We start from the raw sequence: 144179 nt of genomic DNA on the forward strand, positions 1-144179 counted from the left end.
ACAATCTAATACTTTACATTATCATAAATTGAAACTGAAATGTAGCATTCTGCATTGGTCTTATATTTATTTACCCACATCAACAGTAGATTTTACATTTCTTCCACAACTGGATAATTTTCTTGTAATTAAGCTAAACCACCGTTTCTATTCTTCACCTGACTGCCGAGTATAATGTTATGGCATTATAGACCTAAATAATTGCAGCGTATGCCTAATATAACACCATCTGTGTATGTGGTTCAGGCAAAGTAAATACTGATTCCAATATATACCAGTTTTAAAAGCTGTTAGATTAAATGCCTGTGAGAAAAAACAATATTAGGACATTTTTTGTTTGTGTTTCAGATCCATTTAAAGTCTGATGTGGACAAATGTGTGTGTGTGTGTGTGTGTGTGTGTGTGTGTGTGTGTGTGTGTGTGTGTGTGTGTGTGTGTGAAACATGCATATATATATATATATATATATATATATATATATATATATATATATATATATATATATTTTTATATATATATATATATATGCTTCCTGGTTAGCGCTATTGATTCTTTAGCTTTAGCTTTAGTTTTCATATATGCGCAAAACAAATCTTATTTCCGGCACGCAGTGAGTCGCCACAGTGACACTGCGCAAACTCAATTTTTTTTTTAAACCTTGGCATTATTGTGCATATTATTATTTTTTTAATGATTAAAGCGATTAAAGTGCGTTTCGGAGACTAAATAAACTTGCGGTCCACCACTTAATACGTCCCTGAGGAAACTCAGGGATTTTAACTATGTACCAAACTGTGTACCAACATGAAAGCCCTGTACCAAAACCTTTGGTATGAATACCAACAATATATAACCTAATAAACCTAAGAATATACAGTGAGGAAAATAAGTATTTGAACACCCTGCTATTTTGCAAGTTCTCCCACTTAGAAATCATGGAGGGGTCTGAAATTGTCATCGTAGGTGCATGTCCAAAAAAAAAACAAAATCCAGAAATCACAATGTATGATTTTTAAACGATTTATTTGTATGATACAGCTGCAAATAAGTATTTGAACACCTGAGAAAGTCAATGTTAATATTTGGTACAGTAGCCTTTGTTTGCAATTACAGAGGTCAAACGGTTCCTGTAGTTTTTCACCAGGTTTGCACACACTGCAGGAGGAATTTTGGTCCATCTTCTCTAGATCAGTCAGGTTTCTGGCCTGTCGCTGAGAAACATGGAGTTTGAGCCCCCTCCAAAGATTCTCTATTGGGTTTAGGTCTGGAGACTGGCTAGGCCACGCCAGAACCTTGATATGCTTCTTACAGAGCCACTCCTTAGTTATCCTGGCTGTGTGCTTCGGGTCATTGTCATGTTGGAAGACCCAGCCTCGACCCATCTACAATGCTCTATCTGAGAGAAGGAGGTTGTTCCCCAAAATCTCGCAATACATGGCCCTGGTCATCCTCTCCTTAATACAGTGCAGTCGCCCTGTCCCATGTGCAGAAAAACACCGCCAAAGCATGATGCTACCACCCCCATGCTTCACAGTAGGGATGGTGTTCTTGGGATGGTACTCATCATACTTCTTCCTCCAAACACTGTTAGTGGAATTATGACCCAAAAGTTCTATTTTGGTCTCATCTGACCACATGACTTTCTCCCATGACTCCCCTGGATCATCCAAATGGTAATTGGCAAACTTAAGACGTGCCTGGACATGTGCTGGTTTAAGCAGGGGAACCTTCCGTGCCATGCATGATTTCAAACCATGACGTCTTAGTGTATTACCAACAGTAACCTTGGAAACGGTGGTCCCAGCTCTATTCAGGTCATTGACCAGCTCCTCCCGTGTAGTTCTGGGCTGATTTCTCACCTTCCTTAGGATCATTGAGACCCCACGAGGTGAGATCTTGCATGGAGCCCCAGTTCGAGGGAGATTGACAGTCATGTTTAGCTTCTTCCATTTTCTAATGATTGCTCCAACAGTGGACCTTTTTTCACCAAGCTGCTTGGCAATTTCCCCGTAGCCCTTTCCAGCCTTGTGGAGGTGTACAATTTTGTCTCTAGTGTCTTTGGACAGCTCTTTGGTCTTGGCCATGTTAGTAGTTGGATTCTTACTGATTGTATGGGGTGGACAGGTGTCTTTATGCAGCTAACGACCTCAAACAGGTGCATCTAATTTAGGATAATAAATGTAGTGGAGGTGGACATTTTAAAGGCAGACTAACAGGTCTTTGAGGGTCAGAATTCTAGCTGATGGACAGGTGTTCAAATACTTATTTGCAGCTGTATCATACAAATAAATAGTTTAAAAATCATATATTGTGATTTCTGGATTTTTTTTTTTAGATTATGTCTCTCACAGTGGACATGCACCTACGATGACAATTTCAGACCCCTCCATGATTTCTAAGTGGGAGAACTTGCAAAATAGCAGGGTGTTCAAATACTTATTTTCCTCACTGTGTATATATATATATATATATATATATATATATATATATATATATATATATATATATATATATATATATATATATATAATTGTGTGTATATTACACTGAAACAGACATTCATTCATTTGCTCACTTGTCTGATTGTTATTCTGCTGTTGTCAAGATGAGAAAGCTCTGTCACCAACCACAGAGTCACACAGCTCCTCCTAAGGGGGTTCTCAGATTTTTCCCAAACGAACTGTAAGATAGAATCTCTCCAGCAGGACCTAGGTCAGTCTCAAGGTTTATGTGCAGTGGCACATTTCTAATACAGCTCCAGAGGAAGTTAATAAGGTGGCATCCTTGGAAGGGGCCAAACCTTGGCTCCCAACAGGCTCCAAGGCTCTCAACAGTCTTGCCCTATCCCAGAGAGTAATCTCATTTTTACCACCAGTACTGGTAGTCTTATTCTTTTGATCTCTACCTGCAGTCTCTTGATTACAGGGAAAGGACAGGTACAGAGTTTGATCAGTTAATAGAGAGTTTTATCCACAGGCTGAGCTCTTGCTTTAGCGTCACAGCCTGGTACAGTGACTCTGGCATCGCCTTGCTTCATTCGACATTTTCAGAACTGTCTTTTTTCATCCTTTGTGTTCGCTTCTGCTTGGCCTGGCTGCCAGGTTGCCAGTATTGGAATGGTCACTGCAGGCAGTGCTGGATCTGGATAAGGATAAAGGCTTTATTGGAGTTGGCCTTCAAGCTCATACACACCCTATATCCTTCGCTAGTCCTATACATACTGAGGGGCTTATATTTCATATGAAGGTCCTACAGAGAGGGCAGGTAAACTATGAAGGTGTGTAAAAGAGATATGAATAGCTGGCCCCACAAATTTGTATTGCTTATTGCACTAGTCACACAAGCGGCAAGTTTTTACTACCTTTATTACTTTTCTGTAGCTTCTCAAGCAGTCTTAAGAAAAAAAAATGAAGCAAAAAACCCTTCTCACTTCAGGTTTATTAAATGCCAATATGAATGTAAATAGTGCCACTGTGCCCCTAGTGTAAGAGATCCATTACATTACATACCACTTTATTGATATTGCTCATATTGTTTTTATTTCGAGGTATCTTATATTGCTTTAGGAATTATGTCTAGGCTAATGATCTTGATGTGTGTGAGGGGAAAACTCCCTTATCGTGTCATTGGTATTTTAATCAACTTATTGTGTATGTCTGGTTAATTTTTTTCCATAAGTGTGTGTGACTTGGGGTAGTATTGGTGGTGGAGATGGAGAAAAGAGATCTCCATTATCTCTCCCTAAGCCTTCATAAGTAGAGCTGTGACAGACTGCCAGACCTGCTTGTGCTATTACTGAGACTAAAGAACGACTAAAGGGTTGCTTTTATGTTTGTAAGAGCACCTATGTGCATCTTGATATGCGAGAGTTGCACCATAGCTCTTATCGGATACACAGTGCACGCAGATGTGTGTAGTCATGGTATTTTAATATTTCAATGTTTTTTCAGCATAATCTTGGTCTGTTCCATTTGTAGCGTACTTGTTACCATGGGAATCAATTTTGACACGAGTTCCTGTACTAAGAGATGAAAAACAACAAAATTCAATAAAATGCCTCCTTAAAAATGGGTGTCTCAGGGCAGCAGTAGACTTCTGTCAATAAACCTGCAGTATAGGGCGATATATTTATAATATATATATTAAAAACTGCAATAATTACATTTCAGTGTTAAAATTCCTTGAAGGTTTTTTGGGGGGATGATTAATGCTGCTTTCTACCACTGCAAATGCAGGCAATGTTATTATTATTATTTACATTTTCTGCATTATTTTATCGTATCCCGTTGAAACAACATGTTTTATAGGCTGTTTCTTAGATTTTGTTTTGAGCTTTTTTTGCAGGACAGTACAACATGTCTGAATTGTTTCATAAGTATTCACTCCCCCCCCTAGATCAGTATGTGTAGAATTAATTTTGGACTGCATTTACAGCTGCAGGTCAGCTGAGACACATTATATGGAGAAAAGTATAAAAACACCTGACCTTTTACACCATATGTGGTTCTTCCCCAAAATGTTTTCACAAACCTGGAGGCAGACAGGTATATAGGACATCTTTGGATGCAGTAAAAATAATTTAAACTAGGAGAACCAAACCTGTACCAGCATGACACAAAGCAAACTCCATGAAGATATGATTTACATTGTATGGAGTGGAAGATCATGACTGGTCTTCTAGAGAGCTGTGACCTATTGAACACTTTTGGACTGAATGTTAACAACGACTAAACCCCAGGCCTCCTTACCTCACCTACATCAGTTCCTGACTTTACTAACAAATTTCTGTTTGAATGAGCACAAATCTCCACAATCTAGTGGAACATCTTCCCAGAAGAGTGGAGGTTATTATAACACTAAATAGGTTCTAAATGTGGAATGGGATGTCCATAAAAAGCACATATGTATCTTATGGTCAGGTGTCGACAAAAATTGTCTATACTATGTGTCTCTTTGTTAACTTATTGTGCAAAACTGGATTCTGATGTTTTTGCTAGTTATTCCTAGCAAAATTACATATATAGCATTTGGCTGATGCTCTTATTTAGAGTGACTTACAATTATCTAATTTATACTATACTTATAGCAGTTTAGGTTTAGGGGCAGCTTGGTGGTGCTGGAATTTGACCTCACAACCTTCCAATCAGAAGTTTAACAGTTTAACCACTGAGCTTCCCCCCTGCCACTGACTCCCCATAGATCAGCAACAGACCATCAGATTGAGGTCTTGACTTTGACTGGCGTATTCTAACCCATAAAGGTTATTGGTTCTGAACAGCTGTAGTGCAGCTGTGGTGTCATGCTCAGGGTCACTGTCCTGCCAGAAGCTGGACCTTGTAGTCTCTATAAAGAAATCATTCTATCAAATCATTTTTCTAGTCCCTGATGATGAATCTCCTCACCACATGATGCTACCACTGCTATGTTCTTAGGGTGATAAACAAAGGTGGGTTGCAAACCATTGTTTTAAAGTCAGAACATCAAAAGGGAATGTTTTTTTTTTTTATGTTTATCAGGCAAGAAATTGTTTAAATTTGCTATTTTTTTTATTTGTAAATCATTTTGTAGACTTTCATAGTTTTGTTATTTTGTAGTTTAGATTTTTCCATTTAGATTTTAGATTCGATTCGATTCAACTTGATTGTCATTGTGCAATTGAGCCAATGAAATGCAGTTATCATCTAAACAAAAGTGCATACGTGGCCTATTTCCAATCAATAGCAATGTGGTAAATGAGTGATGGGTGCATATATACAGTGGTGAGAATGAATAATGTACAGAAGGTGCAGTAGGTAGTAAGATTGTATATTAGAGATGTAACGGTACACAAAATTCACGGTTCCCACCTCGTTTTTTTAAGTCACGGTTCGGTTTATTTTCGGGACGGTTAGGGGGAAGGAAAGCAAAACATAAAATAGCTTGTCAGGTTTTAATAACACAGTTTTTTTTTTATTGAGAACTCTTGTGAACATCAACAGCTTACATTTTTAAAACAATTTTATTTAAAATGCCTGCTTGGTTAAATAATATATAAAATAATATTTTATAATATGTTATGATATAAAAAATTAAATATCAAAAAAGATTTTATAGAATTAGCAAAGAATAAGCAATTTATTGATTAACTTGAGTAATTGGTTAAATTGGCACAAATGAAATTGATAAAATAAAATAAAGTAAATGGAAAATTTTTATTAAATAGTTTACAATTGTTAGACCCGATTTGGGTAATGCAGATGTGTGTGTGTGTGTGTGTGTGTGTGTGTGTGTGTGTGTGTGTGTGTGTGTGTGTGTGTGTGTGTGTGTGTGTGTGTGTGTGTGTGTGTGTGTGTGTGTGTTTTACATTTGATATAGAATTTTTTAAAGATATGTTCTTCTTAACTGTTCTATGTATTTCAGCAAACTTTAACAAATGTCTTCATTTTCTTCCATCCTTCATTTATTCACTCCCTCGACAGGATTTTCTCCATTTAATAGAAATTCTTGAAGCTGGACATAAAACGCTAAAGAATCCATATGACTTGACTGTCATCAAAAAACATTGGTAAAGGCAGGAAGTGGTGTGATTTTGTGCACTTTTTCGTTTTACAACGAACTACAATCGTACTTCTGGTACAGTGACACTGCGCTTACTCTAGCTTATTTTTTAAACCCCTGGTATTGTTGTGTATGTTTTCAAGTTTAATAATAATAAAAAAACAAAAACAGTGACATTGCGCTTAAAGTGTGAGGTTGAGACTAAACAAACTTGCGGTCTATTTGTGAGGGAACTCAGATTCTTTCCACACTGAATCATGTGTGTGTGTGTGTGTGTGTGTGTGTGTGTGTGTGTGTGTGTGTGTGTGTGTGTGTGTGTGTGTGTGTGTGTGTGTGTGTGTGTGTGTGTGTGTGTGTGTGTGTGTGTGTGTGTGTGTGTGTTTAATAGAGATACAGCAGAGTTGAAGCAAAGAAATTACAGATCAGAAAACACTCACTATTGGCTTTTACTACTTCACCCCTGCCGGTTTATTTAATACAAACTGTCTTGTTCCTGTCAGATCTTATGTTTACTCTTATCACACACACACACACACACACACACACACATACATACATACATAGACAGACAAAACACAGAAATTTTTAGGTCAATTAAAGCTTAATTTTTTTTGGTGTGTGATGCCCACATCTGTGTGTGTGTGTGTGTACAAACAGGCATGCATATAGAAGTGTGTGTGTGTGTGTGTGTGTGTGTGTGTGTGTGTGTGTGTGTGTGTGTGTGTGTGTGTATTTACACGTGGGTGTTAGTTGGATGCACTCCTTTGTTTAATCACTCCCCCATGCAAACGCATAAAGACATTAAAAATGCTCCATGCGTGAGACGAAACTACAAAGTGCTTTTCTTCCCACACTGACAAACCATCATCTCAGCCTTCTGAAGCCACAGTCGGCTGATGAAATGACTGCTGAGGACGCAGACGACGACGATTATGATGGCGCTGATGAGGAACTCGACTCTGAATAGTGTATTTGTAGCAGGGGGATGGGAAAAATTTGGTGGTCTGGGACAGCATGGGTTAAAAACGTCAGTCAAATATTTTTTTTTCTTCGTCCTTGTCACTAGCTATGGAGTAGGAAAACAGAAATATCTGTCACTGTTGTGAGCAAGAACAAGCAAAATGAATGTGAGATTGAAAGAGAGAGAAAGAGAACACACCAGCTCTCCTTCTTCACACTTACTACGTTTGAGAAAGAGCCAAATCAGTGCTGCGCCTCAAAGGTGCTGCCAGGCTAAAAAACACAAGAGGAACGCTCTAATCCCTGTGTAGTAGACCATCAAATGACAGCGTAAGTGACAGTTGTTTTCGAACCTGACAAAATGGCACCACCTTGTGTTTCCCTAGCGTTTTTGCACTGTTGAAAGTTTGCTAATATGGCCAAAATATACGACTTATAACAAGGTGCACTTTTCATATATTTTCAAATACAGTAAATATTTAGCATTATTCACTTATATTAAAAAAAAAAATCAAGTAATCAAAAGTATTTGCCAAACTTCTGTTTCTAATTAAATCTTTAAAAAAAAAATCAGGAACTTAAGGTCAGTAACACTGAGTATAAAGAGAGCATTCATTTCTGTGGAAAGCAGTTCCCTGGATCGTATTCTGTTTTTAGGGGTGACAATACACGTAACATCCGCCTGTATTATGATATGAAATCTGCGTTAGATCTCTGAGGATGGGGGCTGGAACCCCTGTGATTTTGTATGCTGCTGTGGGTTTTCCTTTAGTGACTGGTTTCCTCTGCCATGTCATGCATCGTAGGCGGATTGTCATCTTTAATCCGTGTGTAATGTGTAAATGATTGTGTGTAAAATAGAATTGGTATAGAAAATAAATGGATGATATTGAAAAATTATTTGTTTTTTTTCTTGTAGTTTGTGTTCTGTCGGGACTGTAAGGAGGAGTACCATGAAAGCGAGTGTAGACTGCAGTCTGCCACTGCAACAGGAGGTCCAATGCAGGTATTCGACATACACGTACATTCACATATTAGCCATTCTTGATAGAAGTCAACAAATATTGTTATTCATTAATGCAAATATGGCCTCCACGGGTTGCATTACCCACAACATGCAAGGCTCACGATCAGCGGTGGAGGACAGTAAGGAAGCAAGTGTAATTAATTACTGTACTTAAGTAGCTTTTTCATGTATCTGTACTTAATTGAAGTGTTTTTTATTTGGGGAGACTTTTACTTTGCCTTCACTACATTTTAAAGTTAAATATTGTACTTTTTACTCCACTACATATTGCGAAGTGGATAAAAATGTAACTGGTCAATCACGCAGCAATTCTCCAAAGTTTTTACCTTGTTAATATTCAAAGTGCATCCGGAAATTATTCACAGCGCTTCACTTTTTCCACATTTTATGTTACAGCCTTATATCAAAATGGATTAAATTCATTCTTTTCCTTAAAATTCTACAAACAATAACACATTACGACAACGTGAAAGACGTGTATTTGAAATCTTTGCAAAATTGTGAAAAATTACATGTACATAAGTTTTCTTAAAATTAAGCTCAGGTGCATCCTGCTTCCACTGATCATCCTTGAGATGTTTCTACAACTTGATTGAAGTAAATTCAGTTGATTGGACATGATTTGTAAAGGCACACACACACACACACACACACACACACACACACACACACACACACACACACACACACATGTGTCTATATGAGGTCCCACAGTTAACAGTGCATGTCAGAGCACAAACCAAGCCATGAAGTCCAAGGAATTGTTTGACCTCAGAGACAGGATTGTATCAAGGCACAGATATGGAGAAGAGGAACAGAAAAATTTCTGCAGAATTGTAGGTACCAATGAGCACAGTGACCTTAATCATCCGTAAATGGAAGAAGTTTGGAACCACCAGGACTCTTCCTAGAGTGGCAAAACTGAGTGACCAGGGGAGAAGGTCCTTAGTCAGGGAGGTGACAAGAACCCGATGGTCACCCTGAAAGAGCTGCAGCATTTCTCTGTGGAGAGAGGAGAACCTTCCAGAAGAACAACCATCTCTGCAGCACCCCACCAATTAGGCTTGTATGGTAGAGTGGCCAGATGGTACCCACTGCTCAGTAAAAAGCACATGACAGCCTCCTATTTTGCACAGTACTGTATAATCAGAGTATAAAGTAGGTTTACTGGTCGGCTGTATTTTGTGCTTTTTCGGATTTGTCCGCCAGACCACATACTAATAAATTCATATACATAATATTCAAAGTTATATATTATTCTGATCGGGTTTCTCTTTTGCTCTGCTCTTGTGTGTTATGTGACAGGGTTATGTGGTTGATGAAGATGCTGCCCTGAGGTCCCGTTGGGAACAAGCCTCACAGGACACTATAAAAGAAACAACACGGCCCTGTCCCAAATGCAGAGTCCCTGTGGAGAAGAATGGTACACCCGTCTTCATTCCACTTCAACTTTGCTATGTGTTTTATTGGCTTCTCTCATATTTACGGTACAATGAGGGCAGACACCTTTTTTTGGTTATTATTTTTAGTGTATACTTCTGGTGCTTTTTTGTTTTTTACTTCAGATTTTTACACAAAAAGAAAAATAAATATTATTACAGTAAAAATATATACATCGTTCAGCCATATCGTGAATAACATTGGTTTTCTTGTAACAGTAACACCTGATATGCATGGTATATATTAGGCAGCAAGGGAACAAAGAGGTTCCTAAAGTTGATGTGTTGGAAGCAGAAAAAATATGGAAGGATCTGAGTGACTCAGCCAAATTGTAATGGGTGGACATCTGAGGCAGAGCATCTACGAAACAGCATACTCAGTTGCAGCTCATGGGTCCTCAAACCAGATAATGTACCAAAACAGAGTTAAAAGCACCCAAGAATTGCTAAGAACAAATTACTTGACTATTCTGCAGTGGCCTTCTATAAACCCTGATCTGGATGCTATCAAACCACTATGAGAAAAGTTGAAACATTGAATACGGAGAAGGCATCCTTCAAACTCGAGTCAGCTAAAGCAGTTTACTACCCCATACTAATCACCATTCTTTAAGAGTCCTGGGTAGACTAGACCATGTCTCGACTTACCATCTACATTGTAAGTTGGGGACATCCTGTATTAGGGTCCTATTATCTCTTTCCATATTATTATTAAGTATTTTGAATATTCTCTTAAATAAAAAAATAATAATATATATATATATATATATATCTTCCCGTGGGCTCACCACCTGCAGGAGGGACCGTAAGGGACGGTGCTGTGAGGATTGGGCAGCAGTCGAAGGCGTGGGCCTGCTTAGACTGCTGCCCCCGTGACCCGAATTACGGATAAGCGGGAGAAAATGACATGACATGATGACATATATATATATATATGGAATAAAACAACGATGGATGCCAATGATCTGCTATACTACTTCATCCCCACATACATTGGCAATCACAATGGTCACTTTGTAAAACAAATAAAAAAATATTTAGACGTTACTACATATCTTCTCTTTTTGTCTGCTCCCATTAGGGGCCGCCACACCGGATCATTCGTCTCGCTACCCCAATGCCCTCTACATCTGCCTCTTTCAAACCATCTACCTGCATGTCTTCCCTCACCACATCCATAAACCTCCTCCTTGGCCTTCCTCTTTTCCTCCTTCCTGGTGGCTCCATCCTCAGCATTCTCCTACCGATATACCCCATGTCCCTCCTCTGCACATGTGCAAACCATCTATAGTCCAAACTACCATTCTTTCACAAATCACTCCTGCCACTCTCTTCCAACCACTTCACCCTGCCTTTACTTCTCGAACACCCTCTCCATTACTTTGTACTGTTGACCCCATGTAAACTCCTCCTCCTTCACCACCTTTTCTCCCTGCAACCGCACCACTCCACTGACCTCCGTCTCATTCAGACACATGTACTCTGTCTTACTCCTACTGACTTTCATTCCCCTTCATCGTCCATGTAGACTCCTATCTGAACTCGTCCAGTCCATCAAAACTGCAAACATGAAAGTGCTCAGAGCCGATCCTTGATGGAGACCCACCTCCAACTTGAACCAGTCTGTCGTTCCTACCGCACACTTTACTGCAGTCACACTGTCCTCATACATGTCCTGCACCACCCTTACATACTTCTCTGACACACCTGACTTCCTCATACAATACCACAACTCCTCTCTCGGCACCCTGTCATACGCTAAATCCACAAACACACAATGCAATTCCTTCTGTCCTTCTCTATACTTCTCCATCAACATACCTAAAGCAAATAATGCATCTGTGGTGTTCTTTCTCGGCATGAAACCATACTGTTACTCACAGATGGTCACCTCTTCTCTCAGCCTGGCTTCCACTACTCTTTCCCATAACTTCATGGTGTGACTGATCAACATTATTCCCCAGTAGTTACTGCAGGTCTGCACATCTCCCTTATTCATAAAAGATCGGTACCAGCACTTCTCCATACCTCAGGCATCCTCTCACCTTGCAGAATCTTGTTAAACAATCTTGTTAAAAACTCTACTGCCATCTCTCCTAAACATCTTCATGCTTCTACTGGCATTTCTTCTGGCCCAACCGACTTTTCACTTTTCATCCTCCTTTTATCAGCATCAATAGCTGCTCTCACTTCCTCCCTACTAATCCTATCCACTTCCTGCTTCACCATCTCCACGTCATCCAACCTTCTCTCTCTCTCTCTCTCTCTCTCTCTCTCTCTCTCTCTTTCTCTCTCTCTCTCTCTCTCTCTCTCTCTCTCTCTCTCTCTCTCTCTTTTTCATTTTCCTTATTCAGCAGATGCTCAAAATACTCCCTCCATCTTCTCAACACCCTTTCCTCACTAGTCCACACATTTCCATCTGCATTCTTTATTGCTCTAACTTGCAGCACGTTCTTCCCAGCTCGGTTGTTAATGTAACAGATGTTAATAGCTATTTATATATACATATCCCATTACACACATATATACACTGACAATCTGCACATTTCATTCTTTTTTTTCTTACTTTTTGAATTGTTTGTTATTTATGCATCCCCCCCAGGATCAATAAAGTATATCTAAGTCTATGTCTAAAATAACAGTTATAAATGTATATTTTATAATTATAATTTATTTATTTTTTATTCTAATATCTGTTCTGTGACTATATTCTCAGGTGGCTGCATGCACATGGTGTGTCCTCGAGCGCACTGCAAGTTCGAGTGGTGCTGGCTGTGCCGTGTGCAATGGAACAGAGACTGTATGGGCAAGCCACTGGTTCGGATGAGCCGCTGTATATGCCATTTGTGTACCTGTGTATGTGACTAAAAATTACAGACCAATGATCTGTATTTGTCTGTATCGTATTGCACATTAAATCCTATTCAATTTATTAAAATCATAGTCTTTGAGTCATTATTCAGTTATCTACAGAATATGTAATAGTCATATTTTTAATGTACACTACATGAACCAAGATTTGTATGTGCTTTTTTTAACATCCCATTTTACTTCTAGTCACTACTTGCTGTTATAAAAACCTTCACTCTTCAGAGAAGATGTTTTACTCGATTTTGGAGTGTGCTTGTGGAGATTTTTGCCTGTCCACCCACAAAGGTGGTAGAGAGCAGTCAGGTACTGATGTAGGTGAGGTGAAAAGTCCCTGGGTGCAGTCAGTGTTCACATTCATCCCAAAGCTGTTCAGTAGGGTTGGAGCTGTCCTGCTGGAACAGGTTCGGTTCTTCAAGTTAAAGAAGGGAAAATGTTATGCTATCACATCCAAAGACACTCTTGTGTGCCCCCGACTTAATGGTAACATTTTGGAAAAGAACCACATAAATCAAATGTACTAAAACCTTTGTTTATACAGTGTATCTTGTAAAAAATAAGTCAACATACTCAGACCCCCCCCCCTCTCTCTCTCTCTCTTTCTCTCTCTCTCTCCATTCCTCCATCATGTCTAATTCCAGCTCTTAATAATAACCCACGTTGCCAAAATCATGGCCTTAATGCTTAAATTTGACCTTTAACCAGCTGATAAAATTGTCAGTATGCTATAGGTCAATTTTTTTCGTTTCACATTCCAGAGCAGCTTAATCGCAGCAATAATCATGGGTATGTTGTCATTAACTTAAATCTATATAAGATTTATTATATTAGTTGTGATTTGAAATGATTGTGGGTTTATTTTTTTGATGAAGGGTGCTTTATACTTGTCACATGTACATTACAGCACAAATTCTTTCTTTGCATATACCAGTAATGTTTGAAAGCTGTTTAGAGTGCAGGGTCAGCCATGATACACTGCCTCTGGAGCAAAGAGGGGTTGAGGGCTTTGCTCAAGGGCCACAAGCTTGGCAATACCAGGGTTTGAAACCCCTGACCTTGCTATCAGTAACCCAGAACTTAAACCACTGAGCTACCTCCTTTTCACCACTTCATGGTGGTGGTTGCATTTTTTTTTTCCTTTTTGTGTTTCACTCACTATGTAGCAGAGATGGCAAATGTACACACATTCTTCACTCTAATAGTAGAAGTACAGATACTCATGTTCTAAAGAGACTGGTTAATGTTGAAATACTGACTACACTTTTTTACTCAGGTTAAAGTGAACAAGTTTGGGTTCTGACATGTTAGCCATTATTACTACCTGTTTTAGTGCCACACTGGTAACTGGACCTCACATCATATTCATATATTAATACAAAAAGAATTTAAAATTAAGTTATCTAATAAATGTATCCAGGCTGAACATCCACCATATAGAACAGAATCAGAGAAAAGTTGATGACAAGGTAACCAGGAATGTCTCTGTTCATGTCTGTTCAAGTCATGTTTACATCACTGACGCCCTCTGTCTTATCCACATTAACGACATACATCTTGTTACCTTCTACCTCACTCGTTGTTAGCTTCATAGGCTAGCCTACGTCTGTGGTGTGTGATAGCCAGGAAATGATACACCAGTGGTTGAAAAAGCTGCACAATGACAAGAACTGGGTTGACCGATTAAAAACGGCGCACATTGAGAAGAAAAATATTGACCATGTCACCAAACAGATTAAAACTGTTTTGAAAATGTAAGAAGTAGAAATTACAGATATTTGAGTAAAAAATGTAATGAGTGAAAGTAAAAAGTTGTCTGAAAAATAAATACTGAAGAAAAGTACTGATAAGCGAAAAACCTACTTAAATACAGTAACAAAGTATTTGTACTTCGTTACTTCCAACCTCTGTTATTTAGTAATGTAATGAACATTCTCTTTGGTTTATAACATATCTTCTCAATTACCAGCAATATTTATAGAAATATTGGAAACACTAAGAAGTCAGACAAAGTCACATGCATGAGGAACCTTGAGGAAGTCAAAAAGAGACCAAAGGAATGTGACCGTCAGTAAAAAAAAAGGTCTGTCCTTTCTTCAATTTAATTACTAAAGACCTCTCTTCAGTAATTCAAGGCTTGTAACTGATCCACCACAGACTTTCGATCTGCTGTGTCAGATGTAATTAATTTGAGTGATAATTAACAAAGCAATATGATTCATAAAAAAAAGATTTATATCGTGCGTATGTGGGTTTGCCGATGCACATGATTACCACAGTGTTTACCTGGTGATTATATGTGCTCTATGTCAGAAACAGATAAAGCTGCCATAAACATAGGCTTTGTAAGATAAATACAGTTACAGTGCATTACATTGCAGTAGGGTTTATGAGTTAAGGGCAGATGGACTGTTGCATAATGAGGACACGAGGGTGCTTTTTACGATTCAATGGCTAGAAGTAGCTGAGGAACGGACCATACAAACACAGGTGGATTTAAATACAGTGAAGGTCACACAACATACTTAAATATATTCACTGGAGAGTCAAAACAGCTCAGACTTCACATGTGGCAAGGTATTGTACAAAACAATGTTTTTAAAGGTTACATTTAGTATCGTTTTCACAAAAATTAACATCGGGTTGTCTCTTTTTTTGTTTGTTTGTTTGGTTAGTACAGGTCATGTGCTTTATTTAGTCATGTGAGAAATAAACTTTTAGCTGGTGATTTTGAATTGTAACCTTGTGGGCTGTAGATGTGGTGTCATCAGAATCTCTTTTGTTTAAGTTTTAAAATATCTTAGTATTGAACAAAGAAACAAATGGAAATATGATGCAACCTAGAAAAATAAAAATAATTTCGCTCTTGTCGATGTAGATGTGTTTTCCAATGACCCCATCGAGACCTAGCCTACAGTAGCCCAGCCTACCCAGGAGTCTTAAAGAATGGTGATAACTATGGGGTAGTTAATAATTTAAGAAATTACAGTATATAATTTAGCAAAAGAGATGCATTTACAGTACCGTAATGTATAAACCTTACAGTATAAATGTATGTAGCAGTGTACAAGCGCCAGTGGACAACGGAGCCGGACACACTCTGTTTCAGTGTTCGGCGACGTCGATAAAAAGGACAGACACGAGAGCTAAAATTGGGCTTTAAAAGACTAAAAACCCAGAAAAAATATCCACTCTAACACAGAGACAACTGAACTCTGTCAACCGCTGGCGAGAGTACGGCATCACACAAGGCCGGAGATGTTTACATCCTGGCAGTGTCCCAAAGGATCGTACAAAAATTAAAATGACACAAAAAATTACAAAATACAAAATTTATCTGCAGACACTATCTTGTAATAAAGTACGGTCATTAAATTCATCCTAATTTCTGCAAACTTGGTCGTAAATATAACAATTAGTCAATGTCGGTTTTTTTCATGATCAAATATACAATATGGACTACACTATATAGACAAAAGTTTGTGGACACCTGATCAAAAGATTCATATGCACTTTTTGAACATCCCATTCCACATTAATCATAATTTGCTTTCATTATAATAACCTCCATTCTTCTGGGAAGATGTTCCACTATTTTTTAGAGTGGGCTTATGGACAGGGACATTGTCATGATGGAGCAGGTTTGGGTCTCCTAGTTCAAATTAAGAAAAGATGTAATGTCCAAAGACGTCCTGTACAAATTGTGTGCCTACAAATTAGCAATAGTTTGGGGAAGAACCACATATACCTGGAAAATTCAGGTGTCCCAATACTTTTATCTGTATAATTTGTGTTATTCAATGTTAACTAAGGTAATAGTTAAATAAGGAATGATATTTCACATCTAAAGGCAGAAGCAGTGAGTCAGTAAAGGAAACAACCGGAAGAGTGTTGGGTCGAGATCAAGTATGAAGAGATTAAGTCGCGTTTCCCCAAGTGGTCATGACAACCCAGGTCTGGAGCTCAGAAATGCAATGTCCAGCCAGGTAAGGATGTTAAGATTACTGTGATTGTGTAATGCATTTGTCTGCAGGAACCTTAAAAATATATTCCATAAAAGTTTGTTATCAGTGGTCTTGTGTTGTTTTTTTTTACTAATTTGTTTGCATGTTTACAGTCAATGCAGCAACATACTGGTACCAGTACCTCTGTAAGGTCAACCTCAGTGGTGCGCTCCGTTAGCCAATGGGCTTCTTATGCCCGGGGTCGGTGGAAACGCGCTACCCGTAAATGCACGAAGAGAAAAGCCTTGGGTACATGACATATTTACAAGCATTATCAATCACACTATAAGGCATAAGTTCAATCCGTTTAAAGAGCAAAATAATAAACTCTGTGCATTCTATTTTATTTAGATTTCGATTTATCGTCATACATTAGTTTACTAATTAAAGTGTAACAGCCATGTGATTATTTTTATGTGCACAGACCCACCAACAATGTCTGTTTTAAGTATTATAGAAACTGCTGATCTCCTGGGATTTTCAACCACAATAGTCTAAAGTGTACACAGAATAGAACAGAGAAAAAACAGAAAAAATATGAGCGAACGATAGTTATCTTTTTGTGGAAATTAGTTACTTATTTATATCGTTTATACAACTTGTTGATGGTTAAGGGCTGTGCTCAAGGACCCAGCAGTGGCAACATGGCATAGCTGGGATGTTGAAGTTCAACATCTTAACCACTGAGCTACCACTTCCCATAAGTCAATAAGTGAGCTTTGAGCAATCAAGAAGAATGCAATAACACTCATTTTTACTTTTTACAACCGTGGAAACTAAAAAGCATCTTATTGTGCACCAATCATTGAATCTTGAGGTGGATAGGCTTCAACAAGAGAAGACATCAATTTTCACTACTATAAGACAAAAAAAAAAAAAAGAAAAAAAAAAAAAGAAAAAAGAATTGATCAAACAGATAAATCAGACTGTCATGCAGCATAACACAATGTACTATTGAAGTGAAAGATAAAAGTATATGCACACATATACACTTTATAGACATACGAATTGGCTGGCTTTTCCAGCCATATGTGGTTCTGGTACCACAAAGTTGGAGGCACAGAGTTAGTCTTTGGATGTGAACTAGGAGACCCAAACCTGTTCTAGCATGACTTTTCATGAAGATATGGTTTACATGGGTTGGAAGATAGTGGAAGATTTTGAGTGACCTGCTATGGAGCTCTGACCTCAAACCTACTGAACATTTTTGGGGTCCAGGCCTTCTCAATTTACCTACATCAGTACCTGACTTTACTAACACCCTTGTGGCTGCATGACCACAAATCTCACCAAGCACAATCTAAAGACTAGTTCAAGTTCAAGTTTATTTCAATAGTGCTTTTCACAATGGACATGGTCTCAAAGCGGCTTTAAAGTGACTAGATGTGGAATAGGATGTTCAAAAAGCAGTGAGGTTTCAAAATAGTTTTGTTCATATAGTGTACATACACACATACAGCAATCATTAAGTGCAACAGTGTAGTGAAAATTGCAAACCCTGTGTGATTAACCACTCACTTTAATGTTATTGTGTGCTGACAGGGGAATCTTTAAGCAACAAGTACAAGGGCCTTGCCTGGGAGGAAGATGTTTTAGATGGAGCTGCCAAAGAGCATCAATTAAACAAACGTCTGCTGGATCACTTCAGAGTGCTGGCTGCCAACAACGAGGACACAGATGAGGTTGTTAGTGATGGTATTTTGTTTGCTATGCTGTTGTGTAGGCCAAGAATGAGCTGTGTTACAGAGCTGTTTAGAAAGGTGTGTGCTTTGAGAAAGCCTGATGTCATGTTTGCTCGTATTGATCTGTTTGGCTCCAGGTTGATCTGCAGTACTTGAACAAAATCCTTAGAGATGGCGCTGATCCAAATTCAGCGGACAAATATGGACAGACAGCACTTCATGAGGTGAGTTTTTATGGCCTTTAAGCATCAAATGTTGTATCGAAGATGCAGCTGCATTTCTGGGGTTCACTCGCAAGCAAACATTTGCTGTTGGTTTAAGCTGCAAGTATTTAAAAATTACATACATTTCACGTGTGATTACGTGAATCAAATGTAATCGCATTTGAAACAGTTTTTAACCTTTAATTGAAACTTGAATTTATTAAAAAAACAAGCAAACATAATACTATTGTGTAAGTATAAATGTGTGCTCTGATAGATCTCACGAGCCTGGAATGTAGATGTGATGAGGTTCTTCTTTGAGAGAGGAGCCGATATCCGCAGACCTGATGCATTTGGGGTTACGCCTCTTCACGTGGCTGCAGCCTTGGACTATGAAGATATGATCTGTTTTCTTCTGGAAAGAGGAGGTGCATTTGTTAAGAGTGAATCTGCATTAACATTTATAACCCAAACCAGGTTCTTACACCAGGGTGTACTCATAGGTACCAGCATCTGGTCTACCTCAAAATTAAGGTTTGAGGTATGGTTCATGGATATACAAGTGTGGGTTGGGACTGAGCATTTAATAATATCATTAGTAGAGTTTGATAATTGTCTGGATAATTGTCAAGTTTTACACTTTTGCAGAGAAGTAATTAAATCGCACGTAACTATAAAAACTCTACAAGACATTTATTCATTTAAAGCATTTTTTATTTTTTCATCTGTTTTAGGATTATGGTCTTGGACTATGGTTCCCATCAGCCATGGTACCCTCACATGACAAGTGGCATGGTTACTATTCATAGTGAGCTTTATGCTCACAGTCCTCTGAACTCTTTCCTTCGCCTTTCAAGGTGTTTTCCAGTGTACCCAACACTGAGTTTCTTGAGTAGTTTACCTGTTCACACCTCATAAAGAATGATCTAAACTTGCATCCACTTCTTTTATAATACATGACAAACTCCTTCAGCCACACAATGTATCAAAATAAACTACTGTATTGCGGAGGATGGAGCCACCAGGAAGGAGAAAAAGAGGAAAGCCAAAGAGGAGGTTTATGGATGTGGTGAGGGAAGACATGCAGGTAGTTGGGTTGAAAGAGGCAGATGTAGAGGACAGAGGGGTATAGAGATGAATGATCCGCTGTGGTGACCCGTAATGGGAGACGCTGATTTTCAAAACTACAAAAATACAAAACACTAAAGTATTTTTTAAACAAAATATGAAGCTATTTTCAATCAAAAACAAATTACAAAAGCCTATTTTATATTTAAAATACGTATATGATATACATATTTCAAAATACTGCCCATCCCTGACTGCTCAGGTGCTTGTTCATTTCAAGACTGAACTACTGCAACCCTCCACTGGCAGGTCTACCTCTAAACTCAACCCATTCTCTTCAAATAATCCAAAATGCAGCTGTTTTGAACTGCCTAAGATCTTCTACACCATCTCACTGCTGTGCACCCTATACTGGCTCTAGGTTGCCACACGCATCATATGCAAAACAACTGCGCTTGCCTACAAAGCCAAAAATGGACCAGCACACTCTTATCTAAAAGCACTTGTCACTCCTCACACTGCACCACTGTCAGGGATCCACCTGCCACGCCTCCTTTGGTGGCTCTCTATGCCTCCGCTCTTCATAGAGCTCCAGGTTTAACCACGCACACCACGTCTCGCCTCTGGGCTCCTCCGATGGCGACGTCTCGCCTCTGGGCTCCTTCGATGGTGACGTCTCGCCTCTGTGCTCCTCCGATGGCGACGTCTCACCTCTGGGCTCCTCTCCGGACGAAAGCCACCGAGTTCCTCTGAAGGCGTCGTCATTGCTCACAGACCCGGCAAAGGCGTCACTGAGCGTAGCTCGGCCTCTGGACACCACCGAGGAGGTTCTTCTATTCCCGGTCTCCACCGAGTGCTACACTCGGCCTCCGATCTCTGTGCTGGACATCACTCTGCTCCAGACCTCCCTGGTGGGCGTCAATCTGCCCCTGATCACTCGGTGTCTGGTCTCCGCTGTGAAGCTAGCTCAGCCACTGGATTCTGCTGCGGGCACAGCTTGGTCCCTGTCCTACACCGGAGACGTCTCTCCACTTCCGACTTCCGCTGAAGACGGCTCTCCGTCTCCAGCCTCCGCTGCAGGCATACCTCCGTCCCCGGTCGCCACTGGAGGCGCCTCTCTGGATCTGGCCTTCGTCCTGGCTCCGATCTTCGCCGGTGGTTTTGCTCCGATTCTGGCCTCCGCGATGAGCTACGCGCCGTTTCGGACCTTCGCTGGGAGCATGGTTCCGTCCTGTGCCTTCAGGTTGGGCATCGTCCGGTGCTGCGGCGGTACTGACCAGGTCCCGTTCGACCCTCCGAGCGTCTGTGGGTTAGGGGGGCGTCAGGTGCCGCCCCTCAGGGGGGGGTAATGTCAGGGATCCACCTGCCACGCCCCCTTTGGTGGCTCTCTATGCCTCCGCTCTCCATAGAGCTCCAGGTTTAACCACGCACACCTGGACCTCATCATCACTCATGCCTCCACTCTCTCTGAAGCCCCAGGTTTAACGAGGCACACCTGAAGCTTATCATCACTCCACCCCGCTCCTACATAAACCCCTCACTCACATTCACCCCCCGTTCGTTATTGTTTATGTTGGACTTCCCGTACTGCATGGTTTCGCGTTCCGGTTTTCATACAGGACTCCTCTCATCCATTTCATTCGGACTCCAGAATCCAGAATCCAGAATCCCGTACCGGCTGCGCTGCGGCTGCGCATTGGGAGAAGCGTAGCTGACCCTGTGCATCTCGGGTCAGCTACGCTTCTCCCAATGCCCAACACGGACTATCTCTCTCAACCGAAGGACTGCTGTGTGCATATGTGCGCGTGTGTGTGTGTGTGTGTGTGCGTGTGTGTATCTCTCTCTCACGCATGCCATTAAAACCCAAGCGAGCTGTACTCCGGCTTCTGCCTTTTGTTTCGCTCGCACCCTGACAACCACGCTGCCCTGAGATTGTCTAGCACTGCTTGACTGGACCCACCTTCTATCAGGGTTAAAGGTAGGTATACATCAAGATTCGAGATCAAGATTCAAGATCAAGATTTTTCTGTTCTGGCATCGAGGTGGTGGAATGAACTTGCCCTAGATTTCCGAAATCTTCAAACAACAGAAGACCTATTGCTTCCTGAAATACTTAATCTAGCACTTATTATCCCTGATCGTTTTATGTCTTTGTTTATATAAAAAAAACGTGTGCTTTAATTCACCCCAACAAAGTTTTAGGCTGATGGTGTTCTAGGTTTGCAACACAGAAAGCCAGTGTTGATTTATTCATTGTTAGATTTCAAAAGACTTTTGTAGCTCTGTATAAATGCGAATCATGCTGGATCCAGAGCCTATCTTGCAACATTGGCCAGGAGGCAGGAATACATTCAGAATGCGATACCAGTCCATAACAGGAAGTGTAGTGAAGCCAGTACACTTTTTCTTCTTATTATTATTATAGTTTTATTGATTTCTTATTCAAACTTAACCAAAACAACAAGAGAGCTGATCAGTCAACACACACAGCATGCATTCAAACCTATTAATAACAATATAACAACAATGTATTGTTAATTTGGGGAAGTGTCCATGGAATGGCAAAGGGCAAGTCAAGACATGCAAAAGAAAAGGAAGAAAAAGATGGAAAAGGAACATAAGTCAGGGCTAGGGTCTTGCTTGTTCAAATAAATACCACAAAGTGGCCCATAACTGCCAGAATAATTCAGATTTGTTCTGTAAGTTTTTCCAAAGGAAGAAGATTAGCACTTGTGCTAAAATTTCTTTGCCAAAATAAATAATAAAATGTAATAAAGAATGTGAATCAGTACAGAAATCTAGTGATGTTTAACTGTTTAGGAAGTATATAGCTTAAGACATAGTGAATTTTCTAGGCAGCATTTTCTGAACCATATCATGTACCTCATGCCAGAAGGGTTCACATTTTTTACAGTCCTAAAATGCATTAATGCATTAATGTTCCTATTTCAGAATTATATTTAAAACACAGCTGAGAAACATTTGGGTACATTTTATGAAGGTGTACTGGGGTGAGATATGTTCTGTATATGGATTTGAAGTTTTGCTCATGCACAAAGCTTGAAGTTGATTTATGAAAACCTCCTCACATATAGGGAGCAATTCATCATCAGTAAATGATTGGCCCATATCCCTTTCCCAAATCGTTTTTAAATGATTTAAAGGTGAAGAGGCTTCTGATAACAGAGAATACAGACAGGAATCTGACCCTTTAGCGCCCCCCAGAAGAAGCAGACGATTTTTAATATCAGAGAGTTCCCAGTGTATTTCCCCTGTCTCATTTCAGACTGAATAAAATGATGTAGTGTAATAGAAATGTGTAAAAAGCGGTTTTAGGAATTTGGTGATCTATTGTAAGCATCTCAAAATATTTTAAACATTGCCTGTAAATAAACTGGATAGTAATAAACTTTTCATATTGGCTAATGAGGCAGGGAAGTCAGGGTTCCAAGAGATTGGGGATTGCATGGTCAGATTCCCGGGGAGATTGAGATGCTTGAAGATCTTTCGAAGCCAAAAGGGTGTTAAATAACAAAAGGTTTTTACCTACTGTGGCTGTTACGCTCGGATCAAGAATACGGAATACAGTAAATAAGCTTTATTTGCCTTAGTACACGAGACAGGAGCTTCGCCAGAAGCACAAACCGGGAAGTCCAGGGATGATCTCTTGTGCAAACTGTAGATCGGATGGTGAGCGAGTGGGAACAGGGGCCTCATAAAGTGGAAAGTAAACTGGAGATAGGTGAAGGTGATTAGTATTGGGCGAGGCTGTGCGAGTGTGCTGAGTGCAGGAGAGAGGTGTGGCTGGTGGTTCCCTGACAGTGGGCAACATTTTTTGGGAGGCAGGAAGAAACCAGAGAACTTGGATGAAACTTGGACATTGAAACACAACAGAAGCAGTAACCCAAGCTCAAGATCAAACTGGGGGACTGTGCTGTGAGGCAGCAACACTTTCGAGCAATGTGCCCTAATAATAATAATACAATGAAAAACATTTCAATAGTGACACATATAATCATTGATCGATAGTGAAATAAATTCAGTATAACATAACTATCTATTTACTTTAACATGGTCAGCATGTATGTATCTGTTGTTTCAGCTGACGTTGAGGCCCAGACATACAGGGACATGCAAACACCATTACACTTTGCTGCTAAGAACGATGCGACTGAGGCAATTCAGATCCTGCTGCAGAGTGGAGCAAACATTGCTGCACACGACTACAAACAAAGAACTCCACTACAGCTTGCTGCCACCTTGGGTACAGCTTTCTATAAAGAAATGTTGTCCTATTGAATATCCAAAATCTATACTTCATATTGGGTTAGCAGAGTAAAATATGTATAAAAGCTAATTTCAGACCATAGGAGGAAATTTAAATATCACTGAATGCTTACATTAAAACCAGTATAAACATGGAAAAAAGACATGCATGAAAAGAATAATGCACCCAAACCCCATAATAATAATAATAGGATTAATAATAATTAATAGCATATTAAGATTTTTTACTTCCATTTGATCGAGAAGGTGTGTATGTGTGCTTAAAGATCGCAGTAAAGCCGCACAGACCCTGTTGGAGCTGGGGGCAGATGCTGGGGTTCAGGATTCTGATGGACAGCTGTGTATCACCGCCATGATTGACAAGATGACGCCTGTGGTCAGAGTCAATAATCCATACCTTCATAAATTCACGTATAGCAACCGTTCTCGCAATGTACTGTCTGTCCGAATGTATTCATCCTCCACAGGCCAATTTGGCACTAAATCAATTTCTTGTGAAAGACCGAATGACACGCCAGCAGTTCTTCTACCTTCACTTGCTGGAACCAGAGCGAACATGGCAGAAATCATCGTCAGGTAGTGACAGTATGGAATCAAGAACGAATGTGTTGCAGCTGAGGAAATACAAATGTTTAAATTAATGCATAAATCTTTTTTATTTTGCCCTCTAGGGAAAACTAAAAGTGAGCCGACATCACCGGTACTCCATCATCATCCTGACAAGACTTCATCATTCTATTAATTTTAGTTCTTGTATATTCAATAACTAGAGCCAATTCTTGTGACATTGATTGATCGATTCTAATAATGCACTCTCTCACTGTTGAACAGCTTGCGTTTATAGTGCATCAAGGGAAACTGGATCTTATTATGCATCCGGTCATGTTAAAGCTCATCACAGTCAAATGGAACCTGTATGGCAGGTGAACACCATACTATTTACTATTTAAATGCAAAGCATTAGTTGGAAAATGGAACAAACTGGGATCTCAAATTTTTTATCCACAGACTCGGTGCATGGATCCTCTTGCTGCTCAATTTTTTATTTATCGTTTCCTGGACCACAGTGGCCATATCGGTGTCTGTGTCTTCAGATGAGGAAAAACGCTACATTTTCCCTCAGGTATGAAGCCCAACACAAACTGCTGATTAACCACACTCTCAGCCTGGAAATAGACACGGATACATACCTATACACAGTGCATTCAGAAAGTATTCAGACTCCCTTTACATTTTTTAATGTTGTTATGTTGTAGCCTGATGCTAGGACCGTTCAAATTGATTTTTTGTGTCCATAACTATTCAGACTATTTACTTAATAATTAATTGAAGCACATCTAGCAGCAATTACAACCTCCAGCATTTTTAGGCATGACACAACAAGCTTTACACACCTGGATTGAGGGATTTACTGGCGTTCTTCATGCCATATCCTCTCAAGCTGAGGCGGGTTGAATGGGGAGCGTCAGTATAGCCTCTTTCAGGTCTCTCCAGAGATGTCCAATAGAGTTGATGTCAGGACTCTGGCTGGGCCACTCTAGGACATTCACAGAGTTGTCCCTAAGCCACTCCTGTGTTCTCTTGGCTGTGTGGTTAGGAGCGTTTTCATGTTGGAATTTCCAGTCTGAGGTCCTGAGTGCTGTAAACCAGGATTTCTGTTGAGGATATCTCTGTACTTTGTTTTATTCAGCTTTCCATCAACCCTGACCAGTCTCCCAGTCCCTAATGCAGAAAAACATTCCCACAACATGATGCAGCCACCATCATGCTTCACTGTTGGGATGGTTTTGGGAAGGTAATGAGAGGTGCCTGGTTTCTTCTAGACATACTGTAAAGTTTATAATTGAGGCCAAACAGTCTTTGTTTTATCAGACAAAATAATCTTGTTTCTCACAGTCTGAGAGTCCTTCGAGTTTTTTTTTGCAATCTCAAAACAGCCAACTTTCATAGTTTTCACACAGAGGAAAAGCTTCTGGCTTCTTCTAGCGACTCTGCCTTAAAACCCAGATTGGTAGAGGGCTTCACCATCACTTTAGCTCGGGGCGAGATTTTCTCACCGGCTTTCTAAGTCCCTGAGTGTACTCTTGCCACCCTGCCTGTTCCGGATCCTGATCCTGACCTTGACTCCTGATCCCTGCTCTGCCTCTGTTTCCAGTTTGGACTCTGGTTTGTTTTTGGTTTTTGGTTTTGCTCTGCCCTATATTGCTCTATTTGTCAGCTCTTGGATTTTGGACTTTTTTGGGTATCTGATTTTGGGTTTCCTTCATTGCTCTTTCTCCTGGCTCTTGGAGTTGGACTGTTTTTTTTTTTTTTACCTGTGTTTTTCCCCTTGCCTCTTTTCCCATTGAAACCTGCTTTTACCTTACACCTGCTTGCATCCTGCATTTGGGTCCACTCAGTCTCACCGTTTCCTGACAACAGATGGACTTTGATCAATGTTTAGAAACATCTCAGCAATAAACAAGAGACAAGTGTTGTTGTAAAGGGTCTGAATACTTATGTACATGTGATATTTCAGAGTTTCATTTTTCATACATTTGTTAAACAATTCTAGAATTCTGTAAAAAAGAAAAAAAAAAAAAAGTATTTAAATGATTGTAGTATCATGCTGCCGTATAAAATAAAAAATTCTGAAAGGGGTCTAAAAAGTTTCTGAATACACTGTATACATATTTTATACCATCTCTCTACAGGACTGGTGGCGTGTGTTTGTGGTTATGATAGCTTTAGGGCTGACTATGCTGGAGGTGTACAGGGAGGTGATGGAGATTTTGCGCTCTGTTAAAAAGCTCAAAGATTGGCAGCAGTGGTGTGAACAGAGACTCAATGAGGATCTTTCTTGCACACACCCCATGTGGCCAGAGGTACTACATCCAACATGCAGAATTATTAAAGAGTTCATTCTGGGCTGTATTTAGGATATAGTTAATAGTACCTAATAATACATTATGGCTGAAACTGTGTATGTTGTTATTAAGACTGTAAATACACTACAGAAAAAGTGCGGAATGGCATTAAAGTATTAATCGTGCATATGGTTTGATTTTATGGCTCAATAAATTGTATTACAATAAACTTGCAAACTGCAGCTGTAACCATAACAGTGCCGAGTCAGCTGATCCACTAAATCCACAAGCATAAAAACAGGACAAATGATCCAAAACATAGGCACAATTCATTAATCCTAAATGTAAAAATAGCACCTGCGAGCATGAAAAACATACATCACGTGTACACACAACAATGCAATGTCATGACCTCAATTTGTATCTCATTGTCTCATTAAGTGTCCAGTACTACATCAACAAATGAAATGGGGGAAAAAATAAAAAAATTATTTTGTTGAATTTAATAGCTTTGTTTTTCAGTGATGGCAGAAAATAGACTCTTTCTAATATATTATTCAAATGTTTTTTTATAGGTTGGAAATCAATGAATGTGGGTGTATTTACAGTAATTGTGTGATTAGCATGATTATAATGACTAGAATCTTTCCTACTTTTAATTAACCATATTAGTCTGAACAGTATGTTATACTCTTACATTTCTGCTACACCATACTGGAATTGACACCAAGTATGGTAGTATGTTTTGTCACTTCAGAGACATGAACATTCATTTCATCATAGTAATTGTTGGCTGACAAGAAATGCAAGCAAATATGTACGCTGACACCGAATATACTGTCGAGAACCTTCCCCCTGTAAATATTGACATTGCATTTTCAAATGAAGTTCCAGACTCTGAATACAGAATACAGCAACAACAAAAACAATAAAACTGATCAACGGAAAACATTAACAACCTTTTCTAAAGAATAATTCACATATCCAGTTCATTGAAAAACATGCTGATGTATTTAAATTGTGTCCTAAAGGAACGTCATTACTTTGAGGGTCAGATTAAATTCATTCGCAGCATCAAGGGAAGCTACATGCAGGATCCCTGGTAAAACTCCAACATTCTTCGTCCAAAAATATATGTATATGTGCAAATTGTTCATTATTTTTAACAAATGAATTCTTTGCTATTCATTTTCATAGGAATATATTTGATTGGCTTGTGTACACATTGCTGATAGCAGTTTTGGGTCTTCACATGGCTGATGTTTACCTGGTGTCTCAAACACTCAGAATGTATAGCCTCCGAATGTTTGCTGTGGCCGTCATCATCCTCTGGCTCAGGTTGATGAAGCATGTCAGAGGATTTAGGTAATAGGTGTCACCTTTTTGTGCTTGGTGTTGATTTCTGTAATAGACATTACCTATTAGTAATAAATGCTTGAACTACTAGATCTACAACTACATTTACTTCTGCTACAACTACTAATACTAATAATAATAATTTACATTTAAGAGATCATTTGAAAACTAAAAAATGGACTTTGTGAAGATAAAGAAGAATTTATTTTCTTTTACATAACTTACATTTCTAATTATCACTTATAGAATCAGAATACTTTTATACAAAAGATAATGAATAAGTATTTAATGCATATCAACTGATATGCAATCAATAAGGATTCACCCCTTCTCCTTTCAGTATTATATATTTATACATTAATAGAAATGTCATTTCTAAGAGCTTTAAAACTTATGCAACATATGTAAAACAGGGAACACCTTGTTACATTGTGTCCAAACTGAACAGTGAAATATCACTAAATATTTATAAATATCAGCTAAAATTGATTGATTGAGATGGTTTGGACATGTGCAGAGGAGGGACATGGGGTATATTGGTAGAAGAATGCTGAGGAAGGAGCCACCATGAAGGAGGTAATGAGGAAGACCAAGAAGGAGGTTTATGGATGTGGTGAGGGAAGACATGCAGGTAGTTGGTTTGAAAGAGGCAGATGTAGAGGACAGGGGGTATGGAGACGGATGATCTGCTGTGGCGTCCCCTAATGGAAGAAGCCGAAAGAAGAAGAAGAAGATCAGCTAAAATCTCCGGTCAGATAAGAGAAATATGGAGAAACTGAAAAAGTTACAGCACTGAAGAGATTTTAGAGCTCACTGGCAGAAATAGGAGAACCTGCACACACTTTGACAATATCGTGAGCTCTTCATGGATATGGCTCTAATGGAAAAGAAGTTCCAGTGACCACTGTTCCTGCCCCTCTCCCCTCTGTGGATCCTCCCACTTCGTCCAGGCCTGCCTCTGGATAGTGTTCTCTTCGACTGGAGGCCACTCTGTGCAGCTTGGGACGGTTTCTCATCAACGCCTTGGATGGTTCCATGAAATTCCGGAGTAAGAACGGGCGCTTTGAGGATGGATTGGACTGTAGTTAATGTCAACAGTCTGCTACACTGACCCAGGACTACTTTTCGCTTCTGATCATCATCACTTTACCCCGCAACATCGTATATCTGCTATAAATAGACATTCGGTGCAACCAAGATGAGGATGGGTTCCCTCTTGAGTCTGGTTCCTCTCAAGGTTTCTTCCTTATGCCATCTCGGGAAGTTTTTCCTTGCCACAGTTGCCACCGGCTTGCTCATCAGGGACAAACTTACACTTATAAAGAAGATATTCACTTTAAATCACCACATTATCTGTGTAAAGCTGCTTTGAGACAATGTTCATTGTTAAAAGCGCTATACAAATAAAAATTTATTAAATTGAATTGAATTCAAAGAAGGACAAAGGAAGCTATGGAGCTTTTGGAAAATATATTATTGTCTAATGAGGTTAATGCCCACCCATTTGCTCTAAAAGCAAAGCATTATGCGTGGTGCAAAAAAAAAATTACGGATCTGTATCCAATTAACACCATTAATGCAAATAAGCATGTTGGTGGTAGCATCATGCTCTGCTTTTTTTTAAGCATGCTGAACTATAGGAGGGGATAGCTTGCGTTTTGCCATGGCTTGTTGCCATCCTAAGCAAAGATGATAGAGCCAACTAAGCTATTTATTGAGCGCAAGCCAGACAGCCAGAAGTCAGGGAACAAAATGTATGTTCCAACAGGACAATGAGCCAAAGCACCTGGCACAGATTACAAGCAAAGAGAGACAGTTGAGACACCTGAAATCTATAGTTGCTGCCAAAGAACAGTTCACGGGGTGGTGCGGGTGAAAACATTTGTTTTTTACATTTTCAAATAACTAGCAAATAAATAAAACTACATAATCAGGGAGAAATAATCATAACTTTTACTGCACTGCGATATAAAATACATGAGACATGAGTTTTATTGCGATATAGCTATAAGTTTTATATGCTGTACACTTTGCAATTAATGATTGCTGCCCATTGGTTTGTGTTCTAATTATCTTGATTATATTCTTTTATATAAAAAAAGATAGATGATTAAAAATAATAATACAAGTTTTAATTGTCTAGAATCAGTAGCCGAAAACGACAGGGGAAATGAGCATTTCTACCGTTTCCAATTTAAGGAGAACAGAAGATAATATTTCATAATAATATTACCAGCAGTGCGGTCAGTCTGAACTGAGTTCTCATCTGATAGATTTTTAAGTGTTTCTGCAGTAAGTTGTCTAATATTTTTGGTCTAATTTTCATTTATATCCATTTTGTCTGTGGATGATTTGAATTATTATTACTTGTTTTTTTACTATTTACATTTTCAAATAATTAGCAAATAAATACAGCTAAATAGCCAAGGAGGAAGAATAACAGGAGGATTCGCAGCATTTGATTGATTTTTTTGTGTCTTTTCCCCATGAATTTTGTTTATTATAATAATTACAATAGAATTATGGTATACCGAGTGTGAAAATGTGTTCACTAATTGGTTGAACAGAAATGTTTTTATTCCTGGTCAATTGGAAGTGCAGTGTGATGAAGTCACCAGAACACAAAGGATCACTTGCTTGGTGGATTCTATTTCCATGATTCCACTGGCTTCTGATAGATGTTCTCAGCCTTATAGATGAGAAAACACCTCTTTAGAAATCATTGCACATCTAGAGTACCCCATCAAGAAAAGTAACATGTGGTCAGTGGCCTTTTCTCAGGTTTCACTACACATAACAGGTGCATCGTTGTGTTTTAAGTAACCATGGTGATTCACTCAATACCAAAGAAGCTATAGAAACCTGTTCATTAGTGGCTTGTGCACCATAGTCCCCAAATTTGGAGTCATTTATGGACAGAACATTCGCTGTCTTTTTTGTTTAGTGATGATACTGATATTAATATTTTCGCAGGGTTATGGGTCCTTTCATTGTCATGCTGGGGAAGATAGTTGGGGACGTTCTGCGCTTCCTCTTCTTATACGCTGAGATCTATGTCCCATATGCCTGTGCTTTCTGGATAATATTTGGAGGTGACAGCAATCAACAACTCAACTGCCCTGTCTAATATTCCATAATATATGCTGTATTTTCTTGTAAAATAATATGTTTTTACTAACTTTCCTCTCTTGCACAAAGGCTCAACAGCTGTACCTAGTATGAAAACCGTGCCACAGATGCTCTATAGCCTTTACCGTATTACACTAGTGGACGATTATGAGTTTGATGCCATGGTAGCTGTAGACCCTATTATGGCTCACTTGCTCTGTGGTACATTCCTGGCCCTGTCTGCTGTTCTGTGTGTCAACCTAATGATTGCTCTGCTCTCAGACACCTTTCAAAGGTAGGAGGAATAGTCCACTTGTTAGATAAGTACATTGTTTGGGTCATTTAGTAAAGCTGCAGTGCATTGTTTCTTTAGAGTATATGACAATGCCCTGGCAAACGCAGTGATGCAACAGGCATCCATAATCCTGCAGGTGGAAGAATCCATGCCTCAGCTGTGGCATTTCTATGACAAGCAGTATATCCACAGCTGCTGTGCCCCACTTGGGGAGTTTTATGATGATGACCTCCTAACAGATCCAGACCAGCATGAAAGGATGAAGAAACTTGGAGCAGAGATTAAGGTACAAGCTACAGTCACCCTGCACTGACCACACATATTATATGTTCACAACAAGGAGCTGGGATTCCTGTGATAACAGCAAGCATTTAAAATTCATTAATTTTATTTAATTATTATTATTATTATTATTATTATTATTATTATTATTATTATTATTATTATTATTATTCTATGATGTTATACCAACAAATACAATGACTGGCTACAGTGAATTCCTGAAACCAGCCCTGCAGTTCATCTTGTCTAATCCCAGGAAACTTCAATTTCTTACAGTCTGGTCATTAATCATTCAAAAATGAAAGAAATAGCTATGGGTTCACTGCAATTTAAAATACATGAGACATGAGTTTTATAGCGATATAGCTAAAAGTTTAATATGCTGTACACTCTACAATTAATGATTGCTATTTTATATATATATATATATATATATATATATATATATATATATATATATACAGTATATATATATATATATATATATATATATATATATATATATATATATATATATATATATATATATATATATATATATATATATATATAAAAGATTAATTATTTTTAAAAATTATAAAAGTTTTAATTGTCTAGAATCAGTAGCCTAAAACGACAGGGGAAATGAGCATTTCTACCATTTCCAGTTTAAGAAGAACAGAAGATAATATTTCATAATAATATTACCAGCAGTGCGGTCAGTCTGAACTCGTTATTAGTTCTCATCTGATAGATTTTTAAGTGTTTCTGCAGTAAGTTGTCTAATATTCTTTATCTATTTTTTTATTAATATTAATTTTGTTTGTGGATGATGTGAATTATTCTTACTTGTTTTTTAACATTTAACATTTTCTAATAATTAGCAAATAAATACAGCTAAATAACCAAAGAGGAATAATCATAGGAGGAGGTGTATGTTTTCTGGAGGCACTGTATACGTGCCATTATGAGAATTAGTCTGCATTTGATTGATTTTTTTTGTGTCTTTTCCCCATAAGAACCCTTTTCCCCACCAGAACACAAAGGATCACTTGCTTCATGAATTTTATTCTCATGATTCCACTGACTTCTGATAGATGTTCTCAGCCTTATAGATGAGAAAACACCTGCTTGGGGATCATTGCACGTCTAGAGTACCCCATTAAGAAAAGTAACATGTGGTCAGTGGCCTTTTCTCAGGTTCCATTCCACTTTACAGGTGTCTAATTCTAATTAGGTCTAATTTTAATCTATATTTATTTTTTCTCTGGATGCTGCTCCTTGTCTGACACTGTTGTGGGCCTATTTAATCCCTCTGGCCCAAAATCTTAATTGACCTTGACCTTTCATTGCCTTTTGGATGAAAACATAAATTTTTTTTGACCATTACAATCACCTCCTAATAACAACTCTAAGACAATAATAACCCAAATCCTATTACCCTAATCCTATAATCCCAACACTATCACCCTAACCCTATAACCTTAACCCTAAATTATAACCCTAACCCTATACCTTAACTCAATAATCCTAACCCAATAGCTCAAATCCTATAACCCTAAACCTATAACCCTATAATCCTGCAACCTTAATCATATAAACCTAACCCAATAATCCTAATCCTATAATCCTTTAAACATAATCCTACAATCCTATAACCCTAAACATATAATAATTTAACGCTAATCCTATAACCCTATAATTTTAATCCCATAAACCTAACCCTATAATCATTTAACATTTATCCTTTAACCCTAACCCTAACCCTATAACCTTAATCCTATAAACCTAATGCAATAATATTTTAACTCTAATCCTATAACCCTAACCACATAATCCTATAACTGTAATCCGATAACCCTAACCCTAATCCTATTACGCTAACCCTTTAATCCTATAACCCTAACCCTATAGCCCTAACCCTACAATCCTAACCCTATAGCTCAAACACTTTAATCCTAACCATATAGCCCTAACCCTATAATTCTAACCCTATAGCCCTAACCCTACAATCCTAACCCTGTAACCCTAATCCTATAGCCCTAACCCTATAATCCTAACCATATAGCCATAACTCTATAACCCTAACCCTATAGCCCTAACCCTACAATCCTAACCCTATAGCCCTAACCCTTTATTTCCTAACCCAATAGCCCTAACCCTATAATCCTAACCATATAGCCCTAACCCTATAATCCTAACCATATAGCCATAACCCTATAATCCTAACCCTATAGCCCTGACCCTACAATCCTAACCCTATAACCCTTATCCTTTAACACTATAACCCTATTCCTATAGCTATAACCCAACCCTAATAATTATATAACCTAACCCTATAACCCTAACTGTCACCCTATAACTCTAACCCTATAACTCTATAACCCTAATCCTAATTATAGGTTTATAGGATAAGGGTCATCGGGTTATGGTTATAGTATACAGGATTAGGGTTACAGCCTAGTTGGGATTATAGGATTATAGGGCTAGGGTCATAGGGTTAGGGTTATCGGATTATAGGGTTATGGTTATAGTTATAGTTTTACAGGATTAGGGTTACAGCCTATTCCTGTGAAACTATAGCCATAATTCTATAACACAACAACCCTAACACTATGACCCTAACCCTAAAAACCTATAATCCTAACACTATAATAATAACCTATTAACCCTAAAACACTAACCCGATAACCATTTAACATTAGCCCTCTGACCCTAACTCTATAACCCTAACTCTACAACCCTACCCCTTTAATCCTTTAACCTAATCCTATAACCCTCCCCCTATTGCCCTAACACTATAACCCTAATTATAAAGCTATAACCCAACCATAATCATTCTATAACCCAACTTCTATAATCCTAATCCTATAAACCTAATCCTAGAACCCTAACCCTATAACATAAGCCTTTAATCCTTACCCTATACAACACACTCTATAACTCTAATTCTATAACCTAAACCCTAAAACTCTATATCCCTAAACCTAATTCTATAAACCTAATCCTGTAACCCTATAACCATAACCCTTATTCTATAACCCTAATCCTAATTCTGTAACCCTAATCCTGAAAAACTATAACCATAACCCTACAACCCTATAACCCTAACCCTATGGCCCTAACCCTATAAACCTATAATTCTAACCTAATAACCCTGTAATCCTAACCCTATGACAGAATTACAAAAAGACTGTAATGTATAAAAGTGCAACAGTGTCAGAGTCAAAGAATGTGTACATGTAACAGTTTTTGAATAGGTGTTTGTAAACAGGTCCATTTGGGCAAATAAAAACCTTGAACCTATAACCCTACCCCAATACCCTAACTCTACAACTCTAATCCTAACCCTATAACCCTACCCCTATAACCCCAAAACACTAACCAAATAACCCTAACCCTAATCATATAACCCTAAAACCTTAACCCTATGACCCTAACTCTATGGAGTTATGATTATAGGGTTAGGGTCAACACTAACCATATCACCCTAACTCTATAATCCTAACCTTATAACCCTAATCCTAATTATATAATCATATAACCCTAACTCTATGACCCTAACTCAAGTTTAAATTCAAAATATAATTAAAATACAAATAATATAGCAGTGTTTTATTCATGTGCAGGAAAATGTCTACAGCCTGCAAATAAAGCACTAACCAAAGTGCATCTTAAAGAGAGATCTGTAGATCTATGTTTTTAATTAAAACACAACAGTGTGGAAGAACTTTGTGTTTGACACATTTACATCCATGCAGCGTTTACACACATGAATATGTTCCACTAACCAAATAATATTTGGTTTCATTGTGGTTGAAGAATTACCGTATTTTGAAATTTCCGAACGGAAACGAAAAAACGCACCTCACCTGTGTTCTGAGCTGCATCACTTCGGGAGAAAAAAAGTTTGCAGTTTAAAAAAAAAAAAAAAAGTTTTTAAACGCACGATGATGCCAAAAGAAAAACTCTCGAGAGAAATAGTTGTGAAAGGAAGGAGGAAGAGAGTGAACAATTGCTTTCTTGGTAGGGTACTGTTTAGATACAAGCCGTTGTAACGTGTTGAGTCTGGGTCATGGGAGAGCTCACTAACTCCAGTTGCAACAGAAATCATATAAGCACAGACAGGTTTCCAAAACTCGTGCTTTTTTATTTTTAGTCAAAGAAACTAAGAAACTTAGAAATGAGAATCAGAAAATAATAAGGACATATTCCTCGGTCTTGCACACATGCAGTAATACCGGAAAAATGCTGCAGCAGGCTATTCCCAAAATGCCGCTCTGCTCTTAAAGGAGTCAAAACATATTTCACCCGTTACACCGTGTAACAGACACTGTCTTTCGTTAAAGCCTGTGTCAAGCTCATTAGTTTCAGTGTAGACAGCGGCTTATAGACAGGTGCGGCTTATTTATGTTTAAAATAAAAATCTTTGTCAAATTCAGTGGGTGTGGCTTATATAAGGGTGCGCTTTATAGTCCGGAAATTACGGTACGTATATGGATCTAATTTTGTTAAAACTACAGGATACTTTGGATGAATACCTGAAAATCCAAAAAGAAGCCAAACTACTCAACCCAGTTCAACCTGATAATGATAACCGATCTCCCAGGTGAGTTTATCTGGGATGAAATGGTAAAATGCAATCCCAATATTACACTGCAATTACTTGATGAATAAAAGTATACAATTTATGCCCTATGAAGAAATAGTTCCTCATCTCAATATGAACCTCTGAGCAGTCTAATGAGGCTGGAGAAGGACCAACAGCAGCAGATTAAAGATCTGCAAGACCTAAGGGAAGATGTAAAAAAGATCCAGGGATTACTGCTACAGCTAATGCAGACAAGGTCTACACCATGTAAGTGCTGTTGTGGAAACAAGCAAAAAGAAAGTACTGTAATAGTTTTTTTGCTGTTTGTCTTCTCCATCAGGTATTAATGTGAATAAAACAAATAATACAATCAATTAGAATCACTTATGTGGATGTGTCATGTTCACAGCAGATGATGCTTCAAATACAGCTTCAGAAGGGCTTGGGTAGGCTGAAACCAACCTCGTTTGCATTCGTGGAGTTTGACAAGAAGCAAGCCCTGAAAGACAGCAGGATGTTTTGACTATGACAAATGCTCCAGTAAATATGGGTTACTGTTGAAGTCCTAGAAAATGACCATGTACCGACTTATAATGTCATTTTATTTTGTCCTACAGAATTTTGACATCAATAAATTGGTTAAACAAACTTACTATGTGATCAGAGATTTATACAACTGTGATATTTTCATGCGTGTACCAAAAGTGTGTCTATATGTAGATTGATTTTTTTTCTCGTTAAACTGTTTCTCAAGTGCATATCTCAAGTCTCTCAAGGTAAATATGACGTATCAAATCACTATGGAGACCGGAGCGTGTTCTGAGAGTCACATAGAATACAGATTAACATGGCAGAGGTAGAGCTGCATTTTCCTGCAGACTAATTGATGCTTTAATTGATGCTTTGCCTTCTATCTGAACCAAAGAAATGAAACTGAACTATCTGTACAATATTGAATTGGATCATATTTTTTCCATTGCATCGTATTGCATTGAATCAAATTGAAATCAGATCGTACTGCATCGTAATAGGGGTAAATCAAATAGCATCAGTAGATGCTTCATATGTACCTACTATACAACAGACAGAACAGGATTTAGGCCCCTAAATGCAGTTTACTTAAGTACAAAATACAGTGACATATCAAGAATCGCTCTAAATGGAAGAAACAAAGACACAGAAAAAGTGCAACAGATGAAGCAGAAAGTACTGGAGACAGTGATGAATGAGAGGATACCAACTGGGAGTGTTCAAGTGTTCAATGTGAGCTCAAAATTGTTCAACTAAGTGAGAAACTACAATTTTGGCAACGGTGCAGTGTTTAAACCTATTTTATGTCAAAATGGTTTATAAATGGTAAAGACACATATGCACTCCATTGCAATGGCTGCCAAATCCCTTTGTATTGTTTTGTAGCAAAATACAGCATGCAAACTTGAAGCGGGGTGACAGAAGTTTGTTTGGACCTGAATATGCATTAACATTTGTGAGGTCAAGATATTGCATGCCTAAAAGAATCTGAACCTTAAATGTTTTCAAATACTTCGATTTTTTTATTTTTATTTATTTAGATTACATGGTCTATTTAGGGACACACAGGTGTGGTCCTTATGTGTTATGCATACAGCACACCATATCACACCATACCAAATAAGTATTTACATGTGGGTTGTGTGTGTATGTGCTGTTTCACTGCTGGAAAGTTGATTCTTTTCTGTACTTTAGTGTGGGAATATACCTCAGTCTAGACATCACTGTCTGATTTCATTTCTAAAGACTCTCAATGTCTTTCAGGGGTTTGTGGCAAGATATTTTTTCCTAAATTTAATAAATTCAATGGAAATTAGATCTAGTTTCACTGCATACAGAGCAAATAGATTAGCATTATTACATTTTGTACACCAGGGAAAATGAACAGTGGATAAACATGAGGTAAAAACTTTGTTAAACCAGTACACTTCTAGTCAAAGTTTGGACCTTATGCTTTAATGACAGTTTTGCACACTCTTTGCATTCTCTCAGTCAGCTTTAAGAAGCAGTCACCCAGAGGTGATGAGAACTTGGTGGCTGCTTTTTTGTTACTCTCAGGTCAAGCTCATCCCAAAACATCTCAAGTTTAGATCGGGTGATTGTGGAGGCATCTAATGCAGAACTTCATTACTCTCCTTCTTGGACAAAGCTCTTAAATAATCTGTAGATTTGTTTGGAGTCATTGTCCTGTTAAATTTTGACTATATCGCCAACAGCGTCACCAGCAAAGCACCTCCTCTATGCTTCAAAGTGGGAACCACACATTCAGGAACCGTCTCTTCACCCTCTGTACGTCTTACAAAGACATGGTGATTAGAACCAAAAAAGGACAGTTTTCCACTGATCTAATGTACATTCTTTGTCTTTCTTGGACCAAGCAAGTTTCTTTGGCTTGTTCTAAAAACAAAAAAAGTAATGTATACTTTGATGCAATTTGACCATAAAGACCTGGTTTACACAATCTTCTCTGAACATGTGGATGTTGAAATAATGTCTGTGACTTGAACTGTGAGTATTTATGTAAATCTGCATTTTTTGTGGCTGGTAAATCTAATAAACTTATCCTGTGCAGTAGAACTAGCTCTTGGGCCTTTCCTGCAACTATCCTAATGAGAGCCTGTTTTTGCAGACTGCACTTGGGGATACTTTTAAAGTTCTTAGGCAAGACAGTTTTCTTGGTTTTTCTCACCAGGGCATCGCCACACATGCTGTACACCATCTGAGTCAAAAAAGTTCATCTTAGTCTCATTAAACCACAGGACATGGTTCCAATAATTCATGCTCTTGGACAGGTCGTCTTCAGAAAACTGTTTGCGAGCTTTCTTGTGAGACAGCTTCAGTAGAGGCTTTCCCCTGGGACGATGGCCATGCAAACCGACTTGTTGCAGTGTGCAGCGTATGGTCTGACCACTGACAAGCGGACCATCCGCTTCTGCAACCTCTAAAGCAATGCTGCAGCACTCATGCATCTGTTTTTTAAAGCAGTTTCTGCACAGCATGAGAAAGCAGCTTTTTTGATGGACCCTTGCGAGGATTTTCCGAGTTGGAACTCGTCTTAGAAACCCTCTGTATCACCCTGACCACTGTACTGTAACTCAGTTTCAGGGTGTTACTGATCTTCTTGTAGCCTCAGACATCTTTGTAGAGAGCAAAGAGAATTCTAATTCTCAAATCCTCAGAGAGTCTTTGCCATTAGCTTTTTAACTGCTCTAATATAAGATTATATATTATCTCATATTAAAAAATTTGTATGGTGCTGTCAAGCAGACAGAAACATGAACATGAATAGGACATGTGTTGAGAAGAACTAAAATAGTTTCTGAAATTCGAGAGGTGTACTCACTTTTGTGAGATACTATATGTCTATTAATCATATGATGATAATGGTGATGATGATGATGATGATGATGATGATGATGATGATAATGATGATAATGATCTTGATGATGACAATTGTGGTGATGATGGTTCCTCAACGTGGAGAAGACCAAATACATTTTTATCGACTTCAGAAGAGGACCTCCACAGCACCCCCTGCTAACCATCAGCGGTGCCGCAGTGGAGAGGGTGAGCAGCACCAAGTTCCTGGGAGTGCATATCTTTTAGCACCTCACCTGGATGACAAACACCACATCACTGGCCAAGAAAGCTCATTCACGCCTCTACTTCCTATGCAAATTGAGGAAAGCGCGAGTCCCACCTCCCATCATGTGCTCCTTCTTCCCAGGGCATTATTGAGAGCATCCTCACCAGCTGCATCACTGTGTGGTATGGAGGCTGCACTTCCTCTGGTCGAACGACTCTGCAATGCATAGTGAATGCAGCCAGCAAGATCACCGGTGTCACTCTGACCTCCCTTAATTGACATATACCACACCCACCTCACTAGCAGAGCCATCAGCATAGCTGACTTTACAGCTCACCCCACACTTCTTAATTTCACATAAGACACTTTATACTCTCTGCAGAATTCTGCACGAATGGACATGTTTACAAACACCTATTTAAAAACCATACATGTACAAATTATTTGAAACTGACATTGTTGCATTTGTACACATTACAGTCTTTTTTGTACTACTGTCACACTGCTGCTATCTGTCTAGCACCTTATAAATGCCTTTATACTCAGAACTTCAGTATGTTCAAATATACCAGGATGTACATTTTCACCTTACACATGCAGAGATGTTTAGAATATATATTCATATGTCTATTTATATAGACTGCTTATACAAACTTTCTATATTGCCTTGACAATGGAAACACTTGAGAGAGAAGAGAAATGGTACAGTGGTACCCCGCTTATCGACCTTAATCCGTTCCTTAAAACCGGTCGAAATGCGAAAAGGTCGAAGAGCGAATGTACCTGCAATATACAATATACACGCACTAAATTGTTATATTGACCGCTAAATAACACTTTATTGTTCAAAAACCGAAGTTTAATTTACGATAGATGCTCTCTCCATGAAGGCTGAGGCGAGACTGGGAAGATCCTTTCCCTCGCTCCACGTGGGTCGGGGTAAAAAAAGGTCGATAAGCGGGCATTTGGTCGTTCAGCGGGCGCAAATTTCGGTCGAAAACTTCGCTAAGCGAAAAGGTCGATGTCCGAGCCGGTCGATAAGCGGGGGATCACTGTATTTTGATTCCTCTGTATGTCTGCACATATGGTGGCATTGACAAATAAACCTTTAACCTTGATGATAATGATGATGATCATGATGATGAAAATGGTGGTGGTGATGATTCTGCTGATGAGAATGATGGTGATGATGAATTTGATGGTGTTGATAATGATGATGATGAGAATGGTGATGATGATGGTGGTAATGATGGTGATTATGATGATGATGATGATGATGATGGTGGTAATGATAATGATGGTGGTGTTGTTGATAATGAGGATGATTAGAATGGTGATAGTGATGGTGGTATTGATGGTGATGATGAATTTGACGATGATGATGATGGTGATACTGATGATGATGATGATGGTGGTAATGATGATGATGTTGAAGATGATAGTAATGATAAAGATGATGGTGATGATGATGATAATAATGCTGTTGATGATGATGGAGGTGGTGATAATGATGATGATGAGAATGGTAATAGTGATGATGGTAATAATGGTGATGATGAATTTGATGATGATGATGGTGATAATATGATGATGATGATGATGATGGTGGTGGTAATGATGATGATGCTAATGATGATGGTGATGTTAAAGTTGATGGTAATGATAATGATGGTGATGATGATGATAATGCTGTTGATGATGGTTATGGTGATAATGATGATGATGAGAATGGTAATGGTGATGATGGTGGTTATGATGATGATTGTGATATTTAAGATGATCATGGTGGTAATGATAATAATTATGATGGTGATGATGATGATAATGCTGTTGATAATGATGGTGATGATGATGATGGTAATGATGGTGATGATGAATTTGATGATGATTGTGATGATGAAGATAGTGGTAAAGATGATGATGGTAATGATTATGATAGTGATGATGATGATGGTGATGTTAAAGAAGATCATGGTGGTAATGATGATAATGATGGTGGTAATGATGGTGATGAATTTGATGATGATGGTGATGATGAAGATAGTGGTAAAGATGATGATGGTAATGATTATGATAGTGATGATGATGATGTTAAAGAAGATCATGGTGGTAATGATGATAATGATGGTGGTGGTAATGATGGTGATGATGATGATGTTAAAGATGATGGTAATGATAATTTGATTAGATTTATGACCAAACTTTTGATGTCACCCATATGAGGATGGGTTCCCCTTTGAGTCTGGTTCCTCTCAAGGTTTCTTCCTCATATCATCTAAGGGAGTTTTTCCTTGCCACTGTCGCCACGGCTGCTCATCAGGGACAAACGCACACCATTCACCTTCACTGTTGTTTTCTGTAAAGCTGCTTTGAGACAATGTCTGTTGTGAAAAGCGCTATACAAATAAACTTGACTTGACTTGACTTGATAATAATGATTATGGTGATGATGATGATAATGCTGTTGATGATGATAGCGGTGGTGTTAATGATGATGATGAGAATGGTAATGGTGATGATGATGGTTATGATGATGATGGTGATGATGAGAATGGTGATGGTGATAATGGTGGTAATGGTGGTGATGATGAATTTAATGATGATGGTGATGATAATGATAGTGGTAAAGATGATGATGGTGATGATGATGATGGTGATGTTAAAGATGATCATGGTGGTAATGATAATAATGATAATGGTGGTGATGATAATGATTTTAATAATTACTATTGCTTTGAGTGTCATCATCCTTCACACTAGAGTTACAGGATGTTGTTATGAAACTCCTCCACCTGTGGGTCCGTGGGACTTTCTTTCATTAGTCAGCAAAAAATAAAGTTAGCTCGGACAGCAGAAGTTGTGCGAGCGGCTGATTTCCGGTTCCGTCGCTTTGCGCTCCGCCAGTGACGTGAAACATGGCGGCGGCTGAGACTGATCGGGAAGCGGCGAGCGTTCTCTGCAGCGAATTCCTCCATTTCTCGGCAAAGGACATCGCTGCGGTAGGCGACAGTTCTCTAGAACACACCAGAAACCGTTCCTCTTTCGCATGGGGTCCGTGTGAGAGCGGCTCGTGTTTGTTTCGCGGTGATAAATTTCACCATTTTCCACTCGGCTTGTTTTTTTCACCGAGGCGTCCTGCCTAATGCTAATGCTAACGGCAGCGCTATGATAACTAGCCTGGCTCTTACTTGTTTTTTGCTGCTCGCAAGTACCCCAATAACAATGACTTACTAATTAGCTATTATTAAAGGCCTTATCCACATTTAATGTCGTTGCCCACTATTGCTAACTTGTTTTTTCTTTTATTTGTCCTTTTTATTTTTTATAAACTGCTTTTTTTTGACGAATTAGCTAGCTGGCTAACTGTAGGGATGTTTTGTCATAGCAGAGGAAACTGATAAACAACACTGGCTTTGTTCTGCTCTCAGGCAAGCTGGGGACAGCTCTGTACTGCATTAATGGATTCCAACCTGTTGCTCTTTATTTTATTTTATTTTTTTTAATTAACCTTTTTCTGTTTTTGTGAACAGCCACTCGAGTCTATATTTCAGACTTGGTCAGGTCAGGGTTTTTGCTTAGAAATGCAAATAGCTCATTGCATCCATGACATTACATTTATCCAATAACTTTGAATATAATTGGCTTTATAAAAAATAAATAATTGCTTTAGTGTTTTAATAAGTTTTTTTTTTTTTCTTCAAAGTAGGTATTTATCATCCGTCAAAAACTGTCATCACAGTGATCATGACTCGGCTTTATATTGACATTCAGCCACTTGTCATGATACAATGTAGACTGCTGCTTTCGATTCTTTTAGTAATCGAGTATTTTAACGATTATTCAATTGAATAATCAAGTAATCGGATAAGATGTACTTTTTCTTTATCAAAGAGCAATACTAAATGAGAGAGAAAATAAGCCGGTTTTCTTAAAATAAACAGGACTTTATTTATTTATTTATTTATTTATTTATTTATTTAAATGTACATTTTTATTGCTGAAATTGCATAAAAGAATATCAGTCAAAACCAAACCTATTTAGTGCATTTAATAGCCATATTGCATCAAAATAAAAATAGAGTTGCGTTTGAAATGTCCCTCTGGAGTGGCCGTGTAGAGTAAGTTATGGGAAAATATTTGTTTAATGAAACTCATGATTATTCTCACTCATGTATTTATTTATTAAATCTCTGGGATTTCTTGTCTCCGGAAAAGCTGCTTGAAATTGTCCATGAACCAAATCCATGCATTTATCAGCAGCTTCAATTAATTAATTAATTACAATTAGATTAATTTGCTTCGCTGAATTTTTGTAATCAAATTACTTGAGTTACTCGAGGAATCGCAATGTTTGTTCGTCGCATTTTCGTATTTTATACGCTGCTAGAAATCAGCCGACCTTCTTTCCGGTTCTTCCTCACTGTTCGTTCTCTCCGACGCACACTCGCAAGCGATTTAAATCGTCCCATCAATCCAGTCTTTCAATTCTGCCGTTCTGGGACATTTCCAGTTGCATAAGATCATCCTGACACCTCGAATACAACCTTAATAAGAATATATGCATTTTTGTTTGTTTGTTGGGTGTCACTTGTTTATCTCTAATACACCTAGGCTTTCTTTAGGTATTTCTCGGCTTTTGCACCAGGATAGGTGAACTTAAAAACAGTCCCATATTATATGCAAATAAGTGTCTTCTATTTCATTGCATTTCCAACATAAATTATTTTACTTTATAAAGTCTGAATGCATACTTTTATGCACATTGGATAGGATGTCCAGCCAAACATCATTAATATTAATCCCCAAATCATTCAAACGTATTGTTGTTTAAGTGGCATTAACCTTAGACCAAAACATTTTTTTTGTTTTTGTTTGGAATTATACTGTTAAATGAAATATTTCGATTTGTCATCACTCATTTGTTCTTATTATACATGCTAAGAAAAAGCAGACTGTACCAAATAAAAGTTGTGTATTGCATTGAATTCAGTGGTAATTAGTGATGTAGGTTAGTAGGTCAGAAAAGTGCCTTGTAATCCCTTTGCACCTGCAGCCTTTTAATACCTTTTTTAAGGAAACACAATGAGAATTACACGTAAGTATAATTAGCATTATACCATACAATAGAGATCAGATTTGGTGCTATTGTTGAAGCCAAAAGTTTACAAATCCCCCAGGCTAAAGTCATAACAACTCACATGTTACAGTCCCTGTGTCAAGCCAGTTTATTTAAATAGTATGATCTCAATTCCATAAGAAGTCATTTCAGAATTTCATCTCTATATATGATATCATGTGTCGGTGCTGTTTAGTGCCTTTTGCTTTTGCTTAACCTGAATCAGAAGCTTTCAGTAGCACTCAAGCTTCTTACAAAACTTTGCACAATTTTTGCTCAACCCTCTACAGAATTGTGGGGTAAACCGTGAAGCAAGAACGCATGATGAGGGAACTTTTAATGTCTCAAACTGTATCACAGGGGTGGTTATATCTTCAGCTAGGTAGATTATCATGGCAACCAACTTTTATATGACTAACCTGCTAAGTTGAAATCTTGTTCAATCAGAGAGCTAGGATTTATGATCAGCAACTTTTCTGGATACTTGATGTTTGTTTTTGAATAAGGTGAAATGTTCCAGAGCATTTTAATTTTTGTTTTTGTATTTTAAAAATCAGAATAAATCGGCTATTGACGATGAATCTGTTTCATTTTAAATTTTTTGAGTAATTGCTGTGTTATACTGCACACACATTACTTGTTGAAGCTGTGAGTGCACAGGAATTCATATTAAGTTTGTCTGTATATAGCATCAATGTTTAGGTATTCTATTTATTACATGCAATATGCAGTAGCTATTAGTAGCAAAGTGGAATTTAAACAGACATTAACAGAAAGCCATGACCTCTTTTCGCCCCTATTTGTGATTAGTCCCTGACTACCAGCGTTAAGGCAAATTGGCCTACGCCATTTTTCGATTTGTCAGTCTTAAACTACATAGAGCTTAGCATGGATCTTGATTTCCTAACGGTATTGCTTTCTTAAAATGTTTGTCCATTCAGTATTGTCGATCAGTTTTAACAGCCAAATTGGAGGGCTGTTGAACGCAAGTTTTTCTTTCAAACATCTGTTTGGTATCTGACTATGGGAATCGTCTCAGGCGTGACCAATCCTGGAAGCACCAATCGCACAACGGCTGCCAGTTGACGGACCAATCACGACAGTGTTGCGGGTGTCCCGCCTCCCTATATACACCCCTGCAGAGGGTCCCTGCCTCATTCTCATTCTCTTCCCTGTGAAGATCTTTTTTGGAAGCTATCCTCAGCAGATCCTCTTGGGGGTTGGCGCTAAACTGTTCATGGACGAGCCATTTTGGTACGCCGTCGACCGTGGAGGCTGCTTTTGTGGGAAATTTTTACTGTTAAGGTGAATATTTTTCTTCTGCTCTTTCTTTTTTCTCTTTAGCTGTTACAGCTCTTTTCCTTCATTTTTCCCTCTCATGTTAAGTGGGGTAAAGAAGGATAATCGCTAGAAGACCCGATATCAAGAGGCACGTTGTGGTGGTCTTGTTTATCTCCTGGTGTTCGCATCTCTGTTATAGTGACTGCGAACCCATCTAGGTACCCAGTGGTAGGAAAAGGCCCCTTTCGTCCGTGTGCATGTGTGTCTATGTCCTCTCCAATGGATAGCGTGTTTGGAAGTTAGCACATGCTAACCCGTTTAGGGTTTTGGAGCGCTGACGGGCCGCGAATAAAGGAAACCCATGTCTCTCTCTGCCACCCATGGAAAGGGACGAGGCTGCTTCTCAGGCATGTTGTCGCTTGGGAGAGTTGATGGATGAAGTCCTTCCTGACCTTCCTCCCTTCTTTGATTCAAACTTTATTGTGTGTGACAAGGAAGAGGAGGAAGATGATGATGAGGATGCTTGTCTATTGGAGGATTTGAAGAAAGACGAGGAGGATGGGATTATCTCTCCTAATCTTCTTTCCAGGGATTTTTGGGACAAAACCCTACTTGCATAAAGAACCTGTTTCTCTAGACTGGAGGTGCACAATATGGACCATCATCATATGGTCGGAATTGGGGATGTCCGACCCTCCCTAGTTGAACTGTCAGTGGCAAGTCGCCTCCACCCAATTGCCGGGCAGCCCAATCCTCCTGTCTCTCTTTGCCAAAGCCCAGAGCCAAGGCCTCTTTTACAGCAGCAATGGCTAAGCTTTGCCCAGCTAACCATCAGGGATAAAAGAAGAGTTGGGCAACCTAACCTGGGGTCTGGTTTTGGGTAAAAAAAAAACGGGGCTACAGCACTCTACAGTCTCTGTAGCACACCTCTACTTAGCGCAGGAGTCTTGTTTCCCGTTTCAGCACAGGAGCTGTTTCCCAAATGCGGGTTGGGTTCCCCTTTTGATTCTGGTTCCTCTCAAGGTTTCTTCCTCATAACATATAAGCGAGTTTTTTCTGCCACAGTCTCAAAAATTTTTTCTGTACATTTCTGGGCAGTGTGCCGAGTCCCCGGACGTTTGTAAAAAGTCAAACAAAAACACACGCAAAGACATACGAATTAGCGTTGCAACCACCAGCTCCGGGCTGGTGGGCAGCGGCCCACTCTCTGCTCGTGCGGAGAGTTGGTGAGCATGTGCAGTTCACCCTTGAGTATTTTCCACAATATAACGAGGGCGCACAGAAAATTTCTCGGGTTTGCCTATCGGGGCACAGCCTACAAATGTTGGACAGTTCTGTTTGGGTTGGCACTACCCTTAAGGATCCTAGGCAGGAAATAATTTATCTGGGTCTCAGGCTGAACAGACTATGTTTATGCCTTCTAGGTCTGATGGCCTCAGCAATGTCTGTCATCCCGAATGAGAGCGTATCAGTGCTTGGTAGCTTTGCTTGCATGCTTTATGCCACAGGAGAAAAACACGTTTCTCGAATCTAGACCCCCGGTGGGAGCTATTTCCCGGAGAAAGGTAATGACGACTGATGCGTCGCTCACATGTTAGGGTGCAGAGTGCGAGGGCAGAATAGCGAAAGGGAAATAACCCATTTTTATTCATTACGGGCGACTCATCCCAGGAGTAATAAATGCAGGGGCGTATCTCCTGTCCAGGGGAAATCCCCTGTACGGGGAGTGGATTCTCCACCGTACAGGGACCTGTTGTGGGAGAGGTTCGGCCAGGCTGCTGTAGATTTTTTTCGCCTCGCACGAAAATACTCATTGCCCTCTATTCTTCTGTGGATGCGTTGGCTTACCTGTATGGTCGTACCGACTCTAAAAAAAGAGTAAGTGAATGCGGTCACTCAGTAATATTGATTGCTTCGAACTGGCCAGAGAAATTGTGTCTGACAGAGATAATGCATATGAGAGGAAATGGAATGTATTTGTGCAGACATATTGTCCCCTTTCACTGTTCTGTGGCAGAGGTGTTCTGTTTTACTGCAAGAACTTTTAGATAAGGGCAGAGCCTTTTCAATCAAAGGTTTATCTCGCCGCTATTTCTGCATGCCATTTAGGGATTGATGGAAATGCTATAGGTCATTTACCCCGCTTGTGTGCAGGTTTATGGGGGGGGCGCGGCGCTAGAACACAGTTTTAAAGCTGCTGATTCCGCCGTAGGATCTGTCTGTGGTCTTAGCGTGCCCTCTTAGCCTCCTTTTGAGCCGATGGAGAGTATTAATTTGAAGCTCCTTTCACTAAAGGTTACTTGATTAGCTCTTTCAACTGCAAAGCGGGTTACTGAACTTCATGCTTTGTCAGTTCATAACTCCCGTATGCGGTTTGCTATGGAGTAAGTCTCAAGACTAGTACGCCATTTGTCCCTAAGGTGAGCGAGTCAGCAGACAGGTGGATTTTGTTTTTTTCCATCCCCCCTTTTTTCGTCATTGGCGGAGGAGCGGCTTCATTGTTTGTGCCCTCTCTGTGGACAGGACGAAGTGATGAGACGGAGTAATCGGGGCTGATTCTCATAAGGGTAAACCTATTTCCTTCCAGCACCTGTCCCACTGGCTAGTGGAAGCTTTTATATTGGGTTATAAAAGCATGGGTCTTAGTCCTCCAGAAGGGCTGAGGGCTCATAGTGCCTGAGGCATGGCCACCTCGTGGACGCGACAGCATGCTGGGCTTCGTCACACAATTTTGTTAGATTTTATAGGGTGGATGTCATGGAGCTTGCGTTGGCTTATTCCAACCAAAGTGTGTTAAAAAATAAAATAAAATAAATAAAGACCTCGCAAGTGAAGGATGGTTAAATTTTTCACGTCTCCGCTCTCTTCGCTGAAGGGTGGAGAGCTCGTATAAATTTTGCCACAAATTGCTAAGTTTGTTGACGCCTGCTTCAGACAACATATCTGCAATACAGGAGTTGACTATATCCCACAGTGAGATACCGAACGAATGTTTGAAAGAGAACTTTAGGTTACCTTCATACCCCGGTTATCTGATAACAGGAATGAGGTATCTCACCACACTTCTCTCCTTGCAGTGGCAGATATGAGATATATATGAGTAATATATGAGAATGAGGCAGGAGTGTATATAGGGAGGTGGGACTCCTGCATCACCGACAGGCGTGGTGTGATTGCTTCCAGGATTGGTCTCACCCGTGGCGATTCCCATAGTGAGATACCTCACTCCTGTTATAAGGAGAACCAGGGTTACGAAGGTAACCTTATGTTCACCTGCCTGAACTACCTGATCACTCACTAGCCACAGCCTGGTCCTCAGGGTCAGGATTAAAATGGCCTTTCAATTGTTTGACAGCAGGCTTGTGACATTTGGTGCAACCTGTCATCATAGAACAAACAGAGGACTATTCCTTACCCTGGTCACCATGAATTATCAGTTATTTAATCACAACTAACACAAAAATTACTATTGGCAGGTAACTGCTTTATTTATTTTATATGTAATCACTAGGGGTGTAACGGTACACATTCATACCGGAATTTTTCGGTATAGGGGTTTTGGTGCTAGAAAGCTTTACACATTGAAAATATAAAATACATGTACAGATTGTAATCCTTTTTATGTTTTTTTTTATTTTTTATTATTATTAAACACAACAATGTCAGGGGTATAAAAAAATGTAACTAGAGTCTGCGCAGTGTCACTGTCGCTACTCACTTTACACCGGATTTGTTTTGTGCATGCATGAAAATGTTTTATGTCTAGCTTCAAGATTGTCGAGAATTCCACCGATTATTCCTCGAGTTATCGGAGAAGAAGCACTTTTTACTCATTACAGAGCAATATTAAATATAGAGATGAGAAAATAAAACGGGTCTTGTAAAATGAGTTTTGTTTCCTTTTTAGAAAAATGTAAAATTTTTTACTGAAATTGCAATCTTTGAAAACTAAACCCATTTTTTTAAATTGCCATATTACATCCAAATGCGAATACAAATATATAACAAAAAAATCTATTTCAATAGTTAAAAAAAGGTAAACGGCCTGTATGGTGTTTTCTTTGTTTTATTTTGAAATGATCCCAAAGTTTGGAAACTTTGTTTTCTTTGGCCTGGATTCTTTGGATTCTTTTCCTTGACCCTCGATTTTTCTCTCCGTTCCTTATTTTTTTTTCTCATTCTGCCGCGTCTTGTGTTGTATGGAAACCTGATTCCGCCACATTTTATGTTTGTATTTAAGTTTGCATAATTCCAAATTTTTTTTCTCGTAAACATGAATTTCCAGAAACCATGTTGTCGGCCTGAAGTCTGAAGCTGTTGGTGTATGAATGCGGCTCCTCTGCTTCATCCGTCTTGTTCCGTCTCCCCCAAAGCTGATTATTAGACAGAGTTTTCTCCGGGGATCGGAGGCTTCGTTCCCTACCATGCGATTCTTTTGATTGTAGTCTATTTTATTTTCAATGTGTAAAGCTTTCTGGCACTAAAGGGGGGTGGTGCTGCCCGATCGATTAAAAAAAAAGTTGCTTTTTGGTTATTATCTATTTGAATCATTTAAACGTATGTTAAATTTGTAGCCTCAGTGTTACATTTCCAGCTTTTCCATCAGTATGCAATCAAGCCGATTAGACTAGATGGGCATTCACATGCTCAACTTAACCAGTTGTTAACTGACATCGTGATGCTGATTATGACCACTCATGCTACAGCTTCTGGGGTAACACTGTTAGGTGTGTCACTTTGCCCTGACATGCTTTTTCATCTTGGTCCACAAATGGGATTTAGGTCAGGCCGTTGCCATGGTCACTCCAGTACTTTTGCTCTGTTGTCTTTAAACCAGTTTGTTACTTTGGTGGTGAGCTTTAGTTCTTTGCCATCCTTAAATAACCCAATTAGAAAGAGTTTTTTGAACTTTCTGACTGATGTCTCAGGGGAGAAAAGTGGAAGCTCAGTGAAAAGACTGATCAGAAATTTCTAATCTTAGCACCACTGCTGTTTTTTTTTTTTTTTTTTTTTTTTTTTTTTTTTTAAGCCGAGAAAGGCTAATAAATGAAATTTAGTTGTTCAGGGTGACTACCCAATACCATAAATGTATTTCCATTGTTCTCTCAGACAAGAGATGAATTCTCCAAAAGTCTTAGAATAAAGGGGTTCTCAGCAGTCTTTTGTTCACTTGAACATTTGAGACCAACCTTTCTTCTTCCTTGAATTTCGCTGTGTTTATAAAGATGTTTCTAGTATTTTCAGTTGTTGAAATTTCTCTTGAGAACTGTGAAAGGCACCAAATAATAAGGTTCCAATCACAAGACTTTAATTATAGCTACAGCTAGACAAGTTAAACTCTCAGGGCAAATCGGTGCTTTTATTCCCAACGACTTTTTGCACGATAGTTGTTTGATATGTTTTCATTGAAATAAATACATATATTTTTTTTGCAATCCTCTTATTTAATGTCGTCTCCTAAAGCCTGTTTAGGGGGGTGTCTCATATTGTGACTTTATTGTGTAGTTTAGTGTTTGGACTGCCATACAATGCAGGATGACTTCATTACATGACGGGCTTCCATGGCGCATACAACTGCATCTGGTTGTGGTTTGAAAAGGTCTTGCACAATCTGAAAAGCATTTTGAGATCATGACATTTTGGTGGTTTTTGCAGACTAGTCCTCAAAGGCAGCAGGTTCAACATCTCAGCTCACTAATGCACTCTTTACAACACACGCATTTTTTAAAAGTCATTCTGTTTTCCGGATTAGCCGTATATCAGAACATGTTGATATCTTAGATATTTCTTTGCTAAATTTCTGTTCAATTACACCTCGGTGTGGTTTGGTTTCTACTGGGGTGTTTGATGTTTAGGCATTAATAGTGGTGATAGTGGTTCATGATTTGTTTTTGTTTGTTTTATTTAAACTTTTTCTTTACTTGTGTATTGCTTAAATATACAAATGTGCATTTATTTAATTACAACCACAATATAAAAAACTTGACAGTGTAAAATATAAATAAAAACAATGTAATTTGCAAATCTCAAATCCCTATTCTGTTCACTATAAAACAAACAAACCAACAAAGTGTTTAAACTGAGAATGAATTAGGTCTTTTTGAATTTGATGGCTGTAACAGGTCCCAAAAAGTTGGGACAGGGCCATGTTTACCGCTGTGTAACATCACTTTTTTTTCTTTTCTTTTTTTTGTCTGTATACTTCTGGGAACTGAGGAGACCAGTTGCTTAAGTTTTGAAAGATGAATGTTGTCCCATATGCGACTAATACAGGATTTTAGCTGCTCGACAGTTCTGGGTGTCTTTTGTTGTATTTTCATTTCATGAGGTGCCAAATTTTTCAATTAGTGAAAGGTCTAGACTGTACGCAGGTCAGTTTAGCACCTGGACTCTTCTACTACAAATGCTATTCTATTATTTTGCTATTGTAATAGATGCAGGATGCAGTTAGCATTGTCCTGCTCAGATATGCAAGGCCTTCCCTGGAGAGAGAAAAATAAAAAGTTTTCTGCGTAGAAGCATTTGTTGCTCTATAACGTGTATATATCGTTCAGTATTGCTGGAGACTTTTCGAATGTGCAAGCTGCCCATTCCACAGGCACTAACGCACCACCATACCATCAGAGATGTGGCTTTTCCAAATGAGCGCCTATAACAAGCCAGACGGTCCCTTTCCTCTTTAGTCTGGGAAGTGGTGTCCATGGTTTCCAAAAAGAACGCTTTCCGAACAGAGCAGTTTTTTTTACTTACTTTACTTTACTTGAGCGATTGAGACTTTTAGAAGTCTAATTAATGTATGTGCTGCATGTTGAGCAACCCAGTTAGTACATCATTTAAATCTACGTGTGTTTCAAATTCAACCATGGGCTAATTCTCAGCTCTGCTGTTCATGCTACAGAAATGGCTTCAGGCGACAGATTTGCCCAAAGACGTCTACCAGCACCTGGCTTGCTACGTGCCCAAAATCTACTGCCTTGGGCCCAACCTGAACCCTCAGAGCGAGGACCTGCTGGCCCAATTGCTGCTGCAGGCACCAATGGAGTGGTACCTGTGTGGAGAAGAGCCTTCAACCGGGCTGGCTAAGCTCGAGCAGAACAACCAGCCTTCCCAGCTGTGTGGTCACGTCTTTAAAGTGGGGGAACCCACGTACTCCTGCAGGTGGGAGACACAGTTTTTTTTTAATAGCTGGAAGCTTGCCAGTTTTTTTTTTTTTATTATTTTTTTTTTAAATGTATTTATTTATTTTGCTAAATGCACCACATAATAGTACGGATTAGGGGTGGACGCTGTATCGGTTTGTACGTGACTACAGGTATTATGTTGTGCCATGATACGGATTTTGCTATACAGAGGATGCGAATTCACAAATTCTAATTTAGTCCAACTCCTTACTATGCAGGCATTAGTAATCATCCACAGAGCATTATAACAGTCCAACTTATTAGAGCACAAACCGTCTAGTCAAACACACACCAGCAACAAACTAGTTTGCGAACTAACGAGATTTAAAATTTGGCACTGCAAAAGGGAACAAGACGAGCGAACACGCAAAAAGTCATGTTGAATAGCTCGGAAGAATTGGTTAAAAAGAAAGGGGGGCTTCTCTGCTGTATGGAACTGGTTTGGGTTGCAAATCTCACAACATTGACCAATACTGTGCATGTTGTGTCGCTGTGTTGTTGTAGCCAAAGATGGAAACCCTAGCAATCTTTTTAACCACTTGCAAACCATACAAGTTCCTGAATACGAAGAACGCTCCCAAAATGCATGCAACAGATATTCCCACCCAAAAACGAGCACAGCTTCCACTCAGCAATCACAAAATCTTTATTCTCTGCCGCTACTCCTTATGACGAGACGAGCAAGAAAATAGAAAGACAAGTGAAAATTTTTTTTCAGAATTTAGAAATGTGAACGTCCCATAGAAGTGTCCAAAGTCACAGCAAATACACAGCCTTTTAATACCCTTTCTTAGAGCGTGGATAAAACCTTTTTTTTTTTTTTTTTTTTTTCCCCCCCCCCCCCCCCCCCCTTCTCTATTTTCAACGGTTACCTCATCTTCCACCATTATCTTCAAAATTTTCATTGCTTTTTATTATAATGACTTAATGGTCGCAAGTCCTATCCATCTTTTTTTTTATAAATTAGGCTGACCTGTCCATCACCTTCAAACATGTCATGCATCTGCACCTGCTAGAGACAAATACTTTCACACATTAATCACTTACTGTGGACAGTGGTACCTCGACATACGAGTTTAATTCGTTCCGTAACCTTGCTCGTATGTCAAATTGCTCGTATTACAAAGCAAATTTTCCCATTTAAATGCCATTAATCCGTTCCAGCCCCCAAAATGCAACAAGGCGATAAGCGGAGGCAGAGGGAAAAACTCGTTTTTTACTAATCACTCCTGTACACTACGTATCCCTAAACTTTTTAAAATTTTTACTTTTTCTTCTTTGCTTATTGTTACTTATCCGCTTGAACTTTTCCCGGCGGCAGCGTAACAACTCATTAGTTCATGCTCGTGGAATGATGAGATGGACAACATTAGCCGATGCATACCACTTTACTTGTTTTTATGAAGATAGATTCGCAGGTTACAGTATAATATAACTCCCATGTGGATAAACTTGGATTAACTGACCGCACTGCAGAACACAAATCATATAAATCGCACACAGGAAAAACATCCAGCCCACACACTTCTTTCCCCGCACTACAATACCCATAATGCATTTTATCTGGACTTCAATACCCAGAGATAGTAGCCTTAAAGAAACAGCTCTCATTTTTCCTCTAATGCAACACTATCTTAATTTTCGTCACAATCTTTGCTTACTGGCTTTGATTCGCCATCTTGCAGCGGCGTCTCAAGCTCGTATCTCAAGTTTTTGCTTGCGTATCAAAGCAAAAAATCGACCGAGTGACCACTCGTACCTCAAAAAACTCGTATGTTAGGGCACTCGTATGTCGAGGTACCACTGTACCGATTATAATTAATTGTCGAGAAAGTTTAAAACACACCTTTAGCCTGTATTTAAAAAAAATAAATAAATAAATAAAATAAAATAAAATGTAATTCCAATTTTTTTACAGACACGATTATATGTTTGTTGCTAATTGGCAACAGAGGTTAAATTGAGAACTGAAGCTTTTCTTAGACTCTGAGGGTGCTGGTAATCCTTACTGATGAAGGATAGGCTGTTATTAGGTTAAGTGATTCAGGGCAGATTTCTGTAAGCCTGCTGGAAGGCCAGAGCGTGCGGCACGTCTGTTCTGCTGACTGAACTCGAGGAACTAATGGTTATGATGACTCAGCACACATTACTCATACCCATCTGCATATTTCATTGTTAGAACATTAGTCTTGTTTGGTCAGTTGTATTACAGTGAAAATACCAAATGTTTTGCCTTCATTTCTACGTTTATGATACATTTAATGGCTAAAATTTAATTTGTAGTTTTATTATGTAAATCTGGTTATTAATGTAACAATCTCAGTTAACCTATTTAGTTAAATAAATCTAAAATCGATCCTTGTTCTGCGTTAATGTTAACCGAGGCAAATTGAACACTGACGTTTTAAGAAAATGCATGCATTTTTGATGTCTAAAAATGTTTGTATTCATTTCTCCTTTTTTTTTTTAGGGAATGTGCAGCAGACCCAACGTGTGTGCTGTGCATGCAGTGCTTTTTAGGCAGTGTGCATAAGGAGCATCGTTACAGAGTAAGCGCAGACACGCCTGAGCGCACACATCACTTTCTGGCTTCCTGTGGAATCTCTGTTTCTGAGAGTTCAGATGGGAAGATCATTATTTAGAACAGTGTGTGCTGGCTGTGCAGGAGTCAAATGTTTCTATGTGCAAAATGTGACTCGGTTAACACGTGTCTTGGCTTAAGGGTTGCTCTACACACAACGAGGAGGCCAGCAGTGAAGCAATGCTTGCGAATTTTAAAAGACCCCTCTAGTATAATCACTCTGCATTGAAACCATGTCTCCTGTAAGCGGAGTATCTCCTGCACCAGTCGCCACATGTCTGTTCCAGGCTGAGCGTGTGTGAAAATGTCACTTCCTTAATTTGGTTACCGTGACCCTGCCCTAAACGTCAATCTACTATGTGTGATTCCTTGAGAGTCCTGATCCAGCGGACCTGTCCTTGACACATGACTCTTTCTCTCCCTCTCTTTTTAGATGACAACCTCTGGGGGAGGGGGGTTCTGTGATTGCGGCGATACAGAAGCATGGAAGAAGGGTTTTTACTGTCAGAAACATGAGCCCAACCTCGGTGACTCCACTCAGGAGGTCAAACACCAGTTTGTCTTTTAGCTTATATCTAAAGCACTTATAAGAGCACAGTTATAGGGATACAAGTGGCTTAAGACATTAGTTCCATTAAATCCATTTTGCTTAGTAGTACATTTCAAGTCGCACAAATAAACTAATGGCATTAATCAGCATTTTTATTTCGGCAACTTTAAAAATAAAGATCATAAATAAATAAGACCAATAAACATGCCATGAGTTTGTGACTCAGTTTTTGTAAATTCAGCACAAAGTTTTAGAACTTTTTTTGGTTCTATGTAAATTGAAGTGTTAGGTTGTAAATTTGCTACATTTGAGTTGCCATCTCATATTTCTTTGACACTGAAATTCAATCCCACTTATTTCAGGACCCCCTTGCCAGTTTTTCTGCAGACATGATTGCCCGCACTTACAATATCTTTTCGATCCTCCTGAAATATGCTGTGGACATGCTCACATGGGACAAGGAGGATGAGCTCCCCCTAGGCCTTGAACCACCGTATGTACAAACACCAAACATCATTTGCTGCTGCTGTTTTTTCTTTTTTTTTTTTTTAAATCAGCCTGACATTTGCACTTAAGAGCATTTATTGTAAAGTGGATATGCTTTCTTTTTTGCAGGGAGCGTGGAGACACCTATTACTGCATGCTGTTTAACGACGAGGTGCACACTTATGAGCAGGTCATATACACTCTACAGAAAGCTGTGAACTGCACACAGAAAGAGGCTGTCAGCTTTGCTACCACAGTGGACAGAGATGTAAGATTCTTCTCTTTTCATGACTAACACTGTAGTTAGTAGAGGTCGACCGATTCATCGGTTTTGCTGATTAATTGGCACCGATAGTTGATTGTTGGATCTATCATCTATCAGCGAAAATCCATAGTTTTTCCGGTTTCCAGCCACTAGAGCGGCCTCTAGAGGTGAATTACTGACACATGCTATTTTTTTTTTACACATGCGACTGTGCACTGCACAGAGAGCGCTATATTATATTTCTTAACTATAGAACCATAGACTTTGTTCTGGGTGCATTCTCAATGTTCTCTTGTGTGAATATTGTGTTAAATTAGGCCTGAAATATTTTTTAAGGGCTGAAATAAGCGATTGCCTGAGGTCTGGGAACGGATTAATTGCTTTTACATTCGTTCATATAGGAAAATTAACATGCCAACATATGGGAACACGAGCGGTTTTCAGTAAAGAACTAATCTTGTACACTGGGGTTCCACCGTTTAATTATTATATTCAGATTTTTTCAAATTGCACATTTTTATGATGCAGTACTTTATTATTTTTTTATACATTTTTTTTTTTTTTTTGTTAAAAATTTTTGTTTTAAAGAATTTTACATGGGGTGTCATTTATTTATTTATTTTATTTTTTAAATCCTGTATTCTTTTACAAAAAATTAGTTGATTAATCGGTTATCGATAAACTGTTTCCCCACAAACCATTATTATTGACGCACCACCAGCTAAACTCTGGACCACTATGGGGTCTCATTTAAAAATGTGCCGTGCGCACAAAGCGGGGCTGGAAACGCCAAAGTTGCCAAAGTTTGGGATCATTTCAAACTAAAACATAAAGAAAACACCATACAGTGCGTTTACCCTTTTAAAAGTCATTTAAAATAGATTTTTTTATTTATTTATATATTTGCATTTTTATGTAACATGGCAAATAAATGGCCTATATGGGTTTAGTTTTCACAGATTGCAATTTCAGCCAAAAAAACCCCGTTCATTGTTCTAAAAAGGCAAAAAAAAATACTTGTTCATTTTAAGAGACCTGATTTATTTAGTATTGTGCTTTAATTAAGAAAAAGTTCTTATCAAATTGATGGACTTATCAGTAGAATAATAAATAGCTGCAGACCTAATCGGTCGACCTCTAGTAATTAGGATTGCATGAATAGTGATGAAAAAAATTGTGTTCTTCTGGCTCTTATTATGGCATGCAACGGGTAAACCCTGAAAAAAAGTCTTATTTTTTTCTCCTATGTTTAAAAGCGAGCCATTTTAACAGCTGGTTAAGTAATTAGTCATTACTGTTCTGTTCAGCTCATTTGTAGGGGAAAATCAGTAATGATAAATGTTCTGTATTTGTAATGCATCATAGGAATGTTTTGAAAGAGGTGACGTGCAACCATGATTTACCCGCCTCATTAATGTAATAGTTAGCCGTTATTTATTCAGTGTTTGGGGATATCTTGATATTCAAGCCACAATATTCAACTTTTTATGCACACGTGTTCCGTATAAACATGATGCAAGTTTTCGGGGTAATTTTCTAAATTGATCTTAGTTTAAATTCTCCCCTATTTTCTTCTGTAAACTCAGTACCCAAGGTGTGTGAGATCATGTGTTTCAGCATCTACAGCCATTGGTTACAGCAAATAAGGAATAGTCTGTTTTCTAGAATAGTTGCATGAGTACGCATGCTGCAGAAGGTCCATTTAAAGTCTTTAGTTTTTTCCTCTGCAATCTCCTGCCTGTGCCCCCAGCTTAATATCTCTGTACCAGATCCTCAGTTCTTTGTTGTGCGTTTTGGTTTTTCAGGGGCGGAAGTCTGTGCGTTATGGGGATTTTCAGTTCTGTGAACAGGCCAAGTCTGTCATTGTGGTAAGTTGTGTGTTAGTGTATCAAATTTATTTGCCTCACTCTTGTAGACAAGCTGTTTCTGTACTGTAATATGTTTGTGTAAAAAGTATTCAAACTGCTTTTCTGCAGCGGAACACAAGTCGTCAGTCGAAGCCCTTGCGAGTTCAGGTCATGCACTCCTCAGTGGTCGCACACCAGTGTTTTGCTCTCAAAGCACTCTCCTGGCTTGGCTATATCATCAGATACTCAGGTTTCTGCCTAATACTAATCCGTTGCATTCTTTTACACCCTGAAGCTTTATTTTATTACAATACGCACATTTGGATTGACGCACAAAACCTCTCCTTTTTTTTTTTTTGAGTCTTCAGTATGTCACTTGTACGCAGGTTTATGTAACAATCAGTTTTCTTTCTTCTAGATGCCCTGAGGAGAATCCTGTGCCAAGTAGGGCTACAGAATGGCCCTGATGGAGAGAACTCCCTTGTGGACACTTTAATGCTCTGTGACTCCAAAATGTGGAAAGGTGTGTGTGGATTTTTTTAGGTTTAATATAGTTCATGACATTTAAAGGGTTTTAAATAAAAAAAACTCTTATTTCCTTTAGGTGCAAGGAATGTGTACCACCAGCTATTCATGAGCAGTCTGCTTATGGATTTGAAGTATAAAAAGCTTTTTGCTATTCAGTTTGCCAAGGTAAGATATCTAGTCCCTTTTGATTGCGTTATAAACAACCCAAGGGTTTTTTTTGGTTTGTTAGTTCAGTCTCTCCCTACATTTTTTTTGTATAATCACAATTTATATATATATATATATATATATATATATATGTGTGTGTGTGTATAAAGAATTCACACAAACACACACACCCATCACACTTAGAAATAAAATTTGGATATATTTTATAGTAGTCAATATGCAGTACAGATTTCCTGTTCTCTGAAAATAACTACTTTAGCCATTATTGTTTATATAACGGTCAACAAAAATTGTTGTGTAAGTGAACATGCCAAAACTGTGTCCAAATCTCAATATTTTGTGTGACTGAACTTTTTTGATGGACCCTTGCGAGGTCTGTTCCGATTGGAACCCGTCTTGGAAAACCTCTGTATGACCCCGGCCGCTGTACTGTAACTCAGTTTCAGGGTGTTAGTGATCATCTTATAGCTTTAACCATCTTTGTGGAGAGCAACAATTCTAATTCTCAAATCCTCAGTGTGTTTGCCATGAGGTTCCATGATGAACATTCAGTGGTCAGTTTGAGAGAATTGTATTTGAAGCACCAAATTTTAACTGCTCTTATACAAGATACACAAATTTGTATGGACCAGACAAAGATATGACCATGATGAATAGGACATGTGACTTTGCATGTTGCATAACATACAGCTGTTATCACTTAGGGTGAACTTACTTTTGTTGCCAGCTATTTCTCCAACAATGTGTGAGTGTTGATTTATTATCAGAGGACAGTAAATCTATACAACTAAGTCTATACAAGCTGCACATTGACTACTCTAAAATATGAAATTTGGACATATTTTAGAGTAGTCAATGTGTAGCTTGTATAGACTTACTTGTATAGATTTACTGTCCTCTGATAATAAATCAACACTCAATTGTCTCGTGTTTATGGTTTCAATCATGTGTCAAACTTGCTTTCGGTGATTTTGATATTATGGCAGACATGATGATTTGTGTAAATTAACAGATTTTTGCCCATGAATAAAAGTAAGAGATTTCACAAGGATTGTTTGTATAGTGTACCATCATAGTCCATTTACTTCTGCTGCAATAGCCTCCATTAGCATTGCTTTTTCTGGCTCTAGTAGTTCCCCACAATCTCTGCCCTCCCTATCTCAGTTTCAGGCTATTGCTCAATAGGTCACAGAACTGCACAGCATAGGATGTGTTTCTCCTAATAATGTAAGAGGAACTGTAGAATACACATGTAGAATACACACTTACAATACCAATATAATCCCGTGCCAATTTGGCAGTTTATAATATTTCCCTGTGGATGTTTAAACAATACTTCTGGCGGTTCTACTTTTAGCTCTCACCTTCCTGTACTATAGTCTGTACCTCTGGTTTAAGCACCGGGTATAAGTGAAGGGTGAGGTGTCCCCTGACCTCTGACCCAGAAGATGAATGTGCCCCCATCCCCTTTCCCTTGTCGTAGAATTACCAGCGCCTTCAGACAGATTTTATGGAGGATGATCACGAGCGCTTAGTGTCAGTGACCTCTCTGTCTGTGCAACTCTTCACCGTCCCCACCCTGGTGAGTACCTCAACCCCAAACACTCGTTTTCTCTTTCTTCTGTCTCTCTCCTCTCCTCCGCCTGCCCTGCTGCTCCTGGCAGAACTATGAGTGCTTGCAGAGTGACTACGTGAAAGACGACCATGACCGAGAGTTCTCCATTACTGACCTGTCAGTGCAAATTTTCACCGTGCCTTCCCTGGTGAGTAGAGGAAGACTTCAGAAAGACTGCTCCAAGTGATAGTTGTTTTGTTTTATTAATTCTCTTGTGTCTGTGTTTCCCCACACACATAAAAATAACCTTGGTAGCGGGTATCATTAGTGTGGTCATGTCCACACTAATATGTTTGTGAACGGAAACGTAGCTTTTTGAAAACGCCGTTTTCGCATTGCAGCATGGAAAGAGACACTTGTGAACACGACGACGCATTTTTAGTCATGTGGGGCTGCTTTTCTTCGACTTTGCCGCAAAGTTTCATAGAGCCGCAAAGTAAATAATTTTTTTTTTTTTTTTTTTTTTTACTGAAACACCGTTTTCAAATGTATCCGGATTAGTGTAGCTTGCAATCGCTTGAAAACACATCATATGGGTACAGTTATGTGGTATGAGTTTTTGAATTGTAAGCAGGATGTGCGTTCTGTGTTCACTAGGGGCAACCCAGTAGGAGGGAATAGTGAGCAGCTGATAATAAGCACAATCACTTAGTGCTCACCTTAGAGACTGCATTGTAAATTCGACTTAAGTTGGCCACCAACATTTTTTTTTAAAAACTTGCTAGATAGCAAACAGGCTCGATCCACCTCCCCTTTTTTTTCTACTTCTGTTGCTCTGTTGTTCCACCTCACCTCATTCATCGTGGTAACACCAAACTGCATTAGTCACAATAAATTAAGAAACAAGGCATAACAATTTCTGAGAATATGCAAGTAAATTACTAATTACATTTTTAAATAAATATAAATGCGGTTGCAGGGAGAAGAGGTGGTAAAGGTGGATGAGTTTAAGTGCCTGGGGTTAAGAGAGCAATGTAATGGAGAGTGTGTTAGAGAAGTGAAGAAAAGAGTGCAGGCAGGGTGGAGTGGGTGGAGAAAAGTGGCAGGAGTGATTTGTGATGGAAGGGTATCAGTAAGAGTGAAAGGGGAAGTTTATAGGACTGTGGTGAGACTGTGATGTTGTATGGATTAGAGACAGTGGCATTGACTGAAAGACTTGAAAGCAGAACTGAAGATTTTGAGGTTTTTGTTGGGAGTGAAGATGATGGACAGGATTAGAAATAAGTGTATTAAAGGGACAGAAAACTAAATTCACTGGAGAGCTTTTTCGGGAAGGACAGAGCAAACGATTGGGACAGCAGAATGGTCAATGACTGGCAGCAAAAAGAAAGCTGCGTTAAAAGTAACTAAGTTACGGGTTCATCGCAACAGCTGATACACAAGCTTCACAACCGCTATGCATAATTTGCAGTGACCGACAAGCTAATGAAGCCATGAAACCCTTAGAACTGCTTCGCCACATTGAGAAAAAACACCCTGCGTTAAAAGACAAGCCCTTGGAATTTTTTTGAAAGGAAAGAAAACGTGAACATGAAGGACAAAAACAGTTATTGAGAGCCACCATTTCAAGAAATGTGTCTCGGCTGAAAGCATCATCCTTAGTTGCGGTCCCGACTGCTAAAGCTAAGAAGCCCATTACTAATGGGGAAGAATTGATTCTGCCTGCTACTAATGACATTTGCAGTGAACTTCTTGGAGAGGCTGCGGTAAAAAAGGTAGCAAATGTCCCCTTTCGCACCATAACAAGAAGAATTGATGAAATAGCAGAGGACATTGAGGCACAGTTGTTTAGAGAATGATGATGAATGGTAGATATGGTGAATTGATATGATAGTGTAGAATTATTGTAATTGCCGAATACAAAGTGTAATTGTTGCATTCAGATTACATACTATAAACTGACTAAGGTTTTTGTTATCAGAACCCTGTACTATACCACTGTACAGTGTCCAGGGAAATCCCCAGGACTGAGCTGGTCTTCCTGATCATCCAAAGTACTATGATTTATTATGGCTATAATGTTCCTTTTATTGGTTTTCACAAGACTCTTTACTAAATTAACTCAGTTTGTGTAAAAAGACTGTTACTCTTAACACACCAGCTTATTATTAGAATTATATTAATGAGTCAAACACTGATATCTATTACAAATTATCATGAGCCCAAAAGCTTAAAAGAAACATCAAACAAATCATTTATTTGGTGGGTTGAATGAGGCGTACTGACTTTTTACTGATGATTGGAATTTTGTTATAATATGGATCACTATTAGATGTTGAAAGAGGTAGATGTAGAAGTAATATGGAGACGGATTAACCCTTCATGCTGACCGCCAACGGGAGCAGCCGAAAGAAGGAGCATTACTACGATATACTGATTAACTTTACTGTTATTTCCATTGCCGCAGGCACGGATGCTGATCACCGAGGAGAACCTGATGACCACAATCATCCGCACTTTTGTTGATCACCTGAGACATCGAGACTTGCAGGGACGATTTCAGTTTGAGCGCTACACTGCACAACAGGCCTTTAAATTCCGCAGGGTTCAGAGTCTTATAGGAGACCTCAAGTAAGACGGGGCAAAAAAGGCCGAATGCGTGAATTCTGTACATGAATTTTAATTTACACAGCTGAACGTGTGCATGTTTGTTTACTTTGAAAACAATGGTACATGACTTGTCCTTGTATAAGAAGTTCAAACTTTTCTCCCCTCAGATATGTCCTGATTAGCCGTCCAACGGAGTGGGTCGACAAACTCAGGGAGAAGTTTCTGGAAGGACTCGATGCTTTCTTGGAGCTGCTCAAGTGCATGCAGGTAATTACAAGTTTGTTTAAGCAATGCATACTTGCAGTTAAAGTTATAATGATTATGCCGAGTGCGGTTGTGTAACGAGTGGTTTGGGATTTCTGTAGGGTATGGACCCAGTGGTAAGACAGGTGGGCCAACACATCGAGATGGAACCGGAGTGGGAGGCAGCCTTCACGTTACAGATGAAGCTCACACACATTATCTCAATGATGCAGGAGTGGTGTGCCAGTGATGTGAGTACTAACTAGTGATTGTATATTACAATAAAGCTGGTTGTATATTTAAGACCAGAGCCTTCGGTATACTCCTAAATCTCCTATCTGAAGAGCAGATTTTTCATGAACAGTGTTGATCATCAACCCTCTCATCTTTTACAGAACATTAATCTAGACCAGTGAAGAATATAAGCTGACTTGATCATTTGAAAAACCACATATGTTCATTCAGGGAGATTTTGGAACTTGGAGTTGGTGACCCTGGGGCGTCGGTGATCGTTTGGAACCAGTGCATGCAGTGGAACCCTTTGTCATTAGTTATAATGGAGCGTGAAGTGGTGCGCCATAAGCTTTCGCAGTAAAATGAGTTTTTATAAGAATGGTGATGATGCGAGTGCCGCACAAAGGCAAATCTGTCAGGATCGTGTCCCGTCCGCCAATGCTATTACAACACAGATGCGTCATTTTGAAGAAAAAGCTTGACACAGCGGCGAAGGGCTCATCGCTGTGGCAGCTCGAACAGCCACAATATTCGCTGGTGCGGTTGCCGATCAAACACTACGTGGGGACTTTGACGATGAACCTGTTTCTTTGAAATCAGGGACATGATAATGACATCCTTACCGGTAAAGACGTCAAAGTTCCCTTCGCACAGGTTTTTACCGCGTACTCCTGTTGCACACCACTCCACTGCTCCATTATAACTAATGACAAGTTATTAGCACTGCTTTTTAATACTGAGTTTGAAACACAGAGTTCCAACTCTGGTTCCAGTGCAAACAATTGCACCGGTTCCAAATGATTGCCGATGTCCCAGGGTCACCAACTTCTAGTTCAAACATTGCCACCCAGTATGTCTGAATGCAGTTGTAAACTAATTTCAGTGGTCAGGTACCAACTCAGACATTTGAAGTGTGGGACTTCCAAGACACACCCAACAGTCTGCTCTTAGATTCAGATGTGTCCATTCTGAGCCAGTTATTTATCTGTTTCCAGGAACGGGTGCTAATTGAAGCCTATAAGAAGTGCCTAACAGTTTTGACTCACTGCCACAGCGGTTTTACTGATGGAGAGCAGCCCATCACTCTCAGCATGTGTGGCCACTCAGTGGACACCATCCGCTACTGTGTCTCGCAGGAGAAAGTCAGCATTCACCTACCCGTGTCTAGATTGCTGGCAGGTAGGGGAAAAAAGTCTGTGCATGGTTTAGCTTCTTTTTTTTTTTCCTCCAGATTTTATGCTTATGATTGTATGCTTCTTTTTTTTTCTCTTTTTTCTCAAGGACTTCATGCTCTCCTTAGCAAAACAGAAGTGGCATACAGGTTTCCTGAACAGCTACCTCTGGTAAGTCAGAATGTCAGTTAGTTGGTGTGTGTTTTTAATGAGTGAATATTTGCACCAACAAATGTTATGTGATGTGATCTTTTTTTTTACACAGAGTGAACTGAGCCCTCCCATGGTGATTGAGCATCCACTTCGCTGCCTGGTTCTCTGTGCTCAGGTGCATGCTGGGATGTGGAGGAGAAATGGCTTCTCGTTAGTCAATCAGGTATGCTTTAAATAATAATAAAAATATTAATAATAATAATAAATGTACACTGTTGAACACTGAAATTTAAGACACTAATCACCCCCATCCTTATTATTATTAATAATTTATTTAAAAATTTTTTTTAAACAGATCTACTACTACCACAATGTGAAATGTAGGCTTGAGATGTTCGATAAGGATCTCATGATGCTACAGGTTGGTAATTATTTGAATATATACTGTCTAACGGGTTGATCTGGTTGATGATCATCTGACACATGATTATGGTGCATTGTAAATAGGCAGGGGCTTCGATGATGGATCCCAACCACTTTCTGATGATTGTGCTTAGTCGTTTTGAGCTCTTCCATATCTTCAGTTCAGCAGACTGCAGGAAGAGATACAACAGAGAGAATGCCAACAAGGTGTGTGATGTTATATTATTACGATTGCGTCTCGGAGTAATCTGCATTTTCTCGTTGTTTCTTACAGTGATTTTCTGTTCCAGGATGTAGTTCAGCAGAACAGCACTTTAATAGAAGAGATGCTGCACCTCATTATAATGGTTGTTGGTAAGTGCAGACTGTATTCTAGAGCACTTGGGAATGGCATTTTAGTGTACTGCATTATATTTGTAATAATAAACACCCAGAAAGGAATTTGTGCTTAAAAATTGTGACTTTTCTTACTACATTGCCTATATATGAGGTGGTATCAAAAAGTTTCAAGTTTAGCTCTGTTTATAAGGAAGTACTCTAAAATAGTCTGCTTGCACAAATCCTGGAATGTGTCCTGGATGGTTTTTTTTTTCTCCGCAATGGGATCATCAACTTGGGGAAGAGGGCGAAGTCCGCTCCTGGAGCGCGGGTGCTCGTTGCAGCGGGCACCGTTTTTCAAACGTCTGTCATGCCGAACGTCTCCGTGGCAGATTTGCCCAGTTTCATGCAGAATTTCACGCTTGCTCTTTGTTCTTACTTGCTGTCCATGATGAAATCGCAGACGTGGTCGAAGCACTATTAGTCTCAAAACATTTTTTTATACCACCTCATACCTGTATCGCAATGAATTTATTGATGCTTTACTGGATAATGGTGTCCCCCAAATGATTTAAATGCACGTAAATGTTTATGTATTCTAGGTGAACGCTTTATACCAGGCATTGGGCACGTCGCAAGCTGTGACGAACTAAAGCGAGAGATCATTCATCAGCTTTGTATTCGTTCAATGGCTCACAGTGAGCTGGTCAAAGCCTTGCCTGAAAATGTGAGTACACTTGCACATAGAACTATTCAATTCTTTGTGGATTTTCTGTGTGCTGGCTTTGTTTATTATATTTGAATTTTACGTATGTGTTGGAAAGGCTGTAAAAGTTTTTTTCCATTTAGGAGAATAAAGAAACAGGACTGGAGAGAGTCATTGATAGTGTTGCATTGTTTAAGTAAGTGTCTCTCTCATGCAACATCCAGGCTTGATGCCATATTGTAAAGTAAACCTTTACCTGGAACTCATAATTTTTTTTTACTTGCGTTGACTGTGTTTAACAGGAAGCCAGGAGTGACTGGTAGAGGATTGTATGAACTCCGTGCAGAATGTGCCAAACAGTTCAACCTCTATTTTTACCATTACTCCAGAGCTGATCAGTCCAAGGTACGTAATCTTAATCAAACATTGTCCGAACCCGAAGCCTGTCTCTGAGAAGACACATTCCCAGGCTTCACCTTAGATTAGTTACTCACATACCTAATACTATTCAAATGTAAACTTTAAATAACAAATGAGTAAACAAATAACGTAGTGTTGCAGCCGTGGATGAGGAGGAGCAAAACGCTTTATTGGATTCAAACAGCACGTCTTAAAAAAGCTCTTCCGGAGGTAATTCTGCAATAGCACAAGCCAGCAGTAGCATACAAGTGCAATTTCAAATCGTTTTTAAAGTCTCGTTGACCTCATTTACAATATATATATATATATTAGATTCAGGGTTAGTACAAGGGGTTAGGGTTAATGTTAGGGTTAAGGTTAGGGTTAGGGTTATGCAGTTTGGTTATGCAGTTTGGGTCTAACCAGAGTGCAATATCAGCAAGTGCAGGATATACAGTGTTTACATGACTTACATAAATTAAATTAAATGGTATTATAGGACTATAAACAGTAATTTACATGTGTATGTACTATGAATATAATATACAGATGAATAAATATGTACTATGAATATAATATACAGATGAATACAGTATTTTTCGGACTATAAGCCGCTACTTTTTTTCCTACGCTTTTAACCCCACGGCTTAAACAACAAAGCGGCTTATTTATGAAATTTTCCTGGGTTTTTTTCCGGTTTCACAAACTTCAAGCCAAAAAACTAAGCGACATAACGTTAGACCAATGAAATTTCCGAATGGAAATGAAAAAACGCACCTCACCTGTGTTCTGAGTCGCAGGGCATCGGGAGAAAAGCCTCCACCGGGTGATTTTTTTTAAAACGCACCACGATGCCAAAAGAAAAACTCTCGAGAAAAATATTTGTGAAAGAAAGGAGGAAGACTGAACAATGACTTTCTTGGTGGGCTACTGTTTATATACAAGCCGTTGTAACGCGTCGAGTCTGGGTGAAGGGAGAGCTCACTAACTCCAGGTGCAACAGAAATCATATAAGCGCACACAGGTTTCCAAAACTCGTGATTTATTTTTTTTTGGCAACAGCGTTATGGGTTAGTCAAAAAAACTTAAAAATCAGCATCAGAAAATAATGACATAATCCACATGCAGTAATGCAGTGGCATGCTATTCCCAAAATACCGCTATGCTCCTAAAGGAAGCGCAACATATTTCGCCCATTACACAGTGTGTAACGTGTCTTTCGTTAAAGCCTGTGTAAAGTTCATTAGCTTATTTATGTTAAAAAATAAAAATATTTGTGTATGGTGTAGCAGCGTATGAAGGGCAGTAGGATCAGCGAGGGGCAGAGTTCAGTAAAGGGACAGATCTAGGAAAAAAGCTGTTCTTTAGTCGGCTGGTCCTCGTCCGGAGGCACCTGAATCGCTTGCCGGAGGGCAGAAGAGAAAAGAGTCTATGGGTGGGATGCGAGGAGTCCTTAAGAATGCTGCGAGCTCGACACAGACAGTGTTTCTTCTGGATGTCCTCCATGGCTGGGAGTGGAGTCCCTGTGATGTGCTGGGCGGACAGAGCAGCTCCCATACCAGACTGTGACACAGCTGGTCAGGATGCGTTCTTTTGCACAGCGGTAGAACTTCACCAGGATATCTGAGGAGAGATGATTTTTCCTTAGTGTCCTCAGGAAAAAGAGGCGCTGGTGAGCTTTCTTGACCGGGCTGGAGGTGTTGGTCGTCCAGGACAGGTCCGCCAAGATGTGGCTCCCCAAGAACTTGAAATTGGAAACGCGCTCAACAGCCATCCCATTGATGTGGGTGGTGTCATGTGTGCCTCTTGTCTCTTTCCTGAAGTCCCCAATGAGCTCCTTTGTCTTGGAGGTGTTAAGGAGCAGGTTATTGTTATTGCACCATGGGGCTAGGTGCTGGATCTCCCCCCTGTAGGCAGTCTCATCACTGTTGGTGATGAGACTGATCACGGTAGTGTCATCTGCAAACTTGATAATGGAGTTGGATCCATTCACAGGCCTGCAGTCGGAGGTGAAGAGGGAGTAGAGGAACAGGCTCAGCACACAGCCCTGTGGTACACCAGTGTTGAGTGTGATTGTATTGGAGCCAGATTGAACCTGCTTGGGTCTGTTGGTCAGAAAGTCAATAATCCAGTTGCAGGTGGAGGTGTTAATGCCAAGATCTACAAGTTTGGCTATTTACATGGATGGATTGATGGTATTAAATGCTGAGCTAAAGTCAACAAACAGCATACGTGCATAAGTGTTCTTATTGTCTCAAGTGTGTGAACACAGAGTGCAGTGCCATGGAAACTGCATCTTCTGTACTCCTATTGCTGCGGTAGTTCAGGCATGTTGGGTTGGAGTGTTTTGGCACTGGCCCAATGGAGGTGCATTTAAAGCAAGTAGGAACAGCTGCTTGGGCAAGAGACAGGTTGAAGATGTCAGAAAAGACCCCAGCGAGCTGCTCAGCACATGCCCTGAGTAAGCATCCAGGGATGTTGTCTGGTCCAGCGGCTTTGTGTGTGCTGATCCGACTCAGTGCATTGCAGACATCTGTGGAGGAGAGTGTGATTGTAGAGTGATCAGCTGAGAGTTTAAGCTTGGTGGCAGTTTCTCTGTTGTCTCTCTCAAAGCGAGCATAAAAGTCATTAAGCTCATTCAAGAAGAGGACATCAGTGGCTGTGGGGGTGGAGTGGGAGGATTTGTAATCACTAATGGCCTGGATGCCTTGCCACATGCGTCAAGGGTCAGAGTTGGAAAAATGCTCCTCTATCTTTTGCTTGTAGCATTGCTTGGCCTCTGATGCCCCTCTTCAGGTTAGCTCTGGATGTGCTGTAGACCTGAGCCTGACCTGAAGACAGGAGGCGCACCTCCTTGTTCATCCATGGCTTCTGATTTTGGTATGTGATCTGTTTCTGAGTAGTAACACTGTCTATGGTGGTACTGATGTAATCCAGTACAGAGGAGGTGTAGCAGTCGATGTCCGTGTGAGTGTCACTGGTGGCCTGAGAAGCAAATGTACTCCAGTCTGTCTGTAAAAACCTTTCCTGAAGTGTGAAATCTGCCTCTGCGTGCCACACCATGATGGTTCTCACTGATGGCTTCACCCGATTGATGAGGGGTGCATATTTGGGGTGAGGAACAAAGAAAGGTGATCTGACTGTCCCAGGTGGGGAAGGGGGGTCGCAATAAGCTCCAGCCATGTTTGTGTATACATGGTCTAAGGTTTTGTTCCCTCTGGTGTGACAGGAAACATGCTGGTAAAATTTGGGGAGCACTGCCTTCAATTTCGAGTGATTTTAAAATCTCACGCAACAATAAATGCAGCTTCTGGATGAACAGTCTGTTGTTTACTGATGGCTCCATAAAGTTCTTTCATAGCAAGCTTGGCATCAGCATCGGGGGGAATGTAAGCTGCTGTAATAATGGTGGAAGTGAACTCCCGCTGTAGATTTAAACGGTCTACATTTACCCATGAGAAACAGGTTAGCTGAACAACGTCTCTCAACAATAACAGAGTTCGTGCACCAAGCTTTGTTAACGTAAATGCACAATTCACCGCCTCTGGTCTTACTGGAGCCATCTAACGTCCTATCCACCCGGAGTGTGTGTCGTCCCGCTAGCTCAATAGCATTGTCTGGAATGCCGCTGTGTAGCCATGTTTCCGTGAAGATTATGACATTACAGTTGAAACATTACAGTTTAAAGGTTTCATGTGTGTAAGATAGATAGATAGATAGATAGATAGATAGATAGATAGATAGATAGATAGATAGATAGATAGATAGATAGATAGATAGATAGATAGATAGATAGATATAGATATATATATATATATATATAAAATCTATCTATCTATGTATACATTGTATATATTTCATGGAATGATTGTGTGGAACAAGAGCTCTGTCTCCAAGATTACAGGAAAATTGCAGGTTAGACTTTTCTGGAAGAGACTCGGTGCTGTTATTGTCTCTGGAGCAGGCATCAGTTAATATTGGAGAGAATAACAGCATTATAATACTAAAACTGGTTGTAATATGTAAAGCATGCACTTGAGCTCCTTCTATACAGAAACTAAAAATGTATTTTGATCTCTCACTTTACGTTTTTCCTTTTATTATCGTGTCGACTTTTTCAGCCTGCAGCTAAACTGCCATAAACGACACAAATCCTTATTCTGTGTATTTGAGTGCCTAGCAGTTTAATTAGAAAATTCAGGTTGGCCTTTTATATCTTAATATACGCTTGGAACCGGTTGCATTTTAATAGACTGATGGTGCTTGGGATGTCTGAAGTGATGTGTTGCTTTTGGCAACACTTTAGTCATGGGAGCATGTGGCCAGTTGAAGACGTATTCGATTTTTCATCTTGGCTGACCTCTTGATTCGCTGGATGTTGAATTCAAGGCCTTTGGTTTTGTTGTTTATTTTGTACAGGCAGAAGAAGCACAGCGAAAGCTTAAGAGACAAAATGGAGAGGATCCAGGTATGATATTTCTATAATGATTGCAGTCTAATCTTAAGCCTTGTTTAAAAATGATTAGCAATCTGCAAACAATTGACCAAAGTGTGTGTGTGTGTGTGTTGCAGCTCTGCCTCCTCCAGCCCTGCCTCCATTTTGCCCACTGTTTGCCAGCTTGGTAAACATTCTGCAGTGTGACGTGTTGCTCGGCATGCTGGGAGCTGTGTTGCAGTGGGCTGTGGAGCCCAGCGGAGGGCACTGGTCTGAGTCCATGCTGCAGAGGGTAATTGTTTTATATTATATTTTTTAACGACATGATGCGATGTGGTAAACTCAGCAATTTCGCACTTATGATACAGATCTGCAGTATATTTAATTGCTCAGTAGTGTTCACAGTTGTACGTGTGCTGCTGCAGGTGCTGCACTTGATAGGCATGGCACTACTGGAGGAGCAGCAACAGCTAGAGAGCAATGATGATGATAACGAAGTTACCTTCAACTTCACCCTCAAAATCTCCCGTAAGTTTTGTACATTAGCTCACACGATAGAAAGCCTCAAAACAGTAGCCATATCTGTGGTTCTCTTTGTACACCAGGTCCTGGTGAAGCTCCGGGCAACGCTCCGAGTATCCTGGCTTTGTTGGAGACCTTGCAGAGCGCTCCTCACTTGGAAGTGCACAAAGACATGATTCGATGGATCCTAAAGGTAAAATGCTATTTTGATTGCGTATACATTTTTGCCTCTCTGTGCAGCGTAAGTATACTTTACATGCGGACTTTGCCAAGCATTAGGGCACCTACAGATGATCAGCACTTGGCAATTCTCTCACTGTGAAAGTAGGGGCATCATGAAGTTAAATCTGTACTGTATTTTCAAGACCTGTTTAAAAACACAAGCAGTAACTCAGTGATGTTTATAAGCAGAGCAGAACCTCTATGATCTTGGGGAAACAAAAAATATCACCATCGCAAAGTGCTTTTGCTGCAGATCATCTGTTTGGAATCATATATTGTGCATACTGCTTAAGTCAACATGAATTTTTCCAGGATTTGGAGGTCGACCGATAGTGGATTTCAACGATACCGATAGCTAGACTGGATCGTATTTGCCGATAACTGATGTTTTTTAAAATGGTTACTGGCTTAAAAAAACAAAACAAACACAACAAACTATAAAATAGTGCTGAACTGTATTCCAAAAATAACATCATAACTTTGAAATGTTTAAATAAAATACATTTGAATACATTAATAAATATTGAGGAAAATAACACATGCATTCATACTGAACACTTTAATCCAAAAAAGACCAAGAATAAACAGCATGTGACCTCAGTAATTTGCCTCAAGAGGCTGCACTTGTACTGTATAATGTGACCTGGAAAGTATGTATCATTATGGATATTTGCAAATAGTTCCAGCAATTAACTATCGCCAAACCGATGAATCGCACCATCTGTGATTTAATTTTTGTGATGAAGCTTGTGCTAATTTTACATTCCTATTTACTCTAAACATACATAAAAATAATCTGAAATGAGCAGATCTTGTAGGTGTTATCATAGCGAACATGATGCACAATAGAAATGTTCTTTATGCTAGTTTTGTGTTTGCTATACTTATAGTATCCACCTATAAAAATTTGGAGTGAAGGTGGGCTGTGACTGCCTCATTGTTTGCTTTCACCACCAGCATTCAGTGAACGTTTAAGATACATTAAGATTCTTATGAAATATTAAAAGGAATGATGCATTATATGGAGTAGTATTTCAAAGGGAAGCATGAAAATTTCACATGCACGAAGGTGTCATTCGGAGCGAGGATGTTTACAGAGTTCCAGGTGATGTTTACATGCAGTCGCTTGTTATTTTATATGAAATGTGTGAATTGGGTATCTTTTTTCTGCACAGATGGTGGTCAGCATTAAAACTATGCGTGAGCGCACAGTGGCTGCACCTCTTTGTGAGGGAACAGGGCACTGCCATGAGGAGGTCAGTCTTTTAAATCCACCGACATATTAACCAATACCCGTTAGTGTGTTAAAGGTCTTAAACCGACCTGTGTGTTTGTGTGTTGCAGACTGTGAGGGATAAGGACAAAGCCGAGAGAAAGAGGAAGGCAGAGATGGCGAGACTGCGCAGGGAGAAGATCATGGCTCAGATGTCAGAGATGCAGAGGCACTTTATAAACGAGAACAAAGAGCTTTTCCAGCAGAGCTTAGAAGATCTGGACACCTCTGCGTCTACGTCAGCAGAGCACAGGTACCAAAGCATCACGTTAAACACAGGCTGTTTTCGATAAGACGGCTTCTCCTCGGTTTTTAAGCAACCGTTCGAAACGTAAAATTGCTCGTCACTTTTTTTTTTTTTTTTTTTTTTTTTTTAATATAAACGTTGTTTATTAAAATGCGCAAAACCAAACTGCTGGTCATCCCAAGTGATTCGTCTCTAGGTCAGGATCTCAGAATAACTGGCACAGAGGTGGTGGAATGAACTTCCCTGCACAGCGGAGTTGCTGGCTATCTTCAAGCAATGGGTGAAGACCTTCTTGAAAACACTTAAAGTAACACTGTCCAAGTTAGCTTTGTTTAAATAAAAAAAAAATTTAAAAAAAGATAAATCAGCCTACAACATTGTTGAGAGGTTTTTGTTTGCTTGTTTTTAAGTTGTAATCTCCTGTACAGGTAAAGATATTTATAAAATTTTCTAGAGACTCAGCATTTTTGCATTCAGCATTCTGGACAAGGGCGTCTGCTAAATGCCACAAATGTAAACATTTGTAAATATTAAAAGCTTACGTTTTTAGGTTTTTCTTTTTTTTTTTTTTTTTTTATCATTTTAAATTAAATGCCTACTTGGTTTAAATAAATAAAAAATAGTATATACATATAATAGAATGAATCATAAATTCTCCAATAAAGTAAATACTTCTCAAATAAATGAAACTTAATATAAAATGTAATTTATAAATGAGTAGCGATTACAGTGCAGCTTTAACAATCACGGCTTGTATTCCTGCTCAGATTTCCTTTTCTTTCTTTTTTCTTTTTCTCACATTGTCTTAAGTACAACTACAACTCCTGCTTATTGCCCCGTTCAGTTTCACTCAACTGTCATGATCAAAAGAATGAACTTGTCTACACTGTCCACAGTAAGGGCAGATCTGCTGGCAGTCACAGTGTCTCCTGCATTAGAAAATCCCCTTTTACTAAGGCAGCAGGTACAGCAAGGTAGCACTTTGCTAACTTGGCAAAATGAGGCTCTATGGACTCATTGGTCACAAGAAAAGTAATACCTGTTTACAACTCATGACAACTGACACTTGTTTTTTTTTTTTTTCCATGTAGCAGTGATATTCCCATTTGTGTGGTGTTATTTCAAATGAGTTATGAAGCTTGATGGGTTGCCAGATACATACCCAATCACTGATGAACAATGACTGCACGCTGCGTTTGTCTTTTCCACCTGTCTTTGTCTGTTGTAATTCACTGGAAACCCGAAGTGTTGCCAAACGGGAGACCTTAAAGATAAGGGAGGGTCTTTAAGCTCTCGCTTGTCATTTGCATTGGCCATGATGGCGTTCACCAGCCAGATGCAAGGCTAAGCATGCTGTATGTGTAGTGTGCTTAAAGTGCGATGCGTAGACTAAACAAACTCAAGTCCACCACTTGATATAACGGTTCAGTATGAATACTTGTACCTCTACACCCCTAATGGGTGCTTTCATATAAAAATGAGAAAAATTTAATACTACGGGTCTCTGGTCTTTGGTTCAGCCCCAGTTCATGTGACAGCGCTCTGGTGTGTGTGGGACCTCGTCGATGGCGTGCCAGAGGCGGAGAAAGGAGGCAGGTGGTGACGTGTATCCTGTGTCAGGAAGAGCAGGAGATCAGACCTGATGGCAGAGCCATGGTGCTCGCTGCATTTGTCCAACGCTCTACAGTCATGTCTAAGAACCGCAAAAGACCTCCTCACAAGCCAGGTAAGGATCTGCTTTAACAGTTTACACTGTGCAGGTGCATTTGATGGGCTTGAGTAGACAGTGTGCATATTACATTATGATGCATGTGTGTTACAGAGAGCTATGATCCCCTCTTCATGCACCCTGACCTGTCCTTCGGCACTCACACCGGCAGCTGTGGTCACATCATGCACTCTCACTGCTGGCAGAGGTGAGGAGCTCGGCGAATCTTCTAGCACGTTCAGCCTTATCCGAAATGAGAGTTTTGCTGGTTTGAATTGTTTTCAGGTGTAGGTAAAGATGCGCAAATCAATAAATTCAATTTGGATAAAAAGAGAAAAAGAAAATTGTATGACCTCTACATTTGATGGAATGGTTTCATTCCTTGTCACTGGTACATAAGAGCATGCTTAACCGAACAAGACTGTCACCTTTATCAGGAAGTCGTTAGAGGTGAAAAAGCCTACATTAGCCTAATTCTGATTTGAAGATATCTTTTATTTGACTGATGCAGGGCTGTAATGATTTCTTGCTTAATTAATTTGATTGCAAATATTTAATTTGCCTCGACGCATCGTTCAGTCCATTTAACTAAACACAGAGCACTGTGTTTCCCCCGGACCATTACCACTCACGCACCACCCGCTAAACTCTGGAGCGCTCTGGACAGAAGACGCTGCAGAATAAAAAATGGAAGCCCGTTTCCGTCTCATTAAATAAAAAGTTTGCCTAATATTTTTTTCTTGTAATTCAGATTTTTGTTTCTTAACGGAAATGAAATTGGATACAATCAATAGAACATTAGAATCGCATGGTATTAAACTAAGCCTTCGATCCCTGGAGAGAACTCTTAACAATCAGCTATGGAGGAGACGGAACAAGACTGATGAAGCAGAGGAGCTTTGTTCAGGCTGAGAACATGGTTATTGGTGGATGCACCAGAAATGTCAGATGTTTACAAGAAGTATAGTTGGAATTGTGGAAAAAATTTAGAATGGCAAGGAACTAAATCAGAATTGCGAGAAGAATGTTGGAATTAACTTTTTTTTTTTTATGTGGTGGAAACAGGCTTCTATAGGATTCAGGCCAAAGAAAGAGAAGTTGTTTCCAATGTTTGGGATCATTTCTAACTAAAACATAAAGAAAACACCATACAGTGTGTTTTTTATATATTTTTCATTTCTGAATTTATTTTTTCTTGAGTAATCTAATAAAAAAAATAAGATTTTTTTTAATGCATCTATTTGTATTTACATTTTGATGTAATATGGCAGTTAAATGCATTATATGGGTTTAGATTTTATAAATATTCTTGTATGCAATTTCAGCAATAAAAATTTTCTAAAAAGGAAACAAATTACCGTATTTTTCGGACTATAAGCCGCTACTTTTTTCCCCAAGTTTTGAACCCTGCGTCTTAAACAACGAAGCGGCTAATCTGGGTTTTTCCCGGTTTCACAAACTTCAAGCCAAAAAAAATAACATTAGACCAATGAAATTTTCGAACGGAAACGAAAAAATGCACCTCACCTGTGTTCTGAGCTGCACGGCATCAGAAGAAAAACTTCCGGTGTTGATTTTTAAACGCACGACGATGACAAAAGATAAACTCCCGAGAGAAATACAGTGGTACCTTGACCTACAAGTTTAATTTGTAACAAAAAAATTAATGCATTATATAAATAATAAATACATCAATGCACTCGTATGGTAAGGTACCACTGTAGTTGTGAAAGGAAGGAGGAAGACAGTGAACAATGACTTATTTGGTTGGCTACTGTTTAGATACAAGCCGTTGTACCGCGTTAAGTCTGGGTCATGGTAGAGCTCACTAAAACAGAAATCATATGAGCAAAAATTCATATGAGCACAGACAGGTTTCCAAAACCCGTGCTTTTTTATTTTATTTTTTTGGCAACAGTGGTATGGGTTAGTCAGAAAATAATAAGGACATAATCCTCAGTCTCACACGCGCACACACGCAGTAATACCGGGAGAATGCAGTGACGTGCTATTCCCAAAATACCGCTCTGCTCTTAAAAGAGCCACAACATATTTCACTCATTACACCGTGTAACAGACACTGTCTTTCGGTAAAGCCTGTGTAAAGTTCATTAGTTTCAGTGTAGACACCTGCGGCTTATTTATGTTAAAAATAAAAATATTTGTAAAATTCAGTGCTTATATATGGGTGCGCTTTATAGTCCTGAAATTACGGTACTTGTTCATTTTAAGAGCCCCGTCTTATCTCCTCTTTTATATGTAGTATTGCTCTTTAATAAAGAAAAAGTACTTATTCGATTAATCGTTGGACTAATCGGTAGAAAAGTTAATTACTAAAATAATAGATAGCTAGAGCTTTAGAGTTCCTAAACCCTGTGTCTGTTAAGCTTAACAGCACTGTGGATGAAATTGCTGTCCCTGAATCAGCTGCACAGTCATTTAATTCACTTTTTTTAATAGACTGTAAAAAAAAAAAAAAAAAAAAAAAAAAAAAAAAAACCCCACAACAAAGCAAACCTGTTTTGTTCACATTTGGTGGAAATGAAAATAATGTCTCTGAACCTTGGTGTTTCCCTGCAGGTACTTTGAGGCAGTGCAGGCGAAAGAGCAGCGCAGGCAGCAGCGACTGCGTGTGCATACCAGTTATGATGTAGAGAACGGGGAGTACTTGTGTCCACTCTGTGAGTGTCTCAGTAACACCGTCATTCCTCTCCTGCCCCTCACTAAGACCACCTGCAGGTACTTGTGCAAACTTGTGATTATTTCAAATGAAATTGCTTCGTAATCTGGACACTCATGTTCCAAATATTGTACTGATTTAATTCATTGTAGTGTTGCTGTAACGTGTAATACCATGGAAGAGTTTCGAAAATTGAATTTCTGGTGTGTGTAGAAACCAATGCAACACAAATCTTTCACTGGTTTTTACATGATTTTTCACTGAATCTGAAAGTTTGATGATTAATGATTAAGTACTGAAAACGCAGTACTGAATCATGAAAATGTGCTAAATGATATAAATATGAACATATTGGTTATAACAAAAAATACAAGCAATACTCAAAGTGGCTTGGTTTGTTACCAGAGCAGAACCGTTGGGGAAACCAATGCAACACAACCTTCCACTGGCTTTTACATGATTTTTTTTTTTTTTTACTGCCACCGAGACAATTTATTTCAGTAAATGTTAGTGGTCGACCGAATGGGTTTTACCGATATTTATAGCTGGGTTGGCTCGTAATTGCTGATAACCGATTAAATCAACCGATGGATGGATACTGGATAAAACCAGTCAAAAGCAATCACTCCATGTAAAATAGTACTGAACTTTTTTACAAAAATAAAAAACTGTACTGAATCATGAAAATGTGCTAAATGAAATAAATATGTATATATTAATTATATTAACAAATATTGACGGGGGGAAAAAATGCATTCAAACTGAAACAAAAAAGTAACACTGCAAATAAAAAAAAACTGTTGCATCCAAAATGATTAAAAAGACACTTCAAATAAACATGTGGTGTCAGTAAGTCGCCTCTAGTGGCCGCTCTCGTACTGTATAACGCAACTTGTAAAAATGATCAGTACGGATTTTTGTCGATACCTCCAGCAATTCACTACCGGTGCCGATTAATCGGCAAAGCTGATGAATCGGTTTGGTAAATGTCCCTATTGTTGCATGAAATAATTTTTTTTCTTTGCTAATTATTAAAATGCACGAGCGTTTGTTGTTGCAGCAGTAGTGAGCAGCCAGGTCTGGCTCATTGGCTAAATACTACCTGCCAGCAGATCAGAGCCTTGCACTGTGCTCATAACAAGGCCAAGCCAACAAGTGAGTATAGAAGTGAGTGAATATATATACTGTATGGACAACTGGAATTAAGATTCATATGTGCATGTGTATGTGACACTAGTCCCCGTTTGCTGGTATAATAACCTTTACTCTTCTTGGGAGATGATCCCCTAGATTTTAAGAGTATGGTTATGAAGATTTATGCTCATTTGCCTCCAAGCAGTCAGCGTTCCAATTCATCCCAAAGGTGTTCAGAGCTCTATAGCAAGCCATTCAAGGTCTTCCACTTTAATCCAAGTAAACCATATCTTCATGGAGCTGGTTTTGTGCACAGGGGAATTATCATGCTGGTACTGGATTGAGTCGCCTTCTAAAAGACATCTTGTAGAATTGTGTGCCTCCATCTTTGTGGTTGAATTTTGGAGAAGAATTACAAATAGCTTTAAAGATCCGGTGTCTGACTACTTGTCCATGCAATGTGTGTGCATACTCCTTTTTTTTTTTTTTTTTTTTTTTTTTTTTTTTTTTTTTTTTAGTATTTGAGTTCATGTGAATATGGTCTTATTTTGTGGTGTTTGTGTTTTAGATGCTGGAGAGACTGAGATTGTGGAGGATTATCCTCCTCCTGAGGGTTTCAGGCTGGACTACACTCCAGTGTAAGCATACCTGCTGTTTCTGTTTGTAACGTAACATGTCTATGTTGATTCCTTATATCTGAAGCATGGTGTTAACACTGACTTTTTCTGTGCTTTGTTAGCAACCCCTATTCAAGCTCCATAAGAGAGATGCTCACGACATTTGGGACATCAACATATAAAGTTGGCCTTAAGGTGCACCCTAATGAGCAGGACCCTCGTGTGCCTATCATGTGCTGGGGCAGCTGTTCTTACACCATCCAGTCTATAGGTCGGTCTGCACTATTAAGAATTCCTATTTAAGGTTTACAGTGTTTGCTGATATGTGATAGTGTCCAGGTAAATGATTATATTTTTTTTGGTTGTTTGAAAATATTAATATGCATGTATTGTTTTTCTTGTATTTTTTTTTCAGAGAGGTTATTGGTAGATGAAGAGAAGCCTTTGTTTGGAAGCTTACCCTGTAGACAGGTAAACATAACTTATGCCAAGGTGAAATTCTCTTTATATGGTTGGGACGAGTGATAAATTCTGTATCAGAGATAGTATTAGTACTGTTGAAACAATGGCTAAAAGGGTGGTACTACACTTTAATTTCACATGTTTTAACTACACATATATTGTGCATACCACCTAAATCATTATGAATTCTTCGAGGATTTGGAGGTCGACCGATTTTAACAATACTGATATCTAGATTGGATCGTACTTGCAGGTAACTGATTCATTAACTGATGTTTTTTTTTAAATTGATACTGGATTAAAAAAACAACAAGCAAAACACTACATATTACTGAACTGTATTTCAAAAAAACAGTAATAATCATGAAAATGTGCTAAATGTAATAAATATTTACATAATAATTATATTAATAAATATTGAGAAAAATAAGACGTACATTCAAACTGAAACAATAACAGTGGATACTCACAACCTTGACACTTGCGACCTTGATAGTTTGCGACTTTTCATTTAGAACCGGACTAAGAGTAACTAGTGAAACTCATTGAAACATTTCAAAACAGAGTTTGTACTAACAAATTACATAAAAATATTTCAAAAACTATTTTATTACTGAATTATTTGTTTAAAGTAGTAAATAAAACATTGACAAGTTATTCAAAATTTTTGTTGTTTACAGTACATGTACAATTCCCCTTAAAAAATAAACCATCCACAGGAGCGTGAGATTTTATTTATTTATTTTTTGTTACTTGTACACTGTACATCCAAAATTATTAAAAAGGACACTCCAAATAAACAGCACATTCCATCAGTGATTCACCTCTAGAGGTTACTCTCATAAAGACAGCAGAAGTTCTCCACTGCTTCAGCCACAGACTCAACCCGGAAAAACTATGGGTATTGATTTTTACCAATAGTTCCAAGCAACTATCAGTGCCGATTAATCTGCAAAACTGATGAATCAGTTGATCTCTACTATATACATTAAGAGATGCTGCCCAGTTTGTGGTGTCGCTGCAGAAGCGGATATATTTTAACATTGAGACAATTATTAGTAAAAGTGTGTATATTATTGCTTTCTCTCGAATATCTACTGCTAATGTGATGTCTGGTTGTCATAGTCTTTGTTTTCTTTCTTATTGTACACTAAAATATTTAGGTACAGTCATTTGATTTGCTTTTTCTTTTCAAATAAAAATGAACACAATTTATTTCAATTGAAATATAACAAATAATAACTTCTCACATTTCTGAGAACCACTGGTGTTCATATATCCAGAGGTTTGCTACATAGTGTTTGGTGGTCATTTATTCTCTAATATTTCGAATCATAAATATATCTTTGGGCATTATGCTTTTTTTCCTGAGTATTAATTCCTTCTGTTTTCCATATGTTCAATATGTATATTTTGTATCCTAAATATAAAGATGAAAGTAACTGAGAATGGCAGATTCATGAACAGATCTGAATCGTTAAATGCGCCGTGTCTGCTTATGTTTAGGATGACTGTTTGCGTTCCCTGGCTCGGTTTGGCTCGGCTTGCTGGACTGTCTCCTCTCACTTCACTGTGCAACATCACTTCATGCGACTGTTGGCAGGTAGATATATTTTCACTGTATCTCTTCTTTGTAGTTATTTTTGGTTGTAACTGTAACTGTCTGTGTTCATGCTCTGTGCAGCACTTGTTCCTGATCCCAAGGTGGAAAATTCTCCCTGCATTCTGGATGTGGATATGTTTCACTTACTGGTGAGTTGACAAGTTTTTTTTAAACAGCATTTTAGACATTATTTTATTAAACTCAAAATTGAAGAAGAAACCCAGTTGGAAGGCTGTGTAAAATGTTAATAAAAACAGAATTAAATGATATGCAAATTTCATAAAAACCCCAATTTTATTCACAGTAGAACATAAACGTTCCAAAGAACATTTCTTATAGTCCAGTACTCCTGTTAGTTCTCACTCTCCAGTGTTCTGTATAAAAGGGTTCCCCTTTTGAGTCTGGTTCCTCTCAAGGTTTCTTCATAACATCTAAGGGAGTTTTTCCTTGCCACAGTCATTGCAAGCCACAGGCTTGCTCATCAGGGATAAATGCACACCATTCACCTTGACTGTTGATTTCTGTAAAGCTGCTTTGAGACAATGTCTGTTGTGAAAAGCGCTATAGAAATAAACTTGACTTGACTATTTGAAGGAGAAAATAAGGTCATTTTGAATTTGATGGCTGTAAAACATTTTAAAGTTGAGACATAGCCAGGTTTATCACTACTGTGTAGCATCCCCTCTTCTTTTAACAACAGCCTGTATGTGTCTTGGAACTGAGGAGACAAGCTGCTGGAGATGATTTGATCATATTTTTCAGTTTGTGAAAGGTCTGAACTGCAGGCGGAAAAGATAAGCATTCATACTCTTTTACTCTGAAGCCATGATGTAATTATTGCATAATGAACTTAAGAATTGTCTTGATAAAAATAGCAAAACCTCCTATACCACAGGAAAGGTGGATTTAAACTGTTCAGGGATAACAAGCCTGGTGGTCCCTCTCCATCTTAGTCTGGATGATGTGGCATTCATGGTTTCCAAAAAAATTTAAAATTAATGGTCTGACCACAGAACAGTTTGAAAGAGCTTTGGCCCAGAGAGGATGACTGTGTTTTTGGATTATTTTCACATATGGCTTCTTCTTTGCATGACTGAGCATTAACCTGCATTTGTGGATGGTACAGAGGGACCGTGTTCAAAGACATTGATTTCCATTACAGAATCCTGCTGTTTTTATCGCAGTGCTGCCTGAGGGCTCAAAGATCACGGGCATCCAATATTACCCTTGTTCCCTTGCATAGAGAGGTTCCTCTGAATTCCCTGAATCATTTTAATGATTTTAAGTAATGTAAATAAAGAGATTTTGCATAGTCTTTTGCAATGCAATTTGTAGATGCAGGTTTACACGAATTGGTAACGCTATGCTCATCTTTCCTTCTGAGAGACCCTGCATCTCTAAGATACTTTTTTTTGTACCCAGTCATTTTACTGACTAGTTGTAAAAAGTTCCCCCAGCTGTTTGTTTATTTATTTATTTTTATTAAGTAACTCTTTTTAAACCAGCTTTTTGTTGCCCTCATTCTAACTTTATGGAGACTTATGGCTATCAAAAAAATTTCCATAGTTTAAAATTCTGTTTTCTATGTGCTTTTGTGAATATTGTATGGGTTTATAAGATTATCAATTTGTTGCAGTTTGTTTATTCACATTTTACAGGGCATCACAACTTTTTTGGAATTGGGAGTTGTAAAATAGTAGTTCTAGAATTTCCAGTCCTTCAAATGTAGTCTCTGAATCCACCTCTCTCCTGTTTCTTATTTGTGTGTGTGTGTGTGTGTGTGTGTGTGTGTGTGTGTGTGTGTGTGTGTGTGTGTGTGTGTGTGTGTGTGTGTGTGTGTGTGTGTGTGTGTGTGTGTGTGTGTGTGTGTGTGTGTGTGTGTGTGTGTGTGTGTGTGTGTGTTAGGTGAGTCTGGTGCTGTCCTATTCAGCGTTGCACTGCTTGGACTTCTCTGGACTGAGCGCAGATACGGCACAGCTGCATTTCCTCCACTTGGTTACTGTAGCTCACGTGGTCCAGATTCTCCTCACCTCTGCGCCAGGTAAGAGCATGTACAACTTAACAACAGATGGGGGGCTGCAACAGGTGAACAGCCTTGGTTTCGCCTCCGAAATGGGAATTAAGTTTTGAGTTCAGCGTTTTTTTTGTCAAAACCCACTGCTTATTAAAGTCATCCAACCTGGAGCATATTGCAGGTCAAAACACATTAATGGTGTCCTGGAAATTGCTCCCAAACTTGCATATTATTACCAATTTTTAGCAGTAATTTGAAAGCCCTTGTTAACATGGGTGGTGTGTCCACAGAGGAGCTGACTATGGAGCAGGAGAGTGAAGAAATGGAGCGAGAGGAGGAAGAGAAAATCTGTCTTCTCTATAACACGCTAAGAGCTCATCTAGGCTGGTGAGAAAGCTGTGCTGATGATTATGATTTTATTCTTATCTCAGTCCCATGTGCTCTTTTAAACCCTTTTATCAAATAACACTTATGTAAGCCTGAGAAAAGTAGTGTTTTGAATTCATTCACAATATTAAGTTTGCAGACTGCTAGAAATCACTTTAATGTTTTTTTTTTTCTTTCTTCTAAGTCTGCGTGAGGTTAGCTCGGGCTGGCATCTCTGGCGTTGTGTAAAGGCGGGCATCCTGCCCTTCCTCAGAGGAGCTGCTCTGTTCTTTCACCATCTCAATGGAGTTCCCACTCCATCTGAGCTCCATGGTAATGCATCATTTTCTCTTTATTTTTTTCCTTTTTTTTCATGAACTTGTCAAGCTACATTTTCTCTTCTTTTCATGCGCACAACACGTTCAATTTTGCATTTGTAATGTTCTCACGTTGGCTGTGCCCTAGCGGAGTTTAGGAACTGTTTAAGGTGGTTTGGATTATGTAAGGTGGTTATGGGAATTATGTTTATTAGTACAGAGGTACATACAGAATGTGTGAACACAACACAGAAGACATAATGCATGAAACTTCAAAGGTGTCAGAAGGCTAGGCTTATAGATAAGCTGGACGGTGCCAGAGAAATTTATTAAAAAACTACTTGGCTTCATTTTAAATAAGATAACCTAACTAATAGCAAATTGAAACTAGCTGACTATTGTAGGCTAAAGTGACAAAAAAAGGTTGCACCCTTCCCTCTAACCAAGGGATCATAAAACCCACGTGCTGGAATGTAGGTGCATGCGCACTGTCTTACCTGTTCTCGTACAGAGTGAGCTAATATATGACAGAAGGGACAATAGGCTGCCAAGGCTGGAACAGAAAACTGGTTTTCACAATAGGCTCTGCCTCGTCTGGTCAGGTTTTTGGTTTTGATTGGTTTCTTCCCTGCAATCGTTTAATTATAATTGTCAGGGGATTTCAAAGACAGAGGGGGAAAAAAAACACCCAAATTACCATGTAACGGCACTTGAACTTGCAACTGCTTCCACCAGGTGGTGCTATCTGATCAAAAGTTGGCCTAGATCTTAACAGGATCAGTATCAGAATAAGGAAGAGCTTCATTGCCATGTATGTTTGCACTTACAAGAAATTTGTTTTAGTGACAGATGCTTCCATTTGCAAAACTTTTTACAATAGATAAATAGGAAAAAATTTCATATTTTTCTATAAAAAAAACTATTAAAGGTATTATTGCACAGAAAAATACAGAAATGAGTAAATAAAAAGTGGTGTTGCACATATTTTTCTTGCACAATGGGAAACATTTCATGAGGCAGATTACCTGGGGAAGGAAACCTTCATTGTGGGAAGAGCAGGAGAAGTTCTTCAGTTTTTTCGGGTTGAGAGCGGAGATTCGGCAGATGTATACTAGGCAGCGCAGTTCTAAAGCTGGTTTACTTTCCGCACTTACATGACCTAAACCACTGCGATGTCGAGCAAACCGTTGAAATAGTCGAAAAACTATAAATGTGTGTTGTGTGTTCTGCCAAATATTTAGCAGTTTATCCCTACTTGGGGGGAAAAAAAACATTAAAGTAACTGCAGCGCTATCTGCAGCACCATCTTGGAACAATCCTCCCTATTAGATGAGGTTAGTATAAATAAAGAGTATTTTTAATTGTCTGGTTAGTTGTCAGAGGTAGTCACATCGACTCTGCAAGTTCCTCTTGATCATTGATCAGTTGTTCCTTCTCTGTTCCCTACTCTAGCTGTAGGTGCTTGTGAATGGGAGACACTGTGTGCATATCTGTGTCTGCCCTCCAACCTGCTCCAGCTCTTTTATAATCACCTGGAGATTCTGGAACCCCTGCTTCAGGGGTGAGAAATACATAATGAAGCTTCAGGTTTTCTCTGAACGCTGATTGTATTTGAATGTAGACACATAACACTTGTTTTTTGGTCATCTGTCCTGCAGGTGGTGCTCACATCCAGGCATACAACAGTGTCTTCAGTCACCTGAATCCCTTATAAGGTGAGGGTTCTTTTTCTGCCTTTGCTTTGAGGTGGTGGTTTTAAAAACTAAAGGGTTTGAAAATCATTTATTTATTTTTATCACCCCCAAGTAGTTTTCCTCGGGAATCCAATAAACTCATTGTTTTGCCTGAGGACTACAGTGCACTGATCAACCAAGCTTCCAGCTTCACGTAAGTTTAATTTGGATTGCACTTATTTATAACCATTATCTGCTCACACCAGAGTTCTGATTGACGTTTATATTTATTGCTTTTGTGTATATTTGTAGTTGTCCTAAGTCGGGCGGAGACAAGTCTCGTGCTCCAACGCTATGCTTGGTGTGTGGCACAATGCTGTGTTCCCAGAGCTACTGCTGCCAGACCGAGCTGGAAGGCGAGGACGTTGGAGCGTGTACTGCACACACTTTTGCCTGCGGTGCTGGTGTTGGCATTTTCCTCAGGTTAGGAGGGAAGGAGGGTTTGTGTTGATTGCCTAGGTTGTAGGTGCAGTGCTTACCTGTCATGGATGTGCATTCAGTTGATTTTAAAAAGGAATAACACCAGCATTAAAGTCTTCTGTTAATAAACTACATATTACCATGTTTTGGTTACCTTGTGACCAATCCAGTGAATAACTTGCACACTGGAGATAAGGATGTGCACCTCGATAACTGGGACTGGTCTCAATGCATTGCATTGCGATACGCTCCCATTACGATGCAGTGCGATCCGAATTCAATCCGATTCATCACAGTGCGATGGAAAATCCATCATGCTATACGATTTACTAGGGGACAGAAAGTTCACTATTTCTTAAAAGAAAGATTAAATAATCTTTTCCTGTTCTGTCTCTAGGAAGATGCAGCTCTACCTCTGCCATGTTAATCTGTATTCTATGTGACTCTTAAGCACGTCTCGGTCTCCGTATGTTGTGATACTTCATTCACGTAGCAGCAGCGGTGCTGAGAGAACGCGCTTGAGAGACAGTTTACCGAGGGGAAAATCAATCTATATAACATTTATTGGTCACAATTTTAAATAATAAAATTGTTGCATATCCACTAATTATATGTCGAAAGCGTGCATGGTGTTATACGTTAGCTTCACTGTTCTTACTGTGCAAGCGTTCATGGGTTCTTGGGTTTGTTCTGAAGATCTTATCACCACCGACAAGGAGGTAAAACGCCTACATTAGCCATAGCGGATTAAAAGGTGCGTCTCCTCTCTCTCGCTATACTCTCACAGACTCTTCTTTCACGCCATTCCAAATCCCTGTTCTCATGGTATTATCTCCATTTCTTATGTAATGTTATAACCTCAAATTTCACTCATGTTTTTTACCAATGCAAATGCCAACTTGTGTCCAATTGCATCACATCGTTACCTTTCATGCCGATGCACCAATCTTACTATCCACATATGTGTCTCTACTTTGCACTATGTAAAAAAACATCCTAATTTTTGACAGGGTGAGGGAGAGTCAGGTTCTTTTCCTGGCTGGAAAGACGAAGGGCTGTTTTTATGCTCCCCCATACCTTGATGACTACGGAGAAACCGACCAAGGGCTCAGGTGAGACATTAAACCCTGCAGATGTAAAGCAAACGTCTTCAAACGGCACGGATTAAATGATCTGTTCTTGTTCCCCCATTCCAGACGGGGGAACCCTTTGCACCTGTGCCATGAGCGCTACAGGAAGATTCAGAAGCTCTGGCGCCAACACAGCATCACAGAGGAGATCGGTCATGCCCAGGAAGCTAATCAGACTCTGGTGGGCATTGACTGGCAGCATCTGTGAAATGACTTCCCAAGAGGTCCTGGAGATTCTTGGCCGATGCCAAATCTAAGCTAACCAGAGCTCTGCACATTTACAGCAGAGGTGGCCAGACCAGTGCTGCCTCATGCACACTCCTCCATACATCCCTAACCCCACTTTTTTTTTCTTTCTTTCTTCTCCTTTTGTGGGAATGAATGCATGGCTTTTAATTTTTTTTTTTGTTTCTTTTTTTGGAGGTGTTCTTACTTCTGACTTTATTATTTGATCGAAATTGATGATTAAAAAAATATGAAAAAAATTAAAAACAATTGCCAAGGTATTTAACTGCGAAAGGATACATTCCCCTGTAGCATTGGTTTTCAAAGTAACTGAAAGAACAGAGAGAAGCTATTTAAGTTCTGTCTGTCCCTTAAGCTATTAACTTATTTTATGCTCTTCATCTCCAGTACTGTTTACTGCACAGACGCAGTTCTCTGATCGCTTTACTATTAAATAATGCTGGTGTTTTTCTCTCCGACGCAAGCACAATGTTCCTCAACGACCCTTGGGTTTGAATAGTAGCCATAATGGAATGGCGTCATCTTCAGGTCATACGGCTGACTCCCTTTCTCTCTGTTCCCCATCACTGCAATATCTCTGCTGGGGGACACCCAGGACCTGAGCCCTTTAGTGAAGCTAACAGAAGCCAAACTGAGGAAATCTGGGAGCATGCACACATGTGACGTGTGTCTATCTGTCAGTGCCTGTTGTGCGTGTACTTCGTGAGATCGTAAGGCCGGTGTGTTTATAAGCGTAATGGATTTATATCGTCGTCTACGTGAACAGAACGAATTGAACACCGTTGTCAGGTTTCGCAACCTATTTTTTATTTTTTTTTGCTCTTATTTATGTGTAGCTTTGAAATTTTATCATGGAGAACCTCCACTTCGGGGGAAATAGGTTTCCGATTATTTGCTTTTGTGTTGAAGCTTATTACAGCTACTGACTTAGCGAGCGAGCGTGGGTGTGTGTGTGTGTGTGTGTGTGTGTGTGGTATTTGAATTTTAAGCTGTGACAGCAATTTTGTTAAAAACAATTAAAATAAGAGGGAAAATAACTATATAATTTTCTTCACATGTTCATCCCATGATCCTCTATAATAAACTCAATCTTGGGCAATCTTTATTGGACACAACCATTTTTTTTAACATCATGTCAATCAAATTACTAACATGGGCAGATGTGAATTCACTTCCTGCTCCAATGCGATGAAGAAAATCGTATTACCGGTCACCTCATGTTGGCAGCAATCCTCACGAAATGTCCGAGAAATGGAACAGCGCTTGGGACGTCAAATATGAACTGATGACGCGGTTGAACAGCATCGAGATGGTGACACTGAAGTGGTAATGATTCCTGCTTATTCACATGATGTAAAAAGAAAAAAAAGTGGTTTCACTCAATTCAGACAGGATATATATATTTTTTTTCTCTCTCTCTTCTCAAAGCGTGTACATGCGCGCGCACACACTCGAGGTCTTCTCAGGCTTTCCTTGGGGTTTTCTCACAATAAGCATGTCTCCTTTGTCGAGGTTTAATTGGAATCTGACGTCTAAGGCTTACTTGTTAATATGTGAATTATTGTATAAATTGATACATTGTACAATATTGTAAAACAAAAATAAAATAAGAAAAAAGGAATGAAGTGTGTAGTGTGTTGGATGTTTTGTAGTGCATGCTTGATTCTCATTACATGCTGTCAATATTACTATCCACAGATTTCCTGTAAGCTCCTGTTGTGTCCTGGCATTTTTGTTTCAAAATGTGGTAATGCCAACACAAAGGAATGGTTACAGAGGTCATGAGTTCAAATCTCAGCACCATTAAGTTACCATCGCTGGGTCCTCGAGCGAAGTCCTTAACCACTCGGATGCCCTGGATAAGGTCGTCTCCAAAATGCCTTAAATGTTACAACCTAGACGTTTTTAATACATCATACCAGTCCCCAAATTCAACAAGTATTTTATCATTGGTATAACTGGTCTCTTCCTACCACTCCACTAAGCTTGCTGTGAACAGAGATTTGCCTGCTCTGCTGGATATCCCAAGGTGCCTTTTGTCCTGTGCCTGCGTCAGAGTTACCGGTCCCTGAGTTTCACCTGAACGAGGCAAAGCTTTATCAAAGCAGCTTACGCTATACTCATGTCCTCACCCATCACTTATAGGCTTTATAGGTGAAGGCAATTCAAGATGACAGATGCCCTTTTTACCTTTCTGCCAGTCAGTTTCAAATGTGGTCCTGTTAATAATTGTGAACTAAAGAAGATTTGTGGTTGAGATTTCTATTTGGAAGGAAAAAAACTAGTTTTAATAGTAAAAAAAAAAATAAAAAAGTGTCCTGGGAAGCATGTAGTACTTCCTGCCTTTATTCTTTATCCTATAATCTAAAGCGGAACACATGCTTGGGTGTCCCAACCTCTTTTCTCGGCGTCTTTGTTACTAAGACATTTTGTTACTTCCCTCTATCCGATATGTCTATAAGAAAAACCTTAGCACGTTTTTAATGTATAGACGTGCTGAAATCACTGAGAATGTCCAACGATCCATAGAATCTCAAAAAGTTAGTTTAACAGCTTTATCATGCACAAGTCTCTATATATTCCAACACTCCGTAGTAATTCTGTATAGTGAAAAGATGAAACGCAAAATAATACGTATAAATTAACAATGTAGCTGCATGAAATACAACAAACACAACAGGTTTTGGGTTGACCCAAAAGTGAGCTGTGCAAACAGAAAATTCTGTACAAAAATGCTGGTCAAGTGTAAATTCTTGATGAAACCAGGTTTTAAGAGGTTAATTTTGGAAATATTCCATGTTGGAAACTTTCCAGAAAATTATGGGAAGTTACAGAAGTTTTTGGGAATTAATTAGAAATTTGGGGAAGTGTATGTGTGTGTATGTATATATATATATATATATATATATATATATATATATATGTGTGTGTGTGTATATATATATATATATATATATATATATATATATATATATATATATATATATATATATATATATATATGTGTGTGTGTATATATATATATATGTATATATATATATATATATATATATATATATATATATATATATATATATATACACTGTATTATATATATATATATATATATATATATATATATATATATATATATATATATACACTGTATTATATACAAACATTTTTGTTTGGTTATAAGCTGACATGCAAAAAAAAAAAAAAAAGCGGATACAGAGTCAAAAAAATTACATTTTCGAGCTTACACACGGCACAAGGAAGTTTTGAACAAATCTGTGTCATTTGTAAATACTCCCCAAAGTGGAATTTTTTTTACATTATTTTGTGTGCAGGATTCAAGAATTAAAACTTTGTTTAAACCAAGATTATTCTGCAATATATATTGTTTTTCAACTACATGTGAGTTCTCTAAATTCCTAGTTTATTCTCATATATTCCTGTTAATTCCCATGGCAATTCTCCAATTTTGTAACCCTACACCTCATTTAGGGATCACATATTGATGAGAGTGCTGCATCTTTAATTCCTTTATATTATATATCAGTTTATTGACCACCAAATTTCTTTTTCTTACTATCTATAAACCTTTCTTTCTGAAACTATTGAAATGTGTATTTACATGCCAATATGAACATTTACATTTTTCTCAAATCATTAAGGTTTCATAAATAATCTTTTGCGTAATCTTAATTGTACAGCCCACAGAAACAATACATTTCCAAGCGCTTATGTGATGTATGTCAATGTTTGTAGGAATGTGTTTTCTGTCCAGAAGGATATCTTCAGCTGCCACTGGCACTGGAAGCAGCCTCAGCCCCCTCCACCTGATTTGTTTTCCCGACTGATTTGATCTTTTGCAGGACATTGGACACAGTCTCTTTCACACTCTTTTCCAACAGCCAGCCTTCACTCTCACTCTCGGGGTTCTCGACGGTCTCCAAAGAGGTTGTCAGGTACTTCAGCCCAACCATATCTGCAACCTACAACACGGTTGCAAAAACAAAACAGAAAAATGTCTCGTTCAGTGTTCTGGATAATCTCAGGTGCCATCAAGCCTAAATATTTACTTCAACTCTCATACCTGATGGCTTTACTATTTATTGACCAATATACAAAAATCTTCCACATCCATCACCTTCACTGGGTCACCCTTTGATTTGTTTATTCTAGGAAGAGTGTCTGGAGTTCTGCTAAAGCTTATCCGACTGAGATACTCGCATTCGGTGTTACATCAGTGCTTATATAACCTCAAACAGACACGATTCTTCAAACGCTATAGCAAAGGTCTTCAAATAGATTCACAAACGTCTGGTTTTCATTCCAACCAAGCACAAGACACCTGATTTCACTTGTCTAATTATTTCACCTTGGAGTCTAATCAACTACCAAGTGTACCTCATATTGAAAACATGCAGCCACAACAGCCCTTTAGTGGATAAGATTGAGGACCCCTGTGATATAGTATACATTTCATTTCTTATCCCTTGCCAGTGTTCAATTTATTGCTGTTATGTTTTAGGTTAGGGTACCATATTTTCTTTCACCTGCAAGACCATGACTAGCAGCACAAGACCCCCGATGCTGTTCATCATCCCTGCATAGTAGGAGACCAGAGCTTCACGGCAACCTCGGGTCCAGATGTTTAGCTCTTCAGTGTGATGGTCGTAGTCATAGTGAGCTGAGTTATTGGTCAGATGGTGCTGGATGCAAGGCCGTGGAGAACCAGGGTTGCAGCAGCTAAACGGAACGCTGTCCATAAGATATTTACCTTCAACGTTGCTCATGATACGGCTGTGGAAACATTAGAAGCATACAAGTAACGGATCTGTAAAGACCATCATTTATAACACAGCCGTAATAAATTTAATAAGGTTTAATAAAGAAAATAGTCTTGGTATTGAGACCCAAAATATTCTAATACTTTCCCTGATTATTCTTATATTATTAAACCTTTGCATTATTTAATAATTAGGGAAAAAACATCTAGATTTTCATTTTAATGGTGGTGGAACATTATTTCTCTGTCCAAAATCTCCACCTGGTGCTTGATTGGCTTGAGATCTGTTGACCACAGCATGTGATTTACATAATTTGCATACTCTTTCAACCATTCAGTGAAACCTAATGACCTGTATATGGGGGTGTTGTCATCCTGGAAAAACCACTCCCATCAGGATATAAATATTTCATCATAGTGACTATCATATATCACATCATTGGTTATTACATTTTACAACTAATAAATTATAATTTAGATATAATTTAGTCAAGAGGGTTTTTTCCATATCTGCTTTCAGAGCTCAGCAGATAAGTGTGGAAATCTTAGTTTGTGAGGCATAAACAGCTCTAAATCACAACAGCCTAAACACTAAAATTCTGTTTTTCTATTCCTCTAGTTTATCATTAACATAATTTGATGTTAATGGTGAAAATCCACATATTATCTCAATGTCCTACACCCGTTAATTTTAATGAGTTGTACAAAGTAAAAGCACTTACTCTTTGACCTCATCGTTGCTGAAATCCAGGTAGCGGTTGCTAACCCACTGGATCTCAAACCAGTCTCTAAAGTTGTTGTTGCCACAGCAACGGAACTCAATCTGGGTCATGTCCAGCATCCTCTTCATGAAGCATCGCCCCGGTGTGTCTGTGTCTTTGTAGTATTTCATCCCATTTTTAAGACCTTCAGCCAGGGCAAAGTGCAGAGAAATCTGCATTAGGAAGCAAAGCAGAGCCATGATGAAGAGGATGATGGACAAGATAAAGCATCCACACAGGTAAATCTTCAACATGGGCTTCCACTTGGAAAATTTGACTGAATCTAGTGAGTCATGACAGACTTTGCCACCAAAAGCATTGATCCCGCATGCAGCCAGTCCTACCAGGATGAGCAGGTTGGGTACAAAATGACTTTCATTATTGTCCATCATCTCACTTCTTTTGCGAAGTTCAATCTTGAAGAAAAGGCCCATGGTGAAGATGAGGATCCCACCAATGACTGCAAGCCAGTAAAGGAGCCATAGTCCCTGAGCTAGTTTGATCCGTTTGGCCAAGTCAAATTTTAAAACCATCAGAGCCATGTTTTGTTCCTTGATTTGTTATTCTGTCCTGTTTTAAAAATAAATTATATAAATTGTTTTTCACCAGCTTACTTCTGTATTCCATTCCAAAATGGTGCTTCCAACGAATCCATGCCAATAATTTTCCTCCACATGATCATTCTGACCATCCAGAACTCACAGAGGTCCAGAGTATTGGAAAATAATATTGCATAAAATTGACCAAAAAGTGGCAGTTCCCCTTCCTAAAAAAAAAGGGGGCGAGCAGCTGAGGCATTAAGTGATTGAAGCAACGAGTTTCTTTACGTCATGCTAAACCCTTCTAATCAGCCTTGATCTCATGTTCAGCAGAGGAACCTTGCGGTGTAATCCTTTATCTTTCTGTGTAATTGGTTTGTTGCTTCAGTTTTTCCTGCTGAACAGCACAGTGGGAGGAGAGTTACATTTCTAAATCTTAGACTATTGCAGCATTGATCAGGCACAGAAAGCATGGTGTAAATGGGTGGTCTAAATAAATGTGACTTTAGCTCAATCTGGGGTTTTAATCAGGTTGGAGGGAATTATTATTATTAACTCCTGAAAACAATCAACTATGGTGCAAAACCTCAAGAGGAAAAAATATATAGGAAGATATAATCAATAGAACCAGAGCTGTCTTAGTATCCTCTATTAAATGTAGTGATTAAATGGCATCTGTTTGCTTAGAGGACCCTGCCTACAATCATTTCATTTCAGTCAGTTCTTATGCAGTGTTACTATTAATCTATCATGTTAACTTACAGCCTGGTGAATGTAGCAGTGGTGGACGAAGTACACAATCCATGCACTTGAGTTAAAGTAGAGATACACTGAGTTAGAAATATGCCTTCAAATGTACTTAAATATCCAAAGTACTGTACTAGGATTTATTATGGTTATAATGTTCCAATTATCATTTTTGTCAAGACTCTTGCTTAATCAACTCAGTTCATGTGAAAAGACTTTGGTATTCTTAGGACACCAGTCTATTAAATAAAAGATATTAGTGAAGTTATAGTAAAAGTCTCCGCAAAAGGATATACTTTAGTAAAGTACAAATATGCGAAAAAAAAGCTACTTAAGTACAGTAACGAATTACATTTACTTTGTTACTGTCCACCACTGGGATGTAGCTGTAGGTCTTATCACTTTTCTTGATATTAAATTCACATTTAATTAACTACTAAAGACAAAGTTTTTAAAAAATGTGCATTAAAGAGTGGCAAGAAAATTTATTTTGTCATATTAATTACCTAGTGTTGGTGCTTGACAGCTCTCAAATTCCAAGTTTGAGCCTGTTCTCAGTAAAGTTTTGTTTTTCTAACAGTAAAGTTTTGGTTTTGTGCACAGGGACAGCACTGTAGGAACATTGCATAATAGGAGAATGTAATCCTATAAAGTCCAAATATATCCTAGTTAATTGTGTCTCCAACTGTGTGGTAAAAGTTTGGGGAAGAAGCACATACAGTATGGCTGAGAAAGTCAGGAGTCACAGAACTTTTATTCATATAGTGTATGTATCCAAGCTCTGCTGGAGAGCTTACTTAATTGAAAGCAGCAATTACATCCTCCAGTATTTTCAGGTATGACACAACAAGCTTTACACACGTGGACTGGTGGGTTTCTGACATTCTTCATGGCAAATACACTCTCAAGCTAGGTCAGGTTGGATGGGGAGCATTGGTGGAGCCACTTTCAGGTCTCTCCAGAGATGTTTAATAGCGTTGAAGTCAGGGATCTGACTGGGCCGCTCTAGGACATTTACAGAGTCGTCCCTAAGCCACATCTGTGTTGTCTTGACTGTGTGCTTAGGGTTGTTGTCATGTAGGAAGCTAAACCTTCTGTCCAGACTGAGGTCCTGAGTGCTGTGGAACAGGTTTTTATTGAGGACATCTCTGTATTTTGCTCCATTCAGACCAGAGAATCTTGTCCAACACAGTCTGAGAGTCCTTCAGATGCTGCCATGGGTTTTACACTGTGGAGAGTCTTCTGTTTGGCTACTCTGCTATAAAGCCCAGATCAGTGGAGGGCTGCAGTGATGTTTGTCCTGCAGGAAAATTGTCCCATTTCCAGACTTCCAAAAAGATCTCCAAAACTCAATTAGTGTGACTACCTAGTTCGTGGTAACAATTCTTACTTAGACCCTTCTGTCTCAGTTTGGCTGGGTGACCAGCTCTAAGGCGAGTCCTTGTTATGCCACACTTTTTGCATTTGAGAATTATAGAGGCCAATGTACTCATCAGCAATCTTTTTGTAGCCTTCCCCAGATCTGTGCCGTGCAACAATCCTGTCTGCAAGAGGTTCATTTGAGCTCATTGCTTGGTTTCTGCTCCGATATGCATTGTCAGCTGTGGGACCTTCTATAGAGAGGTGTGTTACTTTCCAAATCATATCCAATCAATATAATTTTTCACATGTGGACTCTAATCAAGGTAAAAAAAAAATCTCAGCAATGATCAAGACAAATAGGAGGCACCTGAGCTCATTATCAAGTGTTGTTGTAAGGGGTCTGCATGCATGTATATACATGTGATATTTTAGGTTTTTCTAATAAAAATATGCGATTTTATTTTATGCAATTCATAAGAAATAAACATATATTTAAACAAATTGTAGTATAAGGCTGCAATTTCTTGTTTATTTGTAGCTGTATGTAATGATGTCATGCCAAAGACTAATCACAACGTTATACACACTAATCACACAGTTATAGTGATTTAGTAATGATTTAACATTTCCAGATTGCTTCCATAAGTCGTGATTAACATGTCTGGTAGAATAAATCCTTATAGCTTAAACATTTGTTTTTAATGTATTAAAGATTTCCAGTAGACACAGACCTGGAATGTAATAAGATACTGTATGTGCTGTGTAGCAGTACCATATGCATGTATTTTTGCATGTATGGTAAAAACAGTGTATAGTTCAAAACTTTAATTTCTCAATTGACATTCTGTAGGTGCATGATGTAATGGAGGAGAACACAAACTTTTTTTTTGGTCGAGGAAACAACAAAGAAAAAAGCTGATGCCAAAATACACATTATTAAAAAGCATGACTTGCACCAGGAGAACAGAAAGATATTGTTAAAAGGACAGCTTTTTGAGTGTGACTTTGAGATCAAGGCTTCAGTGTTGGCTGGCGAGCTGAACTACACAGTTGCACTCAGTAAGCCTGTGGTTCTTCTGCAGTACATAAGTAATGAAACATGACCGAGATGACAGAAAGAGATGTGGGGGGGAGGGGTGGGGGGTTCACGTCTTTGACTGCTAGACTTTATTGGCTTCATCATCTTAGATGAAAGGATGCTGTGAGTCTCCTGACTTTGCTATATCCTGAGCAGTATATTATGGCAGGGCCAATTTTGTGAGCAGCTGCAGAGCTCCACAGTGTTGGTTTTGTGTGGGAACCGACATGCATTGCCCTACCCCTATAATTAGCATGCCGTAGTCACATGTGACCAGATTAGAGAAGGAGCAATAAGATTTTGCTGACTTACTGTCTTATCCATTTAGGGTGCATCTGGAGGGGTAGCATGCACTGCATTTGCGTTGGTAACAGCAAGGAAGAACAAAAAATGGCTGAAAATACACGGCTTCATCACTTTTTGTGTGTGAAAAGCAATGTGGACGAAGTACACAAACCATGTGCTTGACTTAGAGATAAAGTATGTAGAATATTGCTGCAGTAAAAGTAGAAGTGCTTCTTTTAAACTTTCACTTGAGTAAAAGTACAGAAGTATTTGCCTTTAAATCAAAGTACTATGATTTATTATGGATATAATGTTCCTATTATCATTTTTATCACAAGCCTCTTTATTAATCAACTCAGTTTATGTAAAAGGACTTTTTACTCTTAGCACAGCAATGTATTTATTTATTGATATTAATGAGTCGAACACATTGATATCTATTACAATTATCATGAGCACAAAACCTTCTTTTCAGCCACTTAAAAAAATCTTGCAAATAAGGCCACGGGTGTGATTACTGTGTGCTTGACCAGTTAGGTTTTTATCCAACCATTAATAAAAGGAATGTCTCCAGGTTACATATGTAATCCTAGTTCCCTGATGGAACGAGACGCTGCAAAAAAACGCTTTGGAAATGCCTTGCATTGTCCATGCTCTGAACAACGTCTGCAATCCGGCCAATAGGCAAGTCAGGAAGCCACAAAATGGCTGAGCATTGGTAGTGACATTAGCATCTGTGAAGGAAAGAAGGTAAGCACCACAGGGATGCAGGGAGTATGGCCTGTTGACGCCTCTTGTCTCGTTCCCTCAAGGATCTAGGGTTACATGCGTAACCTAGAGTCATTCCCTTGCAGGAACTCAAGCTGCGTCGAAACACTTTGAAAACGAGTGTCCAATCACGCCATACTGACCAGTCCCTGCCTAGTGTGACTGAGCACCACCAGCATACAGGACAGAGGAGCCAGGAGCAGCTCTGATGTAGAGGTTGTAGAACCTGAGAAAGCGTTGCATATGTCCTGGAGAGAAACTCCCAAAGGACTCATAAGATGAGGAATGCATCCACTATCCATCTGCTGAGAGTCTGCTTATTGGCTTTCCTATAAGGGCCATAGCAGAGAAACAGCTGCTCCGACTTTCTCCACGGACTTGTCCTGTGGAGATATGTATCCAGTGCTCGCTAGGGCTAACAGCCTGGCCTCCTGTGCCACGGCATCCGATCGGGGAACCAGCCTCTCGAGATTGGTTTCTGACCCTCTCAGAACAGCTTGCAGCCGTTGAAGCCTCCAGAGAGGTGGCAGGTCCCCTCCATCTGCAGCAATCTCTCCGGCGGAGATGGGGGGAGACACCCCCTGGAGGGAGGCTGCGCTCCAAAGCACATCCTGTGGCGGAGCTAACAGCCTGGCTTTAGGGCGCTCTGGTTGTCAGGTACGCTTCACCACTGAACGTTTGTTCGAGGAGAGGACCCACCCTTAGGTTGGCCGACCACTGTACCACTGAAAAGCAGCAGTGGTCTCATGAACCTGTCAGCGATCGCCCTTACCTACAGCGTCGCCTGAATAGGCCAGGAGGAGACACCAGGGCATTCAGAAGAAAAGCCCTGTCCCTGTCAGAAATCTCCGTTTACAGGTTGAGCCACAGAAGCATTTCTTGCGAATGCGGGGCAAAGGTAGGGGCCGCATATAGGGTATCCCAGGACCTAGACACCTCTGTGTGTAGGTCGGAAAAGAACGGTAGGCCCCGGGGCGGAGGCTGTGCCGAGGGATGCAGAAAATTGTCATCCAGCTTGCTGGGAACGCGTTGCTTCTGCTTCTCATTAGGCCAAGCTATCAAGCTTAGGGACGGCCCGTGTCACTACCACAAGGAGCTCCTCGAACAGCACAGGCTGTGAGGAGTCCATGGGCTCGCTAGCATCCGAAAATTCTTCCTCTTCAGAGGAAGAAATACTGAGCTCCGTGTTACATGCGCCGGAAGAAGGAACCGTTGAAGTGAGTGCTTTCCCCGGGGAATGGAAGCTCGGCCCAGCAGGAGAGGCTGGAGAGGACTCATCCCTCAGAGAGAGCTCTCTGGGAGCGCATAGCCACATGGCTAAAAATGTTAACAGTTGACTCCCTCGAGAGCCGACTAAGCATGATCTTAAGCTAAGCAAACAACACATCGGCTGTGTGTATCCCCCCGAATGAAGCGGGGCAGGAAAGAACACACAGTCGGAATTCTGCTTGCACCTAACGCTTATGGCTGCACAGATTCACACACAAAGCGCTTACCTGAACAAACGGAAGCTAATGTCGCTACCATCGCTCAGCCATTTTGTAGTTTCCTGGTTTGTGCGACGTCGCCCGCCGATGACGTCACGACTTGCCTATTGGCCGGATTTCACACGTGATTCAGAGCGTGGACAACGCGTGGACAAAGCGTTTCGATGCAGCTCGAGTTCCTGAAAGGGAACGATTGATTTTGCAGGTAAGGAATTAAATTTTTTCATTACTGTCCACCACTGCTGAAAAGTGATGAGTTACTTTGCAAAGCAGAAACTAGAATCCAATTGCAGTTGACAAACAAAGTCTAGCCTCTCCTGTTAAAATGGTGGGTTTTTGTTAAGTTAAAAAAAAACCTTAAATGAATCAGTCAGAACCTTTTACAGTGGTACCTTGACATACGAGTTTATTTCGTTCCGTAACCTTGCTCGTATGTCAAATTGCTCGTATTTCAAAGCAAATTTCCCCATTGAAATTAATTGAAAAATAATCCGTTCCAGCCCCCAAAATGCCACCCCAGTGGTTTTTGTTACATGTTTTTGAATGAGAAAAATTTATTTATAAATAACAAATATTGTATGAAAACATAATAAAAGAGAATGTTAAGATATAATAAGGTTTTATTCAGTGTAATATCCTTGGAGATGAGACGACATGAAAAACGCCTGTGTGTGTGTGTGTGTGTGTGTGTGTGGAGGGGGGGTAGAGGCGATAAGCGGAGGCGGAGGGAAAACTAGTTTTTTACTATCTCTCCTGCACACTACGTATCCCTAAACTTTAAAATTTTAACTTCTTTTTCTTTGCTTATCTTAATTTTCGTCACAATCTTCGCTTTCTGGCTTTGATTCGCCATCTTGCAGCGGCGCCTTGAGCTCATATCTCAAGTTTTTGCTCGCGTATCAAAGCAAAAAATTCGACCGAGTGACCACTCGTACCTCAAAAAACTCCTATGTTAGGGCACTCGTATGTCGAGGTACCACTGTGTATATCTAAAAAAAAAAAAAAAAAAAAAAAAAAAAACTCCCATCATACCATAATTGTGCATATCCTTTTTTATAAATGCAAATGTGTAGTGTTCGGAATCAATCACATCCAAACCCATGTTAAATACTAATTATTATACACCTGCTTCCTAATCAACAACTAAATTACAGCTGTTGTAAAAGCATATTTCTGAGAGCTTCTTGGCAACATCCAATTGAAAAAGCCATGGACCATAAAAGAGCTTACAAAGCAGGAAAGGAAAACATAGCACAAAACTTCACTAAGAAAAATCCTTCTGAAACTGATGAGAAGACCAGGAGAAATCTGAAGAGAGAGAGGGAGAGAGAGAAAGAGAGAGAGAGACTGGCCGCCAAGAACCATACATCAACATTAAAAAGAAATTTGCAGCAATTTCTGCCTGTTAGTGGTTGCTTGCTACATTAAATAACAATCTCCCAAATTCTTTATACAGTATATAGACAGAAATATTGAGACACCTGACAGTTTCAGTCATATCTGGTTCTTTCCTAAACTGTTACCACACAGTCAGAGGCACAAAATTGTATTGAAATTTGTTTGGATTCGGTAGCATAAAATTTTCCCTTCCGTTCCCTGCTCCAGCATAGCACGTTTGGATCTTAGCAGGTTTCGTTCATAGCATGAACATATAGTTTATATGGGTTGGAATGGAAGATCTCCTGCTAAAGAGTTCTGACCTCAACCCTGTTGAACGCCTTTTCCACTTTCATTTATAGATTTTTCCATTATTTCATGTTGAAAGCATAATGTTCTGCTAGGATTTACATTATATCACAAAAACTAGCTATCTTAATAGAGGGCTGCAAATTATTTTGTATCCAGTGCACATTCAGATGAAGCTTTTTTTATTTAAGCGAGAATTATTGGCATTCCTTGTCTAAATATATTGAATGTTAATTATAAGTAGGCAAAATGGTGGTCCTGAGTTTAAGCTTGATCTTACTTTACTGTTAGTGTAAGGCTTGTGGACATCTCAAATAAAGTGTACACGTGCTTTGTACCTATTGTATATACAGTATATGGCATGATCTCTGCTTCAACCTTGACCCTAAATATTAAATCTATCATTTAAATATATATATATATATATATATATATATATATACAGGCATAAAGTCAAGTCAAAAAGCTTTTATTGTCATTTTAACCATATATAGCTGACGCAGTACACAGTGAAATGAGACAATGCTTTTCCAGGACCCTGGTGCTACATAAACAACATAGAGCTACATCACACAAAATAGCTCTGTGACCTTTATGTAACTCTAAGGACTAAAGTAAGTTGTCTAAAGTGCATCATGTGTAACTGAGTGCAAACAGACAACACAAGACAGTGTGGGACATAAACACAAAACAGAATAGTGCCGACCAGTAGACCTACAATGTGCAAAAGAGAATTTTGTAATAAACACGAAATGTAAACACAAAGGATTGTGCAAAGGTTGTGCAAACCAGTCATGATACTAGTCTGCTACTTCCAAAGTACCAGAAACTTCCAGGACATCCAAAGTGAGTTATACTGACATCTTGTGGTGGGCCAGAATTTATTTAGCTCTGTTGCTGACTGGACCTGAGAGCAAAGCCACAAGATCAGTGAACAGAACACTCATTCATATCTTCATCTATAGTAAGCGAAGTGGAACAACCCATTAAGGGTGGATTCCTTTTTCATGCCCAGTGCTCATGGGATTGGCTATAGAAATCTGCATATGAAAAGGAAATACATCCTGAATGGGTTGTTCCAGTTCGTTACAGACCACCATGCACACACATCATACCTATTTAGTGTGGCAAGTTTTTGGAACGTTTGAGGAAACCAATATAGACACACAGTCAGTAACCTAAACACAGGATCGAATCAGGGAACTGCTACAGCAGAACATTTTCTATTTCTCAATATACTGTAGGATGTTTGGCCTCCATGTCCCCTAGTTGAATTTTACTCCTAAAAAAACAACATTTATTTACATGTGAAATTTATTTTCGATGTTCAAAACTAGGGATGTAAGATTCCCAGATTCGCATCGGCATAAAAGTTAAAACTATGTGATGCATCGATTTTAAAAAGTGTGCATCGAATACAAGTTGGCATTTGTATCACCATTCAACATTTTTAATATATTTGCATCTATAAAATGTTTTTTATTTATATATAATTATTATTAGATGCGCTATACTTTTATTATTAAAAAAGCGACCAATCATTTGTGCCCAATATTTGATATGTAGATTAATTTCTCATCATTAATTTGTTTCTCAAGCGCGTTCTCTCAGCACCACTGCTGCTACGTGAATATGACGTATCACAACACTACAGAGTCCGAAGCTTGTCCTGAGATTTACATACAATGTAGATTAACATGGCAGAGGTAGAGCTGCATCTTCCTGGAGACAGAACAGGAAAAGAACCTCTGGTTTTATTTGATATTTTTATTTCCTTTTGTCTTTGCACTACAAAAAGCCTGTTCAAATCAAATCAAATTTTATTTGTCACATACACATACATATAGAGTACGACATGCAGTGAAATGATTTATACGACGGTCCGGCTGATTGAAGGGCCATGTGTTTGAAGTCAGAAGACACTTCAGTAAATTGACAATTTGCTATCTGTCTGAACCAAAGAAATAAAAGTGAACTATCTGTACCATATTGAATTGAAGAGCATCATATTTGTTTTTCCATTGCCTCGTATTACATTGAATCACATTGTTTTGAATCAAATCGAAATCCTATCTTATCACAATGGTAGCTGCTTCATTTGAATCTTTAATGTAGAGTATTGTTGCCTATGCATTAAAATGTGAATCACATTGGCCTCAGTTATTGAAATCCCAAGTTTTTCACCCAGGACCATGTAGGTTTCCTCAACTTCTATGTCTGTTGATTTTACATGTAATTTTGAAAAACTTGTAATCTATTTATTGATTAATTTCATGTGATTTTAATGTCATGCTTTATTTGTTTTGCATATTTATTTATTTACATTTACACAGTTCATAAAGATGAGCTCTAGTGACTGTGCAGAATGTTCTCCCTGTGTCTATGTGCATCTAGATGTGGATGTCTGTGTGTGAATAGAGCTCTGTAGTGAACTTGCTTTACGCTCATGCTCACACCTCCAGTGCTTTGAAAACAAATGTTTAACTTTTGATTCTTTTTTATGCTTGAACTCATTGAAATTGATTGAAAGCATGTACAATCCCCATTTTTCCTATTTCTTAAACTTTTGGCCAAACATGAGACCATATTAATCAGCTAGGAACCATAATAGAGGAAGATTTAAAAATTTTAAAACACTGCCTGTGTGTCTCTCTTTAGGTGGGACATGGATGGTTAAAGTTCAGTTGGACAGAACTGAAGTTTTGTTCCACAGGCCACCCTCTGAGCGCAGAGCTTACATCTGGACATACCTTGTTGGATCGTTTTTTTTTTTTTTTTTTTTTTTTTTTTTTAAGTCAGGCAATTCAACCGGCCGCTGACATTGTCTGTGTGTAATTAGGTATAGCGTTTGGATTCACGCTCACTTCAAAGAGCAGCGGTCTCTGCGGAGGCCATTATTTTTCTTCCTTGTGATGACTCTTTAACAGATGCCACATGTTCATCCTTTTGCTCTTGCTCTGTGTTCAGGAGGTGCTTCGAAAAGTTTCGAACAGACCGGGGCAGTGTGCTGCCACTTTCACTTTTTCCAGGAAAACAATATTCTCAAGCTCGCTTAGTCATTTCTTCCCAAGTTTCTTAAAAACACTGAGCCATCAGTCCTATCCCTGTGTTTTGTAACGAATAGCAGAAAAGCAAAAAAACAATTGCCAGACAGAGAGAAGTAAAGATGAACAAATAGCTAAAGGGAAAATGCTTCACAAACAAATGCACACATACAGACAGGGGCAAAAATCCTGCAACCAGCATTAATACATTTAATATGCTAGTGGCTCACTGGAAGCAGATGTGGCCCCATTGTTCTCTTTTTCCTGAATGTACAAATAACCATCTCACTAACAATCTATTTGGTGATTTCTTTAACTGCTATTAAAGACTTGACCTCGTATAGTGAAACTCTTTGATTCTTTGATGAATGTAGCGTCAGAGAGAGAGAGAGAGAGAGAGGGAGAGAGAGAGAGAGAGAGAGAGAAAGAGAGAGAGTTATCTGTGCCTTTGACTGACGCCATTTCCATCCCTCAGCTCACACACACCGTATAAAAGTGGAGAGTTCTGGGTGACAGGCTGACAGGAGGAAAAGGCTTATTATTTAATCAATAGAATTGCATCAATTTAGGGAAAATTTGTCTCCAGTGAAAACAAACGGTCGGCCAGTAAAGAACAGAGTCACGCTTTTGTGCGAGAACACGTGAAATGATTTTGGCCCAGCAGTCTTGGCTCGGATTTTGTGCACGAGTGTGTGAGCGAGTCACTTCAGAACTGAATTGACGTGGGGAGAAAAGTGGTTTTGCAGTAACACGAGGCGTTTTTACATGGCTTTCACAGACTTTTGAGCAACCCAAATCTGCGCAGGAAATCCATTACTAAAAGACGTGCTGAAATGTGGAATTTCAGCAAGGATTTATAAACATAGACTAAATCTTGAAATCTTGCTACAAACGTATGTAAAATATATCATTTTGCTGTTAGTTATGTCAGTTACTGATGTAGATGAGGTGAGGAGGCATGGGGTGCAGTCAGCATTTACATTCATCCCATAGGTGTTTAATAGGGTTGAGGTTTAGAGCTCTATAACAGGCCACCCAAGATCTTCCACTCCATCCATTGTAAACCATATCTTTATGGAGCTGGCTTTGTGCACCTCTCACATTTCAACAACCATTTTAGTATCTTCTCATGGAAAAATATTATAGAAATAAAACTTATATTTAGAATATATTTTAGAGTAGTCAATGTGCATTTTGTGTAGCAGTACTGATTTATTGTCCTCTGAAAATAACTAAACATATAACCATTATTGTCAAAATAACTGGCAACAAAACTGAGTACACCATATAAGTGAACTTGTCAAAACTGTGTCCAAAGTGTCAATATTATGTGTGAACACCACTGTTATCTAGCCATGCCTTAATCCTCCTGGGCAGGATCGAACCCGGGCCGCCGCAGTGAGAACGCCTTATCCTAACCACTAGACCACCAGGGAGCCCCATCATGCCAAATATTGCCTCATTTTGTATTTCATGAGAGCTACACATTCAAAAAAAAGTTTAAACAGGTGGCAATAAGAGGCAGGAAAAATAAAATTTACATATAAGGAACAGATGGAGGACCAATTTGCAAATTATTAGGTCAATTGGCAACATGATTGGATAATCAAGATGGGCAGAGGATCATCAATTCCCCCAATGCTGCGTTGAAAAATAGTGGAGCAATATTAGAAAGGAGTTTCTCAGAGAAAAATTGCAAAGAGATTGAAGTTATCATCATCTACGGTGCATATCATTATCCAAAGATTCAGAGAATCTGGAACAATCTCTGTGTGTAAGGGTCAAGGCCAGAAAACCATACTGGATGCCCAGGAATGCTACTGTAATGGAAATCACAACATGGGCTCAGGAATACTTTCAGAAAACATTGTCGGTGAACACAACCCACCGTGCCATTTGCCGTTGCCGGCTAAAACTCTATAGGCCAAAAAAGAAGCCATATCTAACCATGATCCAGAAGCGCAGGTGTTTTCTCTGGGCCAAGGCTCATTTAAAATAGACTGTGGCAAAGTGGAAAACTGTTCTGTGGTCAGACGAATCAAAATTTTTAGTTCTTTTTGGAAAACTGGGACGCCATGTCATCTGGACTAAAGAGGATCAGGACAACTCAAGTTGTTATCAGCGCTATGAGTGCGTGTCGCAAGGGCAGCTTACACATCTGGAAAGGCACCACCAATGCTGAAAGTTATATCCAAGTTCTAGAACAACATATGCTCCCATCCAAATGTCGTCTCTTTCAGGGAAGACCTTGCATTTTCCAACATGACAATGCCAGACCACCTACTGCATCAATTACAACATCATGGCTGCGTAGAAGAAGGATCCAGGTACTGAAATGGCCAGCCTGCAGTCCAGATCTTTTACCCATAGAAACATTTGGTACATCATAAAGAGGAAAATGCGACAAAGAAGACCTAAGACAGTTGAGCAACTAGAAGCCTGTATTAGACAAGAATGAGACAACATTCATATTCCTAAACTTGAGCAACTTGTCTTCTCAATCCCCAGACGTTTGTAGACTGGTATAAAAAAGAAGAGGGGATGCCACACAGTGGTAAACATGGCCGTGTCCCCACTTTTTTGAGATGTGTTGATGCCATGAAATTGAAACTCAACTTATTTTTCCCTTTAAATATTACATTTTCTCAGTTTAAACATTTGATGTGTCATCTGTTATATTCTAAATAAAATATTGAAATTTGAAACTTTTACATCATTGCATTCTGTTTTTATTCACAATTCGTACAGTGTCCCAACTTTTTTGGAATCGGGTTTGTATATACACATTAAGTAAGAACACCCCTCACATTTTAGCATCCATTTAAGTTAACATAGATAACATGTTAAAGCAAAAAAAATTTGAACTGCACTTATTTCAATAACACAAGATTAATGCAGTAGATCAAGCACCAAAATCCACCATGATGCACATATCAGGCAATTAAAAACGTCAGTGTGGAAACATAGCAAACAGAACATAACCCCCGCGAGTATCACAACTGCACAACTGCATATATAAAATCAAAGAACTCTGTTGTGCTTATGGCTTCAGTGCATTAGCTGAAAGCTGTGAAGAATTTAATTGTAATTTTGGTTTGTAGGCTGAGAACAACCTGTGCATTCTTTACCTGAAAGCTGATAGGCTCGTGCCAGTGACAGGTGCTGACCCAGTAGGTTAAGATCTTGGCTGCAACATTGAATAGTCCATTGTGTGCTATGATTTTGCATCACAAGTTAATACAAGTTGTATGAGGAATTTGTCAGAACATTTGTGACTGTCATCAGATACTTCTGAAATCGATCAGTTCAAATCTTACAGAGGAAATTCGATATTAAGTTTCCTTAAAAAAATTAAAATAAATATCTGTCACGTGCTAAATTGAAAGGTTGAATGTTTAAAGTTTATTTTAATTTCATTGTGTAATCAAAGGAGCTGTGCATGTCATAATTCTATTTTTATTAGCAGCAAGTTATCAGAATCATTCATTTGCAGAATATATGGAGTTTGTTAAGTGAAATTATACTGAAAATTATAGTTATTAATAGAGTTTTAGAGGCAAAATGACGATCAGAGCATTAGATAGAGAGCTAATACAGCTACCCACTTTGCGCTATCATATACACTGTGTACTAGTCAGTGCTACACTGCCGCAGTGTTAGTCTTGTTGTACTCTACTGTGGAGTGTGTGTTTATGTAGTCCTGTGTATAGGTCTTTTTGTTCTTGTAAAATTTGTGCAGTCAAAACTTACTTTATGTTGTTTCCTCTAGCTGCATGGTCCTGGAGGAATGTTGTGTTTCACAGTGTTTTGTGACAACTGGATGTGTTGGAAATGACAATTAAAGCCACTTGACGTTACAGAGGATTTTTCAGCCTTTTTTCTTTTGCTCACAATTCAATATGCTGTTGTTACTTAACAATGATCAGGAGAAAAAGAAAAATACAGACATAACTAGTTAAAACAGGCAGTGGTTATGGTGGGTTGTATTCAGTGTTTTTATTCTGTCATGATCTACGATAAAACATTCATCTTACAGCTTTCGTCATGTTGAAGTGTTGCATTAATACTTGGTCATTATAAAATCAAATGTCTATGAAGATGTAGGCCTGGAGTACCTATGTAATATCATTTACCAATACTTCATGTACTGTATGTATAGTTTCTCCATGCATACATTTATATTGAAATAGTTATTTGAATGTCCTCATCTATAAAACAAATGGCTGCGTTGGAAAAATATATGGTCGGTAAACATGATTTTTTTATGTCCTACAGCACTGAATGATGATGAGCAGAGTGCTGAGAGCCTCAAATGTGCCAAAGCAAAGACCCATGGAAAGAGTGAAAACTTGAAAAAGAAAGAACACTTTTAACCCCTCATGAAATAATAGCTTGAGAATTGAATTTGCCAAAGCAGCTTGTATGACTTATATTTCTGGCTACAGGATGTAGCTTTAAAATTGCTTAATAGTGACTGTCATTTCTGTCTAGGAAATTGTGCCGATTGGTTGAGAAGCTGCCCCAGCAGACAGTCTGGACACCGAGGGAGGGGGAGAGAGGCAGGCCCACAAACATTAGGATTCTGCCCATAAATTGTAAACTTGACAAAATCTCTCACCTGTAAGTTCACATTCCAAACGATTATGGAAGTACAGATGCCAGAGGGTATAAAATAAGAGGAAAATGTAATGTGTGTAATGTGTGCTTGTCATGTGGCATGAAAGGTTACAGGTGTTATCTTAGGTGACAGCTACTGCTCTTGTGCTCACTGGCCACAATGCAAGCTGTGGGAAGCTAAATATATTACATTAATAACGTGCGAGTTAAGGAAACCTTGAGGTAGAGTTTAAAAGCAGTTTCCTTAATGCTTAGTCTGCAGCATTGACCAGAGAGCCTGTATCTGAGTGCTGTCTCATGCTCTTCTCATCCAGGTGCAAAAACATTCCATACCCTCCATAACACACTTATGGGCTTAATTTATAATTTTTTTGGTTGCTTATATACAAAGTATACATGGCAGGGTCCAGAATCGTGCTATAACAATAAAGCAAGTATAGCGACTCCATCCTGTAGAGAGAAGAGCAAAATGAGAAATCTGTCACTTCGACTTTCTCCCTTTTTTTCCACTTGACAGTGCCAAAAAACACTGCTTCTCAGAAGAGCTGTGACGCTCCCTAGTAAGACACCTAAGCAAAAAAAGATTAATCAAGATTGCTTGCATGTGTCCAGGCCTCCACACGTTATTATCTCAGACTGAAAATGGACTAGTCTTCACTGTTGCTCTTGTGTGCCTTCCAAGAGATTTGTTACATTTCCACTTGTGTTTCTGATTATAAATTATAACCTTCTGAATGCCAAAAAGGCATAGGGGTTAAATATTATACTCGCTGACACGATTTCTAAATTCTTCGAGTGGTCAGATGAACATCAGGGACAGGACACAGCAATGAGATGTGGTGATGAAAAATCACATAAAAAAGATGTAGTAGATAACGTGTATATTTATTCGTTGTGACCACATATGAAAGCAGACAGCAGTAAAACTGCCAGCAAAGAATTCGCATCAGTCTACATATGTGCTAAAAATACACTGGATGGAGAATAGGCTGTTAAGCTGTGGTTTTATTACGACTATTTTGGTGACAGAAGCCACGCTGGCTCTTTAGTTGACCTTTGACACTTTGCTGTTGACCCTAATAAATCATTTCACCAGTGATGGGAGCAATAATGTCACTATGCATGGGTGTAACTATTACACTGTAATAGATAATAAATGTATTTCTCTCTCTCTCTCTCTCTCTCTCTCTCTCTCTCTCTCTCTCTCTCTCTCTCTCTCTCTCTCTCTCACGCTCTCTCTCTCTCTCTCTTTCTCTCTTATATATATATATATATATATATATATATATATATATATATATATATATATATATATATATATATATATATATATATATATAAAAATATAATTTTATGTTGCAGCCTGATACTAAAAGCGTTCAAATTAAACAGTTCAGCGAGGACAAATTAATCTGCATCTAATGATCTGTGTATTTGATTACCCAAAGTGACATTTATCTTATTTATACAACTAAGCAGTTAAGGGCCTTGGGACTTGCTCAAGGGCCCAACCGTGGCTTGCTGTGCTTTGAACTCACAACGTTCTTTTCAAAACCAGAGAGCTACTACTTTTCCACTTCTATAGCTATCGTATTATTGATCATTTGTGCGGACGTTCTGAACTCATGGCAGCAAACACACCACATTTATTATGAAATTATAAGTCGGCTAGAACTAAATTAAATGTTTCTGTAAAAAAATAAAATAATCCATTATCATAATAATGGAGTAAAAGTATAGAAATGAATAAAGAATAAAGGAATCATTGTGACAGCTAGAGCTTTGATACGAGGGATGATGGTGATGATTTGTAGGAAGCCCGAGCTGACCTATGCTCTCTATTAAATTCTAATGAACAGCAGGAGAGTATGGCCTTATCTGAGAACTCTCACGAACACACACTCATACACCGGTGCTTTAACAAGAATCTTTACTGAGAACAAAAACCACACTGTAATCCAACCTTGTGCACGATGGTTCAGTGTGTTCCTTTCTTCTGCATTTGAATGGCTCTTTGTTATAAATCATTATGGTTTTTTTTCCAGGCATGATATTTTTATAGGCGAAATATCAAGTGCGATGTCATATTTTGTGATGCAGAAGCATAGCCTTTGTAAAGATTTTATTTACACCTATCCTACCAAAACACAGAAATTAAGTACTCCATTAGAATCTTACCAAAAGATGAAGTATTAGGGTTCTGAGTGGTGTGATTGAAAAAAAAAAAAACACTTTTTAAATCCCAGTGATTCTATATCCCTCATTGATTGGTTGTACAAGACAGTAGTGCTCTTTAGTAAGGCATTCCTCACTTCCTTCTCAATTATAGCATGATTATCCAAATGTGAGCATCTGTGAGAACATGTATGCTGAAGAGGGTAGATAGCACTTTAGATAGACACATGCTATACATGATTCGCAGCTTTGGTGTTATAAGGGAGAAATTGGCAAGGTGACCGAATAGAGATTTTTATGTTAATAAGTCAAATAGAATTTACACTATGTAGACAAAAGTACTGGGACATCAAATTTTTCCAGCCATATGAGGTTCCGTTACCACAATGTTGTACATTTTGTCTTCGCTCAGAACTAGGAGACCCGAACATATTTCTTCACCATAACCTGACTTGAACAGCCGTGTGGCTGAATGATCACAAATCTCCACAACCACACTCTAAAATCTAGTGGAACATCTTCTCAGAAGAGTGGAGGTTATAATAACAGCAAGTTGAGACTTAATGTGGAATGAGATACACAAAATGCACATATGAATCTTATGGTCAGGTGTCTACAGACCTTTGTCCATATAGTATATATGTGTATAGTCTATAAAGATAGTTATGAGAAATAGTTATCAGATAGTTATGAGAAACATTTTCTGAAAGGAAAACACTCGGTTGTAAGATCACAAAAAATATTTTTTATGCAAGAAGAAAGAGTTTGCATTTGGATTTTTAATAAATTGTATATTTTCATGCTGCACCATACCCACCTGCAGCCAGTGTGCCAAAAGATTACACATTTGTTCTCTCAGGTTATGTTTATGCCAGTGGTGGACAGTAATAAAGTAAATGTAATTGGTAACTATACTGTAATTGGTTACTGTATTGTGTATCTGTACTTTTACTTGATTTCCATTTGGGGACACATTAACTTCACTACATTTTAAAGTCAAATATCTTACTTTTTACTCAACTACATTTTTGAAATCCGTCCTACATATAAACTTTACTGGTCAATCACACAGCAAGCCACCAATCAGGGTAGAGCGTTTTTTAAACTTGTTTTGATTGGCGCTTGGTGGCATCTACTTATCATAAACCTACAGTTCAGCGTCAGTTCAACAGCAGGAAGAACATTTTGAGAGCGATGGAAGAAACTCCTGACTCGAATTTACCACAACACCTTTGGCCTGATTTTCACCATTTAATTTTTTTTAAGTAGTTGAAAAGAAGTTTTTGGGCTCATGATTATTTAAATAGATATCAATTAGTGTTTGACTCATTAATATCATTCTTTTAATAGACTGGTATGTTAAGAGTAACATTAGCTTTTTTACATGAACTGAGTTGATTAAGAGTCTTGTGACAAAAATGATAGGAACATTATAGCCATAATAAATCATAGTACTTTGGATACCTAAGTACATTTGAAGTACATTTGAGCCAAAGCTCAATGAGCAAAGCTTTTTCGTCAATTTCGAAAGCCTCCGTTTTTCAACTGTGTTTTTAAATGTATCCACTTTGGAGAATGTTTTTTTTTAAAAAGCTACATTTTCGTTGACTTAAAATGTTGTGGTTTTGTGGACAGAAGGCTAAAACGGAGAGATAAATATAAAAACGTTTAAGTGTGGATCTACCCTAATAGACACAACTTTGTGGCACTTGGCCTTAACTTTGAAATAGTACATCTGGTTAAACAGTGTTTAAAAATGAGGCTAAAAAGGTTGAATTATTAATTTCATATTCAGACAAGTTTTCATTATTCCTTTAAAAATAGATGTATCTGGTCAGATGACAGTGGTTTCTATTAACCTCCTCCTACTCCCAGATTATCATCAAGTCCAAGCAAAAGTTACTTTTTTTCCCCCCATGAACTTGCTTCCCCATAGCAAGGCTGTCTTTAATAAGCATTGGTTCCATGGACACTGTTTCCTACAGGCAAGCTTAAAAGCTATTTTCTCCTTATTACATGCATGATTTTAACTAATCCCAGAAAAGCAAACATGCCAAGTCCCTGCAGCCTGCTCCTGATCGGACTGCCACCAGTCCAATTGCTCCCATTTGGACTGTGCTGAGCGCTGCGCAGGCATTTTGCTTGTCAGTTTCTATATGCTTTAGGGGAAGTGATAAAGGTACAGAGAAAGTTTAGAAACCTTGTTCACACAATACTGCTCTTTGTTGCTTCCAAGCACGAGAGCAGGCCAGAGTCGTATCCATACATATTTACTGTATGGCCACTTTCCTGCAGATAGACACACACTAACAGCCTCACACCCACACGATGAGGGATTTGCGCATTGCTGTAATACATCATCTATCATTTCAAACTCATAAATTAAACTGCCATGTCCATATGGAACTGTTTTGGTGTCTGGCGTAACATAGAGGCCAGCTATAAAGAAAGAGTATGCAATGTCAATTTCTCCAAACACAACTACACATTTCTCTCAGACGAAAAAGACCTAACTCACAGCTACCAGGCAGACAAAGTGCCGATTGGCTTCAGGACGAACCAACCCAGCCCACAAATATCATCAGCAATATTTGCGAGTGATTAACGTGAGGTTTACGAGTGCTGCCGCGGCGGTTCAGTGCAAGGATGAGAATGAGGAGAAAATACAGTCAGCGTGAGTATTTTTCACATTTTACTCTGTTGGACTTGGCCCGAGAAGCTGTATTAGATCATCAGCAGATGTCAAAGCCTCCTGAAATTTGCCAAGGAAAACACAAATGATGAAGGGATAGGGGTGAGAGAGCGCAAGAGGCAGGGGTGATAGGAGTTAGGACTAGAACAATAATTTCATACATTTAGGCATTGCGCATAAAAATAATTGAAATTTAAAACAATTATTTTGTGCTGTGATTTAAATGTTCTGCATTTTAGACTTTACTTTGCTCCAATCAAAGCTGACCCAATTAAAAAGAAATTCTCAAGTTCACAAAGGTATTGATTAAAGTATTCAATATTAACGATTGAATAACTGCCGATGGCTATAAATTTGTAATTTGTTATTGTGAAATCGACACCAAAATCGAAAAAGTTTTGCCATTTCATTTCAATCAAGATGTATAGATACAGCAGTCTACAAATTCACACCCGAAATGATTTCATTAAAATAAAAAGGATTCTTCTTGGAGGCAAAAAATGTAGGTGGATAGATGGATGGAATGATATATTACGAGGTAGGTGGTTGGATAGATAGATGGATGGGTGGATAGTTGGATAAAGGGATAAATGAGTTGGTATGTAGGTGCACCGACTCAATTTTAGATGAGGGTCTAGCTTGAATTAATAGAAAATCATAACAACCCTAATTTGAGTCGAGAGAGTAAGAGAAAATAAATGTGTGTGTCTTCCACTCAGCCATTCCCAAGAAATCCACACCCAGCTGTGGCAATCCAATGCAAGCAAATGACACGTGCCAACCTCTGGGTGGGCGCTTCTGGTTGGTGAGCTTGGTTTGCATGTGTTGTCTGTGTAGGCATAACCGTCTTTAGCCACAGGTTTATACCTACAGGAGAGTTTGATGCGAACCTCTGACTTTTTCTTAGTCGCTTTGTAGCCATTACATCACAAACCACATCGATTAAACAATTCCACTCTCTCCCTAGGTGATCAGAGACATTTTATACATAAACCTGACTGTACATTAAATGAAGTCCCTAAAAGGCTGTAGGCTATTTTTAAACTGTAAGCATTCCAGATCATTATCACCAGCACATCACTGCATAAACAAAAACGAACACAAGAAACAAGAAACACATGCTAAAGCTAAGGCCTGCTACAGAAGCAAGAAGGAAAACACATGCAAACCAAACGCTCATATGCGCACACCTGTGGAATGTTAGCGTTAAGGATAATGAGCAGATCACAGATCTTCCTCCTTTGCTGGACAGGCTGGGATCAGTGAAAGACACTAAAAGGCCTGGGAGTGGATCCCAAAGATTCCAGTGCTTTATTCAGGATTGCTTTAAGAGGTGTCCGAGTGTTCGAAATAAAGAACAGAACCTCCGAATATCAGAGCCATATGGGTCATAAATCAGCACTGGGTCATAAAACACAGTCCGTAAATCATAATCACAAACACCAAAATGAACACATGCACGTACACAATATGTTGTGTGAACAGAGGTTGCAAAGCTATGGGTTTTTAATGAACAGAGCTGAAAAAAAGTGTGCATTTTTGTATGAATAAGTGGAGGAGACATGTGTGATGTACTGCAAGTTCTGGTAGTCTGGAATCCACCTTTCAAATGCACACACGAATACTACATAAATCTTTACACAAATCTGCTGCACAGGGCAAAATCGAGCAGGGCGCTTTCATGTGGCAGGATAGATATCAAGTCTCTCTTCCTCTCTGCTTTTTTGCACTTAGAGCTGCTTTTGGAAGCGCAGTCTTCAAAAGCAAATTGAAAAAAAAAAATGGTTTAGAGAAGAGAGGTTAAGGAACAAGTCTGATTGAGAGCCTGAGAGCAAAAGTTTTTTTCTGTAATTCAGGATGAAAGATATAGCTCATTTAATCTTTTTTGTGCAAAACACACACAGAAAACCTTTTTATAGCGTATTTACACTGATATTTAAAATATTTGCAGCATGTTCTGCTTGCTGTTGAACTGACAATGCTCTCTTAAAATCCCAGCACTGCCCACCAAGCCCCTGAGAACCACCTCAGTGCTGGTGGGCAAGGCCTATGCCTCAGCGGGGCAGGCCGCAGGCTGTCTGCACCCCATGACCAATATGCTGCGGGAGCTAGACGTAAGAGATGTCTTGGGTGGTCAGCAAGTCTGTGAGCTCTGCTGTGCTACAGTACTAGCCCTTAGGGCTACCAAAGAGACTGCTAAGGTCCATGGCCACCCTCGTTTCCACTGAGAGACACATTTGGCTCACCCTGTCGGAACGTTCCTGGACGTTACATAATGCTTATGACAGACGCGTCTCTTACGAGGTGAGGAGTGGTCATTAGTGCCCGCTATGCTCAAGGTCTCTAAACGAGGCCCCTTCGGACGTCGCACATCAATTGCCTAGAGATGCTGGCCGTGCTTCAAGCTCTGAGGCATTTCCTCCCAGACTTTAGAGGCCACCATGTGTTGGTCTATATGGACAACACTTCAGTGGTTTTCTATATCAACCACCAGAGAGGTCTGCGATCTCATCTCTTGTACAAGCTGGCACAAGCCGAGGCCCGGGGAATGGTGACAGCACCCCGATGTGGTGGAGAAAATATGGGAAGAGCTCAAGGTGGACCTGTTTGTGACTCAAGAGACATTGCACTGCATCCTTAGCCATGGTACATGGAACAGGGCCTTTCCCTCTGTCGCTCTGCTCCCGGGAGATCTGGAGAGAGTTCGCAGGGACCGAGTCCTTCTCCTCCTAGTGGACCCACTGGGAGATTCCTCTCAGGAGAGATCTTCCATCTCAGGCAGGGGGTACAATAATACACCCCTGCCCAGAGCTTAGAAGGTTGTGGCTGTGGCCCCTGAGGGGGTGCAGCTCCTACCCACCAGCCTCTCCACCAAGGTTGTAAAGACCGTTCTTTAATCCAGAGCGCCAGCCACAAGGATGTCGTACCTGTTCACTGCATGTTGTGAACAACACCACTTAGATCTAGTTAACTGCCCAGTCGGTTCAGTGCTGGAATTCCAGTTAGTCAAAGGGTCGGCTCCTTCCACCCTAAAGATTAACATGTCTGCCATTGTGGCCTGTCATGACCCCCTCGCGGGGCAGTCGCTGGGCAAGAACCTGTTGGTGACGTGTTTTTTTTCGCAGCATCTGCAGCCTGATGCATCCGGTATGACCTAGGGTGCCTGCATGGTACTTGGCCATTATCTTGGAGGCCTTGTCAAAGCCGCCCTATTAAGCCTCTCACAGAGGTGCCTTAAAGGTTCTTCACAGTTAAGACTATGTTCCTCTTTACCAGCTCCTCTCTCAAGAGAGTAGGGGATCTTCAGGCCCTCTCTGTGGCCCCTTCTCTTTTGAAATTTACTCCAGGCTTGGCCAGTGCCTTACTCTACCCTATATCAGGGTATGTTCCTAAGGTACCCTTGCTTGTCCCACAACCTGTTATGCTAAAGGCATTCTCTCCTCCTCCCTTCCAGGCCCCAGACCAGAAGAAGCTTAACCGAATATACGGCCACCTAACAGAACTGTAAAGGAAGTCGGAGCAGCTGTTTGTCTGCCATTGCCCTCCAAGAAGTCCTCCCTGCAAATAAGCAGTCGCTTAGCAGATGGATTGTGGATGCTATTTCTTCTCCTCTCTCTTATCAGTCCTTTGGTCTCCCCGCTCCTTTCAGGGTCAGAGCGCACTCCACTCAAAGTGTGGCTACATCTAAGGCTTTGTCCTTTGGAGTTTCCCTCCAAAGACATTTGCAATGCCACGGCTGGTCCACCCCGCTGACCCTTGTCAGGTTTTATAGCCTCGGTCTCAGTGCCACTCCTGGTTCTTCTGTCCTTCACCCTTGCTGTGCCCGTCCACACTAGGCAGGGATTGGTCAGCCTGGCTTGATTAGACTCTCGTTCCCAAAGCATTTTTGATGCAGCTCGAGTTCCTGAAGGAGAATGTCTCCAGGTTATGTATGGAGACCTTCATTGCATTGAGATGATTACTACACTTACTACACGTTGTAAGTCAGTCTGTGCATTGATGTGGCAACATACATTACTTTATCGAGTTATGGCATCTTTGCGAAGCATTTTCTCTTATTAAGCAAAAATCAACTGAAAGCTGGTCCTATTGTGTCTGACATGTCTGTTACTCGATTGCTGTTCTTTTGTTTATAGAACAGTTGTATAAATGCAACATCACTAACAATCATGCCACTATACTGAGTAAAAGCATGGATATTTAGCACAAAATAACAATTACAGGTGTAATATTTCTTGCCTATAACTACTGTTTGTGTATGCAAGTGAATGTTTGTGTATGCCATATTTTGAATAGAATTATGGCTAAATGTAATTATTATTACATTACATTATTCTAAACAAATGGCTTTATGACTAGTTAAAAAAATTTAAGAATAAAGGTATATCTTATCGTAGGTATATATCTTAAAAGAAAATTAAAAAAGCACTATCTGGACAATAGTATAGGGGAATTATTTTCAGCCATATGTGGGTCTTCCCCAAACTGTTACCACAAAGTTGAAGAAACACACTGGTATAGAACATCTTTGGATGTAGTAGCATTACATTTTCCTTTTACATAAAATAAGAGACCCAAACCTGTTCCAGCATGACAGTGACCCTCTGCACAAAGCGAGCTCCATGAAGATATGATTACAATTTTTTTGGAGTGGAAGATCTTGCGTGGCCTGCTATAGAGCTCAGACCTTAACCCTATTGAAGACTTTTGGGATGAATGTCCCTGGACCCCAGGCCTCCTCACCTCACCTACATCATTACCTGACTTTACTAACATCCTTATGGCTAAATAAGCACAACTCTCCACAAGCACACTTATTTCAGGTCTCCACAAACTTCATGTTCATATAGGTTAACTTGGTAAAGGGAAAACAAGTTAAAGAATCAGAATCCCAGTCAAGAGTTAATATTTTAGCAACGAGTCATCATTTCATATTAACTTGAATAATGAGCCACTGTGGTGATGGTTCACCGTCTGAGAATTCTGATGATCAAAATATCATACAGGAAGGAGACTTGGCAGCAGCAGTGAATGAGATGCAGACTAGAATTAAAGCTGCTTTAACAAAAAAAGATTAATCAAACAAGAAAAAGTGTTTATCCAGTTACATGCATTTCTGAAAATAATTTAGCTGAAGTCATCTCATTGGACCAGATGACTAGTAAGTTTTTCATGTCATTTACCCTCTGTGGCTTTATTAGTGAAATAATGACATGGCTTATTAAGAAAAAAAAATCTTTATTAGTCAACTAACTGATATACTATTCTCATTAGTCAACTAACTGATATACTATAAGTTGTCCAAGGACATAGCTATCTCCACACTATTGGCACTATGTTACAGACTCAGTGCCTTGATTTTGAGAACAAACTGCCCATTGATACAAAACCTTTCTAAAAATATCCTCTCTCACCCATCTGTGTGCACATACATTTTTGATGACATGCTTATGTTATGCTTATTCTCCAGATCTTTTCCACACCAATAAGAAACTACTACAATCCTTTTGTAGTCTATAAAGACATTTAGAAATAAATAAGAAAGAAAAGTCATATGCTCTGCAGCTTCTTCTGCCTGCATGAACTCTCAGCAAAACTGATCTTTCATTTCAACACACGTAAAAGGAATTCCTAATAGTTTTCCAGGGGCTCGTCATGAATCTTGAGGAGGTAAGGTTTGTTTTTATGTGTTTTTTCCTCCTTTCCTCCAAATCTCGATCTGTGTGCTATCTCTGTTGATACTGTTTGACAGTACAAATCAGGCTTGTGGTGTTTAGATTGCAATTAGATTTATCCTGATTGTTTCATATTACTTATTTATTTTGCTGGTGTCAATTAAAGACATTGGGAAGTAACAATAACCAACTAAATGAGACAAATTTACCAAACCTTCAATAAATTTAAATTATAGACTGATGGTATTTTTAGTCCATGACCCAGAAAACCAGAAGCAGGATGTAATTTACTGAGACTTCAATAAGTGCCATAAAAGTAAATGTAAGCTAGGAATTATTAAAAGGCATTCTATGTAACTAGACTTTTCAGCTGTATAGCATTGAGATTTATGTACAAGTGTCAGTCTAATGAAGTTCTGTGCCCAGATATTAAAGAGCTCATACATTGTAGAGTTCATGTCTTTATTTTTGTCCCCTAGTTTTATAGTTTTTTTTTATATTTTTATAGCAAAAACACACCAAGACAAATTCCTCAATTCTGATTATGACATTCTGTTGAACATGGATTGTACTCCTAGCATTGTAATGCAGTAGATTCTCTTGCCCCTTAATGAAATAGGATTAATGGCAAAAATAAAGTATAATAAAATATAGGAAGCAGCAACAATATTTAACAGAGCAAATTTTGCTTTAAGTAGAGGACAGTCAGGAGAACTTGGTTACTTGTGTTGACAGAACTGGCCGTGGTGTGTGTGTGTGGGGGGGGGGGGGAGAGATTAAAAAATGATGCTGTGTGCGTGTTTGTGTGTGTAAAATGTCCAGACCAGAGCTTCCATCATCATTCTTACATTTCTGGTTTATTTGGTATATCAACATGCTGTGGTCCCACCTCGGGCCTAGACAGGCTGTAAGAGACTTATAACATAAACATGTGGAACAAGGGCAACGCACACACATACAGACACATACACAGTATGATACTGTTTGATGTAGGAAATCAATTTATACACAAGAAAAAATACTTGTGGGAAAATTAACAAAAATGTCTTATGAAAGTTATAATACTAGCTTTTATGAAAGTTTTTCCAAAGGAAACATCCCACATGAGACTTTTGCCAAAATTGGGAGTGTCCACAAAGTCTTCGTCTACTGCATATATTAACTGTGTGTATTTACCATATTCTTCTTGACCTTGAAGATTATAGAACTTTTTTTTTTTTTTAGCTCTTTTCACGTATTTGGTAAACTGCCAGTTCCCGGTTTGTTCTGCTTTTGCTCCTTCACCCCTTTGCTTGTTAGTTTGCAGAGATTTATTGTACCCCTCTGCTGCATGTCTTTATGAAATATGAATATGTGCTGTATCAGAGGAAGGCCACAGAGGGCCATTGTAACCTGACGCTAGGAAGTTGAGTTACTCTGCGTGTCTTGTAGAAAACACATTCAGTAAGGGATTGCCCATCCAGGAGATTTACAGCCACTTTAATACAGTAGGTTTGCCATCAACAATGTCATACGAATATGGTATTTATAGCAGTAGCCCTCTGTAAATCTATATCACAATGCAAAAAAAAAAAAACCTGTAAATGTAGACATAACTGAACAATCTCAAACACTGTTACAGTTTTAAGCGAAAGTGACTGAGCCTCTTTCAGGCCCAATGAGCGTACAAAGTGTGTGGTACAGGATTATATTATTATCAGCTTTTATCCGTCTGGAATGGCTCATTCAAGGAAACATGAAAATGTGTATTTAAGGTAAAGTCAAAATGCCCGAGGGTTTTCAACCTAATTACCCTATAAATTTTCCTTTGCCCATTCCCCTGTAAGCCAAATGCTCGGCTGAGTAGTGTGATTATTTTTATAGTGTAGCCGTTGTTTGGTTATACAAACTTGCCTGTCCACATGACGGAGGGACTGTGGCTACTGGGGACACCAGGTGACACAAGGAGCCAAGACAGACCCTGGAATACTTTTATACATACTCACACCTCTTTATGGCTCATTTAACCTCATAACCTATTGGTTGCGAGCACACAGCTTGCAGATTCTCAAGAATTTTTACTGGGGTGACTGTTTGACTCTTTTGTGGTGTGTGTGTGTGTGTGTGTGTGTGTGTGTGTGTGTGTGAGAGAGAATGGTCTAGACTCATGGATCTATCGTCACTCATGGTTTATTTGATCAACTGGCTCTGGTCTTGTCCAGATCCTGGGAAACGGCCTGGATCAGAAATTTTTTTCACATGAAACAAAAACAAACACACACACACACACACACACACACACACACAGGTATTACAGGTATTTAGAATTGCGTATAAAGACAGTATGCTTAGCTACAGACAGGCGCTAAAAGCTGCTAGAGCTAAACACCTGAGCAAACTCATAGAAAATAACAAAAACAATCCCAGGTTCCTTTTCAGTACAGTCGCTAAATTAACAACAAATCAGGGATCTGAAAAATGTGTTCCATCACAGTTTAGTAGTGAAGACTTTATGAATTTCTTCACTGAAAAAATAGATAACATTCGAAAAACAATTGTGGCAGTTCAACCTCTGACAGCATCTCCTGACACAATCGTACTTACAACCCCACAACTACACTGTTTTACATGTATAGGACAGGAAGAGCTGTATGATGCTATTATGAAAGCTAAATCAACAACATGTCAGTTAGATCCAATTCCCACTAAACTACTGAAGGAAGTGTTATATACAGCTGGTGAGCCTCTTTTAAATATTATTAACTCCTCACTATCGTTAGGTCATGTCCCTAAATCCCTCAAGTTAGCAGTTATTAAGCCCCTCAAAAAAAAAAACCTAATCTGGATCCAAACACGCTATCGAATTACAGACCAATTTCAAATCTCCCATTTATGTCTAAGATTTTAGAAAAGATTGTCGCTGCCCAGTTATGTAACCACTTGCAGGAGAACAATATCTTTGAAGAGTTTCAGTCAGGTTTTAGGCCCCATCATAGCACAGAAACTGCTCTAGTTAAAATCACTAACGACCTGTTTTTAGCTTCAGACCAAGGCTACATCTCCCTATTAGTTTTACTAGATCTTAGTGCTGCGTTCGACACTATAGATCATGATCTTCTCCTCGATCGCTTACAGAATTACATCGGTATTCAGGGACAGGCATTAAGCTGGTTTAAATCCTACCTGTCCAATCGTTACCATTTCGTAGATTTAAATGGAGAGCTATCCAGGATAATGCTAGTAAATTATGGCGTGCCACAAGGGTCAGTTCTGGGACCCCTGCTTTTTACAATATACATGCTTCCATTAGGAAATATTATTAGAAGGCATGGAATTAGCTTCCATTGTTATGCTGATGATACCCAGCTATATATTTCATCCAAACCAGGCGATACAGCTCAATTAGCTCGCATAACTGAGTGTGTTGAAGAAATAAGAGATTGGATGACCCATAACTTTCTGCTATTAAATCCTGATAAAACGGAGATTTTGCTCATCGGCCCAAAAAATAGTACACAGAAGCTCCAGCATCTCAGCCTGCATTTAGACGGTTGTTCTGTAACTACTAGTTCAACGGTAAAAGACCTGGGAGTTATTTTAGACAGCAACTTATCTTTTAAAAATCACATCAATCAAGTTACAAAAACAGCCTTCTTTCACCTTAGAAATATTTCTAAGCTAAGAAATATGTTATCTATATCTGATGCAGAGAAGCTCGTCCATGCGTTTATGACCTCTAGAATAGACTACTGTAATGCATTACTAGGTGGATGTCCTGCATCATTAATAAACAAGCTTCAGTTAGTTCAGAATGCCGCAGCAAGAGTTCTTACTAGGTCAAGAAAATACGATCATATAACCCCAATCTTATCGTCCCTACATTGGCTTCCTATTAAGTTTCGAATAGACTACAAACTACTGCTACTCACTTATAAAGCACTAAATGGTTTGGCTCCCATGTATCTATCCAGTCTCTTAACACGCTACAATCCGTCACGCTCCCTGAGATCTCAAAACTCTGGGCTTCTAGTAGTTCCTAGAATAGCAAAGTCCACTAAAGGCGGTAGAGCATTTTCACATTTAGCTCCTAAACTCTGGAATAGTCTTCCTGACAGTGTTCGGGGTTCAGATACACTCTCCCAGTTTAAGTGTAGATTAAAAACATATCTTTTTAGCAAAGCCTACACATAACACACATCACGCACATCACATCACAACCTTGTGCTCCAGAACATCTGATCACATGCACATTATCAACTTGTGCTGTTAATATCATGAACAGCAGCTACGCTAATTCCTCTCCACTGCTTCTCTTTCTCTCCCCATCCCGAGGCTTCCTGAGGTTTGGCCAGCTCCAGTCACGTCCCACCTCGTGAAGATTATGGACCTATGGATGATCATGGAGAAGTAGATGCCGAGTGTTTAAAGGCCCTGGCATGGAGAAGCTGATGCTGGATCTATGATGATCACAAATTGTTCTGTATTGTTGAAAGATTTATGACCAAACTTTTGATGTCACCCATATGAGGATGGGTTCCCCTTTGAGTCTGGTTCCTCTCAAGGTTTCTTCCTCATATCATCTAAGGGAGTTTTTCCTTGCCACTGTCGCCACGGCTGCTCATCAGGGACAAACGCACACCATTCACCTTCACTGTTGTTTTCTGTAAAGCTGCTTTGAGACAATGTCTGTTGTGAAAAGCGCTATACAAATAAACTTGACTTGACTTGACTTGACACACACACACACACACACACACACACACACACACACACACACGAGAGAGAGAGAGAGAGAGAGACAGATCAAAGAGTGCTGTAGAAAAACTACACCATAAAGACCAGTAGCTGGATGACACACTGCATTATTACACAATATATTAGACATCAGTGTGTCACAGATTTTCATAGTCACGTCCAACTGGATCAGAATGAATTGTGACACGATTTTGACTCTGTACACTGTCACAATACATTTGAAGTAAAGCGATTAAGATATGATTAAAGTGCATTTATGGAAGACATGGCAAACTGTGTTCACAGACAATGATTTCTGGTGATGTTATGGAGCCCATGAACAGTGATTTTCATTACAGAATCATGCCTGTTTTGAATGCCCGAAGATTACAGGCATCCAGTATTGCCCATCTTTAATTCTTAGAGACTTTCCTTCTAAAAGATACACTATTTAAACCCCCCAACTTTATTGAGTCATGTTGTAGCCAATAAATTAAAAATTACCTGATCTTTTCCTTAAAAATGGTACATTTCCTCTATTGCCAATAAAATATGGGTATATTTAATATTACATAGTTTTTATTTAGATTTTTTACAGTGTCTCAACATTTTTGGAAATAGGGTTGTATAATTCTTGCATCTTTCATTTATCTGTCTAATGAATCTTGATCCAGATCTGGGCAGGCTTTTTTTTAAAATGTTTTTTAGCAGTCTAAACCGACCTTAATATTTTTGAGTAGAATAACCCCTTTGGATTTACATTTATAAAGGCATGTTTTGATTGTCGACTTTAACAGTGATCCTCTTACCTTTAATTTAGCTGGAGGTCAGTTGTCCCATTATTTCTGAAGCCATAAAAAATAAAATTATTTTCTCACAGGACACCAAAGTCTCACACTCATCAATCAGGCATAACATTATAACATTATGAGCAGTGAGTGAGTAACACTGATCTCTTCATCATGGCACCTGTTAGTGGGTGGGATATATTAGGCAGCAAGTGAACATTTTGTCCTTAAAGGTGATGTGCAAGAAGCAGGAAAAAACGATAAGCTTAAGGATTTAAGCGAGTTTAAAAAGGGCGAAATTGTGACTGGATCTGAGCTTCTCCAAAACTGCAGCTATTGTGGGATGTTCCTGGTCTGCACCGGTCAGTATCTATCAAAAGTGGTCCAAGGAAGGAACAGTGGTGAACCAGCGACAGGGTCAGGGGGCGGCCAAGGCTCATTAATGCACGTGGGGAGTGAAGGCTGGTCTGTGTGGTCTGAACCATCAGACGAGCTCCTGTAGCTCAAATTGCTGAAAAAGTTAATGCTGTTAATGCTCAACGGGTCAGGACTGTTTTGGCAGCAAAAGGGGACCAACACAATATTGGGCAGATGATCATAATGTTATGCTTGCACGATGGCCATAAAGTTAAGCCTAGTCTTTGTATATATAGATAATTTTTTTCAGTGATTTTTGTTTTAGGTAGAAACAATTGCTTTAAGTATTATAGCTTCTCATTTCTTAAACGCCATGTCAGAAGACATATTTAGTGTTTCAAATTACCAGTCAGCATCAAGCAAAAGGGGAGGTGGTAGCTTTGTGGTTAACTTTAGATTCAAAGGTCTTAAATTCAGATCCCAGCCACACTAAGCTGCCACTCCTGGGCCCCTAAACAAGGCCCTTAACCCCGTAATTGTTTAGTTGTGTGAATGAGATAAATGTAAGTCGCTCTGGATAAGGGCATCTGCCAAATGCTGTAAATGTAAATGTTAAACAAAACAACTAAGGAGATTGCTTTGTCCAATGCATGGTTACAAACAGAAAAAATTGTGGTCACAGTTTGCAGAAAACATATGGTCTGAAAAAAAATTAATGTTGAATGTTTGTAATTCAGATTAAACCTATTAAAAAATTGGGGGCATGTAACGATGCACCAGTTATGTATAGTGTTTGCTGTATAAGCCTCTGGAGCCCCTGTTATGATCTCCATGCTTCATTTGTTCAGGTCTAGTCTCAGTAACATTATCCAACAATAAAATGAAGTCAATTAAATAGCTGAATGACCAGCTAATCCTATTAATGGATTTTGTCCATAATTGCACGGGCATATTTCAGGATGATAATGCCAAGATTCATTAGGTTCCAATTTTATTTTAGTTATTCGACATTTTTGGTGGTTCAAGAAGCACAAGCAATCATTATCACACATGAATTGGCTCCACAAAGTCCTGACCTTGACCTCATTAATAGTATTTGGGATGTGCTGAAGAAGGCTTTTCAGAGTGGTCCAAGTCTCCTATTCCCAATAAAAGAATTTCACGGAAAATAAGACTGTCGAAACAATGCCAGAAAAATGTGCTCTGTAATCAAAGCTAAATGCTGTGCAACAATATATTAAAGTGTGCAACTTCTTTTTTTTCTGGCCAGACTATTGCCAGACAAGTTTTTAAACTAAAACAAAGTCTTCTGACAGCTTCAACAATTTATTTCCCATTTGCCAATCAAATACAAATGAATATATCTAAAAGTTTTTCACCTCCTTTTCCTGAATTGGCAAAATTGTCTTTTGGCATCCATCTTGCAGTAACATATTCCCCTCACCATTTTTAATATGGCTTTGCTTATTATGGCTCTTGGCTGTGTAGTGTGGAAACAGTTAGAACAAAATGCACTGAACCAAGACTGGCTGTTTACATTGTGCCAGGACACACATTTTTAGGTGACTTTTTTTTTAGTTTGTTCAACTTTTATTGATATTTAAAAGTCTATTTTTATGTAATTTATGGGGTTGTACATTCCTCAAAATATAGTTTTGGATACCTGATTGTGATTTTGACTATGGTTCTCAAGTTCTCAACATGCAGTAGCACTGCTTTAGTCCAGGACTTTGCCACCTTTTGTACGCCATGGACCAGTTTCATTATAAGATGTTCTTGCAGACCTTTTGTTTGAATATGTACAGTATCTCACAAAAGTGAGTACACCCCTCACATTTCAGCAACCATTTTAGTTGATCTTCTAAAAGGGAGAATACTATAGAAATGAAAATGGAATATTTTAGAGTAGTCAATGTGCAGCTTTTATAGCAGTACAGATTTACTGTCCTCTAAAAATAACTGAACATACAGCCATTATTGTCAAAAGAACTGGTACAAAATAATAAAGGAGTTCACCCTGAGTGATAACAGCTATATGTCATGTAACCATGCAAAGTCACATCCTATTCATCATGTTCATGTTTTTGTCTGCTTGACAGAACCATACAAATTTGTGAATCTTGTATTAAAGCAGTAAAAATGTGGTGCTTTGAGTACAATTCTCTCATACTGACCACTGAATGTTCAACATCGCACCTCATGGCAAAGACTTTCTAAAGATTTGAGAATTTAAATGTTGCTCTCCAGAAAGATGCAGATCATGATGCCCTTTCTTCAGAAACTGAGGCGAACAGCATTTTTCCAAAATGATAACAACCCCAAACACACTGCCCAGATGACTTCTGCCTTGCTGATTAAGCTTAAGGTGATGCAGTGGCCAAGTACGTATCCAGACCTGAACCCTATTGAACACCTGTGGGCCATTCTCAAGCAGAAGGTGGAGAAGCACCAGATATCTAACATCCAGCTGATCTGTGATTTTAATATCGAGGAGTGAAAGAGGATCCCAGCAACAGTGCTGTGCAGCTCTGGTGAATTCCATGCCCAAAAGGATTTAGGCACTTCTAAATAACAATGGGGTTCACACAAGTTTTGACATGTTCACTTACATTTGTTGCCCGTTATTTTGACAATAATGGTTGTATGTTAAGTTATTTTCAGACAACAATAAATCTATACTCCTATACAAGCTGCACATCTTTTAAAAAAAAAAAAAAAAAAAAAAAAAAAAAACACCACAATAAATAAAACAGTTCCATATTTATAGACTGCTTTATATAGGTTCCTGCAACCCACTAGCAAATCTTTCACAGCCTACTTTAGGGGGAACTATAGCCTATTAAGCTCTCTCACCACATCTGTAAACTCAAACAGATTTGACCTTGTGCAATTGCATTGTCTAACTACAGTGCAGAGTTAAAGTACAATATTACAATCCACCTCGCTGTCTACACTAATTCGCTTTTACTTTTTAATAGCAAAATCTGACTGCTATTCCTCACATTTTGAACTGTTAGAATATCTTCTGTGACATCAACCTTTTACAGGAATATAAAAAACTAATTAGCACCAGCATCTCTAAGCAAATAAAAAATATTTGAATATCGTCAATACATTAAATGTAAATTCAGGCTGGATATTTTCCTACATGAGAACAGGTGTTCCACTATAGATTGATAAGTCAAACATGATTCAGAGATTTTGGCTCACAAAGGGTGAAATGTCAGAAAAAGGAACTTGAAAGGAACCCTGGAAATGAGATTCTGGACAACCAGAAGGAAAATATCCTTCATCTTTATTAGAACTGCACTGAATCCAGCGATTTGATTTGAAGTTGAAACTCAGCTCAGTCTAAATTATGGCAATTCTTTCTGTTTGGAACATCATTTAAAACACAGTTATGAGTTGTGTCCTCAAACTCCTATAAATCTTTATCTGCTTCAGTCCAGATGTGCATAACATTAGCAAGTCCCACTGTCATGGCCTCAGTCCACCTCCAGACCCACCTCTGATAAATGATTGTTTACCTAAGCATTAAATCTGAATATTTGCTGGAATCTGTAAAGACTAAGAACACTGGAGCAGACTATGTCTACCAATGAACAGAAAGTTTTAAAAAGGTAACAAGCCAGTGATTTGTATTTTAACAAGGGAAAGGGAGTTTCCTACATCTGTACTGTTTAAGAAGACCGCCTCTCTGTTTGGAGGTAAAAATAAAAATCTCCCGGCAAACCACTAAACCCTCATTTGGCTTCAATTGCAGCTCTGCAAAAAAGAAAGGTGGTTTTACGACCTTCCACTGAGGCAGTTTGTTCTTCATTACTACCCTCTTAGGCTTCCTCATCTCACTGTGTGTTTTAATTTCAGCAGTGTAAGACCAAATAATCACACAAGCAAATAAAAAAATGGCCTTAGAGCACAGTACTGAACTTATGGTGACGAAGTAATAAAGAGAGAGCAGCATAAAAAAAAAAAATAAAAAAAAAGGGCACCCGTGTGTGCAGTGGTATCCATGTTTCTCCCCACAGAGTAATCAGCCATGCCATTTCCTTTGGAGTTTAACTACAGCACCAGAAACAGAACCCGCACACTTATTGCTGGTAGATGCTAATTTACCATGATGCATTAACTTGTTCAGGGGACGTGGAAGCTCAGTGGTTAAGGCTCTGGGTTACTAACCTTGGCAGGTCAGGAGTTGATGCCCCAGTATCGCAATGCTGCCACTCTTGGGGCCCTTGAGCAAGGCCCTTAACACTCTGTGCACCAGGGGCACTGCAACATGGCTGACCTTGTGCTCTGATCGCAGCTTATTACTGGGATATATGAAGAAAGTTTTCCTGTGGGATCAATAACATTCTTAAATAAAATCACTCGACCAACCAGCTAATTCAATAGGCATATGAATTTAAATATGGCAGAAATAAATAGGTTAAGAATGCAAATAGTATCATTTTTAAAATTGCTCCAGATTATTCCAAATGATCAAAACAGAGGTGACAAAAAACCCTCCTGGGACAATATTAGGAAGAGGTACCAGACTCAAAAGGGAATCTGCATCTGGGTGACATTGGATATCCATTTAATGTAATTTTATGTGCTCAGGTGTTCAATGTTGAGGTTCTCACCTGTCCACTGAAGGACATTAGTTTGAAATAGTTTGCGACAATTGTTTTCCTATGCCAGAATAGCAAACTGTTCATATTAATTGCAGTCCAAAGATTTGATCATAAGCACATTTTACAGTCTGTATATCTACAGCAGATGGGAGTTTTGCTTACTCAAATAAGTTCTGAGGGCAGAAAGGCTAATGATTGGTTTACAGATTCAAGTAAAACTCTTCTCTGCTATCCATCTGCTATTTTTCATGGATTGTATAGCAAAGATTCCTAAGAGTGTTTCAATTGGAATAATCTATAATAAAAAAAGCATTCTTTTTTCCACTGCACAGAGAAAAGCAAAAAATTGTCTAGATTGAACCTCAGCGCATTCTCACTTCATGGAAGCTTAGCAAAGGCCACTACTGCAACATATAATGAGTAAAGAAAAGAAAGTAAACAGATACCGAACAAAAAGCACACAATCATTTTCCAGCGGTTTTTGCGTCTCATGGGAAACTCTTTAAGGTTCTCTGTAGAAAATTAGAGCAGATGGTTTTCCTATCAGAGAAGGTCTGGACAGAAAGATAAGAATCCTTGACTATCCAGAGACCCTGTGAGCTAACTTGTTTTTTTTTGTAAATTAATGTATGATAGCCCAGTTCACAGTCATATTTTTGGCAAAACAGTCGGGAGCATAAGGTATAAATAAAGCTTCATGTTAAGAGGGATGTGACTGAATGCCACACATTATTTGTGGTTGCAGTCTGTCATCTGTTTGATGAATTAAACATCTTGTATATTTTCCAATTGAGCACAGAAAAAAAAACAGACAGAATAATGGAATGTATTCTTGTCTACAACCTACTCTAAATAAATAAAGTTTTGTTATTTTTCTTCATAGAAGCCAATTGTTCATTTTGAGGTTGCCATGTTTTAAAATAGATCTATCCTTGTTGACTTGATCGCAAGACCCTACAGCAGATTGTGAGCACAGCTGAAAAGATCATTGGAGTCTCTGACCCCTCCATCACGAACATTTACACCTCACGCTGCTTCCGCAAAGCCAACAGCATTATAGACGACCCCACACACCCCATTACACACACTTTTCACTCTATCATCAGGTAAGAAGTTTCAAAGCATTCGGGCCTCACATCCAGACTATGCAACAGTTTTTTCCTCACTCAACTGTGTGTACTGAACTGCTACAAATATGAACTCAAACACACACTCACTCATTTCACACATCCATAACTTCAGTATCAACAATATAATATTTATTAGTACACAACTGTTTACATTCAGTTTTTTTTATTTTACAAGTACACTCCTGTATTCAGTTCTGTCTTGCACACTGCACAGTATAATATACAGCAGGTTTACTGGTGCCGCTATTTCGTGTATTGTGTATTTGTCCTACACTATCTTGTGTTGTCTTTAGCATTGTCTGTCTTGCACTGTTTGCACCAGTTTGCACACAATGCACTTTTTCTGGCGAGGAGACTTACTAGTCTTTAGCTCTGCGTTTTTCTGTTATGTAGCTTTATGTTGTTTTATGTTGTTTATGTAGCACCAGGGTTCTGGAGGAATGTTGTCTCATTTCACTGTGTACTGCGTTAGATATATACTGTATGGTTGAAATGACAATAAAAGCTTCTTGACTCTTGACTTGACTGGATGACTACACATGCTGGTTTTGTCTATGAGCAAAACTGTCAGTTTCATACTTTCATACAATCAGCATACAACTGATTATGCATTATTTGTGCTTCTGGAGAACAAATCCGAATAGACATCACACACATTTCATTAGATGGTAAGATTCACAAATTCACAAGTTAACAATGTGATTCTTCAAATTAAAAAAGTGTGAATTGGATACAAGTTGGGATTTGTATCACGATGCATTTTTTTACATATTTGCAGCAGATTTAAATATATATTATTATTATTAGTAGTAGTAGATGCGCTATACTTTTATTATTCAGAAAGTGACAAATTGTGACCAATTTTTTATGTGTAGAACGTGGCTGGATGCGAGTTTGCTACATCAAACATAACACTGCGCTGATGTTTGGCCATAAAAACAAACAAACAAAAAAAAATAGATTATATAGAGGTTTTTCTTACTAGATTGCATTTGGAAACAATTTTTATAATTGTGTTGTTTGAATAGTCATTCTTCCTGATATGCATTCTTCTGTAGTTGAAGGTTACACACACTTACTCTGAAACCAATTGTAAAAACAACATGCAGTGCTCCATACTTGTTTTGTTTATTTGAACTAAATATAAAATGACCACATCCCCCATCATTTTTTTCCATTTAATATCATCCGTTATATATTCTATTACAACCTAACATTGCACATTTCTTGGAGATCTTCCTGGATATGAGGCAGCTGCCAGAACTAAATTACTATCATTATATAATCGGCATAGGCATCACACATTTCACTAGGGATGGTAAGATTTACTGATTCGCAAGTTAACAATGTGATGCATCGATTTAAAAAAAAAGTGAGCATTGGATACAAGTTGGCCTTTGTATCACTATGCATCCTTTTTAAAAATATTTTGCACCGGATTTATTTATATACAATTATTAGTAGATGTGCTATGCTTTTATTATTTAGAAAAAATAAAAACTGTTTCTCAAACGCGTTCTCTCAGCACCACTGCTGCTACGTGAATATGACGTATCACAACACTACAGAGACCGAGGCGTGTTCTGAGACTCACATAGAATACAGATTAACATGGCAGAGGAAGAGTTGCATCTTCCTGGAGATGGAACAGGAAAATAATGTCTTTTTTTGCACTACATAGGCCTGTTTGTAAAAGGGCCATTTGTTAGAAGGCTCTTGATGATTAGTTGCATCTTATTGCATTGAATTGCATTGTGTTGAATCAAATTGAAATCGGATCGAACTGCATCGTAATCGGAGAAAACGTATTGCATCACAACGGTAGCTGCACCATCTGTATCTTTAATGCATTGTATCAAAGCTGTGCATCGAGATCTAAATCACATCGGCCTCATTTATGAAGATGTACATCCCTAATATTTACTTAAAACCTGAAGAAAATGATAGAATGGCTAAAAGTCCAGCTGAAACTATAGCTGCTTGGTGGGAAGATTTCCAGTTGAGATTTATCTAGTCTATGAAGTCGGCTAATATCAGTGTAGCTTGTGGCTAAAGCAACAGGTGGATACCACAGTGCTGAGTGTTTATGAAGCTATAAAGCTGCAGAGCATTTGATAATGCCTTGTAGTTTAATGGCTATAATTAAAGAACCCCGGGCATCCGGCACAACCACAAACCATAGACAGAGCGCAGCAGAGCGAGCTTGGTATGCAAGCATGGAAGAAAGAGAATGTATGTGTGTGAAATCGAGAAAAAAAGAGAGAGGTTCTGTTTAAGTAATAAAAGCTCAGAGAGAGCAGGGAGTATTGGGTAGCTGTGTGTATTGATCTGGAGTGACCCTGGTGGTGCCCTGCCTACAGAGGCCCCACGTACACCCACTCAGCATGCTATCACCTAACCACTTAACACACAGCCCCTTCTTTACTTCCCCTTCCCTCTCTCTTTATGTCCTGAAACTACATATCCTCAATAGTACTGTCCAGTGATGCACAAGCAGCTCTCCATCAGCATACCACTCATGAACCATACAGCATTAACATCTATTTCAGTCATTCCAAAAGTCCCACACATCATGCCTTTCACATCATGCTAAGGGGCTCCATTCCTCAAAGCTGCAGACACAGGCACAGAGGCTAAATGCCTGGGAGGGAAATCATTGCTGACCCTGTCAGCCCTGGATGGAGTTTAGGGCTTAGACAGACCACAAAAGACATGCTGCAGCCTCCAGAAGAGTTTCACAGATGCTTCACCAACTGAGACTCTGTGTGTGTGTGTGTGTGTGTGTGTGTGTGTGTGTACTGTATGTGTGTGTTCGTCCTTGAAGCACATGCTTTGTAATGTATAACTCCCAACTGGAAGATTTAACAGTTAATGGAGCGTTAGCAGCTAGACCATGCAGCTGATGGAAAAGAACAAGATCTGTCTTACACAAATGATAACATATACAACTAAAAATGTGCCAGAACACCACATGTACAGAGTTTACATACATGATTCAGAAAACGTGGCTGGATGCAAGTTTGCTACATCAAACATAACACTCTGTGATGATGGTTGGCCATATAAAAAAAAAAGAATAGATTAGTGTTTTTTTTTTATAAGATTGCATTTGGAAACATTTTTTTTTTTTATAATTGTGTTATTTGATTAGTCATTCTTCCTGACATGCATTCTTCTGAAGTTGAAGGTTACACACACTTACTCTGAAACCAATTATGAACAACACACAGTGTTCCATACCAAAAAGTTGTATTTATTTGAACTAAATAAAAAATTAGCACATCCTCCAATCTTTTTTTATTATTATTATTTAATATCATCCGTTATATATTTTACTACAACCTAAAATTGCACATTTCTTGGAGATCTTCCTGGATATGCGGTAGCTGCCAGAACCAAATTACTATCATTATGGTAAAGAGCACAATGTCTCTTTGTTGGCCTGAGCACTTTCACAAAACTCTTTTCCCTTTTCCAGGGTACTTTTACAACACTCCACCTGGTGAACTGTCTACAACATGGCTAGGATCTCACTGTCTTCCAAATGTGGAAACTATTTGGTAAATTGTGCCAGTGAACTGTAGTTTAAATAGACAGCGATCGCTGCAGCAAGAAAATGTTTTTATTCCATTAGGGAGGAATTAAGTGTAAACATTTCCTTCGGGATTATGGAGATCTCATTACATTGCTGTTCAAGATGGTATTTGTTTTGGAAAATATTTATATAATAATAATATCCTAATACATTTCTGACAGACAGCTATATAGAAATAAATTATGATAAAATTATAAATTAAATGAAATTACTTTTTTTTGTACAGTAAAGAAGTAAATATAATTTGTTACAGTACCTGAGTAGCTTTTTCTTTACTAAAGTTTTTCCATTTGTAGAGACTTAAACTTTAGTACATTTCAAAATCAAATATCTTACTCAGTAGTAGCACAGTGGTAAGGGCACTGGGTTACTGCCCCGGTATCGCCAAGCTTCGCTGGTATCTTGGGCCCTTGAGCAAGGCTCTTAACTGGGCTCCAGGGGTGCCGTAGCATGGCTGACCCTGAGCTCTGACTCCTAGTTCCAAACACGCTGAATTTCACAGTGCTGTAATGTATATGTGAAAGTTTATTCTACTCAACTACATTTTGCGAAGTCAGTCGTTCCATTTTTATTTATGAGTGGATAAAAATTTAATTGGCCATGCCACCAAACAAGGTAGAGTGTGCAATCTGTTTTGAACTTATATTGATTGCCTCTTGATGGTATCTAGTTTAGTGCAAGTTCAACAGCAAGAAAAATATTAAATGTTATAAAAAAATAGTAATAAATATGGGAAAAACTCCTGACTTACCACAACACCTGTGGGTTGATTGAGATCCATTTGTGGATTTACTAAAAACACAAAACACAGTTCAAAATATCCAAAAGGCAAAAAGAATGTCGAGATACAGGTGGAGGGCCAAAAAAACCAAGAAACGAGAGGCAGAGAATCATAGTCAAACAGGACGAGGCAAACAGGTCAGTACACACAAGGCCAATAAACATAAATTAAGGCTTGGTATGCAATCAAGCATTTACAATACTTCGCATTGTAGCTTAGCATGAGCAGGCTTTAAAAACACAATATCCCAGAAGTGGCCTGTAGTCCAGAAGTGCTCAAATCTCATGAGATGGCTCCCTCTGTTGGGGTGGTGGGGCTTTAGAAGTTTCCACTGTTGTGGAATCCCCCCCTCCTATGAACACCACATTGTGTTCTTCTCTTTCGAGGGCGCCCCTACATGTGAGACTAATGTTGATCCCCAATAGAGTGCAGAAGGATTGTCATACACCTGAGATTAATTGAGTTCCCCTGTCAGACACTGACATGGCCTCTGGAAGACCACAATTGCTAAAAAAATAGGGTCCATTAGCAGTCTGGCCATTTCCAGAGATGTGGGGAGGTCTTTCAATGGCACAAATCTGCACACCTTTGAGAACCGATTCACTGCCACTTGGATTGTTCCCTTTGCTTTTGTTTTGAGTTTGGGAGATCAGTGACAAAATCTAGTCTGATGTGGGACCAGTGCTGTTGTGGTATGGGAAGTGGCTCTAGCCTCTCATAGGAAAGGGCGCAAACATTGTTCAACATACTCCTTGATATCTGTTAAAATGGATGGCCACGAGAAAGCTCTTTGAGTGATTTGAGAAGTGCAGTTTATTCCTGGATGTCCAGTACCGAGTGATATGTGCACCCAATTTATAACCCTCTGTCTTAGTGTGGCAGGGATGTACAGTTTTTTAGAAGGGCAGTGAGGTGGACTGGGGTCCACCTGAAGACCACCTGATGAACCTCCTCAATGATAGTAGCCCTTCACCAAATAGTAGCAAATGATAAGGGAGGGTGGTAGGATTGGTTCTGGTGATGGTAGCTAAACATTGATGTGATGTTTTGCCATTCTTGCTACCAAGGCAAAAGGTTACCATAAAATTAAACCCACGTAATATTTACATTCAGCAGGGGTTTTCTTAAAAGGACACACAGGGGAATAGTTCACTTGGGTTGCCATGACGTTGATAAAAAAAAAAAAAAAAAACTTTCCAAAATTGCGTTTGAGGTCTGAGTGTTGTAGTAATGAGGCTGTGGTGAAACGGTGTATGAAAGTTTTGAAGGCTTTGTGAGCTCCTCGGACCAGCAAAGTTTATGTGGCTGCCATGCTGTAGATTCTAATTAATGTGGACTTTGCAACCAGAGGGGAAAACCTGCTGAATGTTGTTTACAGGAACATCCCGGGTGCATACCAGGCGAAGCAAAGACAAATGGTCCCGTGCCATCAGAGAGGCAAAGCGCGCACATACCAAGAGAATCCACGGCCACTTTCAGGACAGTGTAGAGACACTTGGCGCATGTGGCAGGCCATCCAGGCAATCACGAACTACAAGATAACTTCACCCGCTTGTGATCGTGACTCCTCCCTCCCAGATGAACTTCTATGGTTTGAGGAGCCTGGAGGAATATGGAAGGTGAAGGGTTTTCTCTAGACCAGGGGTGCCCAATACGATCACAATCTACCAGTCGATCGCAAAGGTAGTGTGGGTAGATTGCAAGACATTTAAAAAATATATATTTATTTATGCATTTTTATAGTAGGTAGATCATTTTGACATGGTCATTTTATAAGTAGCTCACATGCTGCAAGTGTGGGCACCCCTGCTCTAGACAAAACTCAAGACAAGTTGGAGACTTTTCATTGTGTTGCCAAAGATCATGGGGTCATGTATTTGGAGCCAGGGAAACCCCAGAATGATGGGACTGATCAAAACAAGCATGACATCCGTACTATGGCCGACCCTGCGCTCTGACCCCAGCTTCCAAGCAAGCTGGGATATGCGAAGAACAATGACCTCTATTAGTGACATTTTGCATGCAATATATTTATTCTGCAGAAGAGGCAATGTTGTTGAAGAGGCTGTTGTGTTGATCTTGGTTAATGCAGTGTTGAGGTGTACAATTTGCTTTGTATTATAGGAAATAAATCACTCAAGATCTTCCACTCCTACCCATGTAAACCACATCCACATGTAGTTGGCTTTGTGTGCAGGGGCATTGACATGATGAAACAGGTTTGGCCTGCCTGAACACTCCTAGTTCTTTTTGGAGTTCTCATCACTTGAAAATCACTAGCTGTTGCTGAGTATGGCCAGACAACAACAGGCTAAAGATACATGAGATTTTGTGTCATTAGTAGCCATGACAACAACTTTGGACTGTAAAAGCCACAAACGATTTTGCTTTCAAGTCTCCATCAGTGAACAGTTCTACAAAATAGACTTCATGTTAAACCCATAAGAAACTTCCTAGTAACACATCCACATAGATACTATATTAATAGATTAATAATTGCACTGGTGTAGTCGGATTCCTGTCATGGTTTTATCACAGTGAGTTTTTTTTTTTAGCTAAAGAGGTTTCAGCAAAGAGACGTCTTCAGCAAGTAAATGAAAGGTTTTTTTTTTTTTTGTAAACTTAAAGACAGCCATTATAAATAACAGGAACAGGACCCATACCCAGTGTAGCATTTGTAGCCCTTGACTTTTTGTTTGTATTCTGGATAGAGCAGAGACCTTCAGCAGTTAAGGTGAGGTTGTGACAGTGACCTTAGGTCAAGAGATCAGAGGTTGTAAGACCTCGTACCGGATAGGAGCCCCCTGTGTTTATTCAAACGTGGCACTTCCATGGCAACAGGCTTGCACTCTGATCCCTCTGAATGCTGGAATTATATTAGCCAACATGTGAGATTGTATTGTAAGTGTGCATGGGTGGGAGGAAATATGATAGAAACAAAGAGAAAAAGCATGAGAGAGAGAACATGTGAGTGGTTAGACTTGGCTGAGTTTAGAAGCAGAGACATACACTATGGCAAAATGACATTTCCAGCATTCTATTTCACTGTGAAAAAAAACATCACTTTGTTTCCATGAGCCATAACAGGCCTGAATGTCATAAGGCATAGTGTTTGGGTTTTTTTGTTAGGGGTTTTTCTTCAGCTTCCATTGCTAGTGAAACATTTGTAGACGCCTTCCAATGCACCATTTTGGGATACAAATTGAGAGACAATCTTTCTCTTTGTTCATTTCACTTTGGAAGTGAATTGGAGAAGAAATGCATCTTAGCCAAGCTGACACTGTACCTTGTCTATAAATTAAACATTGTCTCACCACTTCCCTACTTGTATTTATATTTTATTAATACAGACACCTTTTTTAAACAGCAAGGCTCTAGCAAGTTTGGACTTGTGTCAATCCTTTCTCACAGGACGCAGAACCTTTTTGCATCACAGTTATGATATATATTACATGGACAAAAATGGACAAAAAGGACACCTGACCACAAGACCTGTATGTGCTTTTTAAACATTCTGCATTTATTCTCTATTTGCTAGTATAATAACATCCACTCTTCAGAGAAGATGTTTCACTAGATTTTGGAGTGTGCTTGTGGAGATTTGTGCTTATTCAGACTAGGTGTAGTTGAAGTGAGGAGCCTGGGGTGCAGCCAGCATTCACATTAACCCAAAGGTGTTTAATAGGATTGAGATCAGTGCTCTTTAGCAGGCCACTCAAGATCTTCCACTCCAACCCCTGTAAACTATATCTTCATAGAGCTAGCTTTGTGCACAAATACGGTCATGTGTCATAGCTACACTTTTAATAAAGATAGTTGAAAGTATTTTACCAAATAAAACCCTGCACCTAGTGTATACGGCATTATAAAAATGTATAAACATGTCATACAAGATCTTCCTTTGATGTCTAGTACTATCTTCAAGAGACAAATTGTCAACGGTGTATATTTTCTAAAGGAAAATATCTGATCTTCATACATCTTCAGATCATATCTTGACCTCAGTGTAGACTGGAATGTAGCATGGTTTTGATCCTCCTTAGAGACCTTAGAGGTCTTTTAGGAGACTGTGATCAACCTCATACATATCAGCGGAAATATCTTTAACAAGCAACAGAAATTGATTATTTTCTTCCCTTTGTTTCACAGGTTTTATTCTTAGCTTCCTATGTTTTGCTAGTATGTAGGGCACTAGCAAATGAATATCGAATATTTTTTTCTTAATAATGCAAGGATTTCTCACAGTAAAACCCATCTTTAGATAAGTCTGATAAGAGAGCTTGGGAGAATAAAGCGAGCCAAGTTACTTACCCATATAAGTATGTGTTGAGATTCAGGCCCAGCTTCTTTGATGATTATCTCTTGCATGATTGAACATAAACAGCATGGAGATGTTGAAGCACACAGGCAGTGGAGAAAATATTTGCTTAACTAAATGGAAACAAATGCATCAAGGCAAGAAAAAAACCCTCTAACCATATAAAAGCTTTGCATTACTCAAGTGCCGTAATTTTAGTGCTGTGTTAAGAAACACACACATACATACTCACTCATTGTTATGCAGGCATGCATGAGTGATGCCACAGTGTCTGGTATGGTGGCATGGCTCATCTGTGATCTGGCCATGAAGGTTTCATGGTGGGATGATTAACCTCAGCTGGATCCAATAAGGCCCAAAGTGAATGTGAATGGCGTGAAAACAGACCATTAAGTTATAATGAAAGCCAGTTTTAGTCTTGGGTGCTCGGCGGTCATTTGATTTAGCGGCTGCTCGAATGGCACTGTTCAAACAATCATTTTATTGCAAACAGAGTACCTTAGGCCAAGTGTTAAAAATGTGGCAGTATCCTCCCGAGGTGTTTATCTGGGAGGAGTGCTCTTTGACCATACCATAATGAAGCAACAGTCTAGGGTTTCAGATATTATTACAAAATTATTTATAAGGTATAAAATAGCTAAATTGCTTCAAGATCAAGGTTATATTTAGTAGCTCGTCAACTCTTAAAGATGACAGGGAATAATCCATGATCTATGCAAATGTTAGCAATTAAATAGTTTTTTTTTTTTTTTTTATTCTTATTAGCACAGGGATTGTTATTTATAAATGTTTAAAAAATTGTAATGGAACATTTGAGTTGTCAAGGCTTTTAGGAACTTTCTGTGGAAAAAAAAGCAAAACATAATCATTTGCATCAGTGAAAGGTCCCTATGTCTGATACTAAATGATTCATGAAAAATAAATTCCAAAAAAGGAAAATACACAATATGGACCAAGGTATTTACTTTTCCAGCCATATATGTTTCCCCCCAGACTGTTACCACAAAGTTGAAGGCACACAATTGTATAAGACATCTTAGGATGCAGTAGCATCTTTCCTTTATTTAATTTAGTAGACCCAAACATGTTCCAGCATGACAATACCCCTGTGCACAAAGCCAGCTCCATAAAGATATAATTTACATGGGTTGGAGTGGAAGATCTTGAGTAGCCTGCTATAGAGCTCTGACCTCAACCCTACTGAACACCTTTGTGATGAATTTGAACTCTAACTGCACCCCAGGACTCCTCACCTCACTTACATGAGTACCTGACTTTACTAAAGCCCTTGCATCTAAATAAGGACAAGCACAGTGAACCATCTTCCTAGAAGAGTGGAGCTTATGGGGACTAAATATGGAATGGGTTCAAAAAGCACATGCAAATCTTTTGGTCAGTTGTCCACAAACTTTAGTCCATATAGTACATGTTGAATATAAACTACTGGCAAAAAATGGTGTCATTTGTCTAGAAAGAAATGCTTTAAATGAGCAAAATTGTCTGCTAAAATTTATTGATATTCTATTTGGTTTTATTCATGTCGATTTATAATAAGAACATGTCATGCTAATGTCATATTTTGCAGTGTTTGGATGATATAGTATATTTCCAAAACACTAGACATATTGGATCTTTAGTCCCCATTAACAAGCATGTAAAAACATAGGTCAGCACAAGGATCAGGTTATTTTTTTTAACAAATTATTCACACCAGTCCTGTTTTTGGCTGCACACATACAATAACACTGTAAATGTTTAAGTCTTAAAGCTTTAGTATGTAGGTAACCAAAACATAAATGACAAAACTTGAACAAATTTCCATTGACAAACCTTGTTAGTGCTCAGTGCTCATTACATTAAAAGTGGCCACTAGCCAAGTATTTGTACTTTTTCTATCTGTAAATGAGTAAACTTTAAGAATCTGTACTTTTCATATTTTGGGAAAATTTTTACTCCACTACATTTCAGAAAAAAAACCAGGTTCTCATAGGTCAGCAATTTTGTTCTGAATACTTAAGACCATTCGAAAGCAAATACTTTGGTTACTCAAGTAAGTATATAAAAGGGTTACTTTTACTGAAGTAAAATATAAACACATGATTTTAACTTTTACTCAAGAAGTAGTAGAATGAGCTAATTTATCCACCACTGATACAAACTAAAGCATGAACACTTTTGTGGATTTTTTTTTACTGATTTAATAGAATTTAAACCTCCCATAAAATTGAATCGACTGTTTTGAATTGAAAATGCATTGCTTTTTCTGAGCATTTTACTACAATTAGATCATAGCTAGATTTAAAATGTTGAGTTATTAAACCACTTTGGTTGTCCCCAAATGAGCTTTCCCGTGTAGCTCCTGCATTTTCCTAGTTTTCCAGCGATGTTTTCTGTTACTAGATTGTTGATGTTCACCATCAGTGTATAGTGTAGATAGCCCTAGAAATGCAACACGTTATGAGGTGTATGTACCTAGTGTTTAGCTCCAAATATAAAGGGGATAAAGGGGCTTTTTACTTGTCACATGTACATTACAGCACAGTGGCATTCTTCCTTCACATATCCCAGCGATGTTAGGAAGCTGGGGTCAGAGGGCAGAGTCAGCCATTATAAAGCCCCCCTAGACCACAGAGGATTAAGGGCCTTGCTGAAGGGCCCAAGCGTTGGAGCTTGCTGATACTGGGTCTTGAACAATCAACCTTCAGAGCAGGACCCCATAGCCATAACCACTAAGCTACATCCTCCGTTATAGAATATATTATTATATTTATATAATTATATATTCTATAACGGAGGATGTAGCTAAGTAATTTGCATTGTTTGAGCTTGGCTTTCCAGAGAGCAATTCTTTTTATAATAGTTGTAACCATTTCATAAAAAATAAAAGAAATTAGTGATGTATCCAATAGCAAATAATATATATAATAAACAATTAATTTTCTTTAATTAAAAAGAAAAAAAGAAAAAAAGAAAGAAAGAAAGAAAGAAAGGCATTTTATATTTGTCACATGTACCTTACAGCACAGAGTAATTCTTAGCCATGATACAGCACCCCTGGAGCGCCGAGGCAAAAGAGCCTTGCTCGAGGGTCCAAGATTAGC

At 38.9% G+C, this 144179-nt stretch overlaps 4 protein-coding genes across 17 annotated transcripts in view; 3 read left to right on the top strand and 1 right to left on the bottom strand.

The window, feature by feature from the left end:
* Positions 1-12869, top strand: part of prkn (parkin RBR E3 ubiquitin protein ligase) — a 162550-nt gene extending 149681 nt beyond the window's left edge. The window contains 4 exon segments of the mRNA XM_083540027.1: positions 8417-8503; positions 9830-9947; positions 12680-12771; positions 12773-12869. Of these exon segments, the coding sequence (XP_083396153.1) occupies positions 8417-8503; positions 9830-9947; positions 12680-12771; positions 12773-12790 (315 nt within the window). The 3' untranslated portion in view covers positions 12791-12869.
* A 1345-nt stretch (positions 12870-14214) lies between these two features.
* Positions 14215-37074, top strand: LOC310725192 (uncharacterized protein). 2 transcript variants are annotated; one of them, XM_083539933.1, is made up of 21 exons: positions 14215-15405; positions 16679-16814; positions 16946-17081; positions 18375-18514; positions 18652-18738; positions 18995-19145; positions 23888-24049; positions 24339-24448; positions 24540-24648; positions 24744-24772; positions 24904-24995; positions 25081-25195; positions 26766-26936; positions 27950-28020; positions 28116-28283; positions 31248-31366; positions 31473-31677; positions 31756-31963; positions 36462-36547; positions 36642-36796; positions 36939-37074. In XM_083539933.1, the coding sequence occupies exons 2-21, from the start codon at positions 16737-16739 to the stop codon at positions 36977-36979; spliced, it is 2433 nt and encodes an 810-aa protein (XP_083396059.1). In that variant the 5' UTR covers positions 14215-15405; positions 16679-16736; the 3' UTR covers positions 36980-37074. The 2 variants fall into 2 exon arrangements, with proteins under 2 accessions (XP_083396059.1, XP_083396060.1); XM_083539934.1 differs by having other exon boundaries at positions 36942-37074.
* Positions 37075-42991: 5917 nt separating this feature from the next.
* On the top strand, positions 42992-90711 carry ubr2 (ubiquitin protein ligase E3 component n-recognin 2). 13 transcript variants are annotated; one of them, XM_083539845.1, is made up of 47 exons: positions 42992-43144; positions 53441-53700; positions 56194-56272; positions 56738-56848; positions 57217-57347; positions 57470-57608; positions 59411-59473; positions 59582-59702; positions 59871-59975; positions 60057-60145; positions 61632-61730; positions 64171-64334; positions 64481-64580; positions 64679-64807; positions 65786-65969; positions 66072-66133; positions 66228-66338; positions 66471-66536; positions 66623-66745; positions 66829-66892; positions 67459-67583; positions 67706-67758; positions 67865-67967; positions 72381-72429; positions 72534-72688; positions 72822-72924; positions 73002-73111; positions 74316-74396; positions 74485-74666; positions 76181-76386; positions 76483-76576; positions 78949-79107; positions 80109-80215; positions 80751-80820; positions 80922-81070; positions 81215-81270; positions 82768-82864; positions 82946-83013; positions 84770-84905; positions 85169-85265; positions 85450-85577; positions 87014-87122; positions 87220-87276; positions 87368-87448; positions 87547-87717; positions 88725-88826; positions 88911-90711. In XM_083539845.1, exons 1-47 carry the CDS (start codon positions 43061-43063, stop codon positions 89050-89052), a joined length of 5274 nt encoding a protein of 1757 aa, XP_083395971.1. In that variant the 5' UTR covers positions 42992-43060; the 3' UTR covers positions 89053-90711. The 13 variants fall into 13 exon arrangements, with proteins under 13 accessions (XP_083395971.1, XP_083395980.1, XP_083395982.1 ...); XM_083539854.1 differs by having other exon boundaries at positions 80109-80203; XM_083539856.1 differs by having other exon boundaries at positions 80109-80203; positions 87371-87448.
* Positions 90712-92560: 1849 nt separating this feature from the next.
* prph2b (peripherin 2b (retinal degeneration, slow)) lies at positions 92561-95453 on the bottom strand. The gene is made up of 3 exons (XM_083540078.1): positions 94587-95453; positions 93632-93878; positions 92561-93067 (listed from the first exon to the last, which is right to left on the bottom strand). The coding sequence occupies exons 1-3, from the start codon at positions 95165-95167 to the stop codon at positions 92870-92872; spliced, it is 1026 nt and encodes a 341-aa protein (XP_083396204.1). The 5' UTR covers positions 95168-95453; the 3' UTR covers positions 92561-92869.
* Between the last annotated feature and the right edge of the window lie 48726 nt (positions 95454-144179).

The sequence above is a fragment of the Silurus aristotelis genome, assembly GCF_946808225.1.
Source record: "Silurus aristotelis genome assembly, chromosome: 4".
Lineage (NCBI taxonomy): Eukaryota > Metazoa > Chordata > Actinopteri > Siluriformes > Siluridae > Silurus > Silurus aristotelis.

Excerpts from the sequence above, each read along its gene's own strand:
- LOC310725192 (XM_083539933.1), top strand. The coding sequence starts at position 16,737 with ATGAAGAGATTAAGTCGCGTTTCCCCAAGTGGTCATGACAACCCAGGT. Across the intron at positions 19,146-23,887 it reads TTTTCTTCTGGAAAGAGGAG|CTGACGTTGAGGCCCAGACA; the intron begins GTGCATTTGTTA and ends CTGTTGTTTCAG. Across the intron at positions 31,367-31,472 it reads TTTCTGGATAATATTTGGAG|GCTCAACAGCTGTACCTAGT; the intron begins GTGACAGCAATC and ends TCTTGCACAAAG.
- ubr2 (XM_083539845.1), top strand. The coding sequence starts at position 43,061 with ATGGCGGCGGCTGAGACTGATCGGGAAGCGGCGAGCGTTCTCTGCAGC. Across the intron at positions 64,581-64,678 it reads AGCTGCTCAAGTGCATGCAG|GGTATGGACCCAGTGGTAAG; the intron begins GTAATTACAAGT and ends GGATTTCTGTAG. Across the intron at positions 72,925-73,001 it reads CTTCACCCTCAAAATCTCCC|GTCCTGGTGAAGCTCCGGGC; the intron begins GTAAGTTTTGTA and ends TTTGTACACCAG.
- prph2b (XM_083540078.1), bottom strand. The coding sequence starts at position 95,167 with ATGGCTCTGATGGTTTTAAAATTTGACTTGGCCAAACGGATCAAACTA. Across the intron at positions 93,879-94,586 it reads AGCAACGATGAGGTCAAAGA|CCGTATCATGAGCAACGTTG; the intron begins GTAAGTGCTTTT and ends ATGTTTCCACAG. Across the intron at positions 93,068-93,631 it reads TGCTAGTCATGGTCTTGCAG|GTTGCAGATATGGTTGGGCT; the intron begins GTGAAAGAAAAT and ends ACCGTGTTGTAG.